The sequence below is a fragment of the Tasmannia lanceolata genome, unplaced genomic scaffold (assembly GCF_043159265.1).
Source record: "Tasmannia lanceolata isolate RefF3 unplaced genomic scaffold, GAP_Taslan_0.1 ptg000013l, whole genome shotgun sequence".
Lineage (NCBI taxonomy): Eukaryota > Viridiplantae > Streptophyta > Magnoliopsida > Canellales > Winteraceae > Tasmannia > Tasmannia lanceolata.
In genome coordinates, this window is record NW_027518690.1 from 10,213,046 (window position 1) to 10,330,439 (window position 117,394).

A 117,394-nucleotide genomic window follows, 5' to 3' on the forward strand; every position below is an offset into this window, starting at 1 on the left:
GCTTCCAAAATGGTTTTCAAAAGAAATTGATAAAAATCTTTGAAAGAGTGCAAAAACCATTTAAAAAGCGATCTCCAATACAATTTAAGAAATGTAAAAATACTTGTCTTCTTGATTGTCTTGGCTTGAATGGTCCCCTGTTGGACTCTTGCATGTGCTTGTGAACCTTTGGCTAGAGTTGAGCATGCGAGTCCACCATTCCCGAACACTTTCACTTTGGTTCCATGAATGAGTCACATCATAGGTTCATCTTTCAAGCTTGGGCTATGGAACTTGTGCAAGAAGTGATGTCCTCATGATTTTTCTGTCTGATACACATCACATGCAAAGTACATTGGTATAGTTAATCAATTTTAGTTTGAGGGTCATCAAAACATAGGTAGGGTTAACCCTTAAGCTAACAAATGGATCTTGCCATTTTGAAACTCCCTGGAGAGGATCCAAGAAAGAACACTCTCTTCTAGTAACCGAGCTATTTATAATTGTGTTTATTCTTTTAAACACTCTCTGAAAGCTAGGGTTATTATGAGAATGCAGCTGTTAGTTTTTATATTGCTATACTGATTTATCTTTTTGCATTGACTTTACCGAATCCGAATAGAATTGAACACTAGAATTGGAAGAATTAGAATAGGATTGGAATTTGGCGTCGATACTGATTCCTGTATTTCAAATGCAGCCTAAGGCTACATTTGGATTGCAAGAATCGGGAATTGAAATTGGCATTCTATTTTGATTCCTATTTTGAATTCCCTAAGGTTATGATGAGAATGCCTCCTCTTGCTTAAGGCAGAAAACAGATTACAGTATTTTTCTACATCAGTGTTATTTCCCACCTGTTGTAGTGGGAAACAGATTCAATCACTTGATTTTGGCAATCCAAACATACCCTAAGGTTTTCAAATTCTTCTGGAAATACAACTCAACTCAACTTAAGACTTTGTCCCAAACTAGTTGGGGTCGGCTAATGAATCCTTCAGAAAATTTTCATGAAAAAGTTCAAAGAATCTCAAATTCTTCTGTAAATGAAATGGAAAATATCTATTTTGAAAATGGGTTTTTCCCCACGCCTCATTTTTTTAGTGGTTGCCCGACATGGGTCTTATCCAGCACTGATTATCCTAGCAGCCATTTGCTTAGAATAGTACCAGCAACTTGTGTGACCCCAGAAATTGCCGTAGGCATAACAAGATACTGGATTGTATCATTCGACACTTACATTTTCTTGTAATTGGCCATCCTGCATGGATAGATTCAAGCTGTTTTGCACACAAAATACTACTGCTATATCATCACAACACAAACCTACTTTAAACTTTTGGCATCTACCAGCCCTACTATGTCCTTGATTTTTTTTTCCTTTTTTTTGAAAGATAGACCTACTATGTCCTTGAATTTGTAACCTATGGGTATCCATAGTAGCTTATGATTGATTGACCTACTCGAAGCGTGGTTTCTTCCGGCTTCCCAACTCTCTTTCAGCACGAGCACTTTCTTCTATGGCCTCAGCACGAGCACTTTCCTGTCCGGCCTCAGCATGAGCACGAGCATGAGTAAGATCTACTTTCTCTGCAACCTCCATATCTACTTGAATGCCAACATTTACCTTTCCTTTTTTAACACCACCAGCACTTTTTCCTAGGAAGCTCCTTTCTATATGACTAGGCCATTCCATGAGACCCGAGCACCTTTCCTTTTCAGGCAATGCAATTCCATGCAATTCAGAACTCTCCGTCAACTCAAGAGCCTCCGTTTGACATTGACTAGCACGAGCACTTTCCTTTCCAGCATTAAACTCTGCTTTAAGACCACTAGAAATTTCCCATCCGCTCCTCCCCATTATATGAACATATAAGGGACGCAGATCAGCAAAACTTTTGAGAAGATCAGTAATCTTTTTGCGCAAAGCATCCTCACGTTTGACGAAACTCAACCACCTTTTCCTTTCAGGCAATGCAATTCCATACAATTCACACCTCTCCCCTGTCAACTCAAGAGCCTCCGTTTGAAACTGATAAACAACATCTCCCATTTTCGACAGCACGCATCGGACCTTTTTCATCAACTCAGTCTTTCGCTCAGACAAAACACCCATTCTCTGGATTTCAGAAAAAGAAAAAGAAATATTAGATTTGCTTCGTAACGTGCTTTACAGTGAAGGAGATAATAAATCAAATAGCTAAGAAATATCAAAGCAACCTAATCATTTAACTATCCAAAGATAATAGGAAACATGAAAGAGAAAAAATAGCTCCTAGATCTTTTTTTGGTTGACCCAGAAGATCTTTTTTTGGTTTTTACTGGTCGCTCAAAAATCACTGAAATCTGTTGTCATCGAATTCTACCACCTAATAATCTTTACTTCTAGTCATCGAATTTGAACCATATTCTATATAGTTTTCGACCGTCCAATGTTCAGCGAGGAAAAAAGTACATGTTGTCTGATGTTACAATTGAATAACTCTGTTTGAACACCAAAACTTACCACCTTTCCAGCATTCAACTCTGCTTTAACACCACCATCACTTTCTCCTGGGCTCATCCTTACTGTATGAACATATACCCGACGCAGAACAGTTACCCTTTTGAGAAGATCAGTCACCCTATTGCGCAAAGCATCCTCGTGTTCGATGAGACTCGACCACCTTTTCTCTTCAGGCAATGCAATTCCATACAATTCACACCTCTCCTCTGTCAACTCAAGAGCCTCCATTTGACACTGATAAATATCATCTTCGACTTTCGACAGCAACCGTCGGACTTTTTTCACCAACTCAGCCTTCTGCTCAGACGAAGCATCCATTCTCTGGAATTCAGAAAAAGAAAACGAAATATTAGATTCGCTTCGTAACGTGCTTTACAGTGAAGGAGATAATAAATCAAATAGCTAAGAAATATCAAAGCAACCTAATCATTTAACTATCCAAAGACAATAGGAAACATGAAACAGAAAAAATAAATAAATAAAGGACCCAAAATCGTTTGGGTTAATTTTCAACAGACAGATTTCTTCCAGTTTATATCAAACCGGTTTTAAACGTGAGAAAGAGTTGATAGTGGTCGTTCAATTTCCTTATTTCCATAGCAAACAACTAGCCGTGTTTTGCACTGGATTGTCTCGTCATCTATCATATGATCCCAACCCTTCAATTGGAGGAAATTTGTTATTGAATTGTCAATGAGGCAGCAGCCTCAACCCAATAAAGCCGAGTGAGTCCTATCTTTGACCTATCTAAACCGTCCATCTGATATTCTTTACTTGGAACCACCTATGGCTCAAAAAACAAAGAAATCAACAATTCTACCATCTAATAATCTTTACTTCTAGTCATTGAATTTGAACCATATTTTATATAGTTTTTGACTGTCAATGCTCAGCAAGGGAAAAAGTACATGTTGTTTGATGTTACAATTGCATAACTAATTGATTTCTTTTCTTCTTCTTTTTTGTGGGGGGGGGGGGGGGGGGGGGGGGGCGCATGGCATTGGAAATATGCAAAAATTTAAATCAATCTGAAAAGTAATGTAACCGGCCATTGAAACACTTAAATTTTGGTACTCTTGCAAACACGTGGCCGGGTTTCGGGTCGGGTCTGGTTATCTTGTGTTCAACCCGAACCCAATCCGAAATAAAATCGGGTTGGTTTTTTCGAACCCAAACCCGAACCCAACCCGAGTTACCATATGGCCAACCCAACGCGAGCAGAAATCGGGTTGAACCCGACCCAAGTTGCACCCCTAAAGGCCCATGAAATGAGCAGTTACGATCAGTCAAAGATGGGACTCCATGTATCATAGTTGGAGTGTGTGTGCTACTTGGATGTGATCAGATCCGTTGATAAATAGACGACTACAGATCTGGCCAGACGGAATTGAAGTATTGAACAATGATGATTATTTGATAAGTGTGCCCACAAGGGTCTCTCCCAAGTCCTAGTAAAAAAACTCCCAGCTAACTCAAGAATTCATCCTCGGGTCCAAAAGGATGGGACACTGATAAGAAATGGCTTGTCGAAGGCAACCTGCTCCTGACCAAACCCAACCAAGCATGGCAAATTAGGAAGCAATCTAATCTACTCTTCTTTATGTGCCCCAAACAAAGCAAAGTCAACAAGAGCATTTCTATCAACTAACTTTGAGAACGCCGGCATGCCAGGCAGAATTCTGACACTAGAAACATTGCTCAATAAAACATTTGGCATTGAAGTCTCATCTCACACGCACAAGGAAGCCGTCACCTTCCTCTAACCACCTCTAACCCCACCCAAAAACTACTGTGTGCCCATTTTTAACCTCCAAAAATGGAAGGGTTAGGATGATCCTATGAAGCTGGTTTTTTGGGCGCACCCTATCTATATGAGGGCCTCTCAAAGGAATGCTTTGGATCATCCAAACAATGTGGGGACCCCTGTGTTTGTGAGCTCTAGCTATATATATATATATATATATATATATATATATATATAGCTAAATTTTCACCCCCACAAATGGACATCCTATGATGATCCAATTGAGCTAAATTTTGGTACACACCCCATCCATGATGGGGCCTTTCAAATGAATGCTTAGGACCACCCCAACAATGCGGCCCCACCCTTGTTTTACGCTTAGCTGCTAACGTTAGCAGGAACCCTTTTCTCATATATATATATATATATATATATATATATATATATATATAGAGAGAGAGAGAGAGGTGTTCCTGAGCATTCATTTGGGCCCACATTTTTGGGGTGATCCAAAGCATTCATTTGGAAGACCCTTCCATGGATAGGGTGTGTACCAAAAATCAGCCCTATAGGATCATCCTAACCCTGCCATTTGTTGAGGGAAAAATGGGCAGAAACATGGACACAGTGTCTGTCCATTTTCCCCTCCACCTTTGATGGGGTTAGGATGATCCTATCGATCTGATTTTTGGTACACACCCTATCCATGGAAGGGCCTTCCAAATGAATTGGATGCCTCCAAAAATGTGGGGCCACACGTTTTTGAGCTAGAGCTCAGATAAGCTTATCTGAGCTCTAGCTCAGGAACACTTTCCTCATATATATATATATATATATATATATATATATATATATATGTATATATATATATAGAGAGAGAGAGAAGGGTTCCTGTGCTTGAGCGCGGATAGCTTATCTGTGCTCGAGTGCTGAAAACAGGGGTGAGGCCACATTTTTTTTGTGTGTGTGGGGGGGGGGGGGGGGGGACCCTAAGCATTCATTTGGAAGGCGGCCCCATCATGGATAGGGTCTGTACCAAAAATCAGCTTCATTGGACCAGCATAGGGTGTCCATTTGTGGGCTTCAAAATGGACAGATACTGTTTGTCCACTAATGTGCCCAGTTTTCACCCCACAAATAGACACCCTATGGTGATCCAATGGAGCTGATTTTTGGTGGACACCCTATCCATAAAAGGGCCCATCAAATGAATGCTTTGGATCCCCCCCCCCCCCCCCCCCACCCCAAATATGGCCCACCCCAGTTTCTGTGCTCAAGCGCAAATAAGCTTATTTGCGCTCGAGCGCATAAACCCTTTTCTCATATATATATATATATATATATATATATATGAGAAAACGGTTCCTACACATATGTGTAGATAAGTTATCTACACACTAGCTTAAAATACAGTGGGGGCCACATTATTTGGGTGATCCAAACCATTCATTTTTAAGGCCCTCACATAGATAGGGTGTCCACAAAAAATCAGATCCATAGGATCATCCTAACCATTCGAACTGTGGAGGCAAAAAATGGACTAATTTGTAAAGGTTTAAAGACACCCATTTTACCTCCACAAATCGTAGGGTTGGGATGATCTTATGGATCTGATTTTTTGTAGACACCCTATCTATGTGAGGGCCTTTAAAATGGATGGCTTGGATCACCCAAACAATGTGGGCCCCCACTGTATTTTAAGCTAGTGTGTAGAGAACTCTCTACACATATGTGTAGGAACCGTTTTCTCTCTATATATATATATATATATATATATATATATAGCAGAAGAGAAAAGGAGAGAATTATTTGAATTTTTCCCAAAATTCTATGTGAATTACACATCACTTTTTTTAACAAAGGCACCCATTCAACCCACATATTTTCAATCCTACCCCCTCCCTTTATGTTTTTTAACAAAGGCACCCATTAAAGCCACATAATTTCAATTCTACCCCCCTCCTTTATGCTTTTTTAATTATGGAAACCTCTATAGATTGGAGGGCTAGGATCAGCCTATGGAAATGATCTTACGGGCACAACCTATTGATGTTGTGTTCCATCACATGGACGGTTTGGATCAACCGGTGATGTGGTCCGTACAATTCTTTGTCGGCCCGTGCATCGCACGGGGTTTTTTACTAGTATCTATATATATATATATATATATATATATATATATATATATATATATATAGAGAGAGAGAGAGAGAGAGAGAGAGAGAGAACGGTTTCTACACAATAGTGTAGATAAGTTATCTACACACTAGCTTAAAATACAATGGAGGGCATATTGTTTGGGTGATCCAAACCATTCATTTGATTGGCCTCACATAGATAGGGTGTCCACAAAAAATCAGCTCCATGGGATCATCCCAACCCTTCGAACAGTGGAAGCAAAAAATGGATAGATTTGTGAAGGGTTGGGATGATCCTATGGAGCTGTTTTTTGTGGACACCCTATCTATTCGAGGATCAATCAAATGAATGGTTTGGATCACCCAATCAATATGCCCTCCACTGTATTTTAGGCTAGTGTGTAGATAACTTATCTACACTAGTGTGTAGAAACCAATATATATATATATATATATATATATATATATATATATATATATATATATATATATATATATATATAATGGTTCCTGCACACATTTGCAAAAACAGGGTAGGGCCACCATTCATTTGCAAAAACATGTGAACGGATCTGCAAATCAAGAGCAATGGAGTCACAATGGCAGGAAAAACAACGGTCCAGCGAGCAAAAAAAAAAAGGACACACCAAAGGTGCGCACAACGATCATCGGCAAAGCAGCACAAAGCTAAGAGAAGATAACCGCCGATCAGGAAACATTCGGAGACAAGGTAGATGAGGAAACCGTCGCCTGGAGAGAAGAAGAAAGGCAAAAGAGGATAATCAACCAATGATGGGGAAACCTAGCGATCCTGATCCGCTAAAGATCGGACAAATCTCAGTCTCGCGGTCGTCATAGCCTATCGTTGGGCTCAGCGAGGACAATCCCTGTAAAGGGGCCACGCTACGTCATCGCCCGTCCTAAAACCCGATAAAACGTCGGAAAACAGATGAAAACCGAAAAATCACGATCAAAACTGAAAATGGAATGAAGAGAGGGCTCCGAGTGACCTGGCAATCACCATCCTTGCCCATTTTTAGTTTTTGTATTTTTTAGTTTTTTGTTTTGAAAGGTTTGAGAAAGCTTTATTAAAAAGGTTTGAATGATTTTTGAAAAGATGTAAAAATGTTTATTGAAATGGTTTGAAAGAATTTACCAAAAAGGTTTGAATGGACTTGGGATGCCGGTCTCAAGCTGCCTACGTACCCTGTGGAAAGGGATCAAGCCGACGTAGTTCGAAACAGCTTTTCGAAAAACGCTTTTTGTGTTTTTTAAGTTTTTTGTTGTTTTGTGATTTTTATTGTTTTGTATTTTTTATGTGTTTTTGTTTATCCGTTTTGATTGAAAGGGGTTTTGGCTCAAGAGGTTGCCGTCCGTCATAGCCTAAACTCGACAAAGTGTTCCCATGATTGAAGGGACCCCGAAATGAGAAGAGAATCATGAGGAACATAAGCAGAATGGCTCTGAACAAAGAAGAAACCCGAGGAAATGTCCCTATAATCGATGGAATTCCGAAGTTCGAATAGGATTCCTAGGAACGTGAGGAGAATGAACCCGAAGAAGACACCCCGAGCCTTGTAAGAAATGATGACCACGAAGAAGAGGAGACCCCTAAGCCCTATGAGAAGTGACGAGATAAGAAAAGAGACATGAAGGGCAGAGGGGTGGCTCAAGAAACATTCTGTCATCGTCTGGCTTGAAGAGAATATCCTGAAAAATCGATGGAAAAGTCGAACACTGATGACTATCCTGAACTCCAATGAAGATCCCGACAGCAAAAGGAAGTTCTAGGACTCCAAAACGAAATTTGGATATCGACAAGGAACCCAAGGGGAGAGACGGAGAAAAGAAACGAGGGGGCTCCGAGTAGCCTCACTATGATTGTGCTTCAAGGGTAACCTCAAGAATATCTCTGGCAAAAGAGCAATTATTCTTGTCATTTACTGACAATTCAAATATGCATCTATGTTATGCAACAACCAAGATTCCTAAGTCAGTCAAATTGTCTGATGTATCAAGGTGTAACCAATCGAGTGATTTCTAACCCATGTTTGCAATAACAGATTGACAGGAATAAGCAAATGAGCGAATACAGGTCAATATGTGAAGTCACGATTGAAATATAAAGATTTATAAAATGGAATACTGATATCCGCCCATGCAAAGAATGAAGGGTATCGAAGTTGACAGAGACAAAGAAAATGCAAGACAATACAGTGTAAATAAGCATTTGAGGTACACTTGAAAGTGAACGCATTTTGATTTGTCAACAGTCCATAATGGACTGGTAACAGACAACATCTTTACTTGTATATGAGTTATGTTGAAGAAACTTTGAACAGCATCTGGACTGTACATCATCATAATTTGAGCAACGAAGGCCTTCCCGTATTTCAATGATCACACTCCCTCATTTCCAAACCAAGGATAAAAACTTCGATGCCTTGCACGGATTATGATATCCAATTGTGACCCAATAGAATACTAGACACAACAGAGAGAGTATATTTACAGTCCTTTCTTGAAATCTACCTAAATTTAACAAAACAGGGAGTGAAATGTATACGATGGCATATAGAAAATGACTATGAAGTCTTAACAATTAAGACTAACTTAAGGAATTCATCAGAAGGGAGTAAATGAAAGATGACAATCAAGAGAAAAATGGGTCTCATACAAACACCTCCAAAAATCCAAGCAACAATCACACAAAATTCTTGGAACAGAAGTTCAAGAAGCTGTAAAGAAACAAATTTCTAAATATAGCAAACATCAATGACATGATTAACCACACAAGCTTAAACAGGAAATGAACTTATGAGGAGAAGATAGAACTGAAATTACCTCCTGGGCATGTCTTCTCCTCTTCGCCCAAAAATGTCCAAGAAAATTCTTTCTTCTACCCAAGAAAACTCTTCTCCTTTTCTTCAATTTCCACAAAGAGAGATCTCATATCTCTCTCCTTTCCCTCTTCTTCTTCTTCTTCTATCAGCTAAACCCTCAAATAGAGACCCCAAACCCATCTTTGAAACCCTTTTAGTTACTGCCCTTGAAAATGGCGTGGAATAGTAGCACATCCAAAACGATTTCTCTAGTCTTCTTTCCAACCTTATCCTAGAGAAATGTGGTTGGGTCGGAGATGGAGCTGATAGGTGGGGATTAATGATTTGGTTAGGATCAAATAAGGTTCGGTGGTGACGATGGGCTGATGAGGTAATGGATAGCCAAAATGAAAGGGGGGTCAATGGGTTCTTGGGTCTTTGTGGACGTGGGTTTGAAGAATTACAGAGAGAAATGAAGATGAAGAGGGTGGGCGGATCTGGAAGTGTTGGTCGAGGAGATGATGAAGATGTTGGTGACAGGCGTGTGGAGGTGGAGAAATAGGCGGCAATGGAGAATCAAACAGAGGATGTAATTCTCAGTGCATGACAACAACCATATCATTGGCTAGTGTGTTGAAACATACATGAAAATACCATATGACTCAATTCATGCATTCTAATCAAAGTAAAGACAGATGGTCGAGTCACATAAGTGTTTAGGCATACATGTAGAATTATCCATTTAAGGGAAATGTATTGGCTTGACTGCACCAACAAACATTCTACAAGCGTATCCATTATCTCTTATAATGCCTGATCTTCATTATATCCACAATACAACAAAGATATCTTAAGACATCAGGACCTTGTATCTTGGACGGATATTTTTAAGAATGGTACTTTACCAAATTCAACCTGATAACCAATCATTATCAACACAAAGAGCATTCCCTCTAACTTTCGATTCCAACCAGGACATAGAAGACATTTCCTGCAACTTTCCTTAGAAAATTGACTCTTAAGCTGAAAAGATACTATATAAACCCAAAACAAAACAGACGAATTTTGAAATAAACTTTGTGATAACCGTAAACCTTATATCTCTATTGCCATACCCCCGCTAAGACCATCATGATCCAATTAAAAATGCCCACAAGAAATCCAAATAATGAGAAAAAGTACTTAATCTTCAGAATCAAATGAAATGGTCAGGCTCTCCTTGATAACAATTCCTTTGAAAGAGAATGCACACAAATCTATGAAAGTATTTACACCCACTTTAGAATACTGATTTTAAACAACCAAATGGAGAATCAGGGAGTCATTAAAGCTGACCCTGGTTTATGAATAGAGAGCATTATCAAATTCCTTTGAAATCCCCGGGTGTGAAAGAACTACTGGAAACATTTTCATGAAGTAAAACTTCACAAACTAACTCATATCTTCAATATACGACCACTCTATTGTATGTAATGAAATCAATTGGCATGACTCTATCCCAAAATTTAAAGTCAGTAGCAATTTAGTAAAGGTTGTGATCAAACAACTACATTGTATAACCATGGAACGTCATGTCAAGCTTAACATCCAAAACCAACGTATAGGAGAATTGTAGTATCTACAGAAGAATTGTAGTATCTACACATGACCAGCTGCTCATCAAATGAACATGCTTACATATCACACAAACCAATACTACCCTCTTCAAATAAAATCATAACCATAGGCTATCAATTAGTGACTGAAGGAAATTCCCTGTGAGTCATGACAAATTTGCAGAAAATTCCAAATAAAGCTACAATTGCTTACGAATCAAGGGAGAAATATAGCCAATTCCAAGCATATTATAACTTCATGAGCGAGTTCCAAATAGGAAAATTACTACCGATCTTGAAGTGATAGCTACAAGCTCCACAAAGAAAACACAGTAATACACTATTAAATGAATTTTCAAAAGAAATTTCCATAAAACTTGAAGAATTACTATTGATTCTCAGCAAAATAATAACCTCATACAAGCAAATGCACATCCAAGGAAGATTGTTGTAGATCTCAACTAAAATCGTGATCACACACCATTAAATGGATCATCAACAGAAAGATTATCATAATCCATCGGAAAAAACCACTGTGGATTCAAGGAAAATCACCTTTATGCAACTTCAAATGAACATCACATAGACAAATTTTCATAACCCATGAAGGATCACTAGAAGTTCTGACTATCATCACATTCGTACACCTTTAGATGAACATCCTAGAGGGATTATCACAAATCACAGAGGAATTGCCAAAGCGCTTAAACATAACAGCCACCGTACACTAGTTAAATGATCATCAGGGATAAATCCTCACAAATTATGAAAGAGTAACAACATTGATAGTGTAAGAAGAAGAACACGAATAATTACCTCTTCTCTTGATGCTTTTCTACTCAGCTGTGAGAGGGAGTATGCCGATCTTGATCGAAATTGACCAAAACTTGGATGAAGATGAATAAGTCTGTATTGGAGAAGATTAGATCTAGCGATTAGGGCTAAGACAAGGGTAAACCAAAGGTCTAGGGTTAAGAAAATGGGGAACTTGAGGTTTGGAGTTAAGGTGGAGGTAAAAGGGGAAGAAGAAGAATGGTGATGGCTGAGAAAGGAAGTAATGAAAGTGGAATTGAGGTAGAAGATGGGGTTTCTTAGATCTAACGGAGATGGCTGCAAGGAGTAAGGGGTTGGAGGTAGTGATTTGTTGATGATGGTGATGGGTATGGCGGTAATGGTGGTCGAGATGATGAATTTGGGTTCAAGAAAGGGGAAGGTGGTGTTGGCTGAAAATGGTAGTGATAGGTTATGGTGATGAGAAATTGAGACGATGGAGATGAGAAATGAAAGGGTAAATGAGGTCTGTTGGTGGTGGTGCCGGATTCCGGTGGTAGGATTCCAGCGAAATGGCCGATATCAATGGTGGAAGAGATGGAGCAAGGGGTAGCTAGTGGTAATGGAGTTGGGGTTTAGGTTTAAAGGAAGAGGTTCAAGGAGATGGTGGCCGATGTAATAGATGAGGGTTTTGGAAGACTTGAAATGGGAAATGATTGCAGGGAAGATGGCTGGTGAGGGAGAGGCTGGAGATCGGATGGCCGAAGGAGAAAACCCAAATCTCATCACCTTCTCTCTCTTTCTATGGCAGCTTCTAAAAATAGGATAGAAAACCCTAACTCCCCTGCCTCTCACGAGCTTTTTTGCTTCTTTTGTAAGCAAATGCTCATATTTTCCTACCCCTTTTTGCACCTCCAGGCAGCCCCTTTTGGTGAATACCATAACAACATTTCTTCATTTCTGGGTGGCTAGGGCAAGAAGAGGGAGAAATAAACATTCACTAATTTTTTGATTCCCTTTTTTCCATCTTAAACAACCCACTCTGAGATATTTCACTCCCCTTCTCCAAAAGAATAATGACATTTACACAACCTATCTTGATATTTGCACTTACTTGATTTGTCGTACTTGGCAATTCTTCTCCGATTTTGGTGAAAATTTGCAATCATTCTGCTTGGAACAATGGTCATATTCCGGGAACTTTGTACCTCTCCATGAGCACAACAGGCTGCCAAAATTTCAGATTTTCCTGGCATTTAGGGCCTACTCCTTCGGGAATTTCAAGATTTTATTCGACTTCGGGATCTTATTCGATTTCAAAAATTTATTTGATTTTGGGGAAAATGGTCCAGTCAAAATGGGGTGTCTATAAGAATACAATGGGAAGAAGGAGATGACTACAAGAAAACCGTAAGGCAACAACAAGCCAACAACAAGAGAACAACTAGACAAGGATACATCACACTCCATCCATGGAACTACATGAGGGTTTCAACAAAAAGAACGACTTCAAGGCACTACACCTCTCTCGGACATTTCACCAAACACTTGGTGTGCACCTTGAAGAACAACACAAAAGACAGAAGACCACGATTCTAGAGGAGAAAAGACAGATTAGGATGGAATGGATGGAATGGATGGAGGAAGAGACTCAAAACATGAAAGAAAGAAAGGGTCTAAAACATAAAGAGAGGTGAAAGAAACTAGAACCCAAAAAGCGTATGGACTTAGAGAAGAATGAGAGTTTGGGATGGAGAACTAAAAAGAAAAAAGAAATTTATGGATTTAGGACCATAAAAGAACAAGATACAATGTTATGGATGAAGGAAAAAAGAAGAAGGAAAAGAATACACAAGTAGGGATCTTTTGGGTTGTCTTTCTTTCTTTGGGATGGATAGATTCACAAATTGTATTTACAAAAAAGGGTTTTTTGTTTAGGGATTCACAAGATGGAGGTTAGGGCTTGAAGGTTAGGGTTTAGAGATGAAGGTTTAAGGTTTAGGGATTTCGGTTTTGGAGGGTTTCGGGAAGATGGAAAAGGGAAAGGGATAGGGAAAAGAGAGAGGACATAGATGAGAGCTAGGGCTTTGGGGTGAGGGTAGCGCACGAGAGAGGGGGAGGGATACGACGTGTGTGTGTGTGTGTGAGAGAGAGAGAGAGAGAGAGAGAGATGAGAGATGGATAAGAGAGGGACTCTTCTTCACTTTTCTTTCCCTTAGGATCATTAGCTCTGATACCATGTTAGAAATGAGATTAGGGTTAGACAGGAAGAAGACGAGGAATGGAGAGATGGAGAGTCTCCACTAGGGAGCTCCCATGTAAAATGATGTATATATAAGGCCCAACTAGGGCAACCAAGTACAATGACAATCATACCCCTCACATACACAGTAATGACTAAAATACCCCTAACTACACTTCAACAGTTACTAATGTTGGAATTACCATGTTTTAATAAATGCACAAACTAAGTTTGTCTTTTCTTCTCAAACAGCCATCAAATGCTATTACATTCCCAAAAAACGTTATTAAAGCTCTCAGAAACCTATTAAAAAGGAAAGACAGCTATAATGACATTTTCTATCCGGTCTCTTGCCAACAACTTCAAACCTTGATGTACTTTTCTCACCTCCGCCGACATTGCATCAGAGATCCCAATAGGGCAATCAAAGGCCCACAATACCGCTCCGTCACTATTCCTTAGGACCCCACCAATGCCGGCTGGGCCCAGATTTCCAAAGCTAGAGCCATCAAAATTAAATTTGGTTGTATCCAACGCCGAGGGAACCCACTCTTGGACCATTTTTTGCTTCAAAACTGCCGAAGCACAAAGATCAAAAGCAAAAACAAATCTAAAAGAAGCCTCCATGGTGTTTTGATCACTTTTTTGATGAAATGATTGATTGGATGGCTTGATTTCCTTGGTCCTTTTTCCATATCCGTTGCTATGCTAACCAAGTGGCCAACCATCAAGCAAGAGAGGGAGTCTCTAAAGATGATCTCGCTCTTTGTTTACTTTCTTCCCCCTTAGGGTGTGTTCAGTAACCATCTTGATGATGCATTTTGCTATTTTTTAGGGATGGAGAATGAAAACAGTTGAGAATCCCAAAAATCTTGTGTTCGGCATCCCGACCCGCAAAGGTCCGTTTCTAAGTTTTCACAGTTTTAGACGGCTAAAAATAGGATTTTGAGAAGCGACTCCAAGTCGTTTCTCCCGATTCTCATTTACCCGTTTCTGCCCGAAATTTTTGGCGAGAATGAGAAGGGTCGCCGAACACACCCTTAATCTCTCTTTTCTGTATCTTTCTTCTCTATTCGATGCAATTTGCTTTGTATTTTGACCACCTCAGTCTTTTCCACCAATAAATTGGCTATCATTTTCAAAAGAAAAAAAAGAAAGGCATGCCGAGTTTGTGCAATTATTAAAACATGGTAGTGCCAATATCAATGGCCTTTGTTTATGTTGCTTACTTTTTGCCCATTTAAGTTGACCTTTCCAAATTCATTAAAACCACATTTGGATAAACCATGGATTTGGAGTTGGGGTTGAATTTCTAAAATGAGAATGTGGTTTGTGAGCAGCTGCTCAGATAGCTTATCTGAGCAGCTGCATCAAAAACTCATGTGGCCCACATTTTTGGGGTGATCCAAAGCATTCATTTGAAAGGCCTTCCATGGATAGGGTGTGTACCAAAAATCAGCCCTATAGGATCATTCTAACCCAATCAAAGGTGGAGGGGAAAATGGACAGACACTGTTTCTGCCCATTTTTTCCCTCCACAAATCGCAGGGTCAGAATGATTCTATAGGGCTGATTTTTGGTACACACCCTATCAATGGAAGGGCCTTCCAAATGAATGCTTTGGATCCCCCGAAAAATGTGGGGCCACATGTGTTTGTGAGCTCCTGCTCAGATAAGCTTATCTGAGCAGCTGCTCACAAACCATTTCCTCTTCTAAAATATGTGGATTTGAAATCTATAATTTTAAATTTTACATATTTATAAATAATGTCGTGTGGATGACCGTGCGTGTAAAGATTTTGATTTCAAATCTAAATTTAAAAAATCTGTTGTTTGGATGCCTTTTGGATTTGGATTTGAAATCTTCTTTTAAAAATAAAATTTGGATTTGAAATCTTATAAATCCAAAATGCCCTTATCCTATGAAAAATCACTAAAATATGCCCAATGCAAATCCAATGGGATATTTTGATCATTTTTATACCATAGGGATATTTTAGTCCCTACCAAGTTGAAGGGAAAGTTTTATAAGACGGTTGTGAGGCCAGCCATGCTGTACGGCTCAGAATGTTAGGCCACACCAAGAAGCAGCATGTGCATAAGATAAGTGTAGCGGAGATGTGAATGCTTAGATGGATGTGCGGCCACACAAGGTTAGATAGAATTAAAAATGAAGACATTCATAAAAAGGTGGGGGTGGCACCAATTGAGGAGAAGATGAGAGAGCACCTGTGGACCCCGATCCGAGAAGATGCCGAGGGAAGAGCCTCCGACGGTCTCTAGATCATCCACGTGAAGGAGAGCTCTACCATGGAACTCTCAAAACGGTTGCCACCCTTATAGCATAGCCCGAGTGGCGATAAAAATCTTGATCCGGAGCCAGGGCTCGAAACTAAGACGTACCTAAAATAACTCAAAGTCGCCGCCACTCATGGATAGGCCAAGAAACAAAAAAAAAAAAAAAAACAAATCCTATGTGCAATGGATAACCAGAAATATATATGAGTCCGTGCCTGATTATGAATGAGGAAAGTCCGAAGAGCACTCGGTCTCTTATGCTATTAATTTATTAACTTTGAAGAGTTTTGGGTGAAAATCATATGAAATGGGAACATATATCCCCGAGAAGACGTCTACCTAAGCATGCATGACCCGGGGATAGAAATAATAAGTATACCCATGTCATCATCACTTGAGGAGAATATGAAACGGTGCAGTAACACTAGAGCGAGGTACTGGTGGGACCAGCCAGTTATGACGGAGCTGAGCGTGCATCAGAGCCATCAGCTAATGTGGGTCCATGCCAAACAACTTATTTATGATTACTGTGCTGATTCTCAGCGCTTTCCGGTCTTGCCTGCAGATTGTGACCCGCAACGAGAGAAAGAGAAGGAAGGAAACAAGAAAAGGAAGAAGAGGAACATGGTTGCTGTGGTTATGTTCTTATCATGGGGATAAAGATGTAGTGGGTTTTGATTGGGGGTTACACTGTAAAAATGGGTAGACAACGACATGATCTCAATGTTTTTTTTTATTTTTCTTCTTTTGGGCTTTTGTTAGACTTGTTGTTTATGTAAAAATTTATAAAATTCAAAAAAAATAATGAAATAAACTAATAAATGAAGGTAAACAAGTAACAACTACTGTTAAACACATAATCAAAACAATAAAGAACTGCAAAGAAAACTACAACTAAGCATGTGAGTAAGGAGATAATCTCAATCTGAAAGAAAACACACAAGAAACAATGATAACCACAATCATAAACTTTAAAACACTAACAACAAACCCTAAGACTATAAACGTTGTCGCCCGAATCTTCGGATGGTCTGAGATGTTCATCTAAAGCCGCTTACGTATCCCCGCCTCACAGGAATCAAGACAATGTAGTTCTTACACGCCTATTCTAAATTATGATGCCTAAGACATCTAGACCACTAAACTAGACTCGACCTAAAAGACCGAACTGATTTTTAAAGCCTCTTTAACGTTTATTTAAATTCAAGTGAATTGTGAATTTTAGGACACCCTATATGCCCTAACTAAATGCAAGTTTAACCCTAAGCTAATGCAGGTGGTTCCTACAATCTATGTGCAACTAGGCTGTGTGTCTTAAGGAAAATAATAGGCAGACTAAAGCATCATAAATCTAGTCATCAGTCGGCGATGTGGATCGCCAACTGACCGAACAGAGGTGTCAAACTCCTAGCTAGGACAAACTCTTAACTATAAAACAAACACAAACAAAATACACAGTATATCAGGACAAACTCCTAACTTTAACACCCTCTATCTAGGGCAAACTCCTAACTCTAGAGGAAGATCTTTTCGAAAACATGTTTTATGAAAAAAAATTGTATTTTTAAAAGGGTTAAATGATTTATTTACAAAATTTGACTGGACTTGGGATATGGATCCCAAGCTGCCTACATACCTCGTGGAAGAGGATCATGCCAACGTAGTTCGAAAACAAACTTTCCTAACTACTGCCAAAATTTTAAGTTTTCAAAGGTTTTTGAATTTTTGAATTTCTGATGTTTTCAAATGTTTCTAAGTTTTAAAATTTCTAATGTTTTTGTGATTATAATATATTTCAATGTTTTTTATGTTTTAAAAATGTTCCAATGTTTTTTTACTTTTAAATGTTTTCACCTTTAAAGGGAACATGCAAACACAACAACAAACTAGGGCAAAGCCCTGAAGTTAAAGGGGAGACCCCAAACAAGCAACTAGTATCAAAAGGAAATGATTCACAACGAATAAACTAATGTCCCAAAACAAGTAAATGATCCAAGATCCCAAGCAAGCAAACTAGTGTCCCAACTAAAACAAACATGGTAAGATCCCAAGTAAGCAAAGCTCTAATAAGATTGTGCTAGTCTCTAATAAAGAGGAGTGATAACAACATTAAAGAACAAACTCCTAAACTAAAGGATAAACTCCTAAACTAGTACCACTAAGAGGGGAGGCAAATAAGTCAAAGACTCGCTAATAACGCTACCAAAATGAGTAAACAAGGGTGCTAGTGAGACTGAGCAAGTTTTCTAGACACAAAGGTGGACTCCAAGTATCCCTATCATTGCCCTTGCAATGATAAATAGGGTTTAAGGTAACTAAAAGAGTAAGTTAGTCTTCTAACTATAGGGGGTACAAGTTGGGGTACAACTTAGAGAGGGTTCTATAAATGAGGCGACGCAAGCCTCCTATAAGTAAACTTTATAACATGACCAAAGTGACCTCCCTAAAGGTAGGCTCTACATGAGGCTTGTCTCCAAAGGAGAATTGCCTATCGAGACAGAGTGTGTCTCCTAGTGAGGGCTCTAGATGACTTTTTCATTGCTCTTGCAATGAAGAAAGGCTACTAACACTCCAAAGATATAAACTTTATAACATGACCAAAGTGACCTCCCTAAAGGTGGGCTCTACATGAGGCTTGTCTCCAAAGAGAATTGCCTATCGAGACAGAGTGTCTCCTAGTGAGGGCTCTCGATGACTTTTTTATTGCTCTTGCAATGAAGAAAGGCTACTAACACTCCAAAGATATATAAAAGACTGGGTAAGTCTAAAAATAAAATAGGGGAGTGCTACTAGGACTAAGCAAGTCCCCTAATGAAGGGCTTGGGTTAACACCTTCATCGCCCTTGTCTTGCAATGACAAGGGAATCTAATGTCTAAAGGGAATATCTGAAAGACTTGAAAAGGCTCCTAAAATGCAGAAAGAGAATGGGACATAGGACTTAAGCAAGTCTCCCCTAATGATTGGCTTGGGTTAACACCTTCATCGCCCTTGCAATGAATAAGTAACAAAACCTTACATGTCCAAAACACTTAATCAAGGGATAATATTATGAAACTTGAAATAAACCAGCAACGCTATGACTTGAAACATTTTGGGCAAAACCCAACCAAATCAATGTACCACTCAACCATATAACCTTGAGGTCACAATGTCGTAACATCTTTACACCAAAGAACTCTATAATAAATGGAATGAAGGGTAATTACAGGCAAATAAATATCACTCATATAGTTAGAAACAAAAGTCAAAGACTATATATATGACTATCCAATTGTTACTAATTAACACACCAATACAATGAATTTGAATTTATCATAATGAAAACAAGATATAAAATCTTCCAATTCAGCACACTAAAAATGAATGTTGATAGTTTTCAGAAATGAAATGAGTAACTACCCAGCCAAAAGGAGACCATCCACTGCTGAAATTAGTACACACCATTTGTGGTATATATATATGAAATAATTTCAGGTTATGCGCTAAGTAATTAATTTCGGGTTTTGAACTAGCTAATTTCAGATTCTGTGCCAAGTAATTTCAGGTTCTGAACTAGCCAATTTCTGATTCTGTCTCAACTAATTTTCAGGTTATAGGCTAGCAGATTTCAGGTTATATACTAGGTGGTTTCAGGTTATACTACATGATTTCAGGTTGTGTACTAGCTGGTTTCAGGTTATGCTACTTGATTTCAGGTTGTGTACTAGCTGGTTTCAGGTTATGCTACCTGATTGCAAGTTGTGTGACAACTAGTTCAGGTTAGGTGCTAGCTAGTTTCAAGTTAGGTAACAGGTTAAGTGTTAGCTGATCTGAATAATATGCTAAACTTGAAGGCTACACCAAACACAATTAAACAACAGTTCAGTCATTCAAAACACAGGGGACAAAGTTTAAGCAATTCAACTCTTATCATCCATCACATTACAGTAATATCTAAACCAATTCAAGCTGAAAACATGTAACCACAAAGCATGGTTGAGCTAATATTATTTTTCCACAATGACACTAGATCAGTTCAGTGCTATTATTCAAACATGGCTGCAAGGCCTTTTGAATGATCAGCCCTGTATGAATAGTCACATTTAAAAATGCCCAGTAAAGTGTGCAACCTGAACCTACTGTCATGAATTGGGTATAAATACAAAATCAGGTCCTCTACATGGCTTTCCTATAAAGAGGTTTTTAGGAAAAGCAATTCCCTAAGAATACAATAAGTCTATGCCACAATCACACACCAGAATCACATAGGTATATTGATTTATATACATATATGTATATAAATGAAACTTTAGACGTGTTCAGTGTCCATGTGTCTTAATTATTTATACAGAAATCCAAATTAAAACTGATTTGTTATCACCTGTGAACAATTGTACAAGGGTAAGCCAAGATAGTTTGTACAGAAATCTATGATTATGGTTACACCCATATTTTCTCAAACATCCTACCATACCTTTCTATACAACAATTAAGTAAAAGAAGATCGCAGTAACCTTCAATTCACTTTTCTATCATCAAAATAATTATCCACAACTACAAAAGTTCCCAACCAAATCCAGAATACCAATACCCCGGAAAACACCATCAATTAATATAATTATTTAAACACAATTACACTGACATTATCTATCTTCAAGAAACAGAGATAAGATAGAATCCTAACAAATATGATTGTTCCATTCAACGAACAAACTGATTACACATAGCTATCAAAACTTGATGATATTTTATACTAGTTCTTAAAGCCGCGCAATGAAACCAACATACACAAACAACAAAACTACTCTTCTGGGTTATAGGTACAAAACATGTATATACATTTTATGATGTTTAATTTCATATTATGATGAACTGTATTAAGTCAAACATACAAAACAAAAGATTTTGTACCTTTACCAAGACATCAAAACCATGAGAACACAAAGGCATTATTACTACCCTAATGTTTCTAAGAGATTACATTTCCAAAATCACACACACATACACACCCACACATATACACACCATACACACACCTACATACACACACACAAATACACACATACACATACATGTATACAAACGTATCCTCACACTCTCACTCACATACAAACACATACACTCTCATAGATACTCACATACATTCACACACACAGCCACATGCACACACACTTACACTCATATACATTCACACACATAACTACACACTCACCCATACATATACATACACACCATGCTACTGCCCTGTTTGGGCACAAACAAAACACTATGTTGCTGCCCTGTTTTGGACAGAAAAAAATACACATATAAAACACCATTGCCACTCTGTTTTTGGTCACAGGAATGCACACAATGATAGAGACGTAGCTGAACTGAGATTGAATATACACATTGATAATGAAGACACAACTGAACTGAAAATCGAGCATATGCCTGATATTATAGACACAGCTGAACTGAAAATCAAGCATACACATGGTAATGTAGACTTCCATTTGCCCCTAATTCCTTAAGGAAAATGAAACCAGTAGCTAATGACTGCACTATCCATTTGTTTCAGCACAATACAACACTGAATAACCGGACAAGTTTACAACCTAATAAAAACGCAAATCTGCTCCCTTTCTCTTGTTCATAACACTACCAAAATACGATTTCAAAACATTTACAGGTTAACTGAATTGAAAAAACAAATGAAACTGCACAATGTAACAACAGCAATGTTTTGGCATATACATTAACCTGTACCAACTTTCTTTCCAACAAATTTTTTGCTCTAAAAAGGAAATCACTATCTTTTCTATTTATATCTAAAAAAACTAATTCTTTCTTCACTCTTGTTTTTAAAAAAAACTTTTCAAGCTCGTGAACAACCGGATCTCCTATTTTCTAAACAAAATTGATAAAGTAGCACAAAATTTCAAAGATGATGTAGTCAGTATCCTTAGAGAGCACACAACAATCATATAACCAAACAGGTTTAATCATTTTCTGAAAAAGCAAATGAAGAGATGCAAAATTTCAAAGATCATACGATGCGCCTCCACAAAAACTCATAGCAGATCTATGAACAAGCATGTTTTATAGCCTTCTAAAAACAAATGATGATGAAATACAAAAGCTTCGGAAATTATGTGATGTACATCCACGAAAATTCACAGCAGACCTATGGACAAGCAGGTTTTGCAACCTTCTAAAAAAAACGACATTAAAAATGCAAAGATTTCCAAAATCATATGATGTTCATTTACAAAGAAACACAACAGGTCTATAAACAAGCAGATCTGAGATTTTCTTCACTCATAATTCATAATATATTCAAATCAATCATATGTATATTCAAAACATTGCATCAATCTAACAATATGATTAATCTATCAGATATCAAATTCAAAACAGGGCATGATCCTACAGATTACTTTTTTTAGGTTCCTTTTAAAACAAGAAACTCAATACTAACCGAATTGAAGGTCCGAGCTGCCGATTAAAAGAAATTACCAAAAAATTCCAAAAAGCTTTCAATCTTCACATTCCAGAAAACTTCAAAGCCAAAATTAAACCTAACTCTATGATTTTGAACAAGTAAGACACAAGTCTAGAGTTTAAAGGTGTAAGCTAAGAGTTTAAGGCTGAGAAGAAGGCTTCGATCTAGAGATCACCACAACTAATACTAAGAAGAAGCGGAAGATGACATGAATTAGGCAACAAAGAAGCTTGGCCGGAATTCTAGCCGGAGAAGAAAGGGTTTCAACTAGGGTTTTCAGATTTCTCTCTCACTCTCGTTCGTGGGGATTTGGGGAAACAAAAGAAGGCCCTGATTTTTTGTCTTAGCTTGTAAGAGAATCTCAAGCTTCTATTTATAGGCGTAAGGCATAATTTTATCCCCCATAATGTTATTAGACACCCTCTCTTGTTGTATTTCCACTTTGTTTTAGTAAGAAAAAGTGGTCTTTTGAAAAATTTTAATGAAAACATAAAGGATAAATTCATGCCCCCTTAAGGTACCCAGGGACAACCCTCTGCTGCAATATACACCAACTAGATTACCCTTAAACCAGATAAATCACCCCCCTTCTGCTACACTATATATACACTATCTCACAAACTACACTCGTTTGCTAGGCAAACCTCAACGGATTTAAACGAAATTTTAAAGGGACCTACTTGGGATCCTAAACTACCCTAAGGTACAATTTGGGACTCTAATTCACCTATTTATAGGATTTTCAATCAAACATGGTTATTAGGGTTCAGTAAAAATGGGGTGTCTACAGATGCCCCTCTTTGGCAGAGCGTGCTTATCGCGTGAATGGCAAAGCTGACAAGACAACACATTTTGGCCGATTAGATATCAAAATAATGCAAATTTTAGTTTTTGGTTTTGAAATGATACTCACAAGGGTAAAATAGTAAAAAGGCCAAAACAAAACAAATTTTTGATTTTTTTTACTCTAAAAACGGTATTTACAAAGGTAAAATAGCAAAATGACTTCAGCAAGACCTAAACTATACAAACATTGGTGAGATAGCCTCTCTCTGACTCTTAATTCCGCAAAGTATATCATATTTGGTGAAACTACTTTTCACCTCAAGCATTCAAAACAATAGGGAAACTACTTTCAGACAAACATTCAAAATCAAGAGAAACTACTTTTCACACAAACATTCAAAATCATAAGGAAACTACTTTTCACACAAACATTCAAAACCAAAAGGAAACTACTTTTCACACAAACACTATAACCACAAGAAACTACTTTTCCAAAATCTTCTTATCCATGATAAACTACTTTTCTCCCATCCTTTATATGCCTGAGAAACTACTTTTCTCTCTTCATTCCATGAAAAACTACTATTCTCCAATCCTTTAAATGCTTGAGAAACTATTTTACTCCATTTTCTTCTCTGAGAAACTACTTCTCTCCAAAATCTCTATTCATGGGAAACTACTTTTCTCTAAAATTTCTATTCATGAGAAACTACTTTTCTTCAAAACTCTATCTTTGAGAAACTAATTTTATCTAAAAACTCTATCTCTGAGAAACTACTTTTCTCCAACAACTCAATCTCTGAGAAACTACTTTTCTCCAAAAACTCAATATATGAGAAACTACTTTTTTCCAAAAACTCCATCTCTGAGAAACTACTTTTCTCCAAAAACTCGATCTCTGATAAACTACTTTTCTCCAAAAACTCTATATCTGAGAAACTACTTTTCTCCAAAAACATTATCTCTAAGAGGACACTACTTTTCGCCCAATCTTCCAATTCAAGGGGAAACTACACAAGGAAACTACTTTTCGCCCAATCTTCCAAATCACAGGGAAACTACTTTTCGCCCAATCTTCCAAATCACAGGGAAACTACTTTTCGCCCAATCTTCCAAATCATGAGAAACTACTTTTCGCCCAATCTTCCGATCAAAGGGGAAGCTACTTTTCGCCAAATCTTCCAATTCAAGGGGAAACTACTTTTCGCCCAATCTTCCATTCACGGGGAAACTACTTTTCACCCAATCTTCCAAATCATGGGGAAACTACTTTTCGCCCACTCTTCAAATCCACGGGGAAACTACTTTTCACCCAATCCTCGAAACTTCGAGGAAACTACTTTTCACCCAATCCTCGACACTTCGGGGAAACTACTTTTCGCCCAATCTTCAACTGCACGAGAAACTACTTTTTCTCCAAAATCTTCATACCATTGACAAACTACTTTCCTCTCTTCTTTAACCTTGAGAAACTACTTTTCTCTCACCTCTTCATATCACAACGAAACTACTTTTCACCAAATGACAATTAGACAAACCACTACTTGGCACTTCACCGACTAGCCATCAAATTTTTTTTTTTTTAAATGCCCCTTGTTCGGGTTTTAATGAAGAAAAAGTTTTTTTTAGGCCCAAAGGCCTTGCAAACATGATTGATGAGTTTATCGATCTTTATCGATTTCACTGGTGGAATAGCTATCTCCTACCGAGAATATATGGGAGTGCATGATCTTTGTTGAAGACTAAACGCAAGTAAATTGATATGATTTTCAAGTATTGACTCTTTTAAACAAGGGAAAAGCATTTTGTTGAAGGTTGAAAACTGTAGGAGTAAATTCTAGACTCCGTTGGAGACTGTATTTTTCTGAAACTTTGACTCTTTCAAAGAGTGAATTCAATTGAGGAATTTGGAAGTTTAGCTCATAAAAATATACTCAAGCTTCTCTGGTTTCTATCTGCCGAGAATATCTATCTCAATTATCTTGTGTTTGATATCTTTTATGACGCAAGTCATAAAAGATGCCCCTAGTATGATGTACTTTCATGACAGGATTCATAGGAGAGCAAAACCAGGGTAGGTAGAAAAGTTTAAGCTTGCATGGGTTATTTCTTTGGTATATGGGTAAAAAGATATCCACAATGGCTGAGTCTGCAATTTTTCTTTCACTTCACTGCTCACTACTTGAGGCTTTGATGTCTCTGGCAAGTTTGAACAAAATGTGTCTTGCCTCTTCCTTGATTCCTAAGCCAGGATCTACTTTGAATTTTCTTCGCATTTCGAAAGGTGTACTTCCGCTTTTCCAGTGCCAGGCACTTTGGACTTTGAGAGAAAAACAGATATAAACGAGGAACAGACTTCCAAGGACTCGATCAAAGAAGACTCAGATTATTCAAAGGACTTGACTCATTTTTTATTCACCCTTAGATCAAATGCATTATTTTTTATGATTAGGCTAGCCACTCTTGGAGTACTCTCGAAAACCATGTCAAGATGCTCTAATTTTCTCCATCAGGACTTCCGTCATGGTTATTACCCCCCTTGGATTGCTCAGTTTCTGCCCCTAATTTAAAAGGGTATCAAAGCAAGTATTGCCGACACTACTCGGATTCCAGGATCCTGTCCTGTTTTGAAATTGCTTCTCCATTTCTTTGATTTATTTCTTCGCAAGAAGTCACAACTATTGTTCTTCCAAGCTTTCGGTCTAAAAGACCACTTGTCTGAGCTTTTGATTGCATTACTTGCACTCAAACTTTGGAGTTCTTCGTAACTGAGGAACTCATTCTACATCTCATCAACTCTCTTCATGAGAAGTCCTTGCCCCTAACTAGATTGTCTCTTCAAGTTTTCAATCCAGCAAATCACTAACCTTACTTTGCATAAGCCAATCCCTTTAGTTGTTGACTTAGCAAGTACGTGACTGTCACTTTGGTCTAGGTCACCCTTTCGGGTTTTCAACCAAGTGGGTCTTCAAACTCTCATTTTTTTCTTTTCTTTCTGTTTTTGCTTCATACGCCTTGAACCTTTGCTTGTTTCACCAGACAGACTTTCTAGGTAGGCTTGGGTTCAAAATGGTAGGATATCTTTGGTTCAAACGATTTGAACCGAATTTGGTCTTGCCAGACTGCCTACGTACCCAAAAAATGGAGGATCAGATCCACGTAGTTCGCTTTTTGGGGTTTATCAAAGAATGGTTTAGCTTTAACCTTCAAAGATAGAAAAGGGATTTTATCCCAAGGTTGACCGAATCTGAATTAATCAGACTGCCTATGTACCCCTGAAGAGATGGGGATCAGGTCCGCGTAGTTCGGGTGCATAATACCCCCGGTTTATAATGTGTTTGAAAGAAATGTTTGATTTTAGATTTTGGCTCAAAAGGTTCACAAAAGGATTTTATAACATTAGGATTTTGGCTATAACAGCTCAAATGTCCAAGGATAACCTCCTGGTGTTTTGACGTGCAAGCTATTTTGCTTATGGTTCAAAGACTTTGAATGCTTTTGTCGAGGAGTCTGGCAGTTTTTTGGCAAGACTTCAATCACAATGCTTCACTCAAACTTACACTTGTCTCAGATATCTTGAATCGTTGTCCAAGATTCCACAACTCTTCATGAAATCATGCAATTTTTCTAAAGGATTCATTTAGCCGACCCCAACTAGTTTGGGACAAAGGCTTTTTTGAGTTGAGTTAGAGGGATATTTTAGTCATTTTCCAAGACCCAGGGGTATTCCAGTCATTTTTCATTTTCACCCGATATGAAGAATTTCGATCATGCAATTGTTATGAGGGTACTTCCGTCATTGTTCATGACTAGGAATATTTTGGTCATTTAAACTCGATATAGGAGTATTTTAGTAATTTTCCATGACTATCGTGTATTCCTTATCTGCGATATTATGATCATTTTTTATGTCATGGGCGTTTTTGTCACTTTTCACCATGAATAACCAGCCCATGCTCTTACTCCCCCGTCAAGAACCGGTATCTTCTGCAGCTCATTCAAAAATAGAAACGACGTGACTTCATCTGACTTCACAGTATCCTTACCATATAATAGAGTCATTAACGGGTTGTCATACGAATCTCATAGCGAACTAAGAAGCAAAAGCGTCTTATGCTTGCCTTAACTTCTCATCAACCTTGTGGAGCTAATCCAAAAGCCCATTGAAAACAGTATGTATTCCAAAAGATTCCCACCTTCCTACATCTTCAACCCGTACAACTGCCACTTCAAATAAAAATTGGTTGGCCAAGCCTTTTCGCACGTAAAGCTTTTCCAACTTCTTCCATAATTTAGGCATTTATTCTTCCTCCATAACATTAAAAACATAGCAGAATTATGTTGACCGCCTCCGACTCAATACCTTCCAACTCTGCATCCGTCACCGTCTATGGCTTTCGATCCTTTCCCTTCAACGCCTAAGTCAGGCCCTATCGAATAAGGATTTCTTCACCCTCATCTGCCATAGGGTAAAACTAGCATTTCTGTCAAAAATGTCAATATTCAAGTGGGTAGAACTCGACTTTACCGCAAACTCAGACCAACCTCAGTGCGAAGCTCTACCTCGAACAAGAATTTCTCGGACAAATTTTCTACCTCCAACGAGCACTCTAGCCCATAGTTTTAAATTTCGGCCGAAACAAAACGAAACGGACGAAATATTTCAGTTTCAGATTTGATGAAGTAGTTTCTTTACAAGATTTCAGCGAAATTTCATTTTTAGCCTTTGTTAAAGTATAAAAGATAAATAACGCCTTTCTCCAACAGCTTAAGCTTTTGGAGAAGTTGGTTAGTTAACATGGTATCAGAGCCAAAGGTCTCGAGTTCAAACCTCCCAGATAGCAAAAATCCACATGCGATGGTCAGCCCAAAGTGGGACCACATGTGCCACGTGTTTGCCAAGTGGGCCACACGTGCGGGGGAGTGTTAAAGTATAAAAGATAAATAACGCCTTTCTCCAACAACTTAAGCTTTTGGAGAAGTTGGTTAGTTAACAGCCTTTTTACAAAATTTCCACGAAATTTTTAATGTCCGCTGACCCAAATGTTATAATTTCCATCGAAGTAGCCGAAATTTACACTAAAATTTGACATTTCGGTCGAAATAAAAAAAATAAAACCACTACACTAGTTCTACATGATTTTGACCAAAACTTCGATTTGGTGGTGGCCAAAACCAACACCGAAACCAAAATTTAAAACCTTGCTCTACCCATGACCTCAAAATGACACCTACGATCACTCCAACCGCAATGAAACGACGACCGTTCCAACCACTACCACTTGTTGAGTACATCGGCCACGTAAAATCCGATCCGATAGACATATCTACTCTTACATTATCCATGAGAAAGAAAGTAACCACATTGACCTATTTTATTAGCATATAAGTTAAGTTGAAAGCATGTCGTGAATGGAATGATTAAGGACATGTTATCCTTCAACGATCAAAAGATTTCCTCCTCAAATTCCAATCCAAAAACATAAATAACCACACATAGTTTGTCTCAGAAATTACCCTTTCAATGCCTTCTGCCACAGCCAAAGAGCAAAACAATCCACCAATTTTGCCTCAAGACCCCAACAAATAAATAGGTTAAAACTTTGTGCATGATGTCCCAAACATGACTATCATCAGCAACCTATGTTGCATGGATTCTTTGCATCCTATGCGCAATCCGTGTCGACATGTTTCGGCATGTGAATTGGACATGGATTCGTGTGGGATTCTTTGCGCCCTATGCGCAATCCATGTCAGATTCTTATCGTAGCCGTGTTCCGCACGAATCATATTTTTCCTGATAAATACGACCCATCATTGCCTTTTTAAAAATGTGAATCTTGTATAAACGCCTTTTCTGCTTAACATTTTTTATAAAAGCACATGTCATGTCTTAATAAAACCCCCCTAGCACCCCGACTCTCCACCCTCGAACATCGACTTCATTCCCCCTCCTACGAACCTCTTAATAAAAGCCCTAAGTCATAAAATTCATTTCGTTTTGTCCGAAATGGACAAAATATTTCGTTATGGGACGGAAACGGTGTATTTAAAGATTCATTACGGGTTCTGTTATGTCCACTTCGGACGAAATACTTTTTTCAAAACATTATAATTTTGCCTCTGTAACGGCTAGTTTTGGTTTTTAACAATTGTACTCTCATTTTTTACTTTATTTATCGTTTGACAGTCGTTGGGAGGTTTTTTTTTTTTTGTCTTTTGACATCAGCAAGCCCCTACCTCTATATAAACCCATCTAAGCCTTATTTTCCCACTCACTTCTCCTTTCAACCTCTCTTGCAACTTTCTTTTATTACTATATTCTTCTACTTGGCATTCTCTACCACATTCTTCTCACCAATCTCTAAATTCTACTTCAACTATAACCCTCTGATAAATCCTAAGAAGAAAAAATATTGAACATAACGATTTTTTTTAAAACACAAGCATCAAGATGCGGCGAAACAATAATACATCTTTAACCCACTGAAGTACATGAAATGCAAATTTCTAAATCTTGGAACAAACAATCTTCAACATAACATTTTTAATTTTTTTGCAACAAAAACATCAAGGACAACAAGGGTGATAAATATAAATAATCAAACCCCTGGAAAGACGATGAATAATAATCTAGTACAGTACAACAAAAAAGATAGGAAATCGAACTACAATTTGAATACAGAACATGCCATAGACCACATTTAACACAAGAAGTCCCTATCCTAAGCCACCGAGCCCGAAGCAAAATTTACGTTCAAGAGCCAACAACAACAAAAAAAAACCTCTCTCATCAACGATCAGCTTTCAGGAGGCAACAGACATTATAAAATATGATGTCATAGATAAAGACAAATTACTTAATCTCAGCAACCAGAAAACCCTAAAAATTTCCAAACAAACATGAGAATTAAGGGAAAAGAACACCAAAAAACGCATCACAGATAGATCAACAGACAAACCCTAGTTTATTCGTCAACATCAAAACAATAAACATTATAAAATACTGAGTCAAAGATTAGGAAATATGCCTTAATCTCAGTAAACAGAAAACCCTAAAATGCTCCAAATAAACATGAGAAATAACGGAAAAGATCACAAACGGACAAACCCTATTTCATTCAATAACATCCAAGCAACTCAGCATACATACATGGCAGAAAGAACACCTCAAACCACAGATCCAAACGAAAAAAAAAACATAGAAAACTAAACAGATTAGATATCGTAGCCCTAGAACACCATGAATCCAAAAAAGAAAAAAAAAACGAGTCCGAGAAACTACAAAACACAAAGCAAATAGACCTAAACATGAGATTCTAAAACACAGACAAATAGATCTAAAAAATAATCTAAGACTAAATGGATACATACCACCTTGAAGGATCGGAAGAGAAAAAGAGGGAATCCAAAGAGAGAGCGAAAAAACAGTATGCTCTGGGATGAGGCCGCGAAAACCTTTTGCGATGGACGCTGGCAATTCCCATATATATATATATATATATATATATATATATATATATATATATATATATATATTAAATATATTAATTAATATTATTATAAATAAAAGAGACGGACACGTGTTAGCCTTCGAGATCTTTCCCGGTCTCGTAACTAAGGCTCTGTTCACTTGTTTTCCCGGGAAAGGAAAGGAAAAGAAAGGAAAGGAATCTGACATGGCAAAAAGGAAAGGAAAGGAAAAGAAACTGTGATTTTCTCTTGCTTTCTCGCTGTTCACTTGCCCAGAAAGCGAGGGAAAATATGCAGGAAAGTTTTTTTCTCGTTGTTCACTTGCCCAGAAAGCAAGGGAAAATATGCAGAAACCCATATTAAACATATTTTGCACAAGATTTTTTTTTTGGGCATTAAATGCTAAACAACACATAACATAATAGCATTTTCTTCATGTTTTTAATATACTTTCCTCTTAATTTATGGACAAATAACGGCCGAAGAAAATGACAAGTTACGTCTGAAAATATCAAAGATAATCAAAATGCAGAATCAAAATTCAAGCGGTACCTACGAACCTTGAGATCTTGAGGAAACTAATGCACTGAAATGAGATACCAAAAATAAAGAATGGATTGAATAATAATGTGAGCATTGGGTCTCCAACATAAAGGAATGATCTTCACAGCAGCAATGAAATCGACATAGATTCATAAATCTGGACCTCCCTATCAGCTAGCATCAACAACCATAAGAAAAATAGAATACTAAAGACAATACTGACAAATCCCAACACACAGAAAAGCAAAACAGAGAGTTTCCCTACTGCCCTTGCCATTCCATGAAATTGCTAAATGCCATAGCCTTTTCACTAATTTAGCTTTTAAACATGAACCTATCGCTTTTAAACATGAACCTATCACCAAGTTTTCACAGGAATAACCAATACATGGGTCAATTTACTATTCTATAAAGTTGAGGACAACAACTAAAGGTAGAATGTTTGTCTGTACAAATTCCAATTTGGAGAATCATATAAGCTAATTGCAAAACTATCCATGATATTTCATATAAGAAGCAAGGGAAATTTCAACAACTTTAGTTAGCCTCATTCCCATTTACATTGTAGTAAAAAACCAATACAGCAATTATTACTAGATAAGAGACTAATATCATTCATAATAGTAGAAGAAAAAAAGGAACTTGTTGCCACCAATGCATTGAAGGTTCTTTGTCAACCAGATAATAACTATGTCTCTGAAACCAATAGTTTCATCAATGATGTTTATGTCCAAAATCAACCAGATAATAACTATGTCTCTGAAACCAATAGTTTCATCAATGATGTTTATGGCCAGGCCATGAAATTGCTAAATGCCATAGCCTTTTCACTATTTTAAGCAATGGAAAAGAGTGAAGATGGAAAAAAACCCAATTGTTTTTCATGTAATTGTTTTTTCACATGGATTCATGGATTCATGTGAAAAAACCCATTCAGACATGAAAAACCCACAATTACATGAAAAACCCACTCAGACATGAAAAAACAATTGGGTTTTTCACATAACAATTGGGTTTTTCACATAGCAAAACAATTGGGTTTTTTCACATAGCAAAACAATTACATGAAAAACCCACTCAGACATGAAAAAACTAGCATTCATGGAAAAACGCACATGAAACAACTAAACAATCCAAAATGAAAAAACCCACATGAAACAATGAAAACTTCAACTCTTTTCCAAACAATTACTTCTTTGAATAAACCCACATGAAACAACTACCAGCCATGAAAAAACGTCAAGAAATGGCTGAAAAATATGTAAAAACACAACCCCTGAAATGTAGATCTGAACACACATCAAATGAAAAAACTCCATGAAAATGAGTATTGATGTAGATCTGAACACACAGAAGAGAAAAAAACTCAAAACCTTATTTCGTTCATAAGAAACCCAACCCCAAACGAAAAAAACCCAAATCCGAACCCTAGGTTAGTCATTTCTTGCAGAAAATGAAAAAATGAGAGGGAATGGCGAGATTGGGCGAAAAAAAAAGCAAATGAGAGAGAGGGAAACGAGCACCAACCTTTCTAGTGTTCGCCGGAGGTGGTGCTCGCCGGAGAAGATGATGTAGCCGGCGGGTTCGTCGAGGGTTTCGCCGAGGGAGGGTTTGGAGAGGAGAGATACACGCGATGAGGTGGTCCTGACACTCCGGTCTATAGAAAGACAGCACGTTATAGATACCTCTACAGATCGGACAGTTAGGATCATCCAATAGAGATGATCTGCGTGGTACAATCTATTTACATTTATGCTAACAAAATGCTAACAACATGACATCTCATGTCAGCAAATCGGGCATGAATTCTTCAGTTCCAACCACTGAACAATGCATCTTCCATGGAAAAAATGAGAGCAAGGTAAGCGAGCAACCGCCATCCCCTTCAAAAAATCATTGAGACAAACCACACAAGCCTCACCTAAATCACCCCCTTCAAATGCTTCCATCTGTAATGACTCAATCGGAGATCTCAACGCATAATCACCGTCGATCCCACTCCACTTCGCCGAGTTCCAATCCATAACTTCTCTTTCATACACCCATGTCTTTAAAATCTCTATGTTCACAAAGACTTCTAGCCTTGTAGACATAGCCTCACATATTGCTTTTACAATATAACGCGAAATCTTTAGTCTCGAGTCCTCATTGTTCTCTCTATTAATATTGAAACAAGAAAGCAAGTTTGAAATAAACTCTTCTGCTCCTCCGGGCGAAAGTATAGATGGAATATCAGTGATAGAAGATTTATCTAAAGAAATCTCTCGACTATTATATATGATGGTGTAGACATTTTTTTCAGTGGGAATCATTACTCTACGTTTCTCTTTAAGGTGAATTACAACCTTGAGTTGTGGCATCTCTCTTGAATTTCTCAAGGTATAGGAAAATTCATGGCAATCGTAAAGTATGGAAGCGATTGTTTCAATTAAGCTAAAGGGTGACATAGTCAATCATGCTTAATTCTTTGTGGAAGATGTTAGAGAAGAAAGGAGAAGAGAAATCTACTGCTAGGATTTGGGGGACTTTTGTTATGTTACTAGAGTGAAACAAAGAGAAACTTTATAAAGCTTGTTACTTAAAGACAAGATTTATTAGGGAATCTTTGTAATGTGATGGGACAGAAGTTGCTATTTATAGAGGCAGGGTTATATTGGAAAAAAGGATTTATGGGTAAACGAGGAGAACTATTTTTGTGGTTTCTTGGACGGAAAGTCAGGGCCGATCAACGGGTTTTCAACATATTTACACTGGTGCCTAACAAATGAACGGTTTTGATCATACTACGAAGTGGGCCGTACTACACTTTTTTAAAAGATACTGGAAGGCCACAGAGTACCTTATGAAATCTCTACGATTGCCTAATGCAAGGAAAAATGTTGGGACCACTTGTTGAATGATCGAAGCCGTTCATTTCAATAGGACAGCTCTAATCCTTAGAGGTTTGGTTTATAAAGTAAAAAAGATTACAATTCGTACTCTATGCAAATCAAAGGGTTAGGATTGTCTAGTTCAATAGATTTTTGATGAATGAGCAATCCATTATCCTAATTAACAGATGAACAGCTTGGATCACCAAGATTTAGGCACTAGGGCACTGTTAGATTGCATGAATTTTCTGGAAAAGTTTGGAAAACAAAAACTTTTTCAGATTTTCCTCCTTTTCTGCTGTTTGACAATGCCCCTCAAAATAAGCTAAAATCTTATCATTTCCCTCTAAATCTAGGAAACAAAAAGAAATTTCTAGGATTTTTTTTTTTCACAAGAAATAATCGCCCTCGGCATTTGATTGGAAAGTTCCAAGTGATTGATTACTGTAATTCTGGGCCACCCTAGATCCATGGTGGGCCCATGAATTGGATGATCCAGATTTAACAAACATAAGAGATCCATGTCGGGCATACCAATTGGACGATCCAGATTGATCAAATAAAAGGGAGAAAGGTACTTAGCTTTTACTAGTAAAAAGTATAGAATTTAAGTTCTAGTGGGAATCGTACGATCTCCACAGGTGTGAATCGTAGGTGGATTTTATAGAGATTCTATACGGTGAGTGCGCGGATGTTGAGTATTTTTTCAGAAAGTACAATGGGCCCACTTCTCAGGATGATCTAAACCGTTCATTTATTTGTTGGGTCATAACGTAAAAAGGCTGTACCCAGTAGATCATCTCTATATAGGATTATCCAACCCTCCGATCTATAGAATGACTGCACATTATAGAAACCTCTGCAGATTGGAAGGTTACGATGATCCCATAGAGATGATCTACGTGGTACATTATAGCCCAACAAAAGAACAGTTTAGATCATCCTGTGAAGTGGGCCCAACTGATCACCGTTCATCTGTTAAACCGGACAATGGATGGGCCATATATTTCCATTGGACAATCCTAACTGTTAGGTCTAAAATTGGTAACAGGTTATGGTAGGGCCGGAAAGGCTGATCTGGGCCTGAAGGGCTGATCTGGACCTTAAGGACTGATCTGGACCTGAAGGGCTGATCTGGGCCTGAAGGACTGATCTGGACCTGAAGGACTCATCTGGGCCTGAAGGGCTGATCTGGACCTGAAGGGCTGATCTGGACCTGAAGGACTCATCTGGGCCTGAAGGACTCATCTGGACCTGAAGGACTCATCTGGGCCTGAAGGACTCATCTGGACCTGAAGGACTCATCTGGGCCTGAAGGACTCATCTGGACCTGAAGGACTGATCTGGACCTGAAGGGCTGATCTGGACCTGAAGGGCTGATCTGTGCCTGAAGGACTCATCTGGGCCTGAAGGACTCATCTGGACCTGAAGGACTCATCTGGACCTGAAGGACTCATCTGGACCTGAAGGACTCATCTGTGCCTGAAGGACTCATCTGGGCCTGAAGGACTCATCTGGACCTGAAGGACTGATCTGGGCCTGAAGGGCTCATCTGGACCTGAAGGACTCATCTGGACCTGAAGGACTCATCTGGGCCTGAAGGACTCATCTGGACCTGAAGGACTGATCTGGGCCTGAAGGGCTCATCTGGACCTGAAGGACTCATCTGGACCTGAAGGACTCATCTGGGCCTGAAGGACTCATCTGGACCTGAAGGACTCATCTGGACCTGAAGGGCTCATCTGGACCTGAAGGGCTCATCTGGACCTGAAGGGCTGATCTGTGCCTGAAGGACTCATCTGGGCCTGAAGGACTCATCTGCACCTGAAGGACTCATCTGTGCCTGAAGGGCTGATGGAGTCCTGCGCTGTTAGGGCCTGACAAGAAGACAAAGGGTCAGAAGACCAGCCCGGAGTGGTGCTCCGGACGGGCGCTTCGACACTCAAGTCAGTATGAGCAGGAGTGCAGAGCAATTCCGAACTGAGGAGCTTAGGATCTTGGATTTCAGATCTTAGAACCCTCACCTTAGCACAAGTGAAGGCTATTTATAGTGATTCTGAGCCACCTGTCTAGGACAGGTGGTAATTCTGAGCCACCTGTCCAAGACAGGTGGTGGGCTCTGTATGGACCAGGTCTCATACCTAAGAAGGGCAGGTGGAAGTCCCTGATTGGTCCAGGTGCCACACCTAGTGGGGACAGGTGTTGGCCTTCCAACGGTCCTTGTGAGGGCCACGTGCCAGCAGCCAATTGGATGCTGAGTTCGGACCCCTCAGAGCTGAGTTCGGACCCCTCAGTGCTGAGTCCGGATTCCCTCAGTGGTGAGTCCGGATTCCCTCAGTGCTGAGTCCGGACCCCATCAGTTGCCCCCTGGTTCTTCGAGCCATGAGAGTGGCTGGGAGAAGCAAAGAGAGGGTTAAAAACAGCATCTGGCCGGCCTTAAGGCCTCTGGGCAGCTCAGGCCGGCCTCAGACTGGGCCTGAAGAAACTGCGGCCGGACAGGGGGCCTCCGGGCGCTCTGGTCTGGCCTTGAAGTTTGGCCTGAAGGAGCACGGCCGGATAGGAGCCTCTGAGCTATCCAGTACGGCCAAATTTTGGAACAGAAGTCTGGCCGGCCAAGCCCTTCTGGGCGGCCTGAAAGGGCAGAAACTGCGCTGGAGGTCTGTCCGTCTAAGCCTTCTGGGCGGCTCGGCCGGGCCGAATTTACACTGGAGGTCTGTCCGTCGAAGCCTTCTGGGCGGCTCGGCCGGACAGAATCTGCACTGGAGCTCTGGCCGGTCGAGTCCTTCTGGGCGGCTCGGCCGGGCAGAATTTTGTCTTTTTCAGCGAACGCGTCATATCCTGTCCGGCTAAGCCTTCTGGGCGGCTCGGCCGGGCAGGTCTTTTGTCTTCTAGCGAATGCGCCATATCCTGTCCGGACAGCCGGACAGGTCTTTTGTCTTCTAGCGCTTGCGCCATATCCTGTCCGGACAGCCGGACAGGTCTTTTGTCTTCTTCAGATGACCAGATTTTCTGGTCGGCCTGAGATGACCTCATTTTCTCTGGTCGGCCTGAGATGACCATGATTTTCTGGTCGGCCTGAGATGACCTCATTTCTCTGGTCGGCCTGAGATGACCTCATTTTCTGGTCGGCCTGAGGTGATCTCCACTGCTGGCGTCCTCGGCTGGAACTGATCTCCAAGCCACCGGGATGAGCTGGAGTGGGCACTGCTGGCGTCCTTGGCTGGAACTGATCTCCAAGCCACCAGGATGAGCCGGAGTGAGCCACTGCTGCTTCAAGGTGGTCTTCACTGCTGGCGTCCTCGGCTGGAACTGATCTCCAAGCCACCAGGATGAGCCGGAGTGGGCCACACTACTTCAAGGTGGTCTTCACTGCTGGCGTCCTCGGCTGGAACTGATCTCCAAGCCACCAGGATGAGCCGGAGTGAGCCACTGCTGGGCTTCTAAGTCTGCAACCACCTAGCTGTGAGCTAAGTATGCAAACACTTAGAGTCTTCGAAGGTGGTATTCACTGCTGGCGTCCTCGGCTGGAACTGATTTCCAAGCCAACAGGATGAGCCGCAGTGCACCACTGCGGGGCTTCTAAGTCTGCAAGCACCGAGCTGAGAGCTAAGTATGCAAACACTTAGAGTCTTCGAAGGTGGTATTCACTGCTGGCGTCCTCGGCTGGAACTGATCTCCAAGCCACTAGGATGAGCCGGAGTGGGCCACACTACTGGCGTCCTCGACTGGAACTGATCTCCGAGCCACTAGGATGAGCCGGAGTGGCCCACACTACTGGCGTCCTCGACTGGAACTGATCTCCAAGCCACTAGGATGAGCCGGAGTGGGCCACACTACTGGCGTCCTCGACTGGAACTGATCTCCAAGCCACTATGATGAGCCGGAGTGGGCCACACTACTGGCGTCCTCGACTGGAACTGTTATTCACTGCTGGCGTCCTCGGCTGGAACTGATCTCCAAGCCACTAGGATGAGCCGGAGTGGGCCACACTACTGGCGTCCTCGACTGGAACTGATCTCCGAGCCACTAGGATGAGCCGGAGTGGGCCACACTACTGGCGTCCTCGACTGGAACTGATCTCCAAGCCACTAGGATGAGCCGGAGTGGGCCACACTACTGGCGTCCTCGACTGGAACTGATCTCCAAGCCACTAGGATGAGCCGGAGTGGGCCACACTACTGGCGTCCTCGACTGGAACTGATCTCCGAGCCACTAGGATGAGCCGGAGTGGGCCACACTACTAGCGTCCTCGACTGGAACTGATCTCCAAGCCACTAGGATGAGCCGGAGTGGGCCACACTACTGGCTTCCTCGACTGGAACTGATCTCCGAGCCACTAGGATGAGCCGGAGTGGGCCACACTACTGGCGTCCTCGACTGGAACTGATCTCCAAGCCACTATGATGAGCCGGAGTGGGCCACACTACTGGCGTCCTCGACTGGAACTGATCTCCGAGCCACTAGGATGAGCCGGAGTGGGCCACACTACTGGCGTCCTCGACTGGAACTGATCTCCAAGCCACTATGATGAGCCGGAGTGGGCCACACTACTGGCGTCCTCGACTGGAACTGATATTCACTGCTGGCGTCCTCGGCTGGAACTGATCTCCAAGCCACTAGGATGAGCCGGAGTGGGCCACACTACTGGCGTCCTCGACTGGAACTGATCTCCGAGCCACTAGGATGAGCCGGAGTGGGCCACACTACTGGCGTCCTCGACTGGAACTGATCTCCAAGCCACTAGGATGAGCCGGAGTGGGCCACACTACTGGCGTCCTCGACTGGACCTGATCTCCGAGCCACTAGGATGAGCCGGAGTGGGCCACACTACTGGCGTCCTCGACTGGAACTGATCTCCAAGCCACTAGGATGAGCCGGAGTGGGCCACACTACTGGCGTCCTCGACTGGAACTGATATTCACTGCTGGCGTCCTCGGCTGGAACTGATCTCCAAGCCACTAGGATGACCCGGAGTGCACCACCGCTGAGTCTGCGCTTCAAACAGGTTCTACGGAGTGAACCTCTGCACCGCTGCTGAGGTCTAAGTCTGCAAGCACTGCAAACACTTAGACTCAGGACGCACATGCCTGTCCCGGAGGCTGTTGTCTCGTCTTGTGAAATGACGAGTCTGATTCCGGTCCGGGGGCGTGTGTTCTCGGCGCCAATCCGTCCTACCATTTTTGTCTGAGTGAGATTTCGAACAGCTTTTTGTTGCGGGGTCCCACGGATGGCGCCAAATCTGTTAGGTCTAAAATTGGTAACAGGTTATGGTAGGGCCGGAAAGGCTGATCTGGGCCTGAAGGGCTGATCTGGACCTTAAGGACTGATCTGGACCTGAAGGGCTGATCTGGGCCTGAAGGACTGATCTGGACCTGAAGGACTCATCTGGGCCTGAAGGGCTGATCTGGACCTGAAGGGCTGATCTGGACCTGAAGGACTCATCTGGGCCTGAAGGACTCATCTGGACCTGAAGGACTCATCTGGGCCTGAAGGACTCATCTGGACCTGAAGGGCTCATCTGGACCTGAAGGACTGATCTGGACCTGAAGGGCTGATCTGGACCTGAAGGGCTCATCTGGACCTGAAGGGCTGATCTGTGCCTGAAGGACTCATCTGTGCCTGAAGGACTCATCTGGACCTGAAGGACTCATCTGGGCCTGAAGGACTCATCTGGACCTGAAGGACTCATCTGGACCTGAAGGACTCATCTGTGCCTGAAGGACTCATCTGGGCCTGAAGGACTCATCTGGACCTGAAGGACTGATCTGGGCCTGAAGGGCTCATCTGGACCTGAAGGACTCATCTGGGCCTGAAGGACTCATCTGGACCTGAAGGACTGATCTGGGCCTGAAGGGCTCATCTGGACCTGAAGGACTCATCTGGACCTGAAGGACTCATCTGGGCCTGAAGGACTCATCTGGACCTGAAGGGCTCATCTGGACCTGAAGGGCTGATCTGTGCCTGAAGGACTCATCTGGGCCTGAAGGACTCATCTGGACCTGAAGGACTCATCTGTGCCTGAAGGGCTGATGGAGTCCTGCGCTGTTAGGGCCTGACAAGAAGACAAAGGGTCAGAAGACCAGCCCGGAGTGGTGCTCCGGACGGGCGCTTCGACACTCAAGTCAGTATGAGCAGGAGTGCAGAGCAATTCCGAACTGAGGAGCTTAGGATCTTGGATTTCAGATCTTAGAACCCTCACCTTAGCACAAGTGAAGGCTATTTATAGTGATTCTGAGCCACCTGTCTAGGACAGGTGGTAATTCTGAGCCACCTGTCCAAGACAGGTGGTGGGCTCTGTATGGACCAGGTCTCATACCTAAGAAGGGCAGGTGGAAGTCCCTGATTGGTCCAGGTGCCACACCTAGTGGGGACAGGTGTTGGCCTTCCAACGGTCCTTGTGAGGGCCACGTGCCAGCAGCCAATTGGATGCTGAGTTCGGACCCCTCAGAGCTGAGTTCGGACCCCTCAGTGCTGAGTCCGGATTCCCTCAGTGGTGAGTCCGGATTCCCTCAGTGCTGAGTCCGGACCCCATCACTAACTATTTTCTGTTACAACGGCAGAATATCATCATGTAATCTTCTTTCATTCTCTTCATTAAAGTCTTCCTCCTGTCTTAACTCATAAGATACCTAAAATCTAGGGCTATTTGAACAAACCAGAGGAAAAAAAGACAGTCTGTACAAAAAAAATATCATGAGTCACTAAAAATTACTCTCTAATTAAAAATGAAAAATAAATAAAATGTGAGAATTTCTCTTGTTTCGATGAAATGTTTGGCTACTATGAATTTTTTTTCCTAGAATATTAGCTTACCCAATGGTGAGGGAGGGTGAGAAAAGCCAGAAAATCAAGGAAACAAAAAGCTCCACCCCAGTATATGACTTGATTTTTTCCTTGATTTTTAGCCACTTCCCACCACCCACTCACAAGTCTCTCCTTCTCTCACCCTTCTCAGTACTTTTTATCATGAAAAAATCATGGCTGCCAAATATGGCATATGGTCGGTTTCTTACTTCAATTGGTATAGTGGGTTTTAGGGGAGAATCTTTATAGAGATTCCTTCTAAACCCTAAATGTTAGAGTTTTAGGGGAGAATCTTTATAGAGATTCCTTCTAAACCCTAAATGTTAGACTCTCTCTCTCTCTCTCTCTCTCTCACACACACACACACACATTTTAGTTTCTATCAATGTTTTAAAATGTGGCCGAGAAAAATCTTTTTTGACTCAGTACGGAAGCCGTTAAGTATGTGGTTGACGTGGCTGAGTACCCAGTTGACACAGTTATAACTCAGGGGGCAAAACACACAACACGAGCTACGAAAGGGGAGTCGACTCGGGGGAGTCCACGATGACGCGGGTGAGTTTTAAAACTATGGTTTCAATGTACTCTCATAAATTTCCATTCTAAATAAAAACAACCAAAGAATGCCATTATCATTAAACTCATTGTCACAAGTAACAATGGAAAAATAAAGATAAATACAAAAAGAATAAGAGGAAGAAGATAAAAGACATTAATGTGAACAACCCGAAATCTTATGTCGGCAAATCGGGCATGAATTCTTAAGTTGCAGCCACTGAATAAGACATCTTCCATGGAAAACATGCGAGCAAGGCAAGCGAGCAACCTCCATCCCCACCGAAAAATCATCAAGGCAAACCGTACAAGCGTCCACCAAATCAGTACCCCTTTCACATAGTTCCATCTGTAATGACTCAATCAAAGATCTTGACGCAGGACCACCGTTGATCCCTCTCGACTCCCCCGAGTTCGAATCCATAACTTCAAATCCTCGTTCAGACACCCATGTCTTTAAAATCTCTAGGTCCACGAAGATTCCTAGCCTTTTAGACATAGTCCCATTTATTTCTTCTATGATGTAACGAGAAATCTAAACGACCCTATTCTCCCTATTGATATCTAAAGAAGAAAGCATCTCTGAAATAAACTCATCTGCTCCACCAGGCAAAAGCAACTTGTTAAAATCAGTGACAGATGATGATGATTTTAAAGAAATCAAACCACCCTCATGGGTTTCAATCCCTTGTTCCGTATGAATCATAAGTCTACGTTTCTGTTTAATGTTAATTACAATCCTGGCTTACCAAGTTTTCCTTAACATATAGGTAAATTCATGGCATTGGTAACGAATGGAAGTGATTGTTTCATGGAAGCCGATTAAGGCCATTCCTACAAAAAAAATATTGTTTTGAGAGAAGAGAGGAGAAAGAGAAAGAGGTAAAGCTCTTGTTACGATTTGGTGGACTTTTGTATTGGTTCTTGTTCTTGAAGTAACCAAATAGTTAATCAAATTGGGGAAGAGAAATTGTAGAAGGATTGTTATTTATAAAGATAGAGTTTAGGGAACTTTCCTAATATGGATTAACGTGACTAGACGGGAAACTGTACGAAGGTTGTTTTTACAAAGAGTTTCACTCGGTCAGGGCTACCAATTGGTATTTTAGACTTTGGCTTGTGATATTGGCACTACAATCTCTTGATAATTATATTGCACCAACTCATCTTGTACTTTATAATTATATTCCACCAACTCATCTTGTCCTTTATTATTTAATGAGCTGGCAAAGGTTCTTGAATTCCCAAAAAGCTTTAGAGAGCCCGATAAAAAAGAAAAGACAAGGTGAGTTAGTGCAATTATCAAAACATAGTAGTTCCTACTTCCAACATCAGTAGCCTTAACTTGAAATGTAAAATCTTCTCTGGGGATGATACACAGTTTTGAGCATTTATCAAGCTAGCCCCAATGCGGTGGACCATGCCTAAAAAATATCACTCGAACAATTTAGGGCCTGTTTGTTTTAGATTACGACAACCAATTGTGGAGTACATGAGCGATTATTGGACTCAAATTTAGTGCAATTTTCGGTCCAATAATTGGTTTGGGAATCCACAATCAGTTGTCATAATCTAAAACGAACAGGGCCTTTTAATATTGGCCCCAAAGTGATAGCTAGGCCCATGCATAAAAAAGTTCTCGCCAGAGGCATGTCCTGTCTCTATTTCAACGTTTTTTCTCTAAATGGTTTTTGTTTTCCTCGTAAATGATCTCAATCAAATGACCAATTCTTTTGAAAGTGTTTTCCACAACAAAAGGTTCACTAGTAAACTGATTTGACCACTAAGAGGACCTAAGATTATTAATCATTCTACCAAATTGTGCACGCCAGGGTCATGCCTAACCCCAGCTTATCCATCAAAAAAGAAAGAAAAAGAGATCACTAGATTATGGCTCCAGTTCACATTAATGAAGAGTGATTTTAAGGGTGTGATGAAGCAAAGAATGTGGGGCCTAAGTGATAGGACCCAATCACATCATAAAAATTGTGGCTATAGGATACATTCCAACCTGATGTGTGGGGCAGCAGTCACAAGATAAGCAGTTCTTCGAATAGAAATTAGAGACTCCTGTTTAGTCAAATCCTTCAGTTCCATGAGTAGGAAAAAAAAACACATAAGAAATTACAGCCTCCTGTTTAGTCAAATCCTTCAGTTCCATGAGTAGGAAAAAAAAACACATAAGAAATTACAGCCTCCTATTAGTTAAATCCTTATGTTTGGATGCGTGGCATAGGCTCGGAGAGTAGTGGAATAAAAAGTCAATAGAGAGGAGACAAGCATTGGGTTTGTCTATAATTACGTCCAAGAACCGTGGTAAGTAGCGTTTGGTTGCATGGCATAGACTCGAAGAGTAGGGAAATAACTAGGGATGTCATTACAAACATAGAGAGTGAAAAGAGAGAGGAAAGAAAGAGAAAGAGAGAAAAAAGAACAATTCCTATGATTTTCCAACCAAAATTCTACCTTTTTTTCAGTAGAATTTGGTTTGAAAGTTAGAAGGGACATGAAAGCCACATGGGCAAACATGCAATAAATTGGCTAGGAAACATGTTAAGGAGTCTCTTGGAAATTCAATGCAATTCCTTCAAAATCCCTGTGGCTGCTGAGATAATGTGCAACCAAACACTGCCCTGGCTTTGTTAAGTTGCATTCCATTTGTAGAAAAGCATGCAGAGGTGATGTGGCATAAAGAAAAGAAAATGAAAATAATCAGGAAAAATGTTTTGTCGACAGGCCGAAAAAAGAAAAGATTGAGAGGGGCAATAGCAGGGGCGGGACAGATAGAGGCAGACGCAGAGTGGGTAGCTAGAGATAGGTGTTAGAATTTGGTAAATCAAAATTACTGTGTCATGAAGAGTGAAGTATTATTGTAGTCTTTTAGGCAGGGAATTTTTTTTCATGATAAATCAGTGTCTCCTAGTGGTGAGAGGGGTAGGATGGGTGGGAGAAGGAGAGACTTGAGAGGGCACAAATGATTTGAGGGTGAGAAGTGACTACAAAATCAGGGAAAAATTTGATCATATTTTGAGTTGAGTTTTTTGTTTCTTGGTTTTTAAGGCTTTTCTTGTCCTCTCACTCAGTCCCACACGTATCCATCTCTCTCCAACGATCCCTCACCATTGGGTAAACTAATATTCCAGGGATAAAAAAATTCATGGTAGCCCAACGTGCCCTTATGCTGCCTAAAGTTAATTATCTAGTCGATTTGTGTGGAGAAAAGGAGAAAAAATAGCTTAAAGATAAAGTGAAGAAGAAGATAAAAAGACTAGTCGTACGGAGGTATGTTGTAAAACAACCAACATGAAAATAGTATTGTCCATACACCCAATGTCACGGGTTACACAAACGAAAAATAATGATAAATATTAAGATAGACGAGCTCTTAGGTTTAGTGTTTGTCTATCCCGAGTTTTATACCATCCTCTCTCATAGTTCCGAGTTAGGGATGGCGTATTGTGCTCATGAATGTAACATCTTTTTCTTTAGCCCAACCCCAGCTTACCCACAAAAATAAAGGTGATGAACAAACGAAAAATAATAGAAAGAAGAAGAAGAAATAATTAACCTGACAGCCCATGTCGGCAAATCGGGCACGAATTCTTCTGTTCCAGTCAATCAATAATACATCTTCCATGGAAAATATGCAAGCAAGGCAAGCGAGTAACCTCCATCCCAATTGAAAACTCATCGAGACACACCATGCACGCCTCACCCAAATCAGTACTCCCTTCAAATGCTTGCATATGTAATAACTCAATCCATGAATCATACACCCATGTCCTTACAATCTCTACCTTCACAATGATCACTAACATAGATGGCCTTGTGGACATAGCCTTAGTTGTTGCATCGTGGGTGTAACGACCAATCAGTGGTCTCAAATCTTCATTGGTCTCTCTACTAATCTCCAAATTCGAAAGCAAATTTGAAATAAACTCTTCTGATCCATCAATTGAAATCACGGAGTCAAAATTGGTGACACGAGAAGTAATTTGAGGAGTCACTCGGGCATTATAGATGACTGTGTTATAACCCCTTGTTCTGTGCTAATCATCCTCGTCCATTGCTTTTCAAGATGAATTATAACCTTGACAATTTGCTCCTCTGCTGTGTTGAATCTATGGGCAACCTCCAGGCAGTAGTAATTTATTGAAGAAATTATTTCATGAATGGTCAAGGCCATTGCTAGGGCTATTTCTTTGTTGAAGTTGTTTAGAAAGAAGAGAGCAACAAGAAAAAAGACAGGTAATAATAGGAACCAGATACGATATGAACACCTCTTTATCTTACAAAGTACTTTGTGGGCTTAGTGGGTTTGGCTCGGGACCATAGGTTAAGGCCGACCCTAGCCTAACCCAAGATAGCATTCCCTCAATTCCGATCCAACCTGAGCTTCGGGTCGAGGATGATGAACCCAAACCCAAACCCAACCCGCCTCTAAATCTCTCAAGCCTAACCCAACCAATCTAACATGTTTTTTTAACCAGATCAAGTCGGGTTGAGTCAGGTTGGGTTCACCTAGGGCCAAAAAGAAAAATACAAGACAAAAACATAGCCGTTTGGATACACGGATTTTAGAATCCAGGTTTTTTGTTTGAAAACTGTGTAAAAGAGTGTTGTAAAAGGAGATTTTATATGGTGTAAGGGCTTACAACAATACGGTAGGGGTACCGCCCTTGATATTTGATCCAACAGCAGCTCACTTTTTGAGCTTTTTGAGGAGCTGTTGTTGGATCAAATGTCAAGGGTGGTACTTCCACCGTACAAAGGCAAGCCCTTACACCATATAATTTCTCTTGTTAAAGAGGGTTCATGATCAGGCTGCTATATGCTGTCCAGATAGTGTTTCTTGGATTTTATGTGAGAAATTCAGGTTTTATAAGTCTCTCCCACATCTTGAGATTTCTAAAACCTGGAAACAAGGGATGATCTGCTACTCTCTTGCTGGCGGAAAGAAGGGCGAGAAGTCAGAAAATGACCCTCTTGTCTCTTTTCTACAATTTTGAAGAAATCATGGATTATAAAATCCGTGTATCCAAACGGATCTTGCTACAATTAGAGGACAGGTTCGGGATCGGGTCGGGTTGCCAATGACTCAACCCTAACCCTAGCCAAAATTAAATCGGGTTGGCTTTTCCCAAGAATCCAACGGAGGAAATGCCAACTCAGCCTGAGCCAAAAATCCGGTTGAACTTGAGCACGATCCAAGGTGCACTCCTATTAATATGGTGTCCAATCTTTACCATTTAAAGTGGGTGTTTTGTAAACTAAGCAACAGTACACTATTTTCGCATAATAAAAAGGGGTAGGATTTACCCAATGCAAGTGGAAAAGTATGTTGGGTCCTCTTGGTGAATGATCGAAGCCATTCATTTGTGGGGCTCGGATGGGAAGCCACATTAAAACAATATTTAATCCAATCAAATGTCGACGATTTGTAAAGTAAAAAAAACAACAATGCGAATTCTGAGATCCATGATTGGTCCACCAATTGGACGATCCAGATTGACCAAAAAGAAGAGATCCATGTTAGACCCACCAATTGGACTATCCAGATTGACTAAATTGTTGAATTTTGCAAATCCTTTATCTAACCCCATTTTTCTATTAAAATATAGATATTTCCTTAAAAAGTGAGAGAGGCGTTGGGATTTAGTAAATCAAAATTAGTGTGTCCTTAAAAGTGAAGTATTATTTTAGTATTTTAGGTTATTTATGATGTATTCAGAGCAAGGTCTTAAATTTCGATCGAAACCCGAAATTTCAGATTCCGGTCAACCATATCTGAAATTTCCCTAGCTACGTGTATAACATCACGAATTCTGGGCGCCCTTTGTCTCTGTGTTTTCACGTCGAGAATTCTTTGCAGATGAAGATATGTCAAAGGGGCTTATTACTTCCCAAACAAATCCTCCTACTTCATAACATCCTTCCCAAGATTATTAGAAAGGAACAAACAGGATTGTTGGCCAACATATTCATCCTCGACAATTTCATTGCCGCCTAGGAAGGGATGGAATGGCCTCGTAGGCATATGAACCACTTTAAACTTTTTCAGATTCTAAAAAGCATGAAATTTCCCATACCTCAATAATAAGGTAAGCCTACAATAGCTCTTGAGCTAGCTAGGTCCGGAGTTTTGGTTCTTTCTTCCATCTTTCTTTTCCCAGATCGAACCTTAGAACTTGATTCGTTCCCCCATTGTTCTCTCCCTATCCCTTTACGTGCGGCTACATGTCTCCAGTAAGCTCCCCATAATTGAAAGAGAAGCAGCTTTCAGCTCGTAGCCCTTATTAGTATGGCAAGTTAAACAAACGAAACTGAAATCTTCGAAACGCACAAAATTTCGGCCGAAATTCACGAAATTACCGAAATTTTAGGAAAAGTATTATTTTTTAATCATTTACCAAATTTCAGCCGAAATTTCGGCCAAAAAAATGAAAGTTTGAGCACCCAATACAAAATTTCTGCTAAAATTTTGGTTTCGGTGAGGACCAAAATTGACCCCGAAACCGAAATTTAAAACCTTGATCCAGTGTGGAAAAGGCTTTATATGTTGAGGATTACTTAACTCCCCCTTGCAAAAATGGGATGAAAGGATCCAATTGGGGTTTCCTTTCATCCTATTTTTGCAAGGACGCCCCTCTTATATGTTACCTAAGTTTATCCGAAAGTCTTTATGAGGAGTTCTATGTAATTGGATGGAAGGATTCCTCTTTGGCTGATATGTACACTCGAACCTAGAGCTAGCTGGTTCTCCCCAAAAAGTGAAGAAGAAGAGAAGAGCACAAGTAGCACACATGGTATTCAATTTCAGATTTTGGTTGAAGCCGAAACCGAAATTTCAGGTTTGCCAAATTTCGCCCGAAATTTTGGTCTAATTTTTGGGAATTTTTTTTTAAAATATAGTATTATTCTGAAATTTCGGATATAATAAAATATTACTTTTTTGTCCCAACTGAAATTTAAAATCATGCTTGTAAGTCAACCAAGTGAAAATAATATTGTGGATACGCTCAATGTCACACTTTACAAACAAATGAAAAAAAAGAGAGACAAATATAAAAAAATATATGAAGAAAAGAGGGCGAGCTTTGGCGCAACGGTAACGTTGCTCCATTGTGACCTGGTGGTCACGGGTTTGAGTCATGGAAACAGCCTCTCTGCAAAGCAGGAGTAAGGCTGCGTACATCTAGCCCTCCCTAGACCCCGCAATGGTGGTGCCTCCTGCACTGGGCCGCCCCTTTTTTTTGTAAAAAAATATCAACAACAAGAAGAAGAAATATTGTAATCAACCCGACATCTCATGGCGGCAAACCGGGCATGAATTCTTCAGTTCCAGCCACTCAACAATACATCTTCCATGGAAAACATGCGAGCAAGGCAAGCGAGCAACCTCCATCCCAATTGTAAACTCTTCCTGACAAACCACACAAGCCCTACAAGACTCATCCACTTCAAATGCTTCCACCTTTAATGACTCAATCCATGAAATCTTCAAAATTTCTACGTCCACAAAGATCCCTAGCATACTTGGCCTCGTGGACATAGCCTTACTTGTCGCTTCGTGTGTGTAACGAGCAATCATTCGTGTCAAGTCTTCATTGATCTCTTTACTATTCTCCAAAGTACAAAGCAACTCTGAAATAAACTCTTCTGATCCCTCAAGCGACAGCGCCGAGTCAGAATTAGTGACAGAAGATGTATCTTCATGACCCGGTCGACCATTACAGATGATGGTGTTAACTGTTAACCCCTTTTTTCGTGCCAATCGTCACCGTCTGTTTCTTTTTAAGATGAATTACAACCTTGAGTATTGGCTCCTCTCTTGTATTGCTAAATATATGGTAAAGATCATGGCAGTGGTAATGTATGGAAGGGATTGTTTCAAGGAAACTCAAGGCCATTGCTATTGATATTTCTTTGTAGAAGTTTGTTTTGAAAGAAGAAAAGAGAGGAGAAAAAGGCAAAGGTCCTGGGGACTATTGTAATATTGGTTACAGTAACCAAGTAGGATACGATTTGAAGACCGGTCTTGGAAATTTGAGACGGTGTTGAAAGAATACCTGTTTTCACTAGGATATACTAATTATCTTGAGTTGAGTCGGAAATATCGGAGATTGGCCTTCAAGAAAGGAAACAAAAGTGCACTTTATGGTGTCCAATCTTTTTCACTGGACGATTTTAACCCTTTGATTTTAAAGTTTTTTCACAATATATAAGGGTTATGATTTACCTAATGCAAGGGGAAAACCATGTTGGGTCCAATTGCTTGAATGATCCAAGCCATTAATTCGTTGGGCCCACATGGGCAGGCCAGATTCCAAAACTATTTTAGGTAACTGATATCAGCACAACCATGTTTTGTTATACGCATGGAACTTGCTTTTTTTCCCATTTTAAAGCAACAAATCGAATTCTCCGCAAATCAAAGGGTCAGGATTGTCCATTGCAATAGAGTTTTGGTATATGAGACCTCCATTTTCCGGATTAACAAGATTTAAACCTTACGTGTACTTCCACGATAGACCCACCAATTGGACGATCCAGTTTAACCAAAGATAAGAGATCCATGATAGGCCCACCAATTGGACAATCCCGATTGAATAAATTATTGAATTTTGCAAATCCCATATCTTACCCCATTGTTATGTTAAGTTGTTATGATCCGAGGAAGTAGTTTTCTGTTGTTGAATAAAATCGTATAATCTTTTTTCAATCTCTTCACTAGAGACATCCTATTTTCAAGGCTTAAGATAACGAAAATCTAGGACTATTTGTACAAAAGAAAGGCTTTGTTCAAAAAAATGTCACAAGTTACTAAAAGTATTTCTCTATTAAAAATGAAAATAAATAAAATGCTGGAATTTCTTCTATTTCTAAAAGTGGAGATTTTATATGGCATGTTGGGGTAGAGTTCCTTATTTTTTTAAAGTACTGTATGGCCCACTTCATAGGAATATCCAAACCGTTCATTTGTTGGAACGCAAAGTAAATAGGTTGTGCCCTAAAAATCATTCAATTGGATGATCCTGACCCTCCAATCTATAAAGGGATTGCACATTATTGAAAGGCTTAAAAGAATCACCACCAGGTAACCTGATATGTTATTTTAGTAGTTAGTAGAACTATAATAGGATTTGAAAAAGTAAAAAAAAGTATGGACGTAGGACTTTTGAAGTATGCTTATGTCAATTTTCTCACACATATATGATCAGAGTTCATTGACAGTGTCAAATAATAATCAAATCATCCATAATAATACAGTTATACAACAAATCAAAGCAATGATTCACAACCATCCCGAAGCTCTATCGCATGATGGCCCGTACTGAAAATGGTAGCAAAGCTCTTCTATAGATCGAGAAAAGCTTGAAAACTGATCCAGTGAATATTTGTTACAATCTCAACAGCAAGGCTCCCGGGTCGTCATAGGAACCCACTTAGAATGTAACTTATCTACTCCTTAATCTCCAATTCAGGGTGCAACTCAGTAAGTAAATCCACCCACGAAGGTTGTCTTTGGAGCAATTAGGATTGGACATCTGACAGGGAAATGTACTTGCAGATGTAAGAATTCAAAGACGTAGGAAGCTAGAATGGGGTTTAAGGCCTTCATTGATGGGAGCAGAAGGAAGTTTCTTGAACTGTAAAAAATGTCAGGAATCTGAATGGGAATTATCAAATTGGTATAAGCCTAACTGACCATTGCACTCAAACGATCAGTTTTGGAGTCACAATCTATTCTCAAAATAAAAAACATACAGGGTCTTAGTAATCACGTGTTGTTCAATAGAGTTAGATGAATTTCGTTTCCATCACAAGTTATCTGCCAATACATTCAATGCATCTTAAGGACACAACATTCACTAGTAAATATTCTTGCAGGCAATCACATGATAAGGAACTGTCTGTTTAAGATTATGTGAACCGATTATGAGTACCAATCCATTTACTGGATTCAAAATTACGTTTAAATTTGAGTCCAGTAATAGTTTTAGCACTCACAATCGGTCTTCATTATCTTAAACAAATAGGGCCTAAAAAAGAACAAGCAATAGGAACCAATATAAACAAAACCCAACTTCAGTATTCCATCAAGCAACAGTTCACTTTGAGATGGCGTAACAGTTCAGGTTCAAACAAGAAATTCACACGTCTTTAAAAAATTAGGAAATTTTAGTCTGAAGAATGCAAACAAGCAATTCAATAACTGCCAGTTTCGCCCTGTAAGGTATCTTTGCAAGCATGATGTCAAACTTTAGAATCTATAATTGGAACAGCAAAGATGCAATTTTGGATCAAAGATTTCAGAATCTAAAGCAGCATCAGAGCACAAATTCAATCTCATTGCCCCCGTTGAGTGTGGAGCAATTCCTTTTCATCCAACTACTTCTATCTCTTTTCGGGTTATTAGAATCCTCCAATCGCCATCCAGGTCACCACCAAAGCATTCAGTTGGATGAGGCCTGTGTAAAGTGAAAAAAAATGCATTAACTAACCACAAACATATTGCAGAAATAAACAACAATTAATCTTAGAGAACTGAGCAAATAATTGAAAGATTCATTAGTTATCCCATAAAAATCCTGACTTTTATAATAAAAGGGAAAGTCCCACCTATTAAGGATGGAAAAGTCCCACCTATTAAATAGTTAGGGTTGTTTTGAAACGAAATGTGCAATAAAGCCTTGTTCCATTAGAAAATTGATGATTCTAACCTCTTGAGGTGTCAATAAGGTTCACATATGCACCTGTACTTCGCAATTCGTCCAACCATTCCGTTTCTCTGTTCTTTTCCTTACATTTATATTATGGACTCTAAAAGGCATACTCACCATTTCGAGGGATAAGTTCCACATTTTATGTTTTTCATCCTCTCTCACAGGGGAGGGAAAAGTTTTCTCCCATCTAATTCACAAAAAGTAATCTCTCATCCCTTCTGCTGAATGCACACCGACACAGGTTTCTTTCTCATGCACGAGGGCAAGTTTCTAACCATGTATAATTTTGTCAATCAAGTTGTTTAGAAATTTATCAATCAAAAAAAGGTTGTTCAAAAATTGTGTCACTTGATCAATGAATTACCAAATGCATTTACTATCAGACTATGTTCTTTTTCAAAAACATATATTTCTTCATGTTCTCCATGCATCACAAACAAGCAACATAAACAAAATATGGTTTCAGTGACGATTCAAGTTGTTTCATACCAGTATTAGGGGATAGTAGATTTTGAAGCTGTTCTGTTGTTATTTCCTGCACTGATGAACACGAACAACTGAAAACATAACAGAGATGGAAGGACATAATTTAAACTCCAATTGTTGCCTTATACATTGACTCTGTGCAGAACATTATTAACAGTGATTATATACAGTTTAGATTAAAAAAAAGAGTGCACTTTAAAATTCATGCAAATGCTACTAATAGAGAGAAGATCCTATACCTCCTATCTATAGAGGGAGACTGAATAAAAACAGAGGTAAAATCGAAAATTTTTGCATGATTTTTTCATGAAAAAAATAAAAGAAAAATAGAAGGAACCAAAAAGAGAAACAGAGAAAATCCAGTATAAACAATGAGAAAAAAAAGAAACAAAGAACAAAATCCACTTTAAACGCTAAATTTTTGCAACTTTTTTACAGCAAAATCGAAAAATTTGCACTATTGATGATTTTTGCAGCAAAAAAAAATCCTGACTTTTATACAGATAACAACAGGGAATGGTATGAGAATGAAGAAAAGTGGGTTTCTGCTAGATTGCCATGTGGGGGAGATGGAATAGAAAAAAGAAAATAGAAAAAGACAAAGGCAGAAGATGAAACCCTACATACACTAAAAATCTAAGAATAAATACAAACAGATGAAACCCTATTAAAAAATGATTTGCAGGCCATACCCTCTTAAAGTGATAAAACAGATGAAACCCTCTTGAAGTGATTTGCAGATGAAACCCACTTAAAAAATAGATGAAACCCTATTAAAGTGAGGAAAAAATGATGAAACGCTCTTTTTGCACATCATTTGCAGGAAAAAAAAGAGAAGAAGAGATTAAAGTCAGAATCACACTAACCTTAGGGGCGGCAGAGAGGAGACTTGCAGAGAAAGCGAGAGCGAAGAGAGACGCGGATTTAGGATCCAAGATTGAAAGAAAGCTTGAAGGAACAAAGCTTCTGGTTCGAAACCCTTGCTCGCACGAGTCGCAGAGAAGGAGAGAGATTTCGGCTGGGTTTTGTAAGAAATCGCAGGTTTTTCTTCTCCTCTATGGATTTTGTTTTTCTTCCCAACAGGTTTTTCTTCCCAACCGCACCAAAGAAACATGCGATCACACTCTTTTGAGGTTTTTCTTCTCAACAGACTCGCAGAGAAGGAGAGAGATTTCGGCTGGGTTTTGAGATTTCCGCAGAGGAGAGAGAAGCTAGATCGTGACGCACCCTCGATAACGCAATTTCTCTCTTTCTTTTCCCGCATGGGCCCACATTTCAATAGCCAATGAGATAGCTTCTCTCTCTTCAACCGCATGTTTCGTGGGTGCGCTCAACCGCACACTCTTTTTCCTCATATATATATATATTTTATTGCTGCCTATGCAAGAACTGATATGAATTAGGGCGCTATGTGATGTCTTAATTTATATTTTATTAGGGCGCTATGTGATTCCCTAATTTATATTTCATTGAGGCACTATGTGATGCCTTAATTTATATTTCTTTAGGGTGCTATGTGATGCCCTAAGTTATATTTTATTATGTCTTTATTTGTTTATTATCTCTTGTTCATTCTTTACTTCATTTACTGTCTTCTCATTTTATTTCTTGATTATCTGTTTAGCTGTAATTCTTTACATACTTTCCAGTTTATTATGCTTTGTTTATTTGCTAGCAGTGGATTTTATCAGTTTATCATATCTTGTTTGTTTGTTTAGTTATGATTCTCCGCTTACTTATATTAATCACATGCTTAGTTGTAGCTGCTTTACTATTTTCTTGCTTATCATATTTCATTATACTTACTCCTTTATTTACCTTATACCTTTAGCTGTAGCCTGCATGTATTTGCTCACCAGAACTTAGACATCAATTAGGCATGACACTCATAACCTAGCTATGCTTAGGTGACACTTCTTTCATTTATTTTATGTATACTTATTATTTCTATCCCCGGGTCATGCATGCTTAGGTAGACGTCTTCTCGGGGATATATGTTCCCATTTCATATGATTTTCACCCAAAACTCTTCAAAGTTAATAAATAAATAGCATAAGAGACCGAGTGCTCTTCGGACTTTCCTCATTCATAATCAGGCACGGACCCATATATATTTCTGGTTATCCATTGCACATAGGATTTGTTTTTTTTTTGTTTTTTGTTTCTTGGCCTATCCATGGGTGGCGACTTTGAGTTATTTTAGGTACGTCTTAGTTTCGAGCCCTGGCTCCGGATCAAGATTTTTATCGCCACTCGTGCTATGCTATAAGGGTGGCAACCGTTTTGAGAGTTCCATGGTAGAGCTCTCCTTCACGTGGATGATCTAGAGACCGTCAGAGGCTCTTCCCTCGGCATCTTCTCGGATCGGGGTCCACAGGTGCTCTCTCATCTTCTCCTCAATTGGTGCCACCCCCACCTTTTTATGAATGTCTTCATTTTTAATTCTATCTAACCTTGTGTGGCCGCACATCCATCTAAGCATTCACATCTCCGCTACACTTATCTTATGCACATGCTGCTTCTTGGTGTGGCCTAACATTCTGAGCCGTACAGCATGGCTGGCCTCACAACCGTCTTATAAAACTTTCCCTTCAACTTGGTAGGGACTAAAATATCCCTATGGTATAAAAATGATCAAAATATCCCATTGGATTTGCATTGGGCATATTTTAGTGATTTTTCATAGGATAAGGGCATTTTGGATTTATATGATTTCAAATCCAAATTTTATTTTTAAAAGAAGATTTCAAATCCAAATCCAAAAGGCATCCAAACAACAGATTTTTTAAATTTAGATTTGAAATCAAAATCTTTACACGCACGGTCATCCACACGACATTATTTATAAATATGTAAAATTTAAAATTATAGATTTCAAATCCACATATTTTAGAAGAGGAAATGGTTTGTGAGCAGCTGCTCAGATAAGCTTATCTGAGCAGGAGCTCACAAACACATGTGGCCCCACATTTTTCGGGGGATCCAAAGCATTCATTTGGAAGGCCCTTCCATTGATAGGGTGTGTACCAAAAATCAGCCCTATAGAATCATTCTGACCCTGCGATTTGTGGAGGGAAAAAATGGGCAGAAACAGTGTCTGTCCATTTTCCCCTCCACCTTTGATTGGGTTAGAATGATCCTATAGGGCTGATTTTTGGTACACACCCTATCCATGGAAGGCCTTTCAAATGAATGCTTTGGATCACCCCAAAAATGTGGGCCACATGAGTTTTTGATGCAGCTGCTCAGATAAGCTATCTGAGCAGCTGCTCACAAACCACATTCTCATTTTAGAAATTCAACTCCAACTCCAAATCCATGGTTTATCCAAATGTGGTTTTAATGAATTTGGAAAGGTCAACTTAAATGGGCAAAAAGTAAGCAACATAAACAAAGGCCATTGATATTGGCACTACCATGTTTTAATAATTGCACAAACTCGGCATGCCTTTCTTTTTTTTCTTTTGAAAATGATAGCCAATTTATTGGTGGAAAAGACTGAGGTGGTCAAAATACAAAGCAAATTGCATCGAATAGAGAAGAAAGATACAGAAAAGAGAGATTAAGGGTGTGTTCGGCGACCCTTCTCATTCTCGCCAAAAATTTCGGGCAGAAACGGGTAAATGAGAATCGGGAGAAACGACTTGGAGTCGCTTCTCAAAATCCTATTTTTAGTCGTCTAAAACTGTGAAAACTTAGAAACGGACCTTTGCGGGTCGGGATGCCGAACACAAGATTTTTGTGATTCTCAACTGTTATCATTCTCCATCCCTAAAAAATAGCAAAATGCATCATCGAGATGGTTACTGAACACACCCTAAGGGGGAAGAAAGTAAACAAAGAGCGAGATCATCTTTAGAGACTCCCTCTCTTGCTTGATGGTTGGCCACTTGGTTAGCATAGCAACGGATATGGAAAAAGGACCAAGGAAATCAAGCCACCCAATCAATCATTTCATCAAAAAAGTGATCAAAACACCATGGAGGCTTCTTTTAGATTTGTTTTTGCTTTTGATCTTTGTGCTTCGGCAGTTTTGAAGCAAAAAATGGTCCAAGAGTGGGTTCCCTCGGCGTTGGATACAACCAAATTTAATTTTGATGGCTCTAGCTTTGGAAATCTGGGCCCAGCCGGCATTGGTGGGGTCCTAAGGAATAGTGACGGAGCGGTATTGTGGGCCTTTGATTGCCCTATTGGGATCTCTGATGCAATGTCGGCGGAGGTGAGAAAAGTACATCAAGGTTTGAAGTTGTTGGCAAGAGACCGGATAGAAAATGTCATTATAGCTGTCTTTCCTTTTTAATAGGTTTCTGAGAGCTTTAATAACGTTTTTTGGGAATGTAATAGCATTTGATGGCTGTTTGAGAAGAAAAGACAAACTTAGTTTGTGCATTTATTAAAACATGGTAATTCCAACATTAGTAACTGTTGAAGTGTAGTTAGGGGTATTTTAGTCATTACTGTGTATGTGAGGGGTATGATTGTCATTGTACTTGGTTGCCCTAGTTGGGTCTTATATATACATCATTTTACATGGGAGCTCCCTAGTGGAGACTCTCCATCTCTCCATTCCTCATCTTCTTCCTGTCTAACCCTAATCTCATTTCTAACATGGTATCAGAGCTAATGATCCTAAGGGAAAGAAAAGTGAAGAAGAGTCCCTCTCTTATCCATCTCTCATCTCTCTCTCTCTCTCTCTCTCTCTCTCTCTCTCTCTCACACGTCGTATCCCTCCCCCTCTCTCGTGCGCTACCCTCACCCCAAAGCCCTAGCTCTCATCTATGTCCTCTCTCTTTTCCCTATCCCTTTCCCTTTTCCATCTTCCCCAAACCCTCCAAAACCGAAATCCCTAAACCTTAAACCTTCATCTCTAAACCCTAACCTTCAAGCCCTAACCTCCATCTTGTGAATCCCTAAACAAAAAACCTTTTTTTGTAAATACAATTTGTGAATCTATCCATCCCAAAGAAAGAAAGACAACCCAAAAGATCCCTACTTGTGTATTCTTTTCCTTCTTCTTTTTTCCTTCATCCATAACATTGTATCTTGTTCTTTTATGGTCCTAAATCCATAAATTTCTTTTTTCTTTTTAGTTCTCCATCCCAAACTCTCATTCTTCTCTAAGTCCATACGCTTTTTGGGTTCTAGTTTCTTTCACCTCTCTTTATGTTTTAGACCCTTTCTTTCTTTCATGTTTTGAGTCTCTTCCTCCATCCATTCCATCCATTCCATCCTAATCTCTCTTTTCTCCTCTAGAATCGTGGTCTTCTGTCTTTTGTGTTGTTCTTCAAGGTGCACACCAAGTGTTTGGTGAAATGTCCGAGAGAGGTGTAGTGCCTTGAAGTCGTTCTTTTTGTTGAAACCCTCATGTAGTTCCATGGATGGAGTGTGATGTATCCTTGTCTAGTTGTTCTCTTGTTGTTGGTTGTTGTTGCCTTACGGTTTTCTTGTAGTCATCTCCTTCTTCCCATTGTATTCTTATAGACACCCCATTTTGACTGGACCATTTTCCCCAAAATCAAATAAATTTTTGAAATCGAATAAGATCCCGAAGTCGAATAAAATCTTGAAATTCCCGAAGGAGTAGGCCCTAAATGCCAGGAAAATCTGAAATTTTGACAGCCTGTTGTGCTCATGGAGAGGTACAAAGTTCCCGGAATATGACCATTGTTCCAAGCAGAATGATTGCAAATTTTCACCAAAATCGGAGAAGAATTGGCAAGTACGACAAATCAAGTAAGTGCAAATATCAAGATAGGTTGTGTAAATGTCATTATTCTTTTGGAGAAGGGGAGTGAAATATCTCAGAGTGGGTTGTTTAAGATGAAAAAAAGGGAATCAAAAAATTAGTGAATGTTTATTTCTCCCTCTTCTTGCCCTAGCCACCCAGAAATGAAGAAATGTTGTATTGGTATTCACCAAAAGGGGCTGCCTGGAGGTGCAAAAAGGGGTAGGAAAATATGAGCATTTGCTTACAAAAGAAGCAAAAGAGCTCGTGAGAGGCAGGGGAGTTAGGGTTTTCTATCCTATTTTTAGAAGCTGCCATAGAAAGAGAGAGAAGGTGATGAGATTTGGGTTTTCTTCTTCGGCCATCCGATCTCCAGCCTCTCCCTCACCAGCCATCTTCCCTGCAATCGTTTCCCATTTCAAGTCTTCCAAAACCCTCATCTATTACATCGGCCACCATCTCCTTGAACCTCTTCCTTTAAACCTAAACCCCAACTCCATTACCACTAGCTACCCCTTGCTCCATCTCTTCCACCATTGATATCGGCCATTTCGCTGGAATCCTACCACCGGAATCCGGCACCACCACCAACAGACCTCATTTACCCTTTCATTTCTCATCTCCATCGTCTCAATTTCTCATCACCATAACCTATCACTACCATTTTCAGCCAACACCACCTTCCCCTTTCTTGAACCCAAATTCATCATCTCGACCACCATTACCGCCATACCCATCACCATCATCAACAAATCACTACCTCCAACCCCTTACTCCTTGCAGCCATCTCCGTTAGATCTAAGAAACCCCATCTTCTACCTCAATTCCACTTTCATTACTTCCTTTCTCAGCCATCACCATTCTTCTTCTTCCCCTTTTACCTCCACCTTAACTCCAAACCTCAAGTTCCCCATTTTCTTAACCCTAGACCTTTGGTTTACCCTTGTCTTAGCCCTAATCGCTAGATCTAATCTTCTCCAATACAGACTTATTCATCTTCATCAAAGTTTTGGTCAATTTCGATCAAGATCGGCATACTCCCTCTCACAGCTGAGTAGAAAAGCATCAAGAGAAGAGGTAATTTTTCGTGTTCTTCTTCTTACACTATCAATGTTGTTACTCTTTCATAATTTGTGAGGATTTATCCCTGATGATCATTTAACTAGTGTACGGTGGCTGTTATGTTTAAGCGCTTTGGCAATTCCTCTGTGATTTGTGATAATCCCTCTAGGATGTTCATCTAAAGGTGTACGAATGTGATGATAGTCAGAACTTCTAGTGATCCTTCATGGGTTATGAAAATTTGTCTATGTGATGTTCATTTGAAGTTGCATAAAGGTGATTTTCCTTGAATCCACAGTGGTTTTTTCCGATGGATTATGATAATCTTTCTGTTGATGATCCATTTAATGGTGTGTGATCACGATTTTAGTTGAGATCTACAACAATCTTCCTTGGATGTGCATTTGCTTGTATGAGGTTATTATTTTGCTGAGAATCAATAGTAATTCTTCAAGTTTTATGGAAATTTCTTTTGAAAATTCATTTAATAGTGTATTACTGTGTTTTCTTTGTGGAGCTTGTAGCTATCACTTCAAGATCGGTAGTAATTTTCCTATTTGGAACTCGCTCATGAAGTTATAATATGCTTGGAATTGGCTATATTTCTCCCTTGATTCGTAAGCAATTGTAGCTTTATTTGGAATTTTCTGCAAATTTGTCATGACTCACAAGGAATTTCCTTCAGTCACTAATTGATAGCCTATGGTTATGATTTTATTTGAAGAGGGTAGTATTGGTTTGTGTGATATGTAAGCATGTTCATTTGATGAGCAGCTGGTCATGTGTAGATACTACAATTCTTCTGTAGATACTACAATTCTCCTGTACGTTGGTTTTGGATGTTAAGCTTGACATGACGTTCCATGGTTATACAATGTAGTTGTTTGATCACAACCTTTACTAAATTGCTACTGACTTTAAATTTTGGGATAGAGTCATGCCAATTGATTTCATTACATACAATAGAGTGGTCGTATATTGAAGATATGAGTTAGTTTGTGAAGTTTTACTTCATGAAAATGTTTCCAGTAGTTCTTTCACACCCGGGGATTTCAAAGGAATTTGATAATGCTCTCTATTCATAAACCAGGGTCAGCTTTAATGACTCCCTGATTCTCCATTTGGTTGTTTAAAATCAGTATTCTAAAGTGGGTGTAAATACTTTCATAGATTTGTGTGCATTCTCTTTCAAAGGAATTGTTATCAAGGAGAGCCTGACCATTTCATTTGATTCTGAAGATTAAGTACTTTTTCTCATTATTTGGATTTCTTGTGGGCATTTTTAACTGGATCATGATGGTCTTAGCGGGGGTATGGCAATAGAGATATAAGGTTTACGGTTATCACAAAGTTTATTTCAAAATTCGTCTGTTTTGTTTTGGGTTTATATAGTATCTTTTCAGCTTAAGAGTCAATTTTCTAAGGAAAGTTGTAGGAAATGTCTTCTATGTCCTGGTTGGAATCGAAAGTTAGAGGGAATGCTCTTTGTGTTGATAATGATTGGTTATCAGGTTGAATTTGGTAAAGTACCATTCTTAAAAATATCCGTCCAAGATACAAGGTCCTGATGTCTTAAGATATCTTTGTTGTATTGTGGATATAATGAAGATCAGGCATTATAAGAGATAATGGATACGCTTGTAGAATGTTTGTTGGTGCAGTCAAGCCAATACATTTCCCTTAAATGGATAATTCTACATGTATGCCTAAACACTTATGTGACTCGACCATCTGTCTTTACTTTGATTAGAATGCATGAATTGAGTCATATGGTATTTTCATGTATGTTTCAACACACTAGCCAATGATATGGTTGTTGTCATGCACTGAGAATTACATCCTCTGTTTGATTCTCCATTGCCGCCTATTTCTCCACCTCCACACGCCTGTCACCAACATCTTCATCATCTCCTCGACCAACACTTCCAGATCCGCCCACCCTCTTCATCTTCATTTCTCTCTGTAATTCTTCAAACCCACGTCCACAAAGACCCAAGAACCCATTGACCCCCCTTTCATTTTGGCTATCCATTACCTCATCAGCCCATCATCACCACCGAACCTTATTTGATCCTAACCCCAAATCATTAATCCCCACCTATCAGCTCCATCTCCGACCCAACCACATTTCTCTAGGATAAGGTTGGAAAGAAGACTAGAGAAATCGTTTTGGATGTGCTACTATTCCACGCCATTTTCAAGGGCAGTAACTAAAAGGGTTTCAAAGATGGGTTTGGGGTCTCTATTTGAGGGTTTAGCTGATAGAAGAAGAAGAAGAAGAGGGAAAGGAGAGAGATCTGAGATCTCTCTTTGTGGAAATTGAAGAAAAGGAGAAGAGTTTTCTTGGGTAGAAGAAAGAATTTTCTTGGACATTTTTGGGCGAAGAGGAGAAGACATGCCCAGGAGGTAATTTCAGTTCTATCTTCTCCTCATAAGTTCATTTCCTGTTTAAGCTTGTGTGGTTAATCATGTCATTGATGTTTGCTATATTTAGCAATTTGTTTCTTTACAGCTTCTTGAACTTCTGTTCCAAGAATTTTGTGTGATTGTTGCTTGGATTTTTGGAGGTGTTTGTATGAGACCCATTTTTCTCTTGATTGTCATCTTTCATTTACTCCCTTCTGATGAATTCCTTAAGTTAGTCTTAACTGTTAAGACTTCATAGTCATTTTCTATATGCCATCGTATACATTTCACTCCCTGTTTTGTTAAATTTAGGTAGATTTCAAGAAAGGACTATGTAAATATACTCTCTCTGTTGTGTCTAGTATTCTATTGGGTCACAATTGGATATCATAATCCGTGCAAGGCATCAAAGTTTTCATCCTTGGTTTGGAAATGAGAGAGTGTGATCATTGAAATACGGGAAGGCCTTCGTTGCTCAAATTATGATGATGTACAGTCCAGATGCTGTTCAAAGTTTCTGCAACATAACTCATATACAAGTAAAGATGTTGTCTGTTACCAGTCCATTATGGACTGTTGACAAATCAAAATGCGTTCACTTTCAAGTGTACCTCAAATGCTTATTTACACTGTATTGTCTTGCATTTTCTTTGTCTCTGTCAACTTCGATACCCTTCATTCTTTGCATGGGCGGATATCAGTATTCCATTTTATAAATCTTTATATTTCAATCGTGACTTCACATATTGACCTGTATTCGCTCATTTGCTTATTCCTGTCAATCTGTTATTGCAAACATGGGTTAGAAATCACTCGATTGGTTACACCTTGATACATCAGACAATTTGACTGACTTAGGAATCTTGGTTGTTGCATAACATAGATGCATATTTGAATTGTTAGTAAATGACAAGAATAATTGCTCTTTTGCCAGAGATATTCTTGAGGTTACCCTTGAAGCACAATCATAGTGAGGCTACTCGGAGCCCCCTCGTTTCTTTTCTCCGTCTCTCCCCTTGGGTTCCTTGTCGATATCCAAATTTCGTTTTGGAGTCCTAGAACTTCCTTTTGCTGTCGGGATCTTCATTGGAGTTCAGGATAGTCATCAGTGTTCGACTTTTCCATCGATTTTTCAGGATATTCTCTTCAAGCCAGACGATGACAGAATGTTTCTTGAGCCACCCCTCTGCCCTTCATGTCTCTTTTCTTATCTCGTCACTTCTCATAGGGCTTAGGGGTCTCCTCTTCTTCGTGGTCATCATTTCTTACAAGGCTCGGGGTGTCTTCTTCGGGTTCATTCTCCTCACGTTCCTAGGAATCCTATTCGAACTTCGGAATTCCATCGATTATAGGGACATTTCCTCGGGTTTCTTCTTTGTTCAGAGCCATTCTGCTTATGTTCCTCATGATTCTCTTCTCATTTCGGGGTCCCTTCAATCATGGGAACACTTTGTCGAGTTTAGGCTATGACGGACGGCAACCTCTTGAGCCAAAACCCCTTTCAATCAAAACGGATAAACAAAAACACATAAAAAATACAAAACAATAAAAATCACAAAACAACAAAAAACTTAAAAAACACAAAAAGCGTTTTTCGAAAAGCTGTTTCGAACTACGTCGGCTTGATCCCTTTCCACAGGGTACGTAGGCAGCTTGAGACCGGCATCCCAAGTCCATTCAAACCTTTTTGGTAAATTCTTTCAAACCATTTCAATAAACATTTTTACATCTTTTCAAAAATCATTCAAACCTTTTTAATAAAGCTTTCTCAAACCTTTCAAAACAAAAAACTAAAAAATACAAAAACTAAAAATGGGCAAGGATGGTGATTGCCAGGTCACTCGGAGCCCTCTCTTCATTCCATTTTCAGTTTTGATCGTGATTTTTCGGTTTTCATCTGTTTTCCGACGTTTTATCGGGTTTTAGGACGGGCGATGACGTAGCGTGGCCCCTTTACAGGGATTGTCCTCGCTGAGCCCAACGATAGGCTATGACGACCGCGAGACTGAGATTTGTCCGATCTTTAGCGGATCAGGATCGCTAGGTTTCCCCATCATTGGTTGATTATCCTCTTTTGCCTTTCTTCTTCTCTCCAGGCGACGGTTTCCTCATCTACCTTGTCTCCGAATGTTTCCTGATCGGCGGTTATCTTCTCTTAGCTTTGTGCTGCTTTGCCGATGATCGTTGTGCGCACCTTTGGTGTGTCCTTTTTTTTTTTGCTCGCTGGACCATTGTTTTTCCTGCCATTGTGACTCCATTGCTCTTGATTTGCAGATCCGTTCACATGTTTTTGCAAATGAATGGTGGCCCTACCCTGTTTTTGCAAATGTGTGCAGGTAACTTACCTGCACACGTTTGCAGGAACCATTATATATATATATATATATATATATATATATATATATATATATAATGGTTTCTACACACTAGTGTAGATAAGTTATCTACACACTAGCCTAAAATACAGTGGAGGGCATATTGATTGGGTGATCCAAACCATTCATTTGATTGATCCTCGAATAGATAGGGTGTCCACAAAAAACAGCTCCATAGGATCATCCCAACCCTTCACAAATCTATCCATTTTTTGCTTCCACTGTTCGAAGGGTTGGGATGATCCCATGGAGCTGATTTTTTGTGGACACCCTATCTATGTGAGGCCAATCAAATGAATGGTTTGGATCACCCAAACAATATGCCCTCCATTGTATTTTAAGCTAGTGTGTAGATAACTTATCTACACTATTGTGTAGAAACCGTTCTCTCTCTCTCTCTCTCTCTCTCTCTCTCTCTATATATATATATATATATATATATATATATATACTAGTAAAAAACCCCGTGCGATGCACGGGCCGACAAAGAATTGTACGGACCACATCACCGGTTGATCCAAACCGTCCATGTGATGGAACACAACATCAATAGGTTGTGCCCGTAAGATCATTTCCATAGGCTGATCCTAGCCCTCCAATCTATAGAGGTTTCCATAATTAAAAAAGCATAAAGGAGGGGGGTAGAATTGAAATTATGTGGCTTTAATGGGTGCCTTTGTTAAAAAACATAAAGGGAGGGGGTAGGATTGAAAATATGTGGGTTGAATGGGTGCCTTTTTTAAAAAAAGTGATGTGTAATTCACATAGAATTTTGGGAAAAATTCAAATAATTCTCTCCTTTTCTCTTCTGCTATATATATATATATATATATATATGAGAAAAGGGTTTATGCGCTCGAGCGCAAATAAGCTTATTTGCGCTCGAGCACAGAAACTGGGGTGGGCCATATTTGGGGTGGGGGGGGGGGGGATCCAAAGCATTCATTTGATGGGCCCTTTTATGGATAGGGTGTCCACCAAAAATCAGCTCCATTGGATCACCATAGGGTGTCCATTTGTGGGGTGAAAACTGGGCACATTAGTGGACAAACAGTATCTGTCTATTTTGAAGCCCACAAATGGACACCCTATGCTGGTCCAATGAAGCTGATTTTTGGTACAGACCCTATCCATGATGGGGCCGCCTTCCAAATGAATGCTTAGGGTCCCCCCCCCCCCCCCCCCACACACACACACAAAAAAAATGTGGCCTCACCCCTGTTTTCAGCACTCGAGCACAGATAAGCTATCCGCGCTCAAGCACAGGAACCCTTCTCTCTCTCTCTCTCTCTCTCTCTCTCTCTCTCTCTCTATATATATATATATATATATATATATATATATATATATATATATATATATGAGGAAAGTGTTCCTGAGCTAGAGCTCAGATAAGCTTATCTGAGCTCTAGCTCAAAAACATGTGGCCCCACATTTTTGGAGGCATCCAATTCATTTGGAAGGCCCTTCCATGGATAGGGTGTGTACCAAAAATCAGATCGATAGGATCATCCTAACCCCATCAAAGGTGGAGGGGAAAATGGACAGACACTGTGTCCATGTTTCTGCCCATTTTTCCCTCCACAAATGGCAGGGTTAGGATGATCCTATAGGGCTGATTTTTGGTACACACCCTATCCATGGAAGGGTCTTCCAAATGAATGCTTTGGATCACCCCAAAAATGTGGGCCCAAATGAATGCTCAGGAACACCTCTCTCTCTCTCTCTCTCTCTCTCTCTCTCTCTATATATATATATATATATATATATATATATATATATATATGAGAAAAGGGTTCCTGCTAACGTTAGCAGCTAAGCGTAAAACAAGGGTGGGGCCGCATTGTTGGGGTGGTCCTAAGCATTCATTTGAAAGGCCCCATCATGGATGGGGTGTGTACCAAAATTTAGCTCAATTGGATCATCATAGGATGTCCATTTGTGGGGGTAAAAATTTAGCTATATATATATATATATATAGCTAGAGCTCACAAACACAGGGGTCCCCACATTGTTTGGATGATCCAAAGCATTCCTTTGAGAGGCCCTCATATAGATAGGGTGCGCCCAAAAAACCAGCTTCATAGGATCATCCTAACCCTTCCATTTTTGGAGGTTAAAAATGGGCACACAGTAGTTTTTGGGTGGGGTTAGAGGTGGTTAGAGGAAGGTGACGGCTTCCTTTTGCGTGTGAGATGAGACTTCAATGCCAAATGTTTTATTGAGCAATGTTTCTAGTGTCAGAATTCTGCCTGGCATGCCGGCGTTCTCAAAGTTAGTTGATAGAAATGCTCTTGTTGACTTTGCTTTGTTTGGGGCACATAAAGAAGAGTAGATTAGATTGCTTCCTAATTTGCCATGCTTGGTTGGGTTTGGTCAGGAGCAGGTTGCCTTCGACAAGCCATTTCTGATCAGTGTCCCATCCTTTTGGACCCGAGGATGAATTCTTGAGTTAGCTGGGAGTTTTTTTACTAGGACTTGGGAGAGACCCTTGTGGGCACACTTATCAAATAATCATCATTGTTCAATACTTCAATTCCGTCTGGCAAGATCTGTAGTCGTCTATTTATCAACGGATCTGATCACATCCAAGTAGCACACACACTCCCACTATGATACATGGAGTCCCATCTTTGACTGATCGTAACTGCTCATTTCATGGGCCTTTAGGGGTGCAACTTGGGTCGGGTTCAACCCGATTTCTGCTCGCGTTGGGTTGGCCATATGGTAACTCGGGTTGGGTTCGGGTTTGGGTTCGAAAAAACCAACCCGATTTTATTTCGGATTGGGTTCGGGTTGAACACAAGATAACCAGACCTGACCCGAAACCCGGCCACGTGTTTGCAAGAGTACCAAAATTTAAGTGTTTCAATGGCCGGTTACATTACTTTTCAGATTGATTTAAATTTTTGCATATTTCCAATGCCATGCGCACCCCCCCCCCCCCCCCCTCCCCCCCCCCCCACACAAAAAAGAAGAAGAAAAGAAATCAATTAGTTATGCAATTGTAACATCAAACAACATGTACTTTTTCCCTTGCTGAGCATTGACAGTCAAAAACTATATAAAATATGGTTCAAATTCAATGACTAGAAGTAAAGATTATTAGATGGTAGAATTGTTGATTTCTTTGTTTTTTGAGCCATAGGTGGTTCCAAGTAAAGAATATCAGATGGACGGTTTAGATAGGTCAAAGATAGGACTCACTCGGCTTTATTGGGTTGAGGCTGCTGCCTCATTGACAATTCAATAACAAATTTCCTCCAATTGAAGGGTTGGGATCATATGATAGATGACGAGACAATCCAGTGCAAAACACGGCTAGTTGTTTGCTATGGAAATAAGGAAATTGAACGACCACTATCAACTCTTTCTCACGTTTAAAACCGGTTTGATATAAACTGGAAGAAATCTGTCTGTTGAAAATTAACCCAAACGATTTTGGGTCCTTTATTTATTTATTTTTTCTGTTTCATGTTTCCTATTGTCTTTGGATAGTTAAATGATTAGGTTGCTTTGATATTTCTTAGCTATTTGATTTATTATCTCCTTCACTGTAAAGCACGTTACGAAGCGAATCTGATATTTCGTTTTCTTTTTCTGAATTCCAGAGAATGGATGCTTCGTCTGAGCAGAAGGCTGAGTTGGTGAAAAAGGTCCGACGGTTGCTGTCGAAAGTCGAAGATGATATTTATCAGTGTCAAATGGAGGCTCTTGAGTTGACAGAGGAGAGGTGTGAATTGTATGGAATTGCATTGCCTGAAGAGAAAAGGTGGTCGAGTCTCATCGAACACGAGGATGCTTTGCGCAATAGGGTGACTGATCTTCTCAAAAGGGTAACTGTTCTGCGTCGGGTATATGTTCATACAGTAAGGATGAGCCCAGGAGAAAGTGATGGTGGTGTTAAAGCAGAGTTGAATGCTGGAAAGGTGGTAAGTTTTGGTGTTCAAACAGAGTTATGCAATTGTAACATCAGACAACATGTACTTTTTTCCTCGCTGAACATTGGACGGTCGAAAACTATATAGAATATGGTTCAAATTCGATGACTAGAAGTAAAGATTATTAGGTGGTAGAATTCGATGACAACAGATTTCAGTGATTTTTGAGCGACCAGTAAAAACCAAAAAAAGATCTTCTGGGTCAACCAAAAAAAGATCTAGGAGCTATTTTTTCTCTTTCATGTTTCCTATTATCTTTGGATAGTTAAATGATTAGGTTGCTTTGATATTTCTTAGCTATTTGATTTATTATCTCCTTCACTGTAAAGCACGTTACGAAGCAAATCTAATATTTCTTTTTCTTTTTCTGAAATCCAGAGAATGGGTGTTTTGTCTGAGCGAAAGACTGAGTTGATGAAAAAGGTCCGATGCGTGCTGTCGAAAATGGGAGATGTTGTTTATCAGTTTCAAACGGAGGCTCTTGAGTTGACAGGGGAGAGGTGTGAATTGTATGGAATTGCATTGCCTGAAAGGAAAAGGTGGTTGAGTTTCGTCAAACGTGAGGATGCTTTGCGCAAAAAGATTACTGATCTTCTCAAAAGTTTTGCTGATCTGCGTCCCTTATATGTTCATATAATGGGGAGGAGCGGATGGGAAATTTCTAGTGGTCTTAAAGCAGAGTTTAATGCTGGAAAGGAAAGTGCTCGTGCTAGTCAATGTCAAACGGAGGCTCTTGAGTTGACGGAGAGTTCTGAATTGCATGGAATTGCATTGCCTGAAAAGGAAAGGTGCTCGGGTCTCATGGAATGGCCTAGTCATATAGAAAGGAGCTTCCTAGGAAAAAGTGCTGGTGGTGTTAAAAAAGGAAAGGTAAATGTTGGCATTCAAGTAGATATGGAGGTTGCAGAGAAAGTAGATCTTACTCATGCTCGTGCTCATGCTGAGGCCGGACAGGAAAGTGCTCGTGCTGAGGCCATAGAAGAAAGTGCTCGTGCTGAAAGAGAGTTGGGAAGCCGGAAGAAACCACGCTTCGAGTAGGTCGATCAATCATAAGCTACTATGGATACCCATAGGTTACAAATTCAAGGACATAGTAGGTCTATCTTTCAAAAAAAAGGAAAAAAAAATCAAGGACATAGTAGGGCTGGTAGATGCCAAAAGTTTAAAGTAGGTTTGTGTTGTGATGATATAGCAGTAGTATTTTGTGTGCAAAACAGCTTGAATCTATCCATGCAGGATGGCCAATTACAAGAAAATGTAAGTGTCGAATGATACAATCCAATATCTTGTTATGCCTACGGCAATTTCTGGGGTCACACAAGTTGCTGGTACTATTCTAAGCAAATGGCTGCTAGGATAATCAGTGCTGGATAAGACCCATGTCGGGCAACCACTAAAAAAATGAGGCGTGGGGAAAAACCCATTTTCAAAATAGATATTTTCCATTTCATTTACAGAAGAATTTGAGATTCTTTGAACTTTTTCATGAAAATTTTCTGAAGGATTCATTAGCCGACCCCAACTAGTTTGGGACAAAGTCTTAAGTTGAGTTGAGTTGTATTTCCAGAAGAATTTGAAAACCTTAGGGTATGTTTGGATTGCCAAAATCAAGTGATTGAATCTGTTGCCCACTACAACAGGTGGGAAATAACACTGATGTAGAAAAATACTGTAATCTGTTTTCTGCCTTCAGCAAGAGGAGGCATTCTCATCATAACCTTAGGGAATTCAAAATAGGAATCAAAATAGAATGCCAATTTCAATTCCCGATTCTTGCAATCCAAATGTAGCCTTAGGCTGCATTTGAAATACAGGAATCAGTATCGACGCCAAATTCCAATCCTATTCTAATTCTTCCAATTCTAGTGTTCAATTCTATTCGGATTCGGTAAAGTCAATGCAAAAAGATAAATCAGTATAGCAATATAAAAACTAACAGCTGCATTCTCATAATAACCCTAGCTTTCAGAGAGTGTTTAAAAGAATAAACACAATTATAAATAGCTCGGTTACTAGAAGAGAGTGTTCTTTCTTGGATCCTCTCCAGGGAGTTTCAAAATGGCAAGATCCATTTGTTAGCTCAAGGGTTCAACCCTACCTATGTTTTGATGACCCTCAAACCAAAATTGATTAACTATACCAATGTACTTTGCATGTGATGTGTATCAGACAGACAAATCATGAGGACATCACTTCTTGCACAAGTTCCATAGCCCAAGCTTGAAAGATGAACCTATGATGTGACTCATTCATGGAACCAAAGTGAAAGTGTTCGGGAATGGTGGACTCGCATGCTCAACTCTAGCCAAAGGTTCACAAGCAGATGCAAGAGTCCAACAGGGGACCATTCAAGCCAAGACAATCAAGAAGACAAGTATTTTTACATTTCTTAAATTGTATTGGAGATCGCTTTTTAAATGGTTTTTGCACTCTTTCAAAGATTTTTATCAATTTCTTTTGAAAACCATTTTGGAAGCCTCCATGCTTTGACTCAAATCATTTTCAAAGGTCCCAATTATTGTGAAAAGATAAGATCAAGACCCATGGACAAAATCTCAAAGATATTAATGTTTAAATTTCAAATTTTGTAATTTCCTACAGGGCCGGTGGATTCGAGTCGAAGCCCTGGAAAAATCAAAATTGGGAATCCGTGAAGGGCCGATCGACCAAGCGATTCTTGCTGTTCAAAAATAAAACGGCCAGAGTGTACTGGCTGGTCGACCGGACCTACAAAAATATAGCCGTTGCGGGCTATAACGGCTAGTTTTCTGTTTGGTCTTTTTGCATCAATCTTGCCCATTTTACCCTCCAACGGTCATATTTCCTAAAGGCCTATAAATATGGACTTAATTGATGCATTAGCAACCTTTTGAACAATTGGAAAACAAACACACACACACCTACTTGACCTTTCAATTTGTGCATTTAGTCATTTGAGAAGATGATCTTAATAGGTCTTTATTGTAATTATTTGGAGAGGTATTGTGAGCTTACAAGTTGTACAAGCCTTCAAGAGACATCAAGCTTTCTTCTTTGTTTCTATTCAAGCAATTGTACGAGGGTCATCGATTCGCCCCATGAAGAAAGGTGAATCGAGGATTGTAAGAGGGTTTTCGATCTTGCCTGTTTTCAATTCTAAACTTAACAAGGGGTGGTTGCAATTTTAAATTATAAGTATTAGCCTTAAATTTTTATAAACCCAATCTACCCCTCCTCTTGGGTTGCTTAATGGAATTTCACCATTGAACACGGCCGAAATGATTTACATATCCAACAGTTCCTGCCTGTTCTCACCTGAATAGAAACCGTTTGTTCTCAATCAACCATGAAAGTTGCTATTGGATATGTGGGTCTATTGGTATGAGGAGACTGCTTTTAAACCTAATCCTAACCTGCCATTAAAACTGCAACTAACCCTGGAAATTTCCATTTAAACCCCAAACCACGAAAGTTGTTATCATTCCTAACTCTAACCCTAACCTACGCTCTCTTTTTTCCATTTGAGAACAAGATGGGGAAGAAGAAGGAGATTTTTGGTACTTTGGCATGCGAAAAACTGTTACTAACTCTAATCCTAACTTGTTAGTAAAACTGTTATTAACCCTGGAAAAATGCAATCAACCATGCAAGCTGCTAATACAACCATGACAATTGTATTAACCATAACCCTAACCTTTTCTTTTTTATTTCTCCATTTTAGAAGATGGAGAAGAAGAAAAGAATTTTTTTGGATATTTTAGTACGTGAAAAAAAAAAACTGCTATTGTTGATGCTATAGGTGTTGTTGATTATTTGTGTTCTCGGGAACAACATTTGCACAAGCACATGGAAGGGTGCTTGGAAGGCCCACTGGCATTTAAACGGAATCTGGAATTTTACTAATGCTCTGTTTGGTCACCTTTTTTGGAGAAAAATACCAGGGAATGTTATTCTACTGATTTGCTTAAAGCTGTTTCGGTTTGGAATTTAGCAAAAATGGGGAGTTTGACCACTGGGGTTGTCGGGCGCTTGTCTGCTGAAGTGGAACCCTGTAAACTCCCTCAACGCATTTCTCCAAAATGAAGAAAAAAGGGGAGAATTTCTCAGGCAAATTCTATTTTCCCATAATTGTCATAATCTTTTAATTTTCATTGTAGTTTTTTTTTGGTAATTGTCATATGTTAGCCCATCCTGTTGGTATTTTTTTCACAATTTTCCAACTTTGCTTCCATTTTTTGGTAATTTTTCATTTCAAACTTGGTACTTCTGTCACAAATCGTAATGATTACCATTTTTTGGTATTATGTTTTTCGTTTTTGCTAGCCACCTTTTCACCATGTTACTTCTGCCAATCTTTGCATCAAAGGATGGGCCACAAGCGCACAAGTGGCCTCGGCGAAGGTGGGTAGCAAATTCCTATAAAAAAGATCTTAAAAAATAAGGCAAAAAACCTCCTTCACATCTCCTAACGCAACCAAACAACGTCTGGGAGATTTGCTCTCAATCTCCCCGTCGACTGATTTCCTTTTGATTTGCTTTTAATCTCCCTTTGACTTCTTCTTCTCCAAATCCTGCCAACATCTACCAGCATCCAAATAGAGCCGGGTGTGTTCCAGTGAGGGTAAATAGGGGGTAAAACATTCGTTTACCCCCAATGCAAAAGTGGTGGTTGTTCCATGAGCTCTAAATTAGGGAAATTAGCGCATAAGTTGCTTCCGCCCCGCCATCCGTCTACCCCAAAACGGGGGAAGTCGCATACACTCCAAAAGATAGTGATTGGTTTCATAGTCGGAGTTGTCGGGGGCTTCCGAGTCCAAGTTCGCTATGGGTGGGAAAGCGGCGTACAAAAATTGCAATTTTTCATTTGTCTCTCTCTCTCTCTCTCTCCGTAGGATTTGATGGTCTTTCAAGCCAGATCTTGGCGCTAGAGAAGAGAGAAGTGGTTTTTTCCTCATGTTTCTCATTTCTCAGACATCTTCGTTTGTCCTTCCCATCTTCTGCTCCTCTGTCCCTTTTCTCTTTGCAAACCCTAATTTCTGCCATGGCTGAATCTCAGAAAGAACTCCCCTCAATCAATTCCGTTTTGCATTGAAGGCGCTGATTTTCTTGAAACTCTTTTCACTTAAAACCCCTTTTTTTGCAAGAGAACGCAATCATCTCCAACAGCAGCAGAAACCTTGGAAATTAGGAGAAATTTTAATGCATGTTGTTGTTCATGATGGCGAATGGATGCTGAAAATTCATGGTAACTACGAAGGTTGTGTTGGGCGTTAAGACCCGCCACCAATAACATCTGTCGATCTACCACCGGCGAACACATGGAAATATCCAAGATCTTGGACAACAAGATGGAGAAAATATGTGCAAATAAACCACAACCACAAAAAGGGAGCAAATCATAAGCAACCACAAGAAGACAAGAATATGCGTGGTTCACCACAATGGACTATTCTGTGGACAAGGCAACACAAAAATCCACTATTTAGAACCAATAGTACAATGTTACCTCTATCGGTAAAATCCACTGATAAAACCCTTCTCTCAAACCTTTTATGCAACCCCGAAGCGACCCTGAAATCTCTACACCAAATATGAGGAAAACCCTCAAATACAATGCTTCTCTTGCAAAGAAGAAAACTCTATGGAGAAGAAGAGCAATGGAACAAGAAGATTATACCTCCAAGAAGAACCTTGCTTTTGCTTGACCACAAAAGCACTCCAAGAGCCCCCAAGAGAAAACCCCTCTAGCCTTACTCTAACCTTTCTTCTCACCCTCAAGATGAAGAACCTTTCTTTTGCTTCACCACAAAAGCCCTCCTAGAGCCCCAAGAGAAAAACCCCTCTTCTTGCCCATATTTTCTCCTCTTACCATTGAGTAAAAGAACCACCTTGATTAACCAAGAATAAGGAGAGAGATCTTTTTTCTTGTTTCACCACAAAAATCCTCCTAGAGCCCCAAGAGAAAACCCCTCTTTCCTTGCTTTAGATTTTTCCTCTCTTCTCTTCACTTCTCTAAACCTTTCAAGTTCTCTAACCCTTCTTTTAAACCCTATTCTTGCCTTTATGTATTTACAACATACCCCACTCCAAGTGAGGCCCACTCCAAGACCAAGTGGGACCTGTTGGGGGTAAAATCGGTATCTACCGTGGATGAACGACACGTGGCACCTCTAAAGAAAGAGGAGCCGGTTTAAGAGTTTCTATAAAAAGAGGTAACAAGATCTTATCGCCTCCGCATAGATAGTGACGTCCAAATTGGGAAACCGCACCTCATAAAGGCAATCTACCCTAAGGCGGTAACTTTCTACCTATGAGAAGCCCCATAATAGTAACTTGCTCGTTAAGGGACATGGGATATCTATTGGAAATAGATATAAGCTTATCTCCCGGGGGTGTCGACCAATTCGGAAAGACTCCTAAAACAGCAAGATTCTAACTATTATGGACTCTGTTCTCTATAAAAGGGATCCTCCTATTCATAATGGAACTACGTTAGACTTGATCCTCAAAAAAAGGGGTACGTAGGCAGCTTGGGAAGACCAGGTTCAGTCAAATCATCCATCACATCTCCTTCGTTGATAACACTTCTGTACTTAATCTCCTTCCCTTAAATTTACCTGAGATTCCAATTTCTAGCTTAAATATTGAAGTATCATAATTCTGGTACCCTTAATACCTCTCTGTGAGTGCAAGTGACTTACAGGGATAACTCTATCACCGCTAGATCGTGTAAAGCAGATTTTGGTATCATCAGATTGGCGCCATCCGTGGTACCATGACGAACTCGAAGTCAAAAACTTCGAAATCTGCCGCAGCTAACCCACCAGGCGAAGGAGTGCTGACTAGAAGTCAAGCTCAGGCGGTGATTCCCGTGGATCAAGTGCTGGAGGAAACACCCAACGATGACGACACTACTCAAGTTACTATGACCATGTTCAATCAACTTGCATCGCAAGTAGGTCACGTTTCGACCACCCTCCACGACATACTGCAACGCCTTCCGCCCCCTCCCCCGGTAGTTCGAAATGCCGATCCTCCCCCAATGATCGTACAAGTGCGAGATCAGCGTTTGGAAGAAGACCAAGTCGAATCTCCGGAGGGCAGAAATCCTCGCAGTCGAAGGCCCGTGAATCACCGACCGTCGGTCTCGATCACTAGCCCCAGGCCGGATCATGGGAATAATGATGTGAACGACCGACGAGCGCCGGAATTAACTTTTCGGCCAATTACAACTCCAAGCAACGACCCTCAGAGGGTTACTGAGGCAAGAAGACCCCACCGATCACCGGATAACCCGCAACGTAATTCAAGAGGCGAAATTCATACCCCTGACTCGGCACTCCTCGCTGAGCTTCAGAGACAGGTAAAGGAGATGCAGCGTCATGTTAGGAAACCTTATGAACCTGACCTCCTTACCGAATGGGAGAATGAAACCCAATCACCATTCACGGAGGCCATCGCTCAAGCTCAACTCGTGCCCAATTTTGACTTACCAAGACTCGATCTCTATGACGGTACGTTGGATCCCTTAGAATACCTCCAGTCTTACAAAAGGGCGATGGAATTCAAGGGAGCTAGTGACGCGATCACGTGTCGCGGTTTTTCTTCATACTTGAAAAAAGGGGCGAAAAGTTGGTTCAATCGCCTTAGACCTAATTCCATATCTTTCCGAGAATTCGTGACATATTTCGCCAATAGCCGACCGCAGAAAAAACCGGCCGACGCACTCCTGGCTCTTCGCCAAGGGAAGGATGAGACCTTGCGTTCTTTCATAGATCGGTTTAGGACCGAGTTATCCCAAATCAAAAATCCTAACCACGAAATGGTGCGCGCAACAATGAAATCGGCCATTCGCGATCGAGATCTTAAGGTCGCCCTTAATATCGACCCTCCCCGAGATCTGCAAGAACTAATGGCGGTAGCAGATAAGTATGTCAACAATGAAGAATCGTTCGCTATGGAGAGAGAATTGGAACTCGCTAAGGTCCCGGAGAAGAGGAAGAAGGATTCCATTTCGAACAATGGCCAGAGCAAACCCCCTCGGTCCGATAACCGACAATCACAACCAGGTACCCGCGTCCCCCCGCAACAGTTCGACAGGTGTAACTACACCCCATTGAACACATCCGTTGCCAATGTCCTTTATGAAATCCGGGGAAAGGAGGATCTCCAATGGCCACCAAAGATGAAGGGCACTGGTCGAAAGCGTAATACTGGTAAATACTGCCATTTCCACGGGGATCATGGCCATACCATTGAAGATTGTTATAATCTCAAAAATGAAATCGAACGATTAGTTGGACTTGGGCGCATTGACCGGTATCTGTCGAACCCGAAACATATCGGGCCTTCTTATAAATCCGAGGTTCTAAAGACCTCTGGTCCCCCCATCCCGACCCAATCGGCTGCCGGGAATGATCAAACTAGGCAGATATCCGAGGTCCAACAACTCCCGGATGTACGAATCGCCGCTCCCCTCACACTCGCAGGGAGCATTGATGTAATCGCCGGAGGACCAGCCTCGAGTGGCCCGACGGTTTCTGGACAGAAAGCTTATGCGCCCAAGTTCATACAGTGGAAGGCCCTGCAAAGAAATTACGAGGGCAATCTCCCGACGCTGAGGGGCAAATTGTATTCTCCGAAAAAGACTATAGTGATATTTTGCTCCCTCATGATGATGCGATCGTCGTTCGCCTTATTATTGCCAATTTCAGTGTAAGTAAAGTGATGGTAGACACCGGAAGCTCTGTCAATATCTTACATTACGATGCTTTTAAAGAAATGCACTTGGGCTTAGACAAGCTTATTCCGGTCGAGTGGTCCATTTATGGCTTTTCTGGCGGATCCATTAGCATCGAAGGAAGAATAGACCTACCTATAACTTTTGGGACCGAACCTCGCCAGAAAACCATTATACAAACGTTCGTGGTTGTGAAGGTCCCCTCTACTTATAACGCCATTATAGGACGCCCGGCTCTGAACAAGCTTGAAGCCGTGGTTTCGACACCCCATCTGAAAATTAAATTCCCAACAAAAGCGGGAGTCGGTGAAGTTAGAGGAGATCAGGAGAGGGCTCGGAACTGCTATGCTGACTACACCAGAGTAGTAAAGAAAGCAAAAGAAGCTTTCCAGATCGCTGGCACTGACCTCCGTCCCGATAATTACCAGATGCGCGGAGAGCCGATGGAAGAGTTGACCAAGATACCACTGTTCGGGGAGAATAATGAAAAGGTGGTCCAGATCGGCTCCCTTCTCACCGGGAAGATCCGAACCACTTTGATACAATTTTTAAAAGATAACGCAGACGTGTTTGCATGGTCTGCTCTAGATATGCCGGGAATTCCAACAGACGTTTCTGTCCATCGGCTCAGCGTCGACCCCTCTCATAGACCGATCAAACAAAAGAAAAGGAACTTTGCTCCCGAACGACAGAAATCAATCAAAGAGGAGGTCGATAAGCTTCTCCAAGCGGGGTTTATCCGCGAGATCCATTATCCGGACTGGCTCTCTAATGTAGTAATGGTCAAGAAAGCAAGCGGGAAATGGAGAATATGCGTCGACTTTACCGACCTAAATAAGGCCTGTCCGAAAGATCACTACCCGCTTCCCCGAATCGACATGTTGATAGACGCTACATCAGGCCATGAGATGCTCAGCTTCATGGATGCTTTTTCTGGATACAACCAGATACGTATGTTTGCCCCCGACATCCCTAAAACGTCCTTTGTCACAGAACAAGGTTTGTTTTGTTACAAAGTCATGCCTTTCGGCCTTAAAAATGCGGGAGCCACGTATCAACGGTTAGTGAACACAATTTTCGCTACACAAATTGGTCGGAACATGGAAGTCTATGTTGATGATATGCTTATTAAGAGTTTAAACAGTACCAGCCATGTTACCGACCTCCAGGAAGCATTTCTAACGTTACGGAAATACCAGATGAAGCTCAATCCCTCGAAATGTGCTTTCGGGGTAACATCCAGCAAGTTCCTCGGTTTCATGGTAAGTCAACGAGGGATAGAGGCTAATCCCGAAAAGATACAAGCCATCCTCGATATGACCCCACCACGAACTGTATATGAGGTACAACGACTTACAGGAAGAATAGCGGCTCTCAATCGCTTCATGTCCAGATCAGCCGAAAAATGCCTCCCGTTTTTCAGGATATTGCGGAACGTGAAGGATTTCCAGTGGACGACTGAATGACAAGAAGCTTTGGAAAAGCTCAAACAATACCTCCAATCTCCTCCGGTATTGATGAAACCTCTCCCCAACGAAGAGTTATATCTCTACCTAGCGGTAAGCGCCTTAGCAGTCAGTGCCGTCTTGGTTAAACTGGAACAAAAAATCGAGCACCCCATATATTATGTCAGCCGAGTACTGCATGATGCCGAGACTCGATGTCAAAATATTGAGAAATTTGCTTTCGCGGTGGTCGTCGCTGCTAGAAAATTGCGCCCATATTTCCAAGCCCACACCATAGTCATTCTCACCGACCACCCATTGCGTAAAATCCTTCAGAAGCCTGATACTTCTGGACGCTTGATTAATTGGGCAATCGAGCTGGGCGAATTTGACATACAAGTACGGCCCCGCCCTGCCATTAAATCGCAGGTACTCGCCGACTTTGTCGTATACACGGTTCCGGCCGAAGACTTGGGGGGGGGGGGGGGGGGGGCAGGAAGAAGTAAAAGAGCAAAGTCCAGAACAACAATACCCATGGATATTGTTTGTCGACGGATCAGCCAATTCAGAAGGAAAAGGAGCGGGCCTAGTCTTGACTGGACCCGACAAGTTCCTGGTTGAATATGCTTTGAAACTCGACTTCGACGCTTCTAATAACGAAGCCGAATATGAAGCACTTCTAGCGGGCCTCTCTCTCGCGCATGAGTTGGAGGCCGACAGATTGAAAGCCCATAGTGACTCTCAACTCATCGTTGGACACATCAACGGATTCTATGAGGCAAAGGATAAAAGGATGATCAAATATTTGGAAAAAGTAAGGGAAAAAATCTCCCTTTTCCAGCAATTCGAGATTATTCAGATTTCAAGAACTCTTAATGCGAGAGCCGATGCCTTATCCAGGATGGCTTCTTCAGAAACCACCAGCTGGGGGAATGTATACACAGAGGTTCTCTCCCACCCTAGCATAGAAAGAGATGAAGTCACTCACCTGGACCACGAACCATGTTGGATGGATCCCATCGTTCAGTACCTCAAAAACGGCTTTTTGCCAGACGACAGAAAGGAGGCAAGGCGAATTACAGCCAAGTCCGCCCCATATATCCTGAAAAACGCGATACTTTACAAACGATCATTCTCTTGGCCACTTCTAAAATGTCTCCGGCCTATGGACGCCGACCGAGCTATGACTGAAGTACATGAAGGCATATGCGGAGATCACTCGGAGGGCAGAGTCCTGGCTCACAAAATCCTTCGCCGAGGCTTCTTTTGGCCTACCATATTAAGAGATGCTCAGAACTATGTAAAGAGGTGCGCGCAATGCCAAAAATTCTCATCAGTACCTCGACAGCCAGCAACCCAATACCACTCTATCTCTAGTCCAATTCCCTTTGCGATGTGGGGAATGGATCTATTAGGTCCATTCCCACCGTCAATCGAGGGGCATACAATGTTATATGTTGCAATAGACTATTTCACCAAGTGGGTAGAGGCCAAAGCGGTTAAAAGGGCCACATCGAAGGCGACAGAGATCTTTCTCTATCACGACGTCATATGTCGGTTTGAAATTCCAAAAGTTTTGGTTACAGATAATGGGCCACAGTTCGCCAGTGAACAATTCAGAACTCTCTGTGAAAAGCTCGTGATTGAACAAAGATTTACCTCGGTTGGACATCCACAGGCTAATGGACAAGTCGAGGTAACCAACCGGATTCTCCTCCAGAGTTTCAAAAAAAGAGTTGAAGACGCCAAGAACACCTGGGCATCTGAATTACCAAATGTCCTATGGGCCTACCGAACTACCCCGCGCACCGCCACGGGCGAATCTCCATTCAATTTAACCTTTGGTGTCGAGGCAGTTATCCCTGTTGAGATAGCCATTCCTTCTCCTGGAGTTGAAAGCTTCAATGAACATACCAACGAGGAACTCATGAGAAGCAGTTTAGACCTCGTTGAGGAAACCCGAGAAAAAGCACGAATCAGAGTCGCAGCGTATCAACAAAGGGTCTCTCGGTATTATAACCATCGGATACAAGGAAGTGCTCTTAAGGAAGGAGAGCTGGTACTCCGACGGGCAGAGGTTTTAGACCCGAGGAACACCGGAAAACTCGCCCCTCATGGGAAGGACCCTACAGAGTTATAAGGATCCTACGCCCAGGAGCATACCAATTAGAAAATCTGGATGGAACATCAATCCCCAGGGCATGGCACATGCAGAACTTGAGAAAGTTCTATCAGTAAGTTTCGTTAATTTTTATTTATTTATTTCAGCTATTATGTCTTGTTCTTTTTCTTTAAAATGCAGGAATAGGTAGAGACGGATCTCAGAAACGATGTAATAAGGAAGTTCACCTGATTAAATAAAGTTTAGTTTTATTTCAATAAGTGTTCCTATTCTATTTCCATGAATGATTACTGTTTTTATATATGTTTAAAAAAACTTTTTGAAATATTACTAACCTTTCGTCAGTAGTGTGTATAAGCTGACTAAGACAAGGAAAAATGCTTATCCTTGAAAAAGGAGAAACAAGCTCATACACGCATATATTAAGGTTAGATAATAAACAAACATAAATAGTTATATGCATATAACGGTTAATTTACAAACGTTAACACCCACCGACCGAGCATATAAGCCGGTCGAGTAAGGTAAGACGCTTGTCCGACCCAAGACAGGAGGACTCGATGTCATTACATCAATTAACCTTTTAAGGTTAATGCCCACCAATCGCGCATAAAAGCCGGTTGAGTAGGGTGAGGCACTCGTCTGACCCATTAGACAGGAGGACCCGATGCCCTGATCTTTAGATCAAACCAGATGATGTGTAAAGTGCGACCGAGGTTGATCATCCCAGATACCACTAAAAATATCACTGGATATGAGTTCCCTCCTCATAAAGGAGGGCGGGTCAGTCGACTTCGAATTGATCAATCGAAGAAAGACGACCGACGTGCAAAGCACAAAGGGAATACCCAGAAATTATTACCTTTATAAAGGAACAAGAGAGCGTATCCCTAAAGATAAACGTCTGGCCCACGTCTCATAAAAGGGTATAGGACCAAACATCCATCCCATTTTCTTATCTGGATCTCTCCTCTTTGATTTTTAAATAAGGAGAGAAGAAATAACCAAGATAATAAAAGAAAAATCACATCCCTTTGTACAGGCAAGATTGGAGGTTTATAAAATCAAAAGTATAAGTCTTATTCCCCCATAAAGATAAGGAATAGGACCTATGCACCGTATAAACATAAATAAAATGTGCTGAAAAGTATCAAAAAGTACTAATAAAAGCACATCACGACAGCGTATATGCCCATCACGGGGCAAATATTACAACCAAGATAAGTTTAATAAAGTGTCAAGTAAGGATTTTAAATATCAGCAGGAGGATTCAACTCAGCAATAATCGGGGAATCGGTAGCAACGGTATCGATCTTGGGGGCGGCGAAGCGGTCTACCGGAAAATCGGGCATGATCTGTAGGACCTGTTTCTTACACTCTTCAAACCCTCTCACTTCAAAGTCAAGAGCATAGTATGCCACTGCAAAACCAAAATCCTCGCTCTGCTTGAATTGGGAAATGGCCTCCGCCTCGACTACCGACCGATCTCTAGTAAGATCCTTAATTACCTCCTCCGACTTTTTGAGCTTCCTCTGTATGTCCTCTAAATCATTACGGAGCTGGGCAGTGACCTCCTTATTGGTGTTCTCCTTCCCCTCCAATTCTACGATTCGCTCTTGCAAAAGGCCATTCTTTCCCTCTAGACCGCCAACCGCGTCTCTGAGTTTTAGATTGTCTGCTAGAGTATCCATAATACGGTTGGAGGCCGTGGCACTGAGGTCGTTCATCTGATAAAGGGTGACGGACGTAAGTCCAAGTAAATATAGAAAGAAAAGGAAAGAAGAAAGACACGGTGATACATACTATTTTCTTTTGATGAAGAAAGAAGCGGCTTAGTGCCCCAGCACTCAATTTTCGCAGCTCTTCCTTATCATTCGGGAGCATGCTGTTCAGGCACATCTCTACCCCCACCCGAGGTTTATGCATAGCAGAATCCTTATCTTCGACTTTCCAGGAAGGGGTAAAAAGGCCCCCTCAGATCTTGTCGTCTCCCTCGGGAAAGTCAACATGATGAAAGAGAAGCTGTGTTCGCATACCCCCGTCCACTGCAGAAGAACGAGGAATACTGCTGGGGCCTCCATCGGTTAGAACATCAGGAGTGCTCTCTCTGGGTTTCTTGCCCGGGCTAGGCCTCTCCCCTCCCGACGGTTCTGTAGGCTTCCCGAAAAGGGTTGTTAAGGGAGGAGCAATACCAAGTTGTTGCCCTCCCTATTTGGCCCTCCGAGCCCTTTCCAGAGCCACCACTTATATTACTGGCATCGTTCGTGAAGGAGCCTCACCTTTCTCAGCAACCTTACCCTGTTCGGATTCTTTGCTCTTTTCATGAGTTTGGATTCTTTCCGGGGCCTTTTTTTTCTCGGGACCGCCCGTCTGTTGAGACTCCATTCCTGCATAAAGGAATATAATTTTTAAAGATCTTCAACAAAGACACGACTAAATGAATAAGAGGCAAGAACAAAAATTACCGCTTTTTGTGGATTCGATCCCCTTGATGGAAACTTTGGGGCGAGCTACCTCGCGGCACAAACCATATTCTACAAGCTTCTCCTGGTCCTTGAACTCCCGGGTATCGATCTTAAAACCCGACGAGACGGACCTGAAAATATTATTTGCCACGTCTCCTAGTTTCGGCATAACACTCAATCTGTCGGTTGAGGGTTTTCTCCAATCAAGAGGAAACTCCCACCCAGCGTTCGTAGGAGGCCGAATGAAGACAAACTCATTCTTCCGCCCCTTGATCGAAGAGGGGGTTTTTTATCCAATCATTATGTTTCGCCGGTGTGTGATGGTCAGCCATTCTCCGTCATCCACCAGCTTGAAACATCGACGGAAGACATCGACCGATACTCCAGCATTCAAAAGTTTGCTTTTGGCCAAATAGGCCAGTAAATTTCTCCAACTATTGGGGAAAACTTGGGAGGGTGCAATCCCATAAAATTTAAAGATTTGAGGAATTACCTCGGCCATGGGGAATCTTAAACCCCCGCGAAAGACCTCCAGATAGAAGGTCGTCTCGTCCGCGACCGAGCTTTTGTAAGCCCGCTCGGTAGGATTGGGCATCCGAATAAGATAATTATCGGGTATAGCGAATTCCCTACGAATGTCATCTACGTTTTTTCCTATCAAGGTACAAACTTGAGTTGTAACTATCTCCGGTCTATGGGGTTCGCTAGTATCTCCCATAGCCTCAAAAAAGTCGGCCAACTCTTTAATTAGGGAAATGTTTTGCTCCCTTAAGGGTGTTTTCATTTTTAGACTTAAAGGAATGTCATCAGGTTTGTAGACCTCACCGGTGGCCCCCGAATCGGTTGTAGTCTTCTTTGCCAATTTCGGGGCCCTCTCCTTACTGGTGGGTTTTCTCTTCTTATAAGATTTCGCTGGAGCCGGCGGCTCACTAGCGCTGGCTTCGTCCCTAAGATTTTCATTTGATTCTATTCTATGAGGAGACTCTGAGTTCTCCATGTAACCCCCGCTACCGGAGATATTTTGAGAATCTGTGGCCTCTGACATGGTAAAAGATAAAAATGAAGGGGAGAGGTAACGTGCAAGGAGACTTACTGATTCTTGAAAGAATGGAGTACAAGGTAAATCTTCCAGAGGATAGAGAAGTCTCGTCAATCTTCGAGTGTTCTCTTTGAAGTGAAAAACCTGTGGTGAAAAGTAAAAGGAGTTTTTGCGTGAAAAATGAGGAAGGTAAAACACTTTATATGTGGGGTCAAACCCTTAGGCGGGAAAACCCAAGGTTGCCATTCTAAAAGGAAACACGTGTCACGCCTCTAGGCAGTGACGCCTCCCATCTCCCATCATTGCGCCGAGAAAAGCGACGGTTACCTTTATGGATACCAATATATCATTTCCAAGGTGTGGGAACCGCCGAAGACAGAGTATGTGTGCAACTCGGTGACAATTATGTACCCTCAAAAAGGAGATAGGTCAGTACCGAGCTCCCAGTGTCAGTGATGGAATCAGGATATATTGATCCGAGTAAATTTATGACTCGGGCAGTGTACATTCAAACTGATGCAAACAGAAACAAGAAATGGCACGGATCGATAGATATACATAAAATAAGTTTCCATTAGATTGTTAAGCTGTTTACAAGTAGAAAGGCTTCGCGGCCAAAAACTATACAAGACAAAAAGCAAACAAAATTAGGACCCGGGGCACCCAGAAGTATCACTCGGTAGGGAGCATCCCGGAAGGGTTACGCGAGGGACCGGCCTCTCCCGTCAAACTCGCTAAGCGAGCGCGCAGCACCGCGTTCTCTTCCTCCAGTAGGGCCGCCTTCACCTCTAAGTCGCTTAGCTCCTCCGCCATCTCTATAAACCGGCGGGCGAACTTTATGCTTCGGTCCTTGGCCCGTCTTACCGAGCGCCGATAGTTGCGAGCGAATAGCCTCATCCCCTTCAAATTAGACATTTCGCATTGAGCGTCCGATTGACCGGAGGAAGAGGGTCCCACCTTCTCCGGCGCTGTTCTAGTTGCTGGGGGAGGAGAGGTTGCAGCAACCTTGTCCTCCCCTCTTTTCCCTTTCTCTACCTCTTTTCCTCCTAAGCCCCTCCTTGTCCTTTTAGCCACTCGTTCTACCGACGGCTCCGGGGAAGATACGGGAATAATATCCCCCTCCGGGATGGCTTCAACGTCGATGGTATGATCTTCGAAAAACCAAGGACTAGAAAGATCCAAATCCTGGTTTTCGGCCATGGCGATTGGGAAGTAAGGAAAAGTAGGAAGGGAAGAAGGAGAAAATATGTGTGAAAGATTTAGTAAGTAAGCGTTTGAGAAAAACTTTCCTATTAATAGAACTCAAAAGGTGGTGAAAAGACACCCCTTGGGGTTCCCCCGCTCTCCTGACGCGTGTCATGATACCATTTGCTTCGAGAACAGTGTACTAAGGTCATTATGAGAAAGGTTGCCATCTCACAGAAGCGTGATTTGACAATTCTTAAATGGCTGAACAGTAAATCATGGGAGATTTATGATGACCAGTTTCATTCAGTCGATTGCGTATTAATTGCTCGGTCGGTACTGAAGTTAATTAGTTTGTACCGAAAGACAGGTTTTAATCTACATATTTGGTTATACTTCCTACCTATTCGATGATGTGCTGCAATGTAGTGCTAGTCTCACAACCCAGCAAACATGTAACATTGAAGAAAGAAAAGCAAATCGAAATATTACGAAACTCGGTCATCACTGGGAAAATAAATCTCTTCATTAAGGCTTTCAGGATGTGTACATATGTATATAAAAAATAAAAAAAAGGATGGCGGCAACGGGCGAAAAGAAGGGACTATGTAGAGTTCTTGGAGAAGTAACTTCCCTAGTCAGACCAGTCACGAGGAGAATTCTCCTCGTCGGTATCATCCTCGCTGTTGAGTCGGCGAGGAGGGGAAGCCTCCCGGGAATCAGTCTCGTATTCAGCCAGTTGTTTGGTGAGCTTGTCTACTTGTTCCTTCAAGCTCAGGTTTGCCGCGCGTAGGTAGGCGTTCTCCTTCTCCAGTGCCGAGACCCTCCCACACATCTCCATCCCTTCGTTGTGTACAGAAAGGAATAAGGAGCGTTTCTGAGAAACATATTCCCCCGTGGATTCCTCTTTCGGGGAAGGTGGTTTGCAAGGATGAGGGGAGAAATTGGGCGGAGAAGGGGAAAAACCCTTAGCCCGTGAAGAGGAAGTGCTGGGAGATTTCGACATTTTGAAAAAACAAAAAGAGAGGGAGAAAATAAGTTTCTATCTAAGTACAGAATCTGGAGATAGGATCCTTATATATAAGTGGAAAGGGAGAGAGAAGGAAACTAGGGACTATTAAGTGTCCTTTGGGTTTCCCCTCCTTGCCACGTGGTATGCAGCCACCGATCCCAGGAAACGATGTCCATTATGAAGGGACCCTTTCTGTTACGTAATTATGAAAGGAGCCGCCGTTACGAATACCAAGACTGATTTACAGATTCCCCGTAACATCCAACAATGGATGCTGGAGTTATCAAAAATGACGCATTGGTGCCGTCTAAAGAGACCGACCGATTACGGTTACTTGGATTAGTCACTACGAAAGTAAACTCGTCCGTCTATCGGTACCGAATAAACCCTTACATACAACGTAAAATCCTTAAACTACTTCCTCGACCCAAACCCGGCTCGAGGAAGTGGGGGGCAATATGTTGGGGGTAAAATCGGTATCTACCGTGGATGAACGACACGTGGCACCTCCAAAGAAAGAGGAGCCGGTTTAAGAGTTTCTATGAAAAGAGGTAACAAGATCTTATCGCCTCCGCATAGATAGTGACGTCCAAATTGGGAAACCGCACCTCATAAAGGCAATCTACCCTAAGGCGGTAACTTTCTACCTATGAGGAGCCCCATAATAGTAACTTGCTCGTTAAGGGACATGGGATATCTATTGGAAATAGATCTAAGCTTATCTCCCGGGGGTGTCGACCAATTCGGAAAAACTCCTAAATCAGCAAGATTCTAACTATTATAGACTATGTTCTCTATAAAAGGGATCCTCATATTCATAATGGTACTACGTTAGACTTGATCCTCAAAAAAAGGGGTACGTAGGCAGCTTGGGAAGACCAGGTTCAGTCAAATCATCCCTCACATCTCCTCCGTTGGTAACACTTCTGTACTTAATCTCCTTCTCTTAAATTTACCTGAGATTCCAATTTCTAGCTTAAATATTGAAGTATCATAATTCTGGTACCCTTAATACCTCTCTGTGAGTGCAAGTGACTTACAGGGATAACTCTATCACCGCTAGATCGTGTAAAGCAGATTTTGGTATCATCAGGACCCACTCCAAGAAAGAAACAAGAAAACAAAAGAAATACAAAAAAAGGTGGTGATTATACATCACCATTTCAACAGGTTGTTCCTCTGAAGCTGCTTAGTTCTGCAAGCGCCCAGTAAGCTTCTCACCTTACAATTGTGGTGAAAAAGTGTTATTGACTGTTGAAAAAACTTGAAATATACACTTCCTCCATTGTATAGATATAAGAGAATATGGGAAATGATAAATGCGCCTGAAAGATCCCACATTGGAAAGGGAGGAAAAGTTACTAGGCTATATATGTGAATTTCTCCTCTCCTTGTGTAGACGTGTTTTTAGCATCTCCAAGGGGCAGGCTCAGAGGAGTAGGTCGGGCACGATTAGGGTTACTGGTCTATATTGAACAGAGCAATTGCCGTCATGTGCCCAGATTGATATCCTCCTGTCCATACCATGGTCTTAAATTTCCACGAAACTGATACAAACGACCAAAATATTTTCAAGTCCAAATCTGGAAATGTAGTGCTTTTCGCTGACATTTTAAAAGTAGCATAACTTTTTCATTTTTCATCGTTATGAGGCCTATAAGATACCAAATCGAAGATCTTGAAAAGATATACAATTTTCATGTGTATCACTTTTGCTAAATCTAACCGAATTTCAGTAAAAAATTAAAAATAAAATTTGGATAACATGTAATTCAGCACAATTTCATGACATTTCACATCAAAACTTCATTCAAACATAAGATCTACGGGAATTTGACACAAATATATGATAATACATGCTAATTAGGCTTAGATCTAGCCATGTTAGTTTCAGTTTTGAAGAGCTTTAAGGAATTTTCACAAAACGCACAGATTCATCATTTTGCACCGAATTTTGAGCTGAAATCTTAAAACGGCCATAACTTCTTCGTTTCTTGGCCAATTTTGGGCCATTATATGCCAAATCGAAGATCTCAACGAGCTCTACAACTCTTATGTGAAGCACAACACTCAGTTCTAACCAAATTTTAGTGAAAAACTAAAAAATAATTCTGGACAGCTATATTTTTGAAGTTTTTCAACATCATACAAGAATATTTCACATCAAAACCCTACATCTATCATGGATTTCACTAGATATTCACATTACACACATATTAACACATAAATTTTTGAATTTCAAAGCCAAACACATCAGATCTAAAGATTTTCACAAAAATATCCAAGAATTCACCATTTTAACCCTAATTTCAGCTGAAATCTTAAAATTGGCATAACTTCTTCGTTTCTTAGCCGATTTTGAACCAGTATATACCAAATCGAAAATCTCAACAAGTACTACACCTATTCATGTGAAAGTTTTACAAATTCTAACCAAAAATTGATGAAAAATGGTAAAAACAAACCTGGACAGCACTTTATTTTGCCATTTTTACATCAAAATTCAACTAGAACTCAAAATCTAAGGTAAATTTCTTTAGATCTTTATATGAGACATGTTTTTAAACATATTTTGATTGATTTTAGTCCTAGGTTGCTATATTTAACAATTTTAAGCATTTTCCACTTAGATTTCCTATTTTAGGCTAGATTTTCAAAGAAAACTCAAAATTTACTAACATTGTACTCTTCTCTTGGATCTCTCCTTGAAAGCTTCTCTCTCTAGATCTCCTTCTTTCTCTCTCTAGATTTTCTTTCTTTCTCTAAATCTCCTTCTTTCTCTAGATCTCCTTCTTTCTCTCTCTAGATCTCATTTTTCCTCTCTCTAGATCTCTCCTTCTTTCTCTCTCTAGATCTTATTTTTCTCTCTCTAGATCTTCTCTCTCTAGAAAACTCTCTCTTTCTCTCTAGAAAGCTCTCTCTCTCCCTCTCTCTAAATTTAGATTAAAAGCCCTATTTATTTTTACAAATGAGAGCCCAAAGGCTCTATTTATAGAATTTTTCCTTAATTTTTGTCCCCCATTAATTTATAGGACAATCCATTTTCAAAAAAATTGCTTTGGTTTTAGTTGCAAAAGCGTGATCTAAGGAGAAAATTTTAAGTAAAAAATTAACATAATTTTATCCCCTTCTGAGAAAATTTTAAGTAAAAAATTAACATAATTTTATCCCCTTCTATTACCTTAAGACACCCCTCCTATGTGTTTTACATTTGATTTTGTTGAAAATGGGTGGTCTCGGGAAGAAACTGGGCTAAAAATTAGTGCAGGATAACTCACCCCCTTTAAAGGTTGTTTAAGATCTAAGCTAAGTTTTCTTAGTGTAATTACCTAAATCACCCCCCTTTCTCTCTAGTGTAAAAGCTGACCAAACCACTGGCTAATTCACTCCCCTATTTACACTACAATTCTAACTCGACTCGTCTTATTAAGCAAATCTTTACGAATTTAGACAAAATTTTACAGGGACCTAACTAGGACCCTAACCTACCTTAGGGAGAAATCTGTGACTCTAGATTACTGATTTGATAGGGTTTTTATTCAAAGTGACAGGTTTAGGGTTCGGTCAAAATGGGGTGTCTACAGGTCCTTACAGATATCTGGGTAAGGGTTATGGTGACAATCGGAGAAGGTATTAGGCACCCCTCTTCCCTGGACAAATCCGGTCTCTTAACTTATATTGGCATTTTTCGAAGAATTTGAACCAAGATAATTTATCTTTTTATCTTTTATTTTGGTTATGCTTCGTTCCAAAATGTAAATAAAGATGAATTCATATCCCTATACATCTATTCATCCATGGTTTTACCAAATTCATCAATTTTTCTCATCCTAAACTCATTTTTCATTAAGCTTGAGACTTTATCATACAATGATTCATTTTGTGGATGATTAATTTTGTGGATCCAAAGATGATATCATCCACTTAGGTTTTCATAATAAGGATGTTTTCATCTTTCTTCTTGATGAAAAGTGTTTGTCAATCTTGCCAGATTACTCGATCAGTCGTTATGTCGCGCTTGTTTGTTATTCGGTCCCGATCTAGAATCATCTTTCCGCTTCTCACCTCCCCACGCGATTTGAAATCTCAAAGCGAAAACGAATGAGAACGAACTGAAAATGATGAAAATGAACGTTGTACGGATATTTATATCCGTACAATGGGAAGTTTCAGGACCCCAATTTCGCCCCCTACATCATCATGGGGGAGATGGACGTTCTTGTAGTCTTCCTCAGAGAAGATTATTACCTCATCGTCCTTTGGAGATTCCGAGCGTGATTTTTTGACAGGACCTCGATCGAATGGATTTGGGCAGTGTAAGCTTTCTGCCCAGAGATGGTCGGGCCTCCTAATGTTGATCCACCCGCCGGTGTTATATCGACAAAGTGAAGAATCGACTCTGAAGGGGATGTAGAACATCCGCAAATAGTGGTCGTGTTCGATCAAGTTTTTTGATGAATCCGTTGACAGACGGATTGTACATGCTGGGATCTTTATCAAAAGGTGATTGAAAGGTCTTCGCATACTTTGACTCTGCTAGGATTTATTGCTTTCACATCCGACCCAATTGCCCTCTAAACAAACAAGATGACAACTCAAGAAGGAAGAAGGAAAAGAACAAGAGCTTCGGTGCAACTTGGGACGGCCTTAGTTGCTCATCCGCAAGCAAGTCAAGCGAAGAAGAAGATCCTAATGTTTGCTTCATGGCACTTGAATCTCATGAGGAAGAGGTATTTGTCGAACCCTTTAACTCCAAAAGTGAATCAATTGAAAATGACAAGTTCTTTGCCTTTTCTTGCATTTCCTTTAGGGAATCTGCGGATATGGCCATTTTATATGAGCAGGGTGAGAGGAAACTGGTGCTGCAAATGAGTGAGGACAATTAGGTCAGACTCCTATCATGGAATTGACAAACACTGATTTTAGTATGAGACAATCTCATGGAAATGTTATACACGAGTTGAAAAAAGAGATAATACCAATACATCTCTCCCTTGGGTAAGAACCAACACATAGCAATAGTAAGAAGGGTCATGGTAAGTAAGGGTGTTCATTATTCGGTTTTAACCGAATAACCGAACCGAACCGAATTGGTTCGGTTCGGTTTTTTGCTAATTCGGTTCGGTTTCAATTTTTATTTTTGGTTAATTCGGTTATTCGGTTTCGGTTATCTTGGGAAAAAAATATGATTAACCGAATAACCGAAATTAACCAAAATAAACATTATTTTTTCAAAAAATGGTGTATGGGCACTCCGTAGGATGATCCAAATCGTCCATTTGACTGATCACAACTTCAATAGGTTGTCCCTAAAAAACCGTTTCGATAGATTGCTCATAGCCCTCCGATCAAACTGTCCAAATAGATTTTTTTTGTCTTTTTCTATCACTATTCGGTTATTCGGTTATAACCGAATAACTGAATTTTTAATCGATTCGGTTTTGGTTCGATTTTCATAAAATTCGGTTTGGTTTCGGTTTCCAAAATTTGCTAATCGAAATTATTTCGGTTATCAAATTTCGGTTATTTAGGTTCGGTTATAAGCGATTGAACACCCCTAGTGGTAAGGTAAACGCATGGTTTATCAATAACCCTAAAGGATAGCGGTCACACTGAATTTTCTTGAATATAGGTTTGAATGAGGAATTTGACTCAAAGAAATGTGCTCAAGCTCCTCTTATCTGTATTTGTTGAGAATAATTATCCCAACTATCTTTGCGTTTGATATCTTTTATGACCTGGCAAACCAGGTCATAAAAGATGCCCCTAGTATGATGTGCTTCCCTGACAAAGTCTTAAGAAAGCAAAGCCAGGTAATGGATGAAATTTTGAATTTGCATGGGTTCTTTCTTTGGTATATGGGTAAAACAATCTCCACAAAGGCTGAATCCGAGAATTCTCTTTATCACTACCCACTGTTTGAAGTTTGATGTCTCTGACGGGTTCAAACAATATGTCTCTTGCCCTTTTTTTTATTTGTCCGATGTTGTGTTCCCGATCATGAGGAACAATCGATCCCTATCCTTTTGTCATGATTAAGCATCTGGTGGCCATTTTAGTGCAAAGAAAACCACCCACAAAGTGTTGCAATGTGGTTTCTATTGGCCGAGTCTTTTTAAGGATTCTTTTGAGTTTTGTAAGGCGTATAGATCTTATCAGTCGTTAGGTAGAGTTACAAAGAGGAACATGATGCCCCTCAACCCAATCTTAGTGGTAGAGATCATAAGCATTTTTTGGTCCGAGTAACTCATTTTGGGGCCGAGTAAGCATATTTTAGGACCGAGTAACTCAAGCATTTTTGGGTCCGAGTAACTCGTTTAGGGGGTGAGCAAGCAAATTTTGCATCCGACTAACTCATTATGGGACCGACTAAGCATTTTTGGGTCTGAGTAACTCATTTTGGGGCCGAGCAAGCACATTTTGGGTCCGACTAACTTAGTTTGGGACCGACTAAGCATTTTTGGGCCCGACTAACTCATTTTGGGGTTGAGTAAGGATATTTTGGGACCTAGTAACTCATAAGCATTTTTGGTCCGAGATCAGGGGGTACAGTGGTGTGCAATGCAAGCATCATGGCCAATCCCAGGGATAGATTATTCGAGGATTTCTCTACCCATGTAGTAAAAGTAGAAAGATAAAGGACCAATTACCAATGGGGGGCAAAAATTAGATGTAATTATCAACAGGACCCATGCTTTTCTGAAATTATCAACGAGGGACAAAATAGGTCTTGTCAATAAAAGGTGGACGAAAATGCCTTTCTTAAGCAACACGTTTTGCTTTTTCACTTTTTCCTCTTCTCTCTTCTTTCCGTCTTTTTTTTTTACTTTTCCATTTTCAACTTTGTTTTTTTACCTCACCAGTCATCTTCTTCGTCGTTTAGCCACCCTTGGAAACGGGAAAGCTCAAAAACTTGAAACGTGACTTCATTCTCATCTATCTCTCTATATCTAGGTTTTGTTTTTCATTTGTTTTAGGGTTTTGTATTTCTCCTTCTCCCTTTCAATGGCGGATGGGGAAGATGAATCGTAGGGTAGAAAGAAAAAAAACGGTGAAAATGAATGAGTGAAAAAAACAGGAAGTAAAAATGTGTTCATAAGGGACTTGTAAGCCCATTCGGAAAATTGGTAACCCCACTTTAATATTGGATAACCCCAACCCTAGAGACTTGAAAACCCCCTTCCAAAACTCCAGTACCCTCAGCCAATTTTAAGGGACTTGATAAGCCCATTCATAAATTGGTAACCCCACTTTAATATTGGATAACCCCAACCCTAGAGACTTGAAAACCCCCTTCTAAAACTCCAGTACCCTCAGCCAATTTTAAGGGATTTGATAAGCCCATTCATAAATTGGTAGCCCCGTTTTGATACTAGATAACCCCAATCGCAAAGACTTGAAAACCCCCTTCCAAAACTCAAGTACTTTCGGCCAATTTTCAGGGACTTGATAAGCCCATTCGGAAATTGGTCACCCCATTTTTTATACTAGATATCCCAATCCTAGAGACTTGAAAACCCCCTTCCAAAACTCCAGTACCCTCGGCCAATTTTCTGGGGCTTGATGGCCTCATTTGGAAATTAGTAACCCAATTTTTATACAAGATAATCTCAATCCCAGAGACTTGAAAACCCCCTTCCAAAACTCCAATATCCTCGGCCAATTTTTAGGCACTTGGTAAGCCCATTCAGAAATTGGTAACCCTACTTTTGAGAGTTTCTAACCCCCTCTTCCAGAGAGTTGATAAACCCCTTTTGTTACAAAACCCCCTGCCTATAGCAACTCTTCTAATGGCATTACAATTCTGCTCATGATAGAAATAACAAAAGAAATGGATGTTTTTTTCATTAAATGTGCTTTATGTATTACACCCCAATTTGTGCATTACAAAAAAATATAAGCATATAAAAAATGTGTAGCCATCCATTCATGTATTACATCAAATTTTTTGTATACAACTACTTATCTTACAAAAAGTGAGTTAAGCCATCCATGCATTATCTCTAGAACAGACCCTAAAATACAAACCGCTTAAACCCTAAACAAGATAAATCAGAAACATAGGAATGAAAAATAGTGCAGAACCCTACAAAAAAGAAAAACAAAACCTGGATACATAGAGACAGATGGTAAGAACTCAACATTCAAGTTTTCAAAACTTGCCAGCAACAATGGTGGCTGAACAAGGAGGAAGATGACTAGTAGCGTAAAAAAATCAAAAAAGTGAAATTGGAAAAGTAAAAGAAGAGGGAAGAAGGAAAAAACAAGATGAGAACATGTTGTAAGTGCCAAAGGGCATTTTCATCTTGCTTTTACTTTTACTGACAAGACCTCTTTTGTCCCTCGTTGATAATTTCTGAAAAGCATGGGTCCATTTGATAATCCCGCCTAATTTTTGTCCCCCATTGGTAATTGTTCCTTTTGCAAGAGCCTTCTAGTATGACAATTTGCAAATAGAGTTATCACATTTGAGTGAATTTTGTGATAAGGTCCCTGACTTATCTATAAGAAAATGTTTTGATAAGGTTGGCGTCAACTCAAACAGTCATACCCATGCATCAAGTGGGGCCCACTATTTTACACCTCATGTGTTTGATGGAGTAGGGCTCTTTTTTTTTTACACCCATGCATACTAGTAGGAGACTAGGGGTGCAACTCGGTTTGGGTTGGATCGGGTTGACGCCAACCCTAACCAGACCCAACTCGAGCCTCGGGTTGAGGATGGTCAACCCTAACCCAACCTCTCTCCCAATCGGGTTGGGTTGGGTTGGGTTTGAGTTCATCAAGGGCTTCGGGTAGGGTTGGGTTCGGGTTCTAGGGCCAAACAGAAAAATACAAGAACAAAACACAACCCAAAGAAAATCATGATAAATTAGAGAATGGTGGTAGGATTCGGGTTTGGGTCGGGTTGCCCAGGCATCAATCCTAACCCGACCCGAAATTAAATCGGGTGGGCTTTTCCCAACCCAACCCAAACCAAGAATATGCCAACCCAACCCGAGTCAAAATCTGGTTGAACCGGTCGGGTTAAGCCCGACCCAAGTTGCGCTATACATAGAAATGATATTTCCACACCATTATTCATTCCAAGCTTCTTTTTTTTTTTGATAACGTAGGGTGTCCCCACGCCCTTCGGGAGTAGGACTATTCCCTACGGATGCACGCAATCGCCCGTAAACCACGCAAGCCCGACCCAAGTTGCGCAATATATAGAAATGATATTTCCACACCATTATTCATTCCGAGCTCTTTTTTTTTTTTTTTGATAACGTAGGGTGTCCCCACGCCCTTCGGGAGTAGGACTATTCCCTACGGATGCACGCAATCGCCCGTAAACCACGTGCATCGGGCAAGTCCGGGTGGGATTCGATCACTGGTCTCCAGGGAGCATACCCGAGACTTATGCCGAAGAGCCACACCCGTCCGGGCTATAGTCCTACTCGGAATAAGGCTTGTACATCTAGAAATGATATTTCCACACCTCACGTGCCAATAACGCTTATAATGGTGGTCGGGTTCGGGTTTGGGTCGGGTTGCCCAGGCATCAATCCTAACCCGACCCGAAATTAAATCGGGTGGGCTTTTCCCAACCCAACCCAAACCAAGAATATGCCAACCCAACCCGAGTCAAAATCTGGTTGAACCGGTCGGGTTCGGGTTAAGCCCGACCCAAGTTGCGCTATACATAGAAATGATATTTCCTCACCATTATTCATTCCAAGCTTCTTCTTTTTTTTTATTGATAACGTAGGGTGTCCCCACGCCCTTCGGGAGTAGGACTATTCCCTACGGATGCACGCAATCGCCCGTAAACCACGCAAGCCCGACCCAAGTTGCGCTATATATAGAAATGATATTTCCACACCATTATTCATTCCGAGCTTTTTCTTTTTTTTTTTGATAACGTAGGGTGTCCCCACGCCCTTCGGGAGTAGGACTATTCCCTACGGATGCACGCAATCACCCGTAAACCACGTGCATCGGGCAAGTCCGGGTGGGATTCGATCACTGGTCTCCAGGGAGCATACCCGAGACTTATGCCGAAGAGCCACACCCGTCCGGGCTATAGTCCTACTCGGAATAAGGCTTGTACATCTAGAAATGATATTTCCACACCTCACGTGCCAATAACGCTTATAATGATGGGAGATGATATTCCCACACCTCACCGCCCCTTATAATTTCGCATTCCCCCCATATTTCCTTCAACTCGTCTCTTCCAAAAAGCAAAAAAAGGTACGGTCAGAGAGAGCGAGAGTCTTAAGGGTTTTGGACTCCTAGCCCTAGGTAGAATGCTCGATTCCCTTTCTCTAATTTTTTTCGCTTCAGTTTCTTTTGTTATTTTTTATAGATACGTTGTGGCTATTGAGTAAGTTTTTTTTTTCATATGCCTTGGGTTTTGGATTCCTAGGTAAAATAGTGCTCGATTCTCTTTCTCTAATTTTTTTTCTCATTTTGGTAGATTCGTTGTGGCTATGGAGTAAGCTTTTGTTTTCATATGTTTTGAATATCTTTGACTTTGTTATCTTGTTTTTTTGGTTATTGAATCTCTGTTCTTCATTGCTGTCTGCTTTCCAGAAGCTGAATATTGAGATATCAGGTTGTTTTGTGTCTGACTTGTCTTAGCTTGTTAAGGATTTTATGTAGATGTAGGTTTTGGATCAATTCATATCGTCCCATATAGATAGGTTTTTATCTTGTTTTGCTTTTGAGTTTGATTTCTTTTTTCCTTTTTCTTATTCTAGGTCATATCTATTGCAAGGTGAGCATGTGGGATATCAGGCCAGTTTTTTATGATTTTTTCATTGTATTTACGAAGTAAATCTTTTTTTACTAGATCTTCTTTTAATTTTATCATCTTTTCCTTTTTAATGTTCAACCTGATTTTTCTAGGCTTTTGATTTATATTTTGTGTGTGTTTGCGTGAGTTTACTTTCTTTGCTTGTTTGTTCTGTAATCTAGCTGAAGAAACAATACTTAATTTGCTTTGGTTTTACCTGCATTTTAGCATCTGTATTGCTTCCTGATCCTAAATGTCTTATAAGCGACTGAATTCTTGCTAATGGATTGGCGGAAAATTATGGATAACAGATGGCAGAGGATAACGTGGCACAGAATATCATGGCACAGGACAACTGCGGTGCTTGTAAAGTGCTCAAAAAGCCATGTGACAATGATTGTCCGTATGTCGCCTTTTTCCCTCTGACTACAAAAGATGATTTTAAGGCAATTCTCCAGCATATTGGCATTGCGAAGTTAAAAAAACGGGTCGACGACATTCACGTGGAAAATCATCGTAATATGTTTACGTCGTTAGTTTTTGAAGCAAAGTGCCGTCCGTCTGATCCCATCTACGGGAGTGGTGGCCGTGTTTTGTTATTGCAAAATCAAAATAAAAAACTAAAAGAGCAAGTGGCGACCTTACAGGCTCAAATAAAGGTTTTGGAGAATCATTCGAATCCGCAAAATCCAGTACAGCCTGTAAATGAAAATCAGCTAGGGGGTGCACCTGGAAACCAGACAGCAGATGCACGTATTGATAGAATAATTGGCATTGAACAAGGGATGCAAGGGTTGCAAGGTTGGGTGCATAATTTGCCATTGGCATTGTCGAGCATCACACCTCCAAATCTGCAATTGGAGGCTGATTTGGAGCAATTCCTCCTACCAACACCACCCTTAGATGATTTTCTGTCATTGGAGTATGTAGCAGCTGAAGTGCCCTTTGATCCCAGGGAGAATGTCCCACCCCTACCAACTCTTGTTGGGGGAGATTGGAGTACTATTCCAGCTGAATTTGATGGCACTGTTGACTTAAATGTGGGTGGAGCATGGGCTGGGGATGCAGGGGCTGCATATGACGGGGTTGGTGCTAGGTCTGATGTGGCTTTGGATGCTGGGGCTTCATCAAATGTTGATCAAGGTGTTACTCAAGGTATAATTTTTTCTCACACTCACAAACTTAGCACTCCTTCCACCTTCTTATTTTTTTTTCCTTGTGTTAAAAGCAGGAAAAGAAAGCACGGAATTGGCAGGCCAGAAAAGAAAGCACTTGTCTTAAACTAGAGTTGGTGTAGGTATTTTTTTTGTCCATTATACTCACATCTCTTTGCCTTTCACGATAGTAGGATTTGAAGAATTGTAGGGTTGTTAGTTTATAGATTTAAGCACAGGATACTTGTGTTGAAACAGAGTTTGTTACATGTTTAAGGACATACTAAAAGATTTATATAGGTTTGTGTTCTGATTAAAAACGTATCGAATGGAATGATACAATCCGATCCCTTCCTGTACTTCAATTCAGAATTCCTTCCTTTTGTTTTGTCTGATTTCCATGTCACGGTGTGAAAGGAAGGTACTAGGGGATGTTGAAATCTCCTTCATGTCAGCAATTGACCCAAAACAAAGATTGGGTTTTGAGCGAGGTGGGGCTGAGTTTTTGGGGGGGGGGGAAATCACTTTCAAAATAGTTGTGTTTTTTTAATTATTATTTCTTAAAAATCAGCCTTCATAGTTGTCTTTTTTCACTGTGCCCTTGGTCTGGATCTTCTTACATCATGAAAAGTGAGCCTATGTGGCTGCTCTCACATGCAACAGATCACCCGGGAAATACCTTCTGCGCCCCTATTGATCATTGTCAATAAGGTGCATTTACTGTTCAGCTAATTTTGTATTTCTCAATGCCTTTCCATATTTTTCTGGACCACTTTCTTGAGATAGCCATGGGGGCACCCTTGTAACTTGTTTAAGGGCGCCCTTCAGTCTATCATTCGTCATCTATTAAATGCCTTTATATCTATATTATAAATTATTGAAAAACTTGTGTGGAACCCAAATTTATTTAAAACACTAAATTTAAGCTTCCATTTAACTTTTAAATACCTTAAAATGTAAAATTCTAAAACCTTATATATTAAGGAGATGAGAAATTCGCACCTTCTGTAGGATCATACGCACCCTTTTTAATGTGAATTGTGAGCAGGCTTTAACGCTTTTTTATGTCAAATCACGTTAAAAGGGTTGCATGTTATCCTATAGTGGATGCGAATAAATCATCGCCTGTAAATTAAACTTTCATTTAACCATTAAATACCTTATAAATGCAAATGTATTCATTGCTATTAAGCATCTTATGTAAATTTCAGTATAGATATCAATTTTAAATTTCTTTGTAGCAATAAAGTACCCGAATTATTTTTAAGCTCTTGTTAGTCATAGAAGCACGCATTTTTCAAAAAAATAATGTTTTTACATAGCAAATGGTGTTTTCTTAATGTTGTTTTTAATATTAGGTAAAGTCTGATGGTTATTTATACACCTAAAGATCACAATATTACTGCATTTGGGTCAAACTCGATATCCAACCCATAGTTACCATGGTGGGAAACGAAACGTGAAATGGAAACAGGAAACACATGAAAAAAAATATAGGGGAAATGAGAAACAAGAAACAATATAAAATCGTACGAGAAACGTCTTAGAAAAGGATGTGTTTTTTCCAAAATGAATTTCGTAAGTTCCACACATGTTTCCTGGACGTTTCATGTCTTTTCTACGAGTGTTGCATACGTTTATCACTCATTTACACATTATTTACATATGTTTCCCATGTGTTTCAGAAACATTTCACCAATTTTGTATCATATTTTAGAAATGTTTCCGAAACGTGTTTCTGTCGTTTTAGGGGAAATGAGTTTCCCACCCGCGAGAAACACGTTTTAGGGGAAACGGGTTTCCCACCTGCCTATGGAGTTTCCGGCAACTATGATCCAACCTCAAGATTGTGACATGGAGAATTGTCCCATTGGGCTAAGGGCTGTTACATTAAAACTTTTAAGTATTGGTTTGTTTTTCATTAACATTGTTTTGTTCTTTAAGTACCTTTCTTTGTTACCTTATAGAAGAAAAGGAGAAAAATAAGAGAATAGTATAAAAATGATGGAATAAAATAGGTCTTCTTGGCTATTCACCTATTTGGTTGCAGGTATTTACTTCGTATAGTAGTGGTCTAAGTAGACAACAGGAAGGAGACAAGCCTTGGATTTACTTGCAACTTAGCTTGTAGAATGATGGGAGGAGACAAGCCTTGGATTTGCGTGTAACTTAGCTTGTAGAATAGTGGCAAGTATTGTTTGGTTGCCAACCTCATAGCGTAGTGGTAGGGTTTGTCATTAAAAATATAGAGAGGAGAGAGGAGAGAGGAGCAGGAGAGAAGGTATCATCATGATGTTCAACGGTAATTTTAAGAAAGTTTAGGAGTCTAGTTTTATTGGAAGTTATAGTTTCCTTACGAAATTCTATTGCTATTAGGAGTTTGTGTTAGAGTAGGATATGAATTGTAGTTTGGTTGCCGGCATGTTTCTTGTTTGGTAATCTCTAAGGACTTGGGTGTTACTTTGGCAAACAAACACCGTAAGTAATTCAGAAAGTGCATTTTTTCCTTCGGAATTGCTTGAGGATCCCTTGCATGTAGCATCCAAACACAGCTGTTTGGTTGCACATTATCTCAGCAGCCACCGGGATTTTGAAGGAATTGCATTTAATTCCCAAGAGACTCCTTAACATGTTTCCTAGGTAATTTATTGCATGTTTGCCCATGTGGCTTTCATGTCCCTTCTAATTTTCAAACCAAATTCTACTGAAAAAAAGGTAGAATTTTGGTTGGAAAATCGTAGGAATTGTACTTTTTTCTCTCTTTCTCTTTCTTTCCTCTCTCTTTTCATTCTCTATGTTGGTAATGACATCCCTAGTAATTCCCCTACTCTTTGAGTCTATGCCATGCAACCAAACGCTACTTACGACTATTATTGGACGTAATAATAGACAAATCCAATGCTTGTCTCCTCTCTATTGACTTTTTATTCCACTACTCTCCGAGCCTAAGCCACGCATCCAAACATAAGGATTTAACTAATAGGCGGCTGTAATTTCTTATGTGTTTTTTTTCCTCTGAAGGATTTGACTAAACAGGTAGGGTATTTTTTGTCGATTTTACTGTTGTTTTCAGGCAATCGATGGAGGAGCCTAGAGGGAGAAGCTTGTAGAGATGGGAGATTTGTGAGTTGGGGTGATATTTGTAGAGAACGGAGAAGAGATTTGATTGCAAATGAGTGTTGAATATCGAATAAAAGTTGTTGAGAAACGTGATTCTGGCCAAACATGGTTTCTTGAGAGCGAAAAATTCGAAAAATTCTTCCTGAGAAGTGTTAAAGAATGCGCCCAAGGACACATTTTCCATTTCTTAATATGGTTTGGGTGCCATTTACTGTTCACATGGCAGTCCTCGTCGGCTGTGAATTTTCAAAATGCAAGTCAGTTTGCACTGTTTGACTTTCCTCTCAAATCAAGAGAAAAAAGGAAAGTAAATAAATGGGAATCTATATTCCATTACATCGACTTCTATATTTCATGCATCCAAACGGACCAAAAGAAGAAATTTGTGGGAAGTGTCATTGAAATTTAACATGAAACATGTAATAAGCCTCATTGCAAGCAAACAAGAAGTGAATAGAAAGAGTAGAGTTATAGTTAGGAAGGATTAATACAAGTAAGCGTTACAAGTATGAAAGAGGACGTCGGCTGGCATCGTGGGTTTGCACCCCATAGACGCGAGTTCGAACCCCCGGGGCTTACCCGATGCACGTGGTTTATGGGTTACTGCATGCATCCGTAGGGATTAGTCCTGCCCTAAATGGCGTGAGCATACTCTATGTCATAAAAAAAGTATTACAGAGGACTCCACGGTCGACTAGAATTACAAGTTTCAGGAATTTATAGTTTCACATGTTTTATTCATGTAGATTTATTGTTAGAAGGTTTTGAAAAAAGATCCACATAAGTTTTAATTGAAACTTAAGACGAGTTTTTAAGTTTTCAATATCCTTCGTCATTATCTTTCAAAAAAAAAAAATCCTTTGGCATTATCGAAAGGAGAAAACACACTTTTAGGAAAAAATAATCGCCTAAATAGGAAGCGTACTCTTCATTAAGAGGAACATGTAGGAAGCATGCGCGATGGTTGCTTCCCCTAAATTTGGGAAGCAAGAAGAACTTAGCTTCCAAAGGTAGTTTCTCATCCAATTAGGAAGCTTATGGTAACTATGAGTCAAGCACAACGTTGGTGGAAGGGTGGAAAGATGCAGGCTAAGATGGTTCCAACCCAGTCAAGTTCACACTATGTGCAACCACCTTAAAAAATTTTGGCTCTCATATGCAACGACAAGATAATTTGGCTCTTATATGAAGAATTATTGGTCACTTATTCCTATGGATGGAACCAATGTTTTTCTACATGGATAATCGTGGATCAGGTATGTATGGAGCAACCAATGGATGCATGAATATGAAAACTCAACTCACGTTTGCTTGCTAGGAAGGCTACCTGTCTTGGTATAGACCAGTGTTTCAAAATATCGATGGTGGCCAAAATGTAGCCAGAGGAAATCCAAATTGACTTGGCATGGCACGGCGCAGTGCGATTAACGTGAAGGTTGTTTTTACAAAGAGTTTCACTCGGGAAAGGACTTTTCCTATAATCGCGATAAACGCTTAGTCAAGGACTCAGGGCTGCCAATCGGTATTTTAGACCTAGGCTTGTGATATTGGCACTACAATGTCTTGATAATTATATTGCACTAACTCATCTTGTCCTATACTATTTAATCAGCTGGCAAAGGTTCTTGAATTCCCAAAAAGCTTTAGAGAGCCGATAAAAAAGAAAAGACAAGGTGAGTTAGTGCAATTATCAAAACCTGGTAGTTCCTACTTCCAACATCAGTAGCCTTATAATTTGAAATGTAAAACCTTCACTGGGAGAGACGTGCCAATACCAAAATGAGGGATAGCAAAGTTATTTCTTATCAAGTAAATATGGATCACAAGGGATGATACAAAGTTTTGAGCATTTATCAAGCGAACCCCAATGCGGTGGACCATGCCTAAAAAATATCACTCGAACAATTTAGGGCCTGTTTGTTTTATATTACGAAAACTGATTGTGGAGTCCCCGAGCGATTATTGGACTCAAATTTAGTGCAATTTTCGGTCCAATAACTGGTTTGGGAATCCACAATCAGTTGTCATAATCTAAAACGAACAGGGCCTTATAATATTGGCCCCAAAGTGATAACTAGGCCCATGCATAAAAAAGTTCCCGCCAGAGGCATGTCCTGTGTGTATTTCAACGTTTTGTTTTCTAAATGGTTTTTGTTTTCCTAGTAAATGATCTCAATCAAATGACCAATTCTTTTGAAAGTGTTTTCCACAACAAAAGGTTCACTAGTAAACTGATTTGACCACTAAGAGGACCTAAGATTATTAACCATTCTACCAAATTGAGAACGCCAGGGTCTTGCCTAACCCCAGCTTATCCATCAAAAAAGAAAAAAAGAGATCACTAGATTATGGCTCCAGTTCACATTAATGAAGAGTGATTTTCAGGGTGTGATGAAGCAAAGAATGTGGGGCTTAAGTGGTAGAACCCAATCACATCATAAAAATTGTGGCTATACTATACATCCACGGCAACAGTCCCAAGATAAGCAGTTCTTCGAATAGAAATTACAGACTCCTGTTTAGTCAAATCCTTCAGAGGAAAAAAAACACATAAGAAATTACAGCCGCCTATTAGTTAAATCCTTATGTTTGGATGCGTGGCTTAGGCTCGGAGAGTAGTGGAATAAAAAGTCAATAGAGAGGAGACAAGCATTGGATTTGTCTATTATTACGTCCAATAATAGTCGTAAGTAGCGTTTGGTTGCATGGCATAGACTCAAAGAGTAGGGGAATTACTAGGGATGTCATTACCAACATAGAGAATGAAAAGAGAGAGGAAAGAAAGAGAAAGAGAGAAAAAAGTACAATTCCTACGATTTTCCAACCAAAATTCTACCTTTTTTTCAGTAGAATTTGGTTTGAAAATTAGAAGGGACATGAAAGCCACATGGGCAAACATGCAATAAATTACCTAGGAAACATGTTAAGGAGTCTCTTGGGAATTCAATGCAATTCCTTCAAAATCCCGGTGGCTGCTGAGATAATGTGCAACCAAACAGCTGTGTTTGGATGCTACATGCAAGGGATCCTCAAGCAATTCCGAAGGAAAAAATGCACTTTCTGAATTACTTACGGTGTTTGTTTGCCAAAGTAACACCCAAGTCCTTAGAGATTACCAAACAAGAAACATGCCGGCAACCAAACTACAATTCATATCCTACTCTAACACAAACTCCTAATAGCAATAGAATTTCGTAAGGAAACTATAACTTCCAATAAAACTAGACTCCTAAACTTTCTTAAAATTACCGTTGAACATCATGATGATACCTTCTCTCCTGCTCCTCTCTCCTCTCTCCTCTCTATATTTTTAATGACACACCCTACCACTACGCTATGAGGTTGGCAACCAAACAATACTTGCCACTATTCTACAAGCTAAGTTACACGCAAATCCAAGGCTTGTCTCCTCCCATCATTCTACAAGCTAAGTTGCAAGTAAATCCAAGGCTTGTCTCTTCCTGTTGTCTACTTAGACCACTACTATACGAAGTAAATACCTGCAACCAAATAGGTGAATAGCCAAGAAGACCTATTTTATTCCATCATTTTTATACTATTCTCTTATTTTTCTCCTTTTCTTCTATAAGGTAACAAAGAAAGGTACTTAAAGAACAAAACAATGTTAATGAAAAACAAACCAATACTTAAAAGTTTTAATGTAACAGCCCTTAGCCCAATGGGACAATTCTCCATGTCACAATCTTGAGGTTGGATCATAGTTGCCGGAAACTCCATAGGCAGGTGGGAAACTCGTTTCCCCTAAAACGTGTTTCTCGAGGGTGGGAAACTCATTTCCCCTAAAACGACAGAAACACGTTTCGGAAACATTTCCAAAATATGATACAAAATTGGTGAAATGTTTCTGAAACACATGGGAAACATATGTAAATAATGTGTAAATGAGTGATAAACGTATGCAACACTCGTAGAAAAGACATATGAAACGTCCAGGAAACATGTGTGGAACTTACGAAATTCATTTTGGAAAAAACACATCCTTTTCTAAGACGTTTCTCGTACGATTTTATATTGTTTCTTGTTTCTCATTTCCCCTATATTTTTTTTCATGTGTTTCCTGTTTCCATTTCACGTTTCGTTTCCCACCATGGTAACTATGGGTTGGATATCGAGTTTGACCCAAATGCAGTAATATTGTGATCTTTAGGTGTATAAATAACCATCAGACTTTACCTAATATTAAAAACAACATTAAGAAAACACCATTTGCTATGTAAAAACATTTTTTTTTTGAAAAATGCGTGCTTCTATGACTAACAAGAGCTTAAAAATAATTCGGGTACTTTATTGCTACAAAGAAATTTAAAATTGATATCTATACTGAAATTTACATAAGATGCTTAATAGCAATGAATACATTTGCATTTATAAGGTATTTAATGGTTAAATGAAAGTTTAATTTACAGGCGATGATTTATTCGCATCCACTATAGGATAACATGCAACCCTTTTAACGTGATTTGACATAAAAAAGCGTTAAAGCCTGCTCACAATTCACATTAAAAAGGGTGCGTATGATCCTACAGAAGGTGCGAATTTCTCATCTCCTTAATATATAAGGTTTTAGAATTTTACATTTTAAGGTATTTAAAAGTTAAATGGAAGCTTAAATTTAGTGTTTTAAATAAATTTGGGTTCCACACAAGTTTTTCAATAATTTATAATATAGATATAAAGGCATTTAATAGATGACGAATGATAGACTGAAGGGCGCCCTTAAACAAGTTACAAGGGTGCCCCCATGGCTATCTCAAGAAAGTGGTCCAGAAAAATATGGAAAGGCATTGAGAAATACAAAATTAGCTGAACAGTAAATGCACCTTATTGACAATGATCAATAGGGGCGCAGAAGGTATTTCCCGGGTGATCTGTTGCATGTGAGAGCAGCCACATAGGCTCACTTTTCATGATGTAAGAAGATCCAGACCAAGGGCACAGTGAAAAAAGACAACTATGAAGGCTGATTTTTAAGAAATAATAATTAAAAAAACACAACTATTTTGAAAGTGATTTCCCCCCCCCCCAAAAAAACTCAGCCCCACCTCGCTCAAAACCCAATCTTTGTTTTGGGTCAATTGCTGACATGAAGGAGATTTCAACATCCCCTAGTACCTTCCTTTCACACCGTGACATGGAAATCAGACAAAACAAAAGGAAGGAATTCTGAATTGAAGTACAGGAAGGGATCGGATTGTATCATTCCATTCGATACGTTTTTAATCAGAACACAAACCTATATAAATCTTTTAGTATGTCCTTAAACATGTAACAAACTCTGTTTCAACACAAGTATCCTGTGCTTAAATCTATAAACTAACAACCCTACAATTCTTCAAATCCTACTATCGTGAAAGGCAAAGAGATGTGAGTATAATGGACAAAAAAAATACCTACACCAACTCTAGTTTAAGACAAGTGCTTTCTTTTCTGGCCTGCCAATTCCGTGCTTTCTTTTCCTGCTTTTAACACAAGGAAAAAAAAATAAGAAGGTGGAAGGAGTGCTAAGTTTGTGAGTGTGAGAAAAAATTATACCTTGAGTAACACCTTGATCAACATTTGATGAAGCCCCAGCATCCAAAGCCACATCAGACCTAGCACCAACCCCGTCATATGCAGCCCCTGCATCCCCAGCCCATGCTCCACCCACATTTAAGTCAACAGTGCCATCAAATTCAGCTGGAATAGTACTCCAATCTCCCCCAACAAGAGTTGGTAGGGGTGGGACATTCTCCCTGGGATCAAAGGGCACTTCAGCTGCTACATACTCCAATGACAGAAAATCATCTAAGGGTGGTGTTGGTAGGAGGAATTGCTCCAAATCAGCCTCCAATTGCAGATTTGGAGGTGTGATGCTCGACAATGCCAATGGCAAATTATGCACCCAACCTTGCAACCCTTGCATCCCTTGTTCAATGCCAATTATTCTATCAATACGTGCATCTGCTGTCTGGTTTCCAGGTGCACCCCCTAGCTGATTTTCATTTACAGGCTGTACTGGATTTTGCGGATTCGAATGATTCTCCAAAACCTTTATTTGAGCCTGTAAGGTCGCCACTTGCTCTTTTAGTTTTTTATTTTGATTTTGCAATAACAAAACACGGCCACCACTCCCGTAGATGGGATCAGACTGACGGCACTTTGCTTCAAAAACTAACGACGCAAACATATTACGATGATTTTCCACGTGAATGTCGTCGACCCGTTTTTTTAACTTCGCAATGCCAATATGCTGGAGAATTGCCTTAAAATCATCTTTTGTAGTCAGAGGGAAAAAGGCGACATACGGACAATCATTGTCACATGGCTTTTTGAGCACTTTACAAGCACCGCAGTTATCCTGTGCCATGATATTCTGTGCCACGTTATCCTCTGCCATCTGTTATCCACAATTTTCCGCCAATCCCTTAGCAAGAATTCAGTCGCTTATAAGACATTTAGGATCAGGAAGCAATACAGATGCTAAAATGCAGGTAAAACCAAAGCAAATTAAGTATTGTTTCTTCAGCTAGATTACAGAACAAACAAGCAAAGAAAGTAAACTCACGCAAACACACACAAAATATAAATCAAAAGCCTAGAAAAATCAGGTTGAACATTAAAAAGGAAAAGATGATAAAATTAAAAGAAGATCTAGTAAAAAAAGATTTACTTCCTAAATACAATGAAAAAATCATAAAAAACTGGCCTAATATACCACATGCTCACCTTGCAATAGATATGACCTAGAATAAAAAAAAGGAAAAAAGAAATCAAACTCAAAAGCAAAACAAGATAAAAACCTATCTATATGGGACGATCTGAATTGATCCAAAACCTACATCTACATAAAATCCTTAACAAGCTAAGACAAGTCAGACACAAAACAACCTGATATCTCAATATTCAGCTTCTGGAAAGCAGACAGCAATGAAGAACAGAGATTCAATAACCAAAAAAACAAGATAACAAAGTCAAAGATATTCAAAACATATGAAAACAAAAGCTTACTCCATAGCCACAACGAATCTACCAAAATGAGAAAAAAAATTAGAGAAAGAGAATCGAGCACTATTTTACCTAGGAATCCAAAACCCAAGGCATATGAAAAAAAAAACTTACTCAATAGCCACAACGTATCTATAAAAAATAACAAAAGAAACTGAAGCGAAAAAAATTAGAGAAAGGGAATCGAGCATTCTACCTAGGGCTAGGAGTCCAAAACCCTTAAGACTCTCGCTCTCTCTGACCGTACCTTTTTTTGCTTTTTGGAAGAGACGAGTTGAAGGAAATATGGGGGGAATGCGAAATTATAAGGGGCGGTGAGGTGTGGGAATATCATCTCCCATCATTATAAGCGTTATTGGCACGTGAGGTGTGGAAATATCATTTCTAGATGTACAAGCCTTATTCCGAGTAGGACTATAGCCCGGACGGGTGTGGCTCTTCGGCATAAGTCTCGGGTATGCTCCCTGGAGACCAGTGATCGAATCCCACCCGGACTTATGCACGTGGTTTACGGGCGATTGCGTGCATCCGTAGGGAATAGTCCTACTCCCGAAGGGCGTGGGGACACCCTACGTTATCAAAAAAAAAAAAAAGCTCGGAATGAATAATGGTGTGGAAATATCATTCTATATATAGCGCAACTTGGGTCGGGCTTGCGTGGTTTACGGGCGATTGCGTGCATCCGTAGGGAATAGTCCTACTCCCGAAGGGCGTGGGGACACCCTACGTTATCAAAAAAAAAGAAGCTTGGAATGAATAATGGTGTGGAAATATCATTTCTATGTATAGCGCAACTTGGGTCGGGCTTAACCCGAACCCGACCGGTTCAACCAGATTTTGACTCGGGTTGGGTTGGCATATTCTTGGTTTGGGTTGGGTTGGGAAAAGCCCACCCGATTTAATTTCGGGTCGGGTTAGGATTGATGCCTGGGCAACCCGACCCAAACCCGAACCCCACCACCATTATAAGCGTTATTGGCACGTGAGGTGTGGAAATATCATTTCTAGATGTACAAGCCTTATTCCGAGTAGGACTATAGCCCGGACGGGTGTGGCTCTTCGGCATAAGTCTCGGGTATGCTCCCTGGAGACCAGTGATCGAATCCCACCCAGACTTGCCCGATGCACGTGGTTTACGGGCGATTGCGTGCATCCGTAGGGAATAGTCCTACTCCCGAAGGGCGTGGGGACACCCTACGTTATCAAAAAAAAAAAAAAAAGCTCGGAATGAATAATGGTGTGGAAATATCATTTCTATATATAGCGCAACTTAGGTCGGGCTTGCGTGGTTTACGGGCGATTGCGTGCATCCGTAGGGAATAGTCCTACTCCCGAAGGGCGTGGGGACACCCTACGTTATCAAAAAAAAAAAAAAAAAAGCTTGGAATGAATAATGGTGTGGAAATATCATTTCTATGTATAGCGCAACTTGGGTCGGGCTTAACCCGACCGGTTCAACCAGATTTTGACTCGGGTTGGGTTGGCATATTCTTGGTTTGGGTTGGGTTGGGAAAAGCCCACCCGATTTAATTTCGGGTCGGGTTAGGGTGTTCTCCCAAAACCAAACGATGCACAGAGAGGAGGACTAACGAGAGAATGAGACCGGGCGGGTCTCCCAAACACACACAAAGATGGGCTCCAAGTAACCTTATCATTGCCCTTGCAAGGGGTAAGCAAGGCTAAAACAACTAATTGACCAAATTGGTCTCTAATTAACAGAGGAACAAATTGAGGTGCAATCTCAGAGAGGATTCTACAAATGAGGCTTGCCTCCAAAAGAGGATCGCCTAACGAGACAAAGTATATCTCTTAGTACAGGTTATAGTATCTAAAGAAATCTAACAAAAATCTAAAAGACTGTGCTAGTCTATCCAAAGAGAGAGGAAAAAGGATACCAGATAATCTCAAATTTCCAATCAATTATTATAAAAACAAAACAAATATCCGCAAAGTATGATTTACAACTAAAGAGTGCACAATCTGTAAGAATAACAATCATAAAATGGTAAACAAGATTAATTAGCCCAGACCAGCCGCTGGGTAGCCTAATGAAGTAAAAAAAAAATGATATTAAACACTTCAAAGCCAACCACAAACCCCAATACGGGGACTCCAACGAAATCAGATGATGCCAAAGTAATCATCTGATTTCAATACACATATAATATTTCTACAAACCGCCTTGAAATCAGACAGTACTCATGTCGATAACATCGAATAGAGTAGTCATCCGATTTCCTTCTCCACTTAAACAATTTATTTAAATAAATACAAGTATGATAAGCCTCAAGATAGTCTCACCTGAACAATCCATTCATTACCGTCTTCAAAACCTAACTCAAATGCTTAAGATAAGAAGAGCATTAGATTCTCAATATATTCAATTATATTCCCAATTTGTAAAAAATTTAGTGCATAACAGGGGGCATCAACTTGTGCAGATCCAAGTACGAAGCGGTGAGCCACAAAACATAAAGACGGGCTCCAAGTAACCTTATCATTGCCCAGAGAAGGGTTCTTTTTTTTAAAAAAAAAAAATGGTTAAAAGAAATTAAAAAGGTTGGGCAGGCCTACTAAACAAAAGAGGGGAGAGCTACTTGGATTGAACAAGTCCCCTAAGGATGGGCTTGGGCTATCGCCTTCATCGCCCAACTGATTTTGGTAACGATGACTCGTCTGCTGCGACGTCCACATGGACAACTAGGTTCTCCTTCTCAAAGAAAATCCAAGCCATACGATTCTATATAGCAAGCCCTATCATCTCAATTCTACCATTCATAAAAGGAATCGGGTATATTCAACTCAACAATGAACAGATATTATTCACAACTAATAACATAAAAAGGAAGTGAGAAAAGATAGGGATTACCTTCCTTTTGACAGGTGATTGCCCATGTCAGCTCCTTTGAGTTCTATCTTCTTTTCAACCCAAATCAAGACAAACCTTCATCAGAGCCTGTTATGACAGACGCCCAATCATCCTGAAATCGAAAATCCGACGCCCTAAGAACCCATCGGCACGAATCCAATATCCTTTCCCGAATCCCCACATCAAGCATTCGTAGACCCGCGGTCGCCATAAGCCGAACCTCCGTCCCCTCCCAAAATTCTTTCGGAATTTTCCCCTTCCCAAATTCCAAAAGCTCCAACAGGGATTTTCCAGCACTTTCCGGATCCTCCGAAAACGAAGACAAACCCGGATTTACCCTCATTGTCTTTGATCCTCCCTTACTAAAATCCACGACAGGAATTCCCCCCTCCTTCGAAAACTCAAACACGTGGATTCGAGTCCCTGTGCTTCCCCCATCAATAACAATCACAAACCCTAATTTTGAAAACCCTGGGTTAGATTTAGAACCTCTTGCCACGACGAATAAGTAGAAGAATAAGGCGAATGTTATGGTGAGGGCTGTTGTGATGATACAGAGGTGATTTGATTTTGGGGTTTTTGAATTAGAGGGAGGGAATCGAGAAATTAGGTTGAATCGAGAGGGGTTTATGCGAGATTGGAGCTTTGATGGGTCCATGATTGGATGAAGATCGATCGCTGGTGAACGGGCGTTCGATCGTCGCATCAAAGCTCTGAATTTTAGGGGGAGGAGGGTTAGGGTTCTGCAGAGGGGATTATTGGAGAAGGAGAGAGAGGGTTTCGAAGGTTGTGAAGATGGGGGGGTAGAAGGGAGATAGCCGGCCAGGGTTAATGGTGGATGGTCGGATTCCGGCGAGAATCCGACCGGAGAAGAAGGGGGGGTGGTGTGACTGAGATGGGTTTGGATCTAGTGATAGTGGAAGGAGATGGTGGCTGAGGGTTTAGGGGGGATTGCAGAGGCGGTACGATGGTGGTGTAGGTGGTGAAGCTCCGGTGGAGATGAAGAAGGGGGTTGTCGATGGTGGCGGTGCCGGATTCCATGGAGGTGGCCGGCCGGAGTTGCAGAAATGGGTAGGGGTTTTGAGGGTAGAAAAATGGTTTTCTCCTCCTTCTCCTTCCTCTCTCTCTCTGTATCTCTCTCTCCCTCTTCGATCTTTTTCCTTCTTTTTTCCTCCCCTCTGCCCATCTCTTGCGGCTGCCCAATGAAAAAATAAAGCGCCTCCCCCCTCCTTGAAACCCTAGTTCGCGGGCTACTTAAAAGATAAAAAAATGAAATTTTCGCCCATTTTATTCCCCAGACAGCCCACTCTAGTGTATTTAAAACTTCTTTTTTTTTTCACAAAGGGGGGCTCAGGTAGGAAGGAGGGGTGGCATTTGGATTTATATATATATATTTTTAGATTGATATGGGCACACGATGGCTGAATAATTCACTCCCCTTTCGCATTTCTTTGTGTTATGCTCAACTCGAACCAAGGCATGGGTTGGGGTGCGACTTGGGTCGATTCATAAGTTCGGGTCTCGAAAATTATTTAATTTTGGGAAATTAGGGTCCGGTCAAAATGGGGTGTCTACACCAATATTTACAACATTTTTACAACAAGGCCTGTGCTAGCCTGACAAACATTTTTACAAAACATTACCGAGTGGTTGGAGAAGAGCAATATGTGTCCCAGTTGTAGATTTCGGGTGCCGACTTCGTCTGATTAGTCGTATTGAATCTGTTAATTAGGGTTTATTAATTTTGGTTTATTATTCTTTGATTGTAAAGGTTGTAAGTTTACTTCTTTTATTGTTGAATTTGATTTATAGTGTTAATGAATATTTATTTTTTCACAATAAAGCGTGTAAGTTTTATGAAACTGAGTGTTGCGGTCAAAATCTGTGAATGACTTAGCTGGAGATGAAGAGTGAGTAGGTGCCCTCACTTCTGACCTACACACACGCGAAAACGGTTAGAAGACCGACCTGGAGAGGGGTTCTCCAGGAAGGCCCTCCGATGCTTAAGTCAGTGACAACAACAGGTAAGGAAAATTCCCAAAACTTACTATTCCTATTGAATTTTCCTTATCTGTTGTTATCACTGACTTAAGCATCGGAGGGCCTTCCTGGAGAACCCCCTCCAGGTTGGTCTTCTAACCATTTTCTCGTGTGTGTAGGTTAGAAGTGAGGCTGCCTACTCACTCTTCATCTCCAGCTTTGTCATTCAAAGACTTTGACCGCAACACTGAGATTTCTTTTTGCGCTCTTTTGTGGTTGAATATGATTTTCACTGCGATTTCAAAGACTTTCTAAATTAAACTGCATATTGGTTCCTGTTAATCATTTGGAAATAATAAGAGCCAATGGAATATAAAGTTTTAATGCAGGAGGTGCTTAATTATTCTATTAAATATATAATAAAAGAATTTGACGTTCTTTGTCAAGTTAAAGTCAGAATTCTGCTAAAGTTTGTGATAGCGGTAAGTGGAACGTCCAAGATGATGAGTTAGGGCAATTATTAAAACATGGTCGTGCCAATATCAGTAGCCTAAGATAGATATGGTTAATAACTTATTAGTAATTCGAGTAAGGAAAATGAAATCAAATGGAAACAACCCGTAATCTGATCAGAACCATTCATCTAGTGGGCCTCATGGAGTAAGTTCTATTGGAATGAAATTTTGGTTGATTACTACAATACAACTAGCCAGTGCTTAAATAGAAACCTTAGAAGGATGTGCATGGAGAAATAAAGATGTGGTTAGGAAAGATAATCCTTATTTCATTAGATCAATGAAGATTTGCAATTTGGGCTGGTAGGTTTTATTTCTTTTCACCCTGCATATAGAGATAAACCGTTCATTTGTTGGGCCACAACCTAAATATCGTGAGTGGGCGTGATGTCTAGTATTTTTCAAGAAGTACAGCAGGGTCCACTTCATAGGATGATCTAAACTGTTCATTTGTTGGGCCCCAACCTAAATAAGGGCATTTTAGAATTTTTTTGTAATGTCATTCTTTTGTTCATTTTTTTATTTTCCATGAGATAAGGGTACTATGGTTATTTTATACGAGATAATGGCATTTTTGTCATTTTTAATGATATATGGGTATTTTAGGATTTTAAAAAAAAAATTTCTAATTGTTTCCATTTTTCTATTAGATAAGGTACTTTGGTCATTTTCTATGACATAAGAGTATTTTAGGATTGTTTCTTTTTAAGGAATTTTTTCCTATTTTTTTTTATCATTTTTCCATTAAATAACGGTATTGTAGTCATTTCCCATGGGTATTTTATGATTTTTTTCTTTTTATAAATTTTCAAAGTCCCATTTAAATTTCATCCATTTGTTGATGTTTATAGTTTGGGAATAATAAAAGCCAATGAAATATAAAGTTTTGACGGAGGAGGTTAGGGTTGTTAATGGAATAAGACGGTCTGACGGACCATCCAAATCCAAATTTAAACCCAAACTCAAACAGACAGGATCTAGACACATTAATAGGATCCATGGAAACATTTCTAGACCCTTAAGGATGATTGGTGACCTGGACTACAAAGGGGACAGTGGGATTATGTCTAAGAAAAAAGATGCTCGAAAGGAGTGGCTGCATGGAAAATTATAACGTGATTGTGTTACTTCTCTTTCTTCTCCTCAAGAGAGGGTTTCTGAGAGCCGCTTTTAACACATGAGGGTATTGGGGATTTTCAAAAGAAAGCCCTTTTTCCTTTTATACAAAACTTAATTAGGATAAATCACATGAATCATACAATTCAATCGTATATCACAAGATTCCTACAAATTTAGATTAAAAAATAAGATTTAAATCGAAATCCATAAGATTTGATTTGAATCGTAGGATTTGAATAGTAAATCATAAGATTTTCAAAATATTGGGTATGGTAAACCACAAATACACCTATGGTTTTTGTTTCCATGTGCATTTTTTCTTTCGGTATGCGTTTCGGTGGGGATGGAAATGAAAATATTTTGGTCGTTTTGTATCAGTTTCGTGGAAATTTAAGACCATGGTATGGACAGGAGGATATCAATCTGGGCACATGACGGCAATTGCTCTGTTCAATATAGACCAGTAACCCTAATCGTGCCCGACCTACTCCTCTGAGCCTGCCCCTTGGAGATGCTAAAAACACGTCTACACAAGGAGAGGAGAAATTCACATATATAGCCTAGTAACTTTTCCTCCCTTTCCAATGTAGGATCTTTCAGGCGCATTTATCATTTCCCATATTCTCTTATATCTATGCAATGGAGGAAGTGTATATTTCAAGTTTTTTTAACACTCAATAACACTTTTTCACCACAATTGTAAGGTGAGAAGCTTACTGAGCGCTTGCAGAACTAAGCAGCTTCAGAGGAACAACCTGTTGAAATGGTGATGTATAATCACCACCTTTTTTTGTATTTCTTTTGTTTTCTTGTTTCTTTCTTGGAGTGGGTCCTGATGATACCAAAATCTGCTTTACACGATCTAGCGGTGATAGAGTTATCCCTGTAAGTCACTTGCACTCACAGAGAGGTATTAAGGGTACCAGAATTATGATACTTCAATATTTAAGCTAGAAATTGGAATCTCAGGTAAATTTAAGAGAAGGAGATTAAGTACAGAAGTGTTACCAACGGAGGAGATGTGAGGGATGATTTGACTGAACCTGGTCTTCCCAAGCTGCCTACGTACCCCTTTTTTTGAGGATCAAGTCTAACGTAGTACCATTATGAATATGAGGATCCCTTTTATAGAGAACATAGTCTATAATAGTTAGAATCTTGCTGATTTAGGAGTTTTTCCGAATTGGTCGACACCCCCGGGAGATAAGCTTAGATCTATTTCCAATAGATATCCCATGTCCCTTAACGAGCAAGTTACTATTATGGGGCTCCTCATAGGTAGAAAGTTACCGCCTTAGGGTAGATTGCCTTTATGAGGTGCGGTTTCCCAATTTGGACGTCACTATCTATGCGGAGGCGATAAGATCTTGTTACCTCTTTTCATAGAAACTCTTAAACCGGCTCCTCTTTCTTTGGAGGTGCCACGTGTCGTTCATCCACGGTAGATACCGATTTTACCCCCAACATATTGCCCCCCACTTCCTCGAGCCGGGTTTGGGTCGAGGAAGTAGTTTAAGGATTTTACGTTGTATGTAAGGGTTTATTCGGTACCGATAGACGGACGAGTTTACTTTCGTAGTGACTAATCCAAGTAACCGTAATCGGTCGGTCTCTTTAGACGGCACCAATGCGTCATTTTTGATAACTCCAGCATCCATTGTTGGATGTTACGGGGAATCTGTAAATCAGTCTTGGTATTCGTAACGGCAGCTCCTTTCATAATTACGTAACAGAAAGGGTCCCTTCATAATGGACATCGTTTCCTGGGATCGGTGGCTGCATACCACGTGGCAAGGAGGGGAAACCCAAAGGACACTTAATAGTCCCTAGTTTCCTTCTCTCTCCCTTTCCACTTATATATAAGGATCCTATCTCCAGATTCTGTACTTAGATAGAAACTTATTTTCTCCCTCTCTTTTTGTTTTTTCAAAATGTTGAAATCTCCCAGCACTTCCTCTTCACAGGCTAAGGGTTTTTCCCCTTCTCCGCCCAATTTCTCCCCTCATCCTTGCAAACCACCTCCCCGAAAGAGGAATCCACGGGGGAATATGTTTCTCAGAAACGCTCCTTATTCCTTTCTGTACACAACGAAGGGATGGAGATGTGTGGGAGGGTCTCGGCACTGGAGAAGGAGAACGCCTACCTACGCGCGGCCAACCTGAGCTTGAAGGAACAAGTAGACAAGCTCACCAAACAACTGGCTGAATACGAGACTGATTCCCGGGAGGCTTCCCCTCCTCACCGACTCAACAGCGAGGATGATACCGACGAGGAGAATTCTCCTCGTGACTGGTCTGACTAGGGAAGTTACTTCTCCAAGAACTCTACATAGTCCCTTCTTTTCGCCCGTTGCCGCCATCCTTTTTATTTTATTTTTTATATACATATGTACACATCCTGAAAGCCTTAATGAAGAGATTTATTTTCTCAGTGATGACCGAGTTTCGTAATATTTCGATTTGCTTTTCTTTCTTCAATGTTACATGTTTGCTGGGTTGTGAGACTAGCACTACATTGCAGCACATCATCGAATAGGTAGGAAGTATAACCAAA

The 117,394-nt window shown here is 40.3% G+C and overlaps 3 protein-coding genes and 1 long non-coding RNA gene across 7 annotated transcripts; 1 reads left to right on the forward strand and 3 right to left on the reverse strand.

The window, feature by feature from the left end:
- Positions 1 to 1,155: 1,155 nt before the first annotated feature.
- LOC143889742 (uncharacterized) lies at positions 1,156 to 33,281 on the reverse strand. 2 transcript variants are annotated; one of them, XM_077394064.1, is made up of 3 exons: positions 32,889 to 33,281; positions 2,489 to 2,806; positions 1,156 to 2,098 (listed from the first exon to the last, which is right to left on the reverse strand). In XM_077394064.1, the coding sequence occupies exons 2-3, from the start codon at positions 2,801 to 2,803 to the stop codon at positions 1,439 to 1,441; spliced, it is 975 nt and encodes a 324-aa protein (XP_077250179.1). In that variant the 5' UTR covers positions 2,804 to 2,806; positions 32,889 to 33,281; the 3' UTR covers positions 1,156 to 1,438. The 2 variants fall into 2 exon arrangements, with proteins under 2 accessions (XP_077250179.1, XP_077250178.1); XM_077394063.1 differs by having other exon boundaries at positions 2,486 to 2,806; positions 32,889 to 33,258.
- LOC143890952 (uncharacterized) lies at positions 33,149 to 33,721 on the reverse strand. Its single transcript, XM_077395621.1, has one exon. The coding sequence runs from the start codon at positions 33,719 to 33,721 to the stop codon at positions 33,149 to 33,151; it is 573 nt and encodes a 190-aa protein (XP_077251736.1).
- A 17,942-nt stretch (positions 33,722 to 51,663) lies between these two features.
- On the reverse strand, positions 51,664 to 112,447 carry LOC143889744 (uncharacterized). 2 transcript variants are annotated; one of them, XR_013254924.1, is made up of 3 exons: positions 111,228 to 112,447; positions 52,807 to 52,874; positions 51,664 to 52,062 (listed from the first exon to the last, which is right to left on the reverse strand). It is a non-coding gene; the product is annotated as an uncharacterized LOC143889744 (long non-coding RNA). The 2 variants fall into 2 exon arrangements; XR_013254923.1 differs by lacking the exon at positions 52,807 to 52,874.
- LOC143889743 (uncharacterized) lies at positions 58,843 to 69,616 on the forward strand. 2 transcript variants are annotated; one of them, XM_077394066.1, is made up of 3 exons: positions 58,843 to 59,605; positions 67,983 to 68,300; positions 68,691 to 69,616. In XM_077394066.1, exons 2-3 carry the CDS (start codon positions 67,986 to 67,988, stop codon positions 69,348 to 69,350), a joined length of 975 nt encoding a protein of 324 aa, XP_077250181.1. In that variant the 5' UTR covers positions 58,843 to 59,605; positions 67,983 to 67,985; the 3' UTR covers positions 69,351 to 69,616. The 2 variants fall into 2 exon arrangements, with proteins under 2 accessions (XP_077250181.1, XP_077250180.1); XM_077394065.1 differs by having other exon boundaries at positions 58,854 to 59,605; positions 67,983 to 68,303.
- Positions 112,448 to 117,394: the final 4,947 nt, after the last annotated feature.

What these genes read in the sequence shown, in the direction of transcription:
- LOC143889742 (XM_077394063.1), bottom strand. Translation starts at nt 2,803, where the DNA reads ATGGATGCTTCGTCTGAGCAGAAGGCTGAGTTGGTGAAAAAAGTCCGA. An exon ending in AGTTGAATGCTGGAAAGGTG is followed by an intron (nt 2,099 to 2,485) that starts GTAAGTTTTGGT and finishes TCTGAAATCCAG; the next exon opens with AGAATGGGTGTTTTGTCTGA.
- LOC143890952 (XM_077395621.1), bottom strand. Translation starts at nt 33,721, where the DNA reads ATGCCACAACTCAAGGTTGTAATTCACCTTAAAGAGAAACGTAGAGTA.
- LOC143889743 (XM_077394065.1), top strand. Translation starts at nt 67,986, where the DNA reads ATGGATGCTTCGTCTGAGCAGAAGGCTGAGTTGGTGAAAAAGGTCCGA. An exon ending in AGTTGAATGCTGGAAAGGTG is followed by an intron (nt 68,304 to 68,690) that starts GTAAGTTTTGGT and finishes TCTGAAATCCAG; the next exon opens with AGAATGGGTGTTTTGTCTGA.